The sequence below is a fragment of the Euwallacea fornicatus genome, chromosome 2 (assembly GCF_040115645.1).
Source record: "Euwallacea fornicatus isolate EFF26 chromosome 2, ASM4011564v1, whole genome shotgun sequence".
Classification (NCBI taxonomy): Eukaryota; Metazoa; Arthropoda; class Insecta; order Coleoptera; family Curculionidae; genus Euwallacea; species Euwallacea fornicatus.
In genome coordinates this window covers 6,302,809-6,446,987 of record NC_089542.1, presented here as the reverse complement: position 1 = coordinate 6,446,987, position 144,179 = coordinate 6,302,809, and the positions used below count along the sequence as shown (strand labels likewise).

Here is a 144,179-nt window from a genome sequence, read left to right as displayed (position 1 = left end):
CAAATAAATTATCCTGATTGGTAATATTTTTTCCTCGGATTTTGTTATCTATGATGTCCCAAAGGTTCTCAATGGGATTTAAGTCCGGAGATTGGACTGGCCATTTAATTGCCTCAACTTTCTTCTTCACGAACTAAGCTTTTACTATTTTCGCAGTATGTTTAGGATCGTTGTCGTGCTGGTAGACAAACTTAAGGGGCATTTCCCATTCGGCATATGGATACATAACATTCTCTAGTATATAATGATTCTTAAATCTGTCAATTTTGTCCTTAATCCTTTAAAGTGGACCAGTTCCGTAAGCAGAGAAACAACCCCAAACCATAATATTTCCTCCTCCGTGTTTAATGGTAGTTTTTACGTACTTTGGATTAAGTCTTTGGCCATTTGGGCGACGTACCCATTGAGCTCCATCACTTCCATAGATGCAAAACTTGGATTCATCGAAAAATAAATTTTCTTCCACTGTTGATGAATTCAATCTCGGTGGTAGGTGGCGAACAACATCTGGCCTCTCAATTTTTTCGTGAAAGATGTGGTTTTTTGGCTGGTTTCCTTCCTTTTAAACGACGTTCAGTCAATCGACGTTGAACTGTTCTGGAAGAAACACTAACTTCTCCTGCTTGTGCAATAATCTGGCGAGCTGACTTTTCAGGATTTTCTTTACTTGGCCTTATAAGACGCCTGTATAACTTCTCTGTCGTTTTTCTTTACCGACCACCTCGTTTTAAATTCGTTACGACACCACGGTCAGTGAATCTCCTGATAGTTTTTGATACAACATCTTTTTTTATGCCAAAAACTTCCGATATAAGTTTTTGCGATTTCCCATTCTTATATGCACCAATAATTTTTTGTATTAGATCAACTGAATAGTGAACACCACGAGGCATAATCGTAGATATTAGTTGTTTAAAAGACGACAGAAAAGTCAGAAATACAAAATATTTAAACATTGGTTGCTCTTATTTTGTCGCAAAGAATTTTCGATCAAAACTATTTTTTTATTTTTTTATTCCCAATAACAAAAAAACAAAGAGAAAGAAGAAATGGGCTATGGACCCTATTGGTCTTTCCGCCCGTGATTACAGCCTGTTTTACTGTTTGTTAGTGTCTATAACTATATGCATTTACATGTCTTCATATGTTTCGTAGAGGGTTTTGTTGGGGAACCGGAACTGCGCTTGTTTGGTCTGTCTAGTCAAGCAAAGTGGTGTCAGTATTGTCCAGTTGTCGGGGTTGTTTTTCCATTTCGTCTGTATGTGTAGCAGTCTGTCTGTTATTCTTTTCATATGAGTGCGTTGATACAGTAGGTCGTTGGATGGGTTGTATAGTGGATTCTTGAGATGGCGTATTTTGGTTATTAGTCTTAGTGCGATTTGTTCCGTCGCTTGTATATGTCGTTTAGTTTTTTCTGTGGAGTTAGCTCTTATTATGTGTCCATAGTCCAGTAACGGTCTACAGATGGATTTATATATTATTGTAGCTGTCTTTGTGGATATTCCCTTGTCTTTGTACGTCAGTAGTCGAAAATATTTAGTCCTTTTCTTAATTTCTGCCCTCATGTTTTGTACGTGTTTTGTAAATTTGAGTTGGTAATCAATTGTTAGTCCTAGGTATCTAATGTGTTTGGTAGGTTTAGTTGTGTGTCCGTCTGAAACTATTGTCGGTGAGTTATGAGTAATTCTGTGGTTTGTTAGTAGAAGTTGGTTCTTTGCTGGGTTCGGAGTCAATCTCCATCTGTAGAACCATTTCATCGTGGCGTCCGTCAGAGACTGTAGTTTTTCCGCTGTTTTCGTAGTGGTTTTGCCGTGTGTAATGAGTGCTGTATCGTCTGCGTATTGTAATATGTAGGCAGTTTTGTTTATTTGATTCATATTGGGAAGGTTGTGGTTGTAAATGTCATGGCAGTACACATTATATAGAAAGGGCGATAGAGGCGACCCCTGTGGCAGACCTTGAGCAGGGGAGAATGGAAAGGAGAGTGTAGTATTGATGCGTACTTCCAGTTGTCTGTTTTCCAGTAAGTTCTTTATTGTGTAGAGTAAGTATTTTGGGGTTTTTAGCCTATGGAGTTTGTATAACAGTCCTTTATGCCAGACGCTGTCGAAGGCCTTATTAATGTCCATGAAGAGACAGGCCGATGTTCCGCCCAATAACAATTTAAACTATTTATAGCAAATGTATTTTGCACTAACTACCTTAAGCTGAATATTTCATGATTTTCTAGAGAACTTAAATTTAGAAGAATATTTCAAAAGTTACTCTAATTTTGTCCGATATTGTATATCGAACCTAAAACGAGTGTGTAGAAATGCGTACCTGGCTGATGCGGCTAATGATCGTGTTTAAGATCCCTGTTGTAAAGAACTTTTTTATTCAAACTGATGGCTAATTATTCGTTAAATTAATGGAAGTTTTTTCCTTTACACCCAATATACCGGTAATAGCAGTTTCTGAAGCGAGGAGATACCTCTTAGGACAGATTTCCGTATTTTTTCCCGTTAATTGTCGCAATTTATAATCAAATTTACCGACTTTTTGCGAAACGAAATCAAATACCGTAAAGCACGGCAGCATGACATTTACTGAGTCGCTTACGGACTCGCGGAACTAATTAGATAGAGCCACCATCCACTAAATTAACAAATTAATTTTCGAAAGAGAATCGAGTATGCTGCCGTTCATGTTTATTTTCATGAAACGAACAAAGGGACAGATAATTTTAATTGATATTTTTGTCGATCATACAAGGGGATAATTTGCTGTTGTCTTGTTTCAATCGATGTAGCTTTTTGTCCTTGATTCAGGCCCCATTTTTTAAATTCGCGTTAACTTTACCAGTAAGGTAATTTCCATAAAAATTGAGAAATTGGCCATTGCTCTGGTGCTTCGTCATTTTTATGGAAATTATCTTGCCCGCAGAGTTACCAGAAGTTTGAAAAATCGGACCTCGCCATCATTCGAATGTGAACACAAAATATGATTTCCGCACGCATTTACATGGGTATTTAAATATTTTTGGATGCAATACCATATCCCGTTTCCGTGTGGAATTCATGGGATTCAGTTTCAATCAAAATACCTTAAAATTCAATCTGGATTCTAGCGATAATCAGTTAATGTGCGTACATATATTATTGGATTCGAACTTATTTCCGTTAAACAGCGATAAATCTACACTTCGTTTTATTCGAACATTATTACAGGGAATTTGATGAGCAGTTTCAACTTTCCTCATTCATGAATTTATCTTGAACAAGTGATGGTGCCTCCGGCGCTAGCGAATACATTTCCAAATTAAACCAAAATATTGACAAGGGTAAATGGCAACGCCAAACACACAAAAGTTGTATAACTAAACTTTGAGAAACTGCTATTGGATATAATACGCTTTACAACATATTCGATTTTCCTGGCCTTAAGTTGGATTCAATTTAACTTTTGCCATTGCCATGGAAAATAATTTAATTAAGGGACAAGAAAAACACATTTTTAACATTGCTTCAACCATCCTCGAACCGAGGGTGTACTCGAGAGCTTTCACCGGGGCACGGTGACTAAAATGCGGTGTATATTTATCGAGGGTGCTTGACTGCGCCACTTTTAACAATACCACTCCAGAGGGCTGGTTCTTTAAAGAGCGACACTTTACTTTTTATGAAAAGTGCGATGCTCGAGAGAGGCGTTTTAGTCCGAAGAAATACACCTCGAAAGCCGATAGTTACTTTATTGCATCGCAGAAATGATAAGGTATCGTACGAAATGGCAAGCGACTTTATTAGAGCCGTAAACGGTCCTCATCCAGAAAGCTGCCCTTTCTAGCTAATTAATAATTTTAACTCGAAATCCCGCACTTTCAGAGAATATAAAATCAGTTTTATGAATAATTTTGGGCGCCGCTTGTTACCTCGACCAATCCAATGACAATAGCCCCATCCAATGCATAAATTGGAGCACATTTGAGAATTCTCTAGGTAGACGAGCCCGGCCTGGACAAAGCCAAGGGTGCTTCCTTACCTAAGGGTCCGGCTTAACCCGTTCTAATTTGGGTCTTTAAAATTTTAGATCCAAATTAATTACTAAAAAGGACAGGTCGCAGACTCGTGAGAGCATTTAACGCAATGTGGCTATTCTTGCTCGAGACCTTCACTTACGTGCGCGATACATTCAAAAATTCTAGAATGTCTTGTGTGTAAGTGTCCCATTTTATGGAATTTAATATTCAGAAACTGGACACATATTGGAAACTTTTGCCAGTTCTTTGATGTCACAATATGTTGCCCCTTGATGAAAGTTCAATCTAGCAGGACGCAACGTAAACGGAACTTTCGATCTGACGTTGTGATTGGCCTGGATATAAAGCAAGAAATATCTCTCGACTCGGAAATGTTTGTCCAAACATTTTCAAAGGAACAAAATCCTCCAATATTGGTTTACTTGCGACATTTCCTTACTTGCACTTCTCAAGTTTCCTAAAGCTGATCCAGAGGAAATCCTTGCAGTTACTCGTTATTTAAAACCGGAAAAATGGAGCTTGCTAAGAAGTTTTGCTTTACCAGGGTTAAATTGTCAGTGGAGGTTACATACTACTTATCATAACAATTGCAACACATAGAAATAATGCGCGTATTTTAATGAAACTTTGTAAATGTGTTGACGACACTGCACCAAACAAATAACGTAACTTACGAGTGCACCTAAGTACAGAAAGTCTTTAAAATTCAAATAATGTGTATAACCATCTTGTGAATTTACATTCCCAGAAACTCGTTTGGGCATGTTTCTAAGCAACTAGTAAATTTTCTCTTGAAATAATAACTCGTCTGGGCATGTTTTTAAGCAACTAGTAAATTTCCTCTTGAAATAGTATATCCCAGCTAGCTTGAATTACATTTCGTAACTCTGCTAAAGTACGTCATAGATCCTCCAGTATAGTAACTATTCTTGTCATGTCCCATACGTGTTCTATGGAGGGAAAATCAGGACAACGCGGAGGCCACGGCAGCACATTAACATTGCGACGTCATAGATGAGGCAAAGCTATACGAGCTATATGTGATACGTTGAATGTATGGTATAGCTGTTTATGCTAATGCTTCCTGAATGTAACGCAGGGCGTAATAAGCGGTGTTTCTGAATAGATGGTAAAAAATTAATTGGATGAATCTTAAACCAAATTTCAGACGAAAATTTCATATAAAGACATATTCAAAAATACTTTGGAGTCGATTTACAGGGTGTTAAAAATACACCAGTATTTTGACAAAAATTGTCAAAAAACCATTGCTTTTTGGAAGTTTCACCCAACTAATAGCCAATAGTTGTCAAACCTGATAGCAAACAAATGCAGCACAAAATCATGACGAACTCCATTAAATGTTGTTTTATTATATATAAACCATCGATTTAAGCAAAATTTTCCAAGAAACTGAAAAGTGAGAAAATTCAATGCGGATTTCATAAATTTGTATAAAAGATTCAAAATATTAAGAGAAAAAAATTGCGATAAATGAAAGTCTAGGACCCTTCAATTCGCATCACCCCATATATTAAATCAAAGTCCGAAAATATCTTTTTGTAGGAAACAGTCAGCGTATGATATGTATAAATTTTCCGTAAGTTTTGATAAAAAATAAACAATAAAAAGAAATGTTTTTTTAAACATCCTGCAGATCGAAGATAAAGTATTTTCGGTTCTGTCTTTATATGAACTTTTCGTCTTAAATTTGGCTCAGAATTCAGTCGTTCAGTTTTTTACCATCGATTCAGAAACATCCTGTATGTAAAATTTGGTTAATTATACTACCACCACTAATGCTAAATACCTATACCAATTTTGGTTGAAATTGATGGATTAACTCTAGATGTTGCCATTATTCTGACAAGTAGTATAGTAACATGTTTTGGGGGTGTGGGGCCGTGAAGGGAACTAGAAGGTACCAGATTTAGCTATAAAAAATTCCTAATTTCTATTTTCGAGTTTAAATAGAACCTTTAATCCCGAAAATCGGCAAAAACAGTTAATGTGTACGTACACCTAACAAACATTAGTTAGAATCATAACCCAAAAAATATTGTTAAATATACTGAAACTATTGGTAATTAAAAATTTGGGTTTCTATTAGAAGAAAAAAAATTAATATCAAAATTTTCGATCTAATAAAATTAAACAAACAGCAGAAAAATTTTATCGTATTTAGAAAAAAACACAAATTAATATTTTGTCGGTCCACCTTCTGCATCTATAACTGCTTGCAACCTTCTGGGCATGAATGAAACTAAATTTCCTGTAATATCTGGGGCAATTTCACCCGAAGCCGAGGTTAATGGTCTTTTTAGCGATTCTTGCTTTGAAATTTCGTAATTTTGTGCTTTTCGTTCTAATTTGTCCCATATGTAGGAGTTCGATAGGGTTCCTGTCTGGCAAGTGTGGAGGAAAATGAAGTTTCTCGGGCACGTTGTGAAAGAGCCATTTTTTGGCATCCAAGACGGTGTGTTTAGGATCGTTGTTTTGTTGGAATCCATTGCTTTCTCAATCCCAAACATTCAACCGAAGGGAATAGATTATCACGCAAAATTTGAAGATTGTTCCGATAGTCCATTACACCTTCAGTGAAAACTAAATTTCCCACATTAGCCGCAGACATTGAGTCCCATACCACTTACGCTGCCTCCCCGTTGCTTAACTGTGGGTAACAAGTTTTCAGGTTTCAGCTCTTCATTAATTTTTCGGAATATTTTTCTTTACCATCGGAACCAAAAATATTGTACTTGCTTTCATCGGTAAACGAGGCCGAACTCTAAAACTTAAGGCCCTTTTCTAAACACTTTTTCACAAATTTTAGGCGTTTTCTTCTATTTTACTGAGAGATCAGGTACTTTTGCTAGGAACTTTCCATGAAATCCCTTTGATCTCCGAACTCTTCTTATAGTTTCAGCACTGACACAATTTTCAGTTTCCCTACAAACTTGATCAGCCAATTTCGAAGCACTAATTTTCGGGTTTAATGCAACTTTCCTAACAATAGTCCGAATATCGCACGATCTTAATTTTTAGGGCGTCCAGGTCGGAGTTTGTTATTAGATGAATTTGTTAAATTAAAGTTTTTCATCATGGTGTGCACTGTAGAACGAGCTAGTTGAATGGTTTTTGCTACATATTTCACCATAAGGTTTTCCTTCGTTTCGTAATGAAACTATGAATTCTCTAATTTCTTTTACAATTTCTCTTTGCGACGCGACGTTAGAGATTCAAAATTTGATTTAACGTGTTTTATTGAAAATTTTGCATTAGACTAAAATGTCATTTGTGCATATTTTTGCAATTAAAATCCATAACACCCAAAAAAAGTTGCATTCTTTGTGGCATTTTTGCTGCATGTTCACATTTATGAGATCAGAAATTTTGATATTAATTTCTTTCTTCCGATCTATTAATCGGAGCTGAAATTTTTAATTACCAATAATGATCATTAATAAGAGGGTTTTAATATATTTAAAAATATTTTTCGGATCATGATTGATCATGAACTAGGAGATAATATGAGTTTGCTAGGTGTACGTGACTATATATATTTTTTTATGCTGAGGAGGAAAGTATTTTTCCCCGTTCAAACCCAGCAGTAGAGCAACGATTACACGATGTATGAAATATATCATGAATCCTATCAATTTCACAAGTGCCTAGTGGTGCAACATTCTAAATTGCTTTTGAAAAACGTATAATTTTTGTTCAAACAATGCAACAATAACGTAAGTATCAGATATTGTTGAGGCGTGGCTCTCCATGCCGATAGACACGTTGTCGGTTAAGAAAACGATCTTCCCTATGATCAAATGCAAGCATATTTTTGTAATCTATGTTTAAGTTCTAGAACATTTGAAATTTATGGTACTAATGCTACAACAGAAGCTTGAAGTTAGGATTGTCTTTCTGACATTCTTGCCAGAGGTTATTTTCAATTTAAAGAAATTTAACAATCCTTGGAGTTGCCTGAATTCATTGAGAAAGTAATTTTTATGGTTGAAAGTTGTCGAAAAGAAAAACTAATACAAAAAATCTCGAAGTTTCATAAGGATAACATAGAATTGCGATAATTTAGGTGTGAGAAAAAAAATTAGATTCGTTATTCGTTGCTCAGACAGTTAGAGTCTGAGCAATTCATACGGGAAATGTGGGATTAATGAATCTAAGAGTGACCAAGAACGTAGTAAAGATAGTCCGCTTAAGCAGCTTTAAGTCGCTACATCGTGACTGATTGCAGATTAAAGCACGAAGCTTAACATTGATGAAATGATTATTTCAGGTTAGAAAGAAAATTTCTCTGATCTAAAGCTAAGATATCATTTACATGCAAGTGTAGTGGCGTATTTCCTTAATCCTTTCAAGAGAAGATTAGTTCAGATTCACACCCATTTTTGAGTTATGATCACATACATTTTTACCCTCTTTTTTAGCCTCCCGCTCCTTAATAGTCCCACATATAGAGCGTACGATAATTCGTAGTTCGGAGATAATAGCTTTGACTTGTTGCTATCTAGAAGGGACTTTATGTCAATTTCTGTTCATCGGAAAATCCAACCTACTCTATCCCTCCAATCCTTTTTTTCGCAGTTAGGGCCTTTCGTAATATCTTCATTCCGAGATCGTTAAGCAAATTACTCAAGCTAATCATCTCTGACACAGGTCATGATTTGCCTTTAGAAAAACAGTATTCCATAGAAGATTCTGACAAGAATGTGTAAAGATAAAAATTATAAAAATTTCCATTAGGCTTTGCATTTGAGCTTCCATAGTCTATTCCAACATATTTTTTATTAAAATTTTTAATAAGATGAAGTTTAGAGAAGATGAGTAGTGGGACTTTGGGGGATATTAATGAAAAGAAAGAATGTGTGGAAACTTTTTCGGAAAACGACGAGACTTTGAACATTAATTACAAGCGTTGTCATTGTTTTTATCTATTATCACACAAAATTTTATATGAGATGATAGTCTTCATTTCTACAAGGAGTCGAAAACTGAAGAAAGTTGCACAAGCCAAGAATCACCTTCACTACCACACTTTAACTCAGAGTATAGGTTCAAATACTCTCCATCATGCGGCAGAACCAAAAATCAAAAAGAATATATTTAAAACCATCAAATAAATTCGTTCTATACTGCATTATTTCAAACTAGACTCAATTGAATCTACTCATGGATTTTCATGTATATCATCAAAAAGTCGATGGGAACATTCCTCAGGCCCTCAGGTGACACACACGCACTTCTTAGGGGAGTTGGAAGAGTGCGAGCACAACCCATTGTATGACAGCCAAATATCTCTGAAATTAAAAAATATATATGTTATATTTATATCTCCTGTACTATGAGAGATATCCCAGATGATCTCTTTGATATCCGAGTCTGGCCTCCGTTTTTAAAAATGATTGGTTATTATGCTGAGTGCGTGGAAAAAGAAGTAAAGCACAGATTGAAGATGCAGACTCAATCAAAGATTAAAGTCAATTTTATGATTGTGAAGATTCAGAAAAAATCACTGAACTATAGATTTCTAGTAAATTTCGAGGACATCTGTCTGTGAGAACTGCTTCTACAAAGTTAAAAAGACTGTAAATAAGTCCCTAAATATCTTGTAATTTCTGGAGACCCCATAAACTCTATGGTATATATTGTTTTTCGGGACTCGAAACTTCCTTAAAAAATCTAAACTAACTGAATATTTCGCATATCTCCAGTAAGGCCTCGGTTGGGTCGGAAATTGCTTTTCAACGATATTGTAGTAAATCTTTATATTTTTGACAGTTTAAAGTGAATATTTAAGTTCTAAATACTTCATTTTAGGACCTAAACATACCTTGAATAATTTTCGGTAAATTTGCAATGAATTCTGGCAACCACCGATGTTAAAATAGAGAGTTTCCACTTTGTAAAAAAAAAATCCGAATACTTCGTAAATATTTGGTAACTTCTAGTAATAAAAAATTGCGTTTACTTACTTCAAAAATTTTTTGGTAAGCACTTAAATTTCTTTAATTTTTGGGGAATATCTAAGTTCCAAATGCTGAAAATGTTCTATAATTTTCTATTAAATTATCAGAAACATCGGAATTGCAAATGTTGAGTTTAGGGATCGCAAAAACTAAATTAAATCACCGTCAATGTGATTCTTCAAAAATTTCAACATTTTTCTACGAAAGTTTCCAACGGCGTCAATTGTTAAACTTTGAGTGCTGATATCTCGGGAATATACTGAGCACGAAGATGCGGTATTTTGTTTTTCTTTCTGTAATATTGTTTTCTTTCATTTGACAGTTAAAAATATCTTTGTTGCATATTGAATCCTACAGTAACATAATCCTTTTACTGCTTTCCTCTGAAGTCTCCTCAAGATTCTTTTCGAAACTCGAAATAACTGCAACTCACTTTTTGATAAAATGTGAACTAAATGCGGCGAAAAATTTAAACGCATCAATTCAGATAAACAATTGTTATTAATATCCCTCACGAAATACTGTATCAATACCAGTTCTGGTCAAATATTTACTGACCCATCGGAACAATGAATAATGCTCGTATCGAGTAGTAGCGATGTTGTCTAAATATTTTCGGATTGTAACGGCCTCGGCATTAGGAAAAATCAACAGGGACGTACTTTTAAACAAACAACTCTTTATAACTATTAACAGCGGTATTCGAAAACTTAAAGCCGCTCCAAAAACTGATTTTAAACGTTGGAACGATCAAAACTTTGAGGCGTTATAAAATAATAAACGGGTTTGAAATTCATAGCTGTTCTGCATTTAAATAGAAGTGTCCTGTAAAGCTTTAAGCTTATTAAAAAACTCTTATCCTGCATCTGATCCCTTATTAAAGCATCTTTGCAGTTTTAAAGCGGTTATAAAAAAATTCTTTTGGCAGTAATATAAAAGGCAATAATAATGAAGGAAAATAAAACCCAAGCAATTCCGAAGCATAATTTCATATAAAAGCCCTAAAGGGACTAGCAAGTATTTTATTACCTTGCAAGTGCAGCTGTAAAAGCTCGAAGCTTAATGACGGTTGAGTATTTTCGAAGTGCCGGCAGCTGATAGTCCTCCCTAATAGGGGCAGATGCAACTGAAGCTGGTTTATTTTCCCGTAATTTTTTCGACTTTAACGCAATTTATTATGACCTGAGTTAAAAGCCTTTAACTGTTGCATTGTTGCTGCCAGCAAAAAGTTGTAATAATTAAAATAAATTACCCGTATATTTGCTATTTTTGGGTCTGAAATTGGCTACTTGGGGAAACCGTGCACGCACCATCATCAATCTCAGTCGACGTCTATAACCAATGAAAAATGATTCTTCAGCGCTAAAAGTTCCCCGATGACTGGAAATAATGCAATATCAGACTTTCCACCTAACAGTTCATTGTTATTAAACTTTCAGCAGCCTGTCGTATAGGCGAAACTCAATATTTTCCATATTTTAAACTGACTGCTCGTATACTTTAACCTAATTGCGGCCTCAGATTATGACAATTTTAGTGCACCCCTTTACTGTGGGGAATAAATATGGCGTCATAAAATTATATCACCCATTTTGACCTCTATGGGAGCTTTAGAGAGGCAAATTTTATGATAGGACTTATGCAAATATGTAGCCCTACTGCATAATGTGTGAAGCAATAATGAAAAAACTTAGGCACTAGTGACTGACAGGGCCACTCATTGTTTTTGAGGTCCAGGCCTTCGACCCCACTTTTTGGTTATCCACTTTTTATGCATTTTGGATATGATTTTTCGTCAAGTTTACATACTCCATGTTTATTAACGATGTATGCCATTATCGTAATTGATAAACGTATTTTCATTCCTTCCAAAATGCGGAAATTCGATATGCAGCGGTTACATTTAGGACATCCCGGAATAAAACGAATGAAAAATTTAGCTCATCATCATTTTCATCTTTTGGATAAAAAAAATTTGAAACGAGAGTGGGGGAAATGGGACTCATGGCCACGTTTCCTCCCAATTTTTTTTGTGCACGCCAAATGTAATCGTGTTTTATTTTTTAAACTAAATGTTGCTTTATTTTAGTTTTTTTTCTTGTAAAATTTGGATTTATCGCTTAGTTTACAAGATATTGCAGCATATTACCTCTCAATATATTATACAAGGGCTCGAGTATGCATCCAAGAAGGCGGCATATACAGGGTGGTCATTTAGTGCGGTCTCGGAAGATTACGGCTTAACAATTTAATATTTTGAATTTGTTTTTTTTGCGTTATGTAGAACTCGATTATGGGTACATTCTAAAATTGTTTTCGTTTTATACATGGTGTTCTAAATATAAGTGAAAAATATCAAAGTTATGTTTTTTTTTTAAATAGGACACCCCATATATTAATATCGTTTTAGATTTCTTGAGAAAAATAAACGTAAGTTTCATTAAGGTTTACTTGTCCTAAATCTTAAGGATTTCGAAATAATTAAGTTTTTTTAAAAAAATCTTGCAATTTTAAAAACTTTGTTTTGAAGGAAGTTTAAACTGGAGTAAATCGAAATTCATACCAAACCTTAGATATGAGACGTATTTTATGCCAGAATTATTAAAATTGAAATAGTGGACATTAAATTTACATTAACCCATTTCGTTGTATTGTTATCATTTATCATTCGCATATCTTTGTTTGCTGAAATGACTCAATTTGTATAAAATTGAATAAAACCTGGAAGACGTATTAAGAAGAAGATTTGTTTTCCTCATAACATGATATCTAAGGTAGTCATGTGACAATACATTGTTTTTTTGAAAGAGATGTTCCTGATATAAAATAAACTGGGTACCATGTATTGAGAAGCAATACCCTGGAATACTTTTCCAAGTAAGCGGTAAATAAAAATTTTAAAACAATGAAAAAATTAAGATAAAATTATATTTATTATAAATAAAATACACACGTTCCCCATTGTCGTGCGCTAAAAAATGTGGATGTGTCCAAGACCCCCCATTTTCCCCACATTGGTTTCACATTTTTTTCCCAAATTATAGGAAAAATGCGCTTCATCAAACTGTATCGCTGCAAAATGCCATTAAATTAGTTCAACAAACATCGAAGTTATTAACAAAATTATTTTTAACAATTTTAACGTTGTGTGCAGATTGTAAAGCGTCAAAGAAAAAAGTTGCGCGTGAAAGGTTTTTTTTTCGCTCAAAGAATGTGTGTATTTAGCGAATTGGTGTACTAATTGGCAACACCCTGTATATTGGAGAGTGGATGTATAGTGTGTATACTAAGAAATTACAGATTCGGCAGTATTGAAAGGGCACGAAAGATGAAGTAGTTCAAGGGATTTTTCAAAGAAGGGGAATTTTAAGTATAATTCAGAAACATACAAAAACGTTTTCGTTTTATTGACCAATTATTGTGCTACGTGAATGAATGATCAAATCAGAGGCAGTAAAACTTTTTCATTCCCTGTGTGTGAGGCAGGGCACTTGAGTGTTTTCTTACAGGCAGTGAAGTCGATGTTTCAGTCTTCGAAGGGCAAAAAAATCTATAGTGAATATTCACGTTCGAAAAGCTCTGTCAAGGATGTTTGTGGACTAAAGAGACAACCTTAAACAGACCATCTTCGAGGAAAGCTTTTACATTCAAACATCCGAGAGTCTTCGCTGCTCTGGAAGATGGCCATTAAATATTGTTGCAGTGCGCATTTAACTTAAAAACATTTCAAACCCTCGGGAATATTTGCTTCGGATTTAGCGTTGCCATAACAATATCCGGATATCTTCTCCTCCTCCGGGAGGCGATCGCCTTCTCACTCAATCTCATGCATATTTTAAGCTCCTGGTGCATATTGCGAGTTGTTACCTAATGCGATATACCAATTTCGCTCTCGGCGAGGGAGGAAGATATTTTTTAGTGGGATCACGTTTCTCTTCATATCACATTTCGGTTTTTATTAAATCAAATTCCCGAGATTTACCCGAACTATTTGAGATTTGAGGCGAAACAAGGAAGCATAGTAATGAAGTTGTTGTCGAAAAGTATGGAATACTAATGACTTTAATAAGGGACTTTTTTCTATTGTAGTCTAAAAGCATAGAAGGCCTTTTTCGACGTATTAACTGCAGATTCGTAAGGATGACGCCAAGCACCAGATGCTGCGGACATTCCGTGAGATCGGGGATAGGAGGAAGGATCCCTCAATGTCCCTCACTCAGCAACATACATATTTATGCGACGGTTATAAACGCGAGAGACTCCGTCTAGATAAACGAAAACGTAAAATTGGATTTTTCTCAAATATTTTTTAGACCCGTCACGTCTTCTTTTATGGCACATTTCGGTTTTATTAAATCATATTTCCGGAGGCCCTTCAAGGGGAACATGTATCCATAAATTTAGGAATGCCTTCAGTTTGAGCACCAATAAATCTGTGATATTTGGTAATTATGCATTTTTGGGCTTAAACGTATCTCAAGTTGGCTCAGTTTCAGAATGTGGCCCATTATACCTCGGTAGGCTAAAGGAGTTGGATTTGGGTGTTCCGTTATTAGCTCGAATCCTCCACTTTGCTAGAGACGTTAATTACGTTCGTGAATCAAATTTCTTGCCAACGTGCGGTTCAGGTATTTAGCAGGAATATTTAGTGTACTGGGGGCTCGTCTCTAAACGGCTGAAATATGCTCTAGTTACGTTTCGAGCCCCGTCTTCAACGATGGATTTAGGACCGGTATAAAACGATCTCCGATACATTATTTATGATTAACGATTTTACGGTTTCACTTCGATGTTAATTGAGACAGAATGTCACCGTAACTTCAAAGGAATGTAAATGTGGCGTTTCATTTGAATATATGCTCAATACAGGGTGGCCCAACTAAAATTTGCACCCCATGAAATCTCCGGCTGCCTCCAAATGTGGGAAAAGCGCTAAAATACGCGCAAAAAACTTATATGGAATCACCCAGTATTTTACAGAAAAGTCATTTTATTGCTTTGTTTTTGTATTCAAATTTAAAAAAAAACTGGATTTTGTCGATAATCAACGTTTGATTCAACAACATATTGATGTTAGTACGTTGGTAGTAGAGATTTTATTAATTTAGAACTCACGTCTCAGATTTTCTCATTTCTATTATTTGCTTTAAACTGCCTTAAAATGCCTTTTATTTGATTATCAAATGTACAGAGAAGAAGAATAATTGCGTTAGTGGAGTAGAGTACGTCTCGGAGAGCTGTTGCTCCTACAGTTAATGTTTCGCAAGGGGTAGTTTTGAGAAGTGGAAAATCTGTTCAAAGTACTTAGAGCTGGGAACACTACAAAACGGACTAAGAAGTCACAAAAAGATTACTACAGATCAAGAAGACAGAATTTTAGCTCAAACAGCTAGACGCAATCGAAAGATACAAATTCAAAGCTTCGAAGGCAACTTCAAAAAGCGACAGAGATGCGCGGATTCGTCGAAACAATTAGAAAACGACTTCGAGCTAGAGAATTACTTAGTCGAAAGCCACTAAAGGTCCCTAAATTGACAAGGCAACATAAACGCGACAGATTAAATTGGTGTTTACAGCACCAAAACTGGACAACGGACGAGTGGCAAAACGTCCTGTTTTCGGACGAAACTTGGATTGGTCTTAGATCCGATGATTGGCGATTCCGGTTTTAAGAGGCGGCGAGGGGCAAGTCAGGCTGCAAGCGATATGTTTCGAAATATGAAGGGGGAACAGTAACGTTTTGGGGTGGCATAATTATAAGGGAAAATACTCCATTAATCTCTGTTCGATCCACCTTAACCAGATAAAGGTATATATACTTGGTGCTCCAACCAATAATAACAACTTGGAGAGGGACCGTTTGAGAGAATTTTTTTATTAATCCACGACAATGCCCCATCGAATATCAATAGAGTCACAAAAAATACTTTGGAAACGGAGGGTGGCCGACTTTTAACTTTGCCTGTTTCTTTTCTCAACCTACATACAATAGAACATTTATGGGACATGATTAAAAGAAAGGTTAGGGCTTGCCAAGACAACCCGGAAAATACAGAACAACTGATACAAGCAGTTGTTGAAAACTGGAAAATTTTTCCTCAAGACGGAATTGACAAACTTATGGGAAGCATGTCCCGTCGAATCTATTTTTGTATTGAAACTGTGGGTGGAAATATAGACAACTAAAACACCCAAGAAGTTTATGATTTTATTTATAATTTGAATTTCTTATAAATCTTGCTTTTAGAAAATGAATACCTTTAGTTAATTTTTATTATTATATGCAGAATTGTTTCTTTTTCTCTAAACTGTTGGAATGCAGATCTCTTTTAACCCACTGTTTTAATTTCCACCATCTAATTTCACCAAAAACAACTTCTTCGGAATATACTGAGCGATTCAATGTTAGTTTCGTTGTATGCATGCCAATTTTAACTTAAGGGGGTTCAAATTTTATCTTGCCTTCGAAGTAATTTTTGTATCCCTCTAGCGCCCATGAAAAACTTTAAATGGCAAGAGGGGTCGAGTGAGACATCATTTTGAAACTGCTTCTATTCTCTGTGCAATCATGTTTTGTTTCCAAGTTTGAGCGATTGGTTTTTAGAATAACGAAATTGTTATAGGCCCATTGAAATTTTGAACATTTTCAATATGGTACCCTCTCGTTCAAATTGGAAATATTTTCTTTTTGACAGGAATTGACTAAGACATGTTGCCTTCTCTGCACTAATATTTGAAATTTGTAAAATAAAAAAAAAATTTATTAATGGTGTGAGGCTAAAAATAAATCATGTTTTAGTTTGCACTTGAGTTCATAATTTGTCGTCGTTCAGTTAAGTTGAAAATTAAAATCGTAATTTCTGAAACAGTTTATAGCATCGAACAAAGAATTGAAATAGTAAAATGGTAGTGTGACTTATCAATTGTGTCAGTGATGCTCTCAGTCTTTTCAATCAAAACCATTTGGAACATTAAGTTACTCGTCAGTAGATTACTACTTTTTATATTTTATTTTCATTTTAATTGCAAAATTTGAGGACGCGAACTCTGTTACAAACAAGAAACATAACCATCAACATCCAATCCAAAATGAAGGGTCCGAAGCAGTGGTTTTTGGTCATCTTTCAATGGACACCAAGTAATCTGCAAGAAAAATTGCTCAAGAAAGTAGTGGGTCTAAAAATAGTCTTCATTGGATTGCCAAAAAAACATAAGCTTCATCCATTCAAAATAGAACATGTAAAAGAATTAAACAAATTTTTTTAAATCTTTATCACTAAGATTACCCAGATCGACGTGTTCAGTTTTGTGAAAATTTAACTAACCGTTTTATGAATGACCTATGTTCACTGTATAACATTTATTTTTTTTATGAAAGTACGTTTATGTTGAACAGTGAAGTGAATCGTTATAATTTCCGTTATTGGAGTGACACAAACGTGCACATTTTCAGTGAATATCACAGAAATACTTTAAATGTGTGGACAGGCATTCTGGACGACCACATAATCGGACCACTTTTTGTTGAAATCAGTTTAACTGAAGAAACTCGTTTACAGTAGCTAGAAGACCTTATTAAGGTTTGTATTCCCCCAAGCACTGGAAGAAGACGTAAAGCTCCAAGAAAACCAACTTATCCTTCAATACGATCGAGCGCATTCCCATTGTTATGTAGGAACATGCGGTTTCTAGATGCTCATTTTTTTAGACAATGAATGGGCCGGAAAGGTCTTATCGAATGGTCAGCTAGATAGCCCGATTTAACCCCCCTGGATTTATTTTTCTGCGGTCACTTAAAGTCTAAGGTTTATTCTATGCTACTTCCATCTCTACAACTGCTTCGAAACCCAATTGTCGTACAATGCCAGTAGATTACGCCAGAAATGTGGCAAAACTTAAAAAAATCTTTTTAAAATGGCTTATACTACTGTAGGGAAGTTGACGGAGGGCATTTTGAGCAATACATTTGTTAAATTTGTTTTTTCATAAACATTTTTGTTTTCTTTTCCAGTCATTTGGGCAGTGTTCTCGAAAACCAGTGTTCAAACTCGAAAAAAAAACATGGTTGCATAGAGAATGGAAACAGCTTCAAAATGACGTGTCATTCAGCCTCTGTTGTCATTAAAAATTTTTGAAGGAGTAACTCTGGGCGCTATAGGGGTGCAGAAATTATTTCAACATCATGATAAAATTTGGTCCCTCTCAAGTTAAAATTGACATAATTTAGCATTTTTTTCATATTTGTACGAAATTGGAGATTCTATAAGGTGCAAATTTTAATTGGGACGCCTTTAATACAAACTGCGAAGTATATTCTGAGCGTCGAATGTCTGCCACCTCTAAATGGCAGCATGTCCTAACTAATACCTAATACCCTTTGTTTACAAATTGGTTTTAGGTTGCTTTGTCACAAGTCGTAGTTTCTATTAATGGTAATTAGTGGTATTTAATTAATTCAAGATTAAAGCGGATTACGCCTTGAAAAATAGATTTTTTTCCAACCAGTTAATTACTGCTGGGTATCATATGGCGGCCGTTTGTCCATGGTATCAGGCGTCTTTGAGCTGAATAATACAATAGGATAAAATGGAATGAAATGCAGATGATCACAGGATAATGTAGATAACCATAGGATAACGCACATCTTCGGATGACGATGCAGATTTTTATATAACTCATATTTTTCAAATTTAGGATACTGGCGGCTACATAATTTTTAGGTTTCAAATTTTCAATTTTTTTCAGTTAAAAATTATTTGAACATTAACTTATCATACACGAATTTCAGAAATATATTTTCTTTCAAGAAATGTTATGAAAATACGGAGTTATATTTGAAATTTTCAAGCTGATACCAGAAGCAGAAGTTGAGTTAAAAAAAAAACTTTGACGTTACCTAGTAGTCTGAAAAATATAACTTTATTTAGTTTTTAATTCATTAAAATCCATTCATAAACAACTGAGTTATAGATTCGTTAGTTTTTTTTTGACAACCTGTATATCTATGAGGTCATCTAACCTTTCTTCATTATACTCCTCACTAATTTCATTATTCCCAAGATATACTGGTCATTTCAGGGCCCGCTTGTAATAAAAGTAATTTTCATTAAAACTTCACTTGTCCAGTACTCACCAAACTCGTCCCTTAACGGTTTTGAAGTGTGCGACATCCGGGAATTCTTAACTTAATGACATTTGGTTTAGTTCCATATCAGATATCAAATGGTATAGCATCTAATGATGAGTCTGGACACCAATTTAGAAAATAAGTGACCTTTCTAATAGCTTCATTCCAAAGTATTTTAGACATTCGTGCATTCTGCATCGTTGATCTAGCCCTGATTCATTAAACTTCTGTTAAATCTCTCAGTTGTCCCATTTTCTTTGGGAACACAAGGGACGTTATAATTAGTGAATAATCCATTATTTCCACATTGTAGGTTTTTCATATTGGAAACATATTCTCGCTCAGTATTATCCTCAAAAAAGCAATTTTTAAATTAAGCTTCGATTAATATATTCTTTAAAACAAGTAAACACCTCCTCGCTATGAATTAATGTTAAAAAGTGATGGCGATATTGGTCCTGCATCACCAGTATAGCCATTTCCTATAAACCTCTTTGATCTTTCTTACTATCAAATTTCAACCTTGTTTGCTGGCTTTCAGCATGAGTTAAGCAGAATTCAGTTTTATTGATTTTCATTGTACTAATACGACGAATTAATTTAGAATTTATTATTCTCTGCAAATTTACAGAATATACATATCTGATCAAACCTTTTATGTCACCATTGAAATTTTTTGTTTTCTTCGTTAATTCCTAAACTCTAGTATATCTATAGGGTTGGCCATTAGGGCGTCAAAGTGCGATATCCAAGTAAATATGAATTTTAGAAGGCAATATTTGATATCAAAGTTTTAGGTCATTAAAGGATTCGCATTTAAAAATTATTTCCAAATATACATACATGATCCATCGTAAAAGTATGCTGGGACCAATTTTCTTTAATAAAGCTTTCGATATTTTTTACCATTTTCACATTTATCGTCAAATTTTAAGTTCAGTTTATGTAAAGAAATTCATATAAAAAATTGTCCGAATTTTTTGGACAAATTCGAAAATTTTGAAAGCTACAAATTTTCACAGAAATCGGTTCTGTACCCAAACTTCTGCGAATTTCGAAATCGGTTTTAAGAGGTCCAAGAAGACCTAACAAGCTACGGTTTGACATGTTTTAACAAAAAAAAAGTTTTTCTTAACCTCCAAATAGACATTCGAAGTCGCATGATTTCAAACCTTAACTTGCTTATTTCAAATGGAACGCCTCAATTTTCTCGACGGGGTGTCTTGTTGGGTCCTCTCGGGGTTTCAGGGTTAGGGTATCACACCGATTTCTGTGATACTTTGAAACTTTAGAATTTCTCCAAATAACCCGGGTACAGTAAATTTTTAAAATAAGATCCTTTACATGAACTGACTTTAAAATTTGATGACAAATCTGAAAATTGCAAAAGAATTGGGAGGTTTCGTTAAAATAAAAACTTAATTTGGTCTTTACTCGCTTTTATGACGGACTCCGTACATTTCAAAATAATTTTATAATGCGTATCTCTTGTTCACCAAAAACTTTGATATGAAATATTCCCCTCTGGAAATTATATTTACTGAGATATCGCATTTGGACACCCTAATAAGCAACCCTGGATAGTGTTTAACATTATATTTTCCATCGATGGTGAACATATAAAACATTTTACACCTTCTTGCCAATGTATTACTTACATTTTGCAATTACTACTTTTATTGAATTTTCTAATTTTAAAATACTAAGAAAACTTTTTTAATTAATTATTAATTAAGTGGTACATCTCTAGTCAAAAAAGAAAACTAATTCTTGATTTTTATTACATGAAGTTTGCCGTTTTGCAGTTCTAAAACCTCGATTTTGATCTTGATCATCTTCGCTTAGTTTTTGCTAGTGATCTACAAAGTTGCTCTCTGTTCCTCTTGCCTTCTCTGAAATCTCTGTTCCTGTGCCTCACGTGCCAAAATACTTTCTGGAATTTTTGTCTGCATTTCCATTTCTTTCCTAAGAATTAATTGAGTAATATCTTGCAACATCTTCTTGCTGAATGTTGCTTATCTATTCATAAACTCCTTTTACCTCTTAATGGTGAATTGTTGAATCAGCAGGTTCTTGGACAATACCCTTTTTACTTTCTATATAAAAATGCATGCATTTTGTAGTCTAAATACATAATAAATAGCAGTTTTATTTGGCACCCTTTGCTGACTGCGGTGTAATATGAATATTTGTTTTTCAGCTTTCATCCTTAGCTATGTTTCTACTAAATTCAGATTCAAGAATATTGTCCATGATCGTGAGCACAGTTTCAAAGAAAGTGAATACTGTGCTTTCAATACTTACGTCAGAACCAAGTACTTTTAATTGCCTCTCAGTTTCTCGAGCTGTTTAAATCTCTTCTAAAGGATGTTTGGAAAAGTTGACACAAAACTTAAGGATGTGAATGTAGAACCAAAAATACTAAAAAAGTTCCTACGAACATTGATCCTACGGAGAACTGTTACTGAGATATGGCTCTCCAAATGAATGAAAATTATAGGTGATAATCATACCGTTAGAGTGATACATATACATGAAATAGACATGTATAACATAGCATAAAGGTGTCTATTATGTGAAAATGTTAAGAAAAATGTTAATGTTCTGGGCCATATGTTATTTAAAAAATAATTATTTCTGATTAAACTACTCAGAATTTGAAAAAAAAACAGATAATTTTTTTCTAAAATAGTTTAATTTATTATATAATAATATTATTGTGTTAATAATTCGGATGAATAATAAAAATTTCCATTAAGAGTAGTTGAGCATTAATTTTAGATAATATTAATTAATACCCACAATTTTCATTCCATTATTTTAATCAGAAAATTATTTTAAAAATAGTCTGAAGACAGGACACCCCCTGGAGGGCTGTAAGTCAAAAACTCTGCCCCATAGGACTAATATCTATAGGATTCTTATTTATTATTTTTGGTTTAACTTTTATCTGGTTAAATTTTGTACCAACTTTTCCAAACGCCCCGTCTTTCATCTCTGTTTCACATTTTAATGGTTGCGAACTTTACCCACAACATGGTTTATACCGGCAACGAAAGAATTAAGACTGACGAAAAAGGCCATATCTTTCCTATAGATTTTTTCACATACGGTATGGGGTGTTTTCTTGCTCCGTATCAAATCTATTTGAATATCTCCCAGACATTTCACGGTAATAAATTTGCATTAATTTTCTTTCTTCCTGGCTTCGGCTTCCTTCTTTTATCCACATAAATGATTCCATTGAATTCCTTTTGGCTGCTCTCGGTGACTTCCTTTTTTTAAACCCCCTTTGCACACTATATTTCCACGTATAAGAGTTACTAGTGTTTAATTCTACTGACTGTACTGATTCCTTCGTAAAGATCACGAGCCGTTTTGCGGAGGAGGAGGGGACTCACATAGGGAGAAAAGGGGCAGATTAGGGAGCGAAAAGGACTCCCAAGATCGTAATATCGATGTTTGCTTACTATTAAGGGTTGATTTACAAGATTTGACTTTTCCTTCAATTCCTAGAGGTGAAATCGAGCCGCCTGCATAATGTTCGCGATAAAGACAATAAGCTTCAATCGTAAACTTAATGCAAGGAATTTGCATGGAAGGAAAACTCCATTTTCATTGTCAGCAAGATCTATCGGGAGGAGAAATTCGCGCTTTACAGTGCACGTTTGGAGCCTCAGAGGAATTCGCAATAATATTGGCATTTCGGTATCTTCAATGGGGGCTAATAAATGGAATCCCTTTGATTTCTCCGCCAATTGACACGAGTTACATTAAGGTTTTAATTTGGGGGCGAAATTCGAGCCAAATTGAAATCCAAAGGGGGGCGATACAACAAATAAACAAAACCGAAAACACGCGTTTCGAAATAACGCGAGTTCTGTTAACATTCGATTAATTAAAACTGGTCCTTAGGGTGAAATTCGAGGGCAAAAACTTTTGGTAAATATTTGTCGAACCGGTCAGAGACGCCTGGAAAAGTTATAATTGTGAAATGAGTTCCATGAGTGGCTCAGCTACGTAGCTGGAATGATAAAAATAGCTCCGTATTATGTGGGGTAGTTTGTTTGCTTTGTAGCTTTCGCGAAATCTATATGATCTGCGCACAAGCGGGTGGTGTTCAGAGGATTTTTTTAAATCACTTCAATTTTGCCCATTATGGCAGCCGATACATCACAATCAGTTGACACTAACTCCAATATTTCAGGGACAGAGCTTATTTTCTGTTTGAAGGGTGAATTTTTGAGAAAAAATATCCGAAGTATTGCATTCGTTTTCCGTTGGGGAGCAGAGCTATAAGTCATTCAAGAACAAACTGGATAAAGTACATGGTGATATTTAGCTTTTCGAGAAAGTGAAGCAGATGAGAAGTTTTCGATTATTTTAGAATTTATAGGACTTCAATGTCTTCTGCATATTACCTATTTATTACGTACTAAAAATTACATAAATGAGACCGTCAAAAGTAAAAATATCATAGCAGTTGCTCAAAATGTCTTCCCTCTGCAAGAATGCGTGATGCGCAACAACGAAGCAATGAAGACGATTTTTTACATCACCTGCAACGATCTGTATTCCATTTTGTTGGGGAAACTCCAACATAAAGATCGCTCTCACGCATTGTCCTAACATCTGGGCAATAAATTTGGTAAAAAAAAGAACACAGAACCCAAAACTCGGCATACCATTAGGTGCCAAACCATGGGTATCGCGCTAATCACCTTTCATCTGGTTTACTTCCACCCTGATTTATGAAGTGCAAATTGTCCAATAGATTAAGGGCCGCAGTATATTAGGATGGAATGTCGCGACAAACTCGCAAGTGGACATGAACCAGAGGGTGTTAGCGATAAGACAATGGTGTGAAAGCAGCAAGGTGGTGATTTTCCCACGAAATCGTGGGAAACCAAACTCGGGAACCTGCGTTTTTCGGGAAGGAGCACCACCCCTCTTTTTGGAGCGACAGAACCGTTTCTCACCTCGTCACGTTAACAGCAACTTCTCTCCTCTCTCAAAATCTCATAAGTTAGACTACAGAAGTTTACAAACTTCTCACGCTCTCGTCGCAATAGAACTCTATACACGGGCATTAGTGTTAATAATTTAATCATCACGCACCTCTGTAATTTAACTAGTATGTGACTAAATTTAGTGTAATTCGTGTAACAGAGTTTCTACACCCTCTCGAACCTTTGGAACCCCATTATTTTATGACGGTAGCCCGTCTGGTCCTTCGACTCAATTACGAAACCCCACCAGCGCATTTGGATTCCTCTGTGAGTGCTTAGTGAGGCAGTCACTACTGTTAGGCAGGAACTCAGGAAGCCCCTGGCCTTTACACATTTAATAACACTTGTCTTGTGTTAATTAGCTTTTGGTACACAATTTGTTTCATATGAGCCAATAAATAAAAATCCAAAGGATTTGAGTTGGAAAGTCACAGTAGTCATAAAACTGGACCAGCATTATCAATCCAATTGTTGAAGTCTTCTAAATCCTTCTATAATTTAAATCGGACATATCTATATCTATATAAATTTTATTTCTTAAAACAACTGCATATTTTATCTACCTTACTTGGCTGGTAAGCTAAAAAATTATCTTGTAGAGCATAGAAGCGGGAGTACCATTGCCGTTCTTGCATATCTCCAAGCTAGATCTATCCAGGATAGGATATACGTAACTGGCACTTTATGCAAATGACACGGCGACGCTGATAAGACCCTGCAATGGTAGAATGGTAGTTAGATAACTTCAAAACGAAGTTTCATTGCTTGAAGGATGATTCTCTAAATAGAGAATGGACCTTAATGCAGAAAAAACCCAGTTAATCGCATTCAAATGGAGAACGAACAGTAGAATCGAGGACCAAAGGCAATGCAGCAACACGGTGAGATGCCTAAAAGTGGACACTAACCTAAAATGGCAGAATTATATACAGGGAGTCTCAAAAATTTACAGACAAGCTTATGGGGATCATCCATACGAATTTTTTTCTTTAATGAAAATATGCTCGTAATAGCGCCCTTAGTGCTACAAAGGAAGTAAAACATTTTAAGTCATATCAAATAGTTAACTTAAGTCTTGATTTAGTTGAACACCACTATCTTTCGTAGAACATTGTTTGTTTCAATTATGTTTCTTGTTGGGGAACATAAACATTAATTTATCATAATTAAACGTTTCAAAGATGTTAATTTTAAGCCAATAGTAGGCACAATTTGTGCATTATGATAGTCAGTTAACTTAATAAAATTTATTTTTTAAATATATATTAAAATAGAGCATTAATTATTCATTTTAAGAACTTACTAATTTGTACTGATAGATTAGAAGAGGAGGTCGTATATCCTGGCCCGCGCGTTCTCCTGAGCTCAACACCCTGGATTTTTTCCTTTCGGGTTATTTCAAAAACACATTGGTAATGTGAGAATAAAAATTCCTAACCGACGAAACATTTTCGATCGTTGACGTATAAAAATAAAGGGTCCAGCACAAAAACTTCAACAAAACTATGTAGGTCCATTTGCAGATCATTGGTTGTCTTATGGACACACAGTCCGAACAAGTGCAACGAAAGAAACACAAACGTACCCATAACAAGAATAATGAAAAGATTGCAATAAATTCAGACAAGATGGAAAGACAATCGGGACCACTAGACCATTCTGAACTTCCAGGCAGGACTTGGGAAACGCCACTGCCACACTTAAACACTCGAAAGAGTGAGCGAAGGGTGAAAAGGGGCGAATTTTCCCGAAAAAGGCCCCAGGCCGAGATTTAGAGCGATGGCAGGGCAAAAAGCGATAGGCTAATTTGACTCTCTTATCTGAGCCCAGAAAATTCTGCCAAGGATGATGGCGCGTGTACAAGTCCAATAATAAAAGCTATTGATATTCGTGCCAATATGAATTGCTGCATTTGAGAGCTGTTTTTTCCCCCATTTACAGTATATAACATGTCATTATGGACATATTTTAGGGATCATTAATATTCCCCAAAATAATAAAAATTGCTAATAGATCCATAGGCCGAAAACGCACCATTTTCGATATACAGGGTGGAAAAGTTTCAAATTTTTCTTAAAATTTGGCAGTATTCTACCGGATACCTCCAACGTGATTTAAAAAAATGCGAAATGTGAACAATCAAAATAAAACTATTAAAATGGCAGAAATTCAATCACGGCATCCCAAATTGCACACCAGAATATGTAGAATCGGCTTTCCCAGTTTACATCAATACATATTTTTTCAAATTCTACGAATAGAGTGATAGATACGAAAATACCGAAAATGACCAAAAAACTAAAGAATTTGAAGAAATAATTTTTATTTGGTATCAGAGTTCATACAGGGTGTTCCTCCAAAAAAGATGTAAAACATAAAATAGTATATGACCTGAAAAAGCATAATACCCTGTTGATAGCTGGCAACGATTTTTACATTTCACTGTAGAGATATAAAAAAAGAGGTGTGCGAATTTTTTTAAAATTTAGCTCAAAGTACACGCAAGTAAAAATGCAAAATACGACGAAAAAATGTGAAGTTTTGCCACCCTGTATATCGAAAATAGCGGGTTTTTGATTATGGGTTTATTAGCATTTTTTAAATATTTTGCAGAGTGCTATTGCCCCCTAACATATGTTCATGATGATATGTTACATTCCGGATTCCTAATCGTTTATTGCAACACTTGGTACTCGGATTTAACACTAAATAAAAGCAAACCTCAGTTGAAACTTTAAATTTCTTCTACCTCAAAATACCGTCCAAGTAAATTACCAAAAATGGATATGGAATATCATCCCCTTTTTAATTGGTCTAATGGCCGTACATGTAAAACTTGGAGCGAAAATCGAGAATTTATGCGAGCAAATATTGCCACTTGGCGCTAACTGGCGTCCAACTGTTATCCTAAGTAATTTACGTGTTAAATTGGAGAGAATACCGAGAGGGAGTTCATTAAAATCCGCTTATCTGGGGCTAGGTGAACCGATTTCGCTTTCGCTAATCATACCCTCATAATAACTTACTCCCTATTGGCCAACTAAGCCGTTAAGGACAACATTCCAACCCTGTTAAGCACCAGGAAATATTGTTACCACATTTCCAAGCTCTGGTTCATTAATTAACCATGACTCATTGAAAGTTGTTCCTTTGGTTTTTGGCTCGAGAGCAAAGTAATTCGCTGATTACTTCGTGAACAAACAATATACAAGTGAAAACGCCTAATTTATTCATCAAAAACAACCATGCTCGATAAACGCCCTTCGAGGATTTCAATTAGTATAAAAGCAAAGTTCTTTCGACGCCCCAAGTTTCACTAAATCCATATAGTTAGGGAAAACTGTTCTAAAGTTTCCAGAAGAGGGTTTGTTGTTCCTTTAAATTCTTATATTAGAACTTCACTCATCAACGCTGAAGATCATTAAATTACTTTGTTTAGATTTCTACAGTACATAAAGTTAAGACAATGAGAAGTCCTAAGAGATTTGTCAAATACGGACTTCAGTTTTTTCAATGTTCGAATCCGGGAATTTTTAATACAAAATGCAGTTTATCTTTAGAGCTTTCGGTAATATTCTGTTTAGCGATAAATTGAAAAGTGGCGTGGGGGCCATTTTCACATAAAATTTGAATGAACCGGCTGTATAAACACTAGTGCTCTGGCTGGGAAAGGCAAGCGGCTCGGTTTTAGCTGAATATTTCAGACTTGCTGTTTATACATTCTTTCAGTCATTTTCGTCGAACTTTTTTGCTTTGTTTCATCCTTAAAACACACCCAAACGCATTGTAAAACTGACAAATTTTAGATGCTTTTATGACTCTTTGGATGGGTGGCACATCAAAGCTTCGCTTTCGTACGTTGCGTCCAAAACTTTTTAAACATTCTTCTGAAAAACTCACTAACATTATAGAAATCTTGTGTAGTGCATCTTATTAAAGTTTAATTCTCTTTTATTTCCATACTTTTTGATTTTATTCAATTCTTGTGTTTATTGCTGTCAGAGTTGCCATCTAAGTTGGTTGCGTCCAATTCCATGAGAAAACTCTCTAATATAATAAATCTCTCAGCTACTTAAATAGGTTGAAAATGATTAAAATAAGGTAAAAATTCGCATCTGTAAGTTTCTGTCCTTCAAAAATTTAAATTAAAAAAAAATTGCTTTCAGCTTCTCGTTGCTGACTCAGATATCGTCTGTCGTTAGTTCAAGAGTCATTTTCCAATAATCTGGAATAAATGTTTAATCTTGCATTTTGGACTTGACAATCCAAACTGAACTCTAAAAGAGCTCATAAAAAATATCCCAAATTCGCTGTACCATAGATGGTAATGGAGGACTATGTATGGATACAGAAATACTTGAATCATTTTAATTACGAATCTTATTCAATTCGTTCCAATTTTTTGCACAACATTTTTAGTAAAGTATTATAAATATTAGGAAATACCAAGCGAAAAAAACCATGATTGTATCTACAGAGACCGACAGCAATTTTAGGAAGACAATGTCCAGATTATCAAGGATTTAATGTAGTAACAAGAGAGACGAAAATTCTAAATATCTCAGAAGGGATCAAAAATGTATGATAATTTTTTTCTTATTTGAATACATCATAATTTTAATTTTGCGTCTCTTTATAATTTGTAGTCAATCAGTTCAAGAGAAACGATGAGCTGAGGAAAGAGTTCACACAATCTTATGAAGGAAATGTTCAAGTTGTGATAAGACAATTTAAGTTTCCACACAAGTGCACTATATGAATTTACGAGAATGGAAAATTACCATATAGTTTCAGAGTATGTGTATTTGGAGGAATCATACAGGGTATTTCATTTAAACTAAGATAAGGGACTATCTCCGAAATTAAATTTAAAATAAAAAAAAGTTTCAAACAAACATTCATTGTTATGACAAGGCACATCCATCGCACATAAACATATTTTTGCTTAAGATCATTTAAAGGACATTTCAAAATCAAGTTTATTTTCTTTAATGAAACACCCATTTTTTTTTGGTAAATTTGCAGAGTTTAAAAAATTTAATATTATTTGCTGAAAATTTTTTTTTCTAAAACTTGACATTTTCCATATTGACAAAAATTGAAGAGATACATTAAAAATAATATATGATTTAAATTACAAGAAAGACTTAAAAAATAATGAAAAACAAAAATAAGTTTCTAAAAATTAACCCAAAATTATTTTTATAAATTGATTAGTGAAAGAAAAAAGCCACATTTTCACCAAAATGTATCGTAATTTTTTTTCTAAGTATCGAATTTATTTACAAATTTCAAAAGAATCTTAAGGGTGAAGCTAATTATTTCTTTTTTAACTAAAGTTGTTAATTAAAAAGTGGAAAATGGAGAACTTTTTTAAATAAAACCAAATTGAAATAGTTCTAGCTTATAGAAAAAAGTTGTCAAAAGGGTGTTGAAGCTTATCGGATTTATGTGCAAACATTTCCTGAAAAAAGAGCACCCAGTTGTCGAACTTTTTATGAAATAATCAAGAAATTTCTTGAATGTGGCAACGTGAATAAAAGTAAATACCCGCCCTACCAAATACGTCCAGTGAACTGGCCACCCACACTACTTGATTTGACCTCTTCCAACTCTTTCTTTTGGGATATCTTTAGGGAAAGGTGCACGATCAAGTCCTAACAACTCCGGATGATATGAAAAACCGCATCAGAGTAGTACGTGTAGCAATCACTGAAGAAATGCTTGGCAATATTTCAAGATTGTGTATCATGCGAATTGGAATATGTCTCAACGCGGAAGGTTTACGTTTTGAGCATTTATTTTTCGGTTGTAAAGCTATTTGGGATTTTTACCGAAAAATTAGTGTTTTAGTTAAAAAATCAAAGTTGGTCCACAAATGTCCTTTAATGGACCTTGAATAAAAATTTGCTTCTTGCGTTGGACGTCATTTTTCATAACCAGAAATGTTTTTTGATCTTTTTTTAAATTTTAAGTTTAGTTTAGGTTATAATCATTTGTGTCACTTTAAATGAAGCACCTTGTATAATCTATCTCTTTCTACATATACTTACGTGTTTTCGGCTCGAAAGGACCAAATTGATTTAGTAATTCGAGGTGAAGTCCCAAAGTGGTGTAATGTGTGCTTTCGATTTAACATGACCAGAAGCGTGTTTGATCCTTCTCGTAGGACCAAAATGGGGTGAATCCTGGTGGAATAAGCAAGGGTGCTGTATTTCGCAAAGCCTACCGGAACCTGGGAATTTACGAGCTGGTCGTCAAGATAATTATGAAGACTTTTTTTAATTGCTATGTATACATATTATTTTAGTATATATTACTATATATATGTATATATGTGTAGGTGTAGAGGATTAGATAATCTGCAAGTAGACACGTGAACGTGGTACTAAGGAGATGCTGTTTGCCCACACATTGTCGGGTTGGTATCCCTCGGGATATCTATCGACTAAACTCCTTTTCTCTCTTCACTCTGTATTCTCCCCGGAACCACCGTTAGGCATTACTTTGGAAAGGATGTGATGTAACTTCTCCTTCCGAAGGAACACTCCTGTGCTTGAACCATACATTATTTACAATTATTTTAGAACTCTTATCCTTCATCCCTCTGTTACCTCCAAAAGCTATTCGCCCTCAAGCATCCGCGTCCCCTGTGCTTTCCATCTCACATCTTCATATTCATTGTACGAATATTTCGTTTGGCTCTCATAATATTTCTTTTGTTTTAATTCCCCCTGTACAATTAACAGAAGTCCATAATTGACAATTATGGACTAGGTAATCACGTTCGGACTTGGATCATTCGGATTTGAGTCATACGCACCAGGGACCACGTTGACTTGGTTATCATAGGCCTATCTACAAAGATCTTAACAGTTTCTTCTCTATTACGGTGCAATTTAGGGTCTATGTAGACTAATTCAGACGTGGGTGCTGCGATTCAGTCCTTGCGCAGAAACATCAGACTTCTTTGTCAATTCAAGATTTGATCTTCTTCGCAGTTTCTTTGCTAAACGAACTTTCTTTAGAGAATTTTCAAACAAATTGACGTCGTTTAACACAAGAGTGAAGCACGTTCTCGAAACATAATAATTTTCCGAATGCAGAGACGTGAGTGTATGTGTGTAGCAGTAAACCTAATGTATTCCGTTTACAGTCTCGCACAATGCAGTACTTTGATTTATATGCAAAGTACGATATTCTCTCATACCAGATATATATTTCTGCAGGAGAGCTTTATGAATTTATTACGAGTATCGATTGCAGTTTCGTTTATACTTTGGACAGAGACCCTTGCGTCTATCTAATGGAAATTGACTTCTCTGTTGTATTAGACTCCACAGTAACGGCTCTATAGTGTAATATCTAATGGCCCTGACAAGCTCCAATATTCCTTTATCGACTAATAAAACTTGAGCATTTAATATGACGCAAAGTATATTACATTGCCCCACTAACTTCCTCGATGGAATAAGGGAGAAAAGATATACAAGCACCGCTTGAGGTAACATATTCTATTTCAAGTCCCATATAATGGTGAAGTTGGAAAAGTTTGATTTATATGTAAACTGCGATATTTTCGGAGAAACATCTCGGGAAATCACGTACAATAGCTATTCAACGGAATTCTTCATGAGGAATTTCGTTGTACGTACTCGGGGACGTGTAATTTGTGCTTTAAATATTTCTGACGTAGTCAATTTTGGATTACACAGGGCACTCTGATGGATTAAAAGATAAGGGATTAGCAACGAATCTCGACTATGGAGCAATAAAGGAGTAATAATTGGTTTTGTACGAGTGGAGCCACGATAGTTGACTAGTAAAATTTATGGCGTGTTCGTTGATGGAGAGGTAACGATGTGTATAGAAACCACTCGAAAGATTATATCTCAACATTTTGCCCTTTGACTGGAGGATTTAATTAAACAAATCTGGTTTGCAGTCACAACCACAAATGGATGCTCTCTTAATTAAATTAATTATTGGAATACGTTTCTAATGGCTAAGATGGCAAAGCAGGGCTCAAATATCGCTAATGGACATTACGACGGGTATCCCATGACATATGGCTCGGTAATCATCGTTAAACCAACATGTAGCAATTTTAATCATATGGAAAGTTCCAGAATTTCAAGAGGGAGCAATTTGTCGACCGGTCTGAGAGCTGGAGCGCAACAATACGATTAATCAAAATTCTAATCTACGATAACAATTGTTACAACTAGCCTGCACGGTGGTGTTCCTAATACCCCGGTAAAGCTAGGGATAATATTTGTCAATTGGTCTATTAACACAACGCACATTTGCGGTGGTTAAAGCTTTCCATTTTCCCAACACAGCGATATTTGACCCATGATGGGAAGTTGATTGAATTGAATCATATCGCAGGCCCTACGGGGATTGAATTGTCTTACAACCTCCGCTCCAACCTTCGCAACTTTGAAAATTGTTTCGTGCCAATCCGTTTTCGTAGATATATGAAAGCACTGGAGAAAACCCATTTAAATTAGTTTTGAGCTTACGATGATACCAATATTCATATTCAAACATTACCCACAACAATAAAATCTTCTTGTTACGGAAAAACAATTTTTTGTTAATATATTCTATAAGTTTATGGAAAATTGTTCAATTTTTTCCTATTTTGTTAAAGAACAATGTCTCCGTGAAGTTTCATCCGCTTTTCGAACAAAATCAACTGGGGATAACATTTACCTTGTATTGAGAGTTCAGACAAACACCCCTATTAGCGTTACGGTGTCATCTTATTCAGAACCTGCGAAAAATTTATTAGAAAGACAGAAAATAACAGAATTTAAGTGAATGAAATGTCAGTATACAAAATATGTGAAACACTCCGAAACTTTCTCTTCAGTTCCTTTTTAGGTGTCTGATATTGATCTTTGACTCAACCATAGGTTAGCAAATATTCTTCATGTTTACTGGACAGAGGGCACAAACAGGTTTTATTAAGCGAAATGTAGGGCCTTCCAAAAAAATCTGCATCCCCCTTAATTTTGAAAAATAAAAGCTTTACGGAAAATTTCATTTCGAAAAAAAACATCTTTAAAAATTTGTGCAAAACCTCAATTTAAAGGTCTTTCAAAACTGTATTCAATGGTGTAAGGTTATGCAAAATTTATCGATTGGTTCAGTTTAGTTCAAATTAGAAAAACAGTAATAAATTTTGCAAAAAATACAATACATACTCAGTTAAACAGTACGTAAACAATGAAAAAACTTGTTTGTTGATACGAAATCGATTTGTTTTCGATTTTTTGCTCAGTCTTTGGTTATTTTTATTTATTTCTTTTATTGTTGTCATTTTTCTTAACTCGAAGAATGTTTATGAGAACAAAATTGAAAACAAACCAATTTTCTATCAGCAAACAAGCATTTTCTTTGTTTTTGTACTATTTAACAGAGTTTGTGTTGCAGTTTTTAGGAAATTTATAGTTGTTACTACAAACTAATTGATAGATTTTTAATCGCATTACAATGAATACAGTGGTAAGAAACCTTAAGTTTGAGATATCAAATGAGTCCTCGTACAATTTAAATTTTTGAAAGGGTTATTGTGATGTGCACAAGGGTTAAGTTTGAGAAGTTGAGTTTTGTATAATAATTCGGCGCCTCAAAAACTGTTTTCGCATATTTTAGGAATTTTCAGAAAGATTCTTATTTTTAAAAATTAAGGGAGTTCAAGTTTTCATTGAATAATCCTGAATATATGCACTTTCTTTGATTTCATGTTTCTTCGACAATGATTCCTTGGTCGAGATGGAAGTATCGTTTCATTTAATTAAACTATGAAATTCTCTATTTGTAATAAACGTCCGGGGTACTCCAATTCCCTTTTTCGCCTCTATGTGTTAATGTTTTGCAGCCCTAAATTGCTCCCTTCCTCCGCGTAAAATCCCCGATTTAAAAAAATTAAAACATGGGTCAAGTCATACCACAAATTAAAGGTCTTTCACAATCTATCATTTAGCGGTTGAGAACAACAAGTATAAATTTGGTATAAAAAATGCAATACAAAAACGATGAAAAAACTTGTTTGCTAATAGGAAATCGTTTTTGTTTTGTTTTTGTGCTCACAAACAAGCCTTTGATTAAAAAAAAAAAGAATAAACTAATTAATAAAAATTACCAAATACTGTTTGTAAGCGTAAAATCGAAAACAAACAATTGCCTATCAACAAACTAATGGATAAATATTGAATCGCAACACATCATTGAGTGTACTTTTCAAAGACGTTTAATTTGAAGTGTCACTTGACTCATGTTTTAATTTAAAAAAATCGGACACTTTGTGCTACCGGTGCCATAGGCGACATTAAAAAAAATAAACGAACTTCAATCGATGGTATTTTTTCTCTGCTTTAATGGTTCTTTTAAATTTATAAAAAAATTTTAGGGAGGGGGGTCTGTTGATATTAACGACACTCGGTATAAAAATTTCTCACGTTCAGAATAACCTTTTGTGTTTGTTCATTTTCATTTCGCAATTATCTCTTTCTAAGTTTTGAACATAGCACGTTCTGTTCTAAAAATTGTTCCAACATTGAATTTAATTTCTAATTGTTCGATTTAATAACACTTGTAATACTTGCAATGAATGGTATGAAACGCTTGTAATGAGTTTATTTTAATATTTGCCTTTTTACAAGCTGTTCGAAATTACACCACCTGTCCATAAAGCTACAAAGATGATCGTCTTTACATACACAACATTTTTGAGTACATCCGTTAATTCTACATTAATTTATCTTTCACTACCTAGTAATTTTACTTCCTTATATAAAAATTTTACAATTCTATTTTTTACCATTATTAGGTACTTGGAGCTATAATTCAAATAATGGTCCGGTAAACAATTTGTTAAGGGTGTTCCTTCGATAAATGAAACACGACAAAAACAATTTGTTTTATGTAAAAATGGACTGTATTAACTATGCACTTATCTCAAAACAATGTAAGAATCTTGGTCTAAGTAACGAAGAATAGGGAGAATGCTTATTGGGCGGGTTACACGGTATGATTCGGATCACATCCCGACACCGACGTAGCTTTCACCCGACAAGACCACAGGAAGAGCAGAAAAAGAGAGAGCGAAAATTGCTCCGATTATCCCTTAAGTACTAACCCCGAAGAATTCCAACCAGGGGCGCACCACCACCAAGAACCATTGTAAGCTATGGCTACATCGAATCCCATAACTCGTGGCCATCTGGGGAATATCTATACTAATCGCTTTTCTGGGAATATTGCGGGTCCAACAAATTGACCATCAAAGCAATAGTTCCTATAGAGAAAGCTTCTTCGACTAGCAGCACATTCCCCAACCAAAGCGTATCCTTAGCTTTGGCCTGATGGGCCATGTAGTCTGGCACCCAGATGGTATTCTCCGAATAAGTATCGCAGTACATAGGCGTAACTTAAGGGAATAAATGACAGTATACAATAAACCTAACATTAACAACAATAAAAAATAAATAGAAACAAAAAAACCAATAACTTAGAGTCCCTAACACAATTGGTAAACGTTTTTTTATAGCAGAACATTTTTATGAGAATTAGAGAATCTGCCATATAGATCTGTGGACGTGGCTTAGAAGAAGTCTTGATTATCCACGTAGTACTGGATTGGTATGTTTATCTAAGATCACCGACCAATTAAACTTGTTCCCTCCTCCTTAATACTTCCACATGGCATGGATCCGAAACGTTAAAAGTACTTCTCATTCAAGCCGTTTGTAAAACGTCAATACTATTCTCAGTTCGTTTTAATGCTATTTTTTAACTAAAATTTTAATCCAGTAGCAATGTGCAACAACCCCTAATTGTAGACAGTGTCGTTCCCAAACAGAATAAAAGAATAAACCTAATTTGGAAACCTGTTACTAAAATTCTTTTCTTTAACTTTCATGGTGGTTTTAAATCATTGTGAATAATTTGGATATGATGGCTATCATCGGACCACTAACGGAATTGCCAAGTTTTGATATTTATTTGTCTAAAATTGTATTTAAGTCATCTACTGGCTAGAACTAATAAAGTTCCAATTGTAGCCTCAGATTTAGGGTTTAAATTGTTTAATTGTTCAGTTTTAATGGAAAACTTAGAAACAGGGGATTTACTATTAGGTTTCAGATATCGGCTTCAAATTGCTTCTCTATATTTTTAATTCAAAATTAAGAAGACACAATGTATGTAGAAATAAAAATTAAATTAAAAAATTATAAAAGGGATTATTTAAAATTTTAAAGAATTATATAAAATTATATAGGTATACATATGTATGTATGATTGCAAATATGTAACTTGATTCTTGTATATTATATGATATTTTTTTTATTTTTGAAAATATTTTCTAAGTAAGTCCCCCAGAGCCAAAGGTTGAGTAGTTTAAAATTTTAAAGGGTGACTTGGTCTACCTCTTCCAATTATTTTACCCACTGCTTGCAATATTTCCCAATTTTTCTGCATGTTCTTGTAGATTCAGACTTCAGCTTCAAATTACTTCATCAGATGTTTAATGGAAACTTCGAAACAAGCGAGTTATCGGCAACTCAAAAGCAAGATATCAAGTTTTACTTGATTTTGTTTATGAAACTAATTTGCTCACTATGTGCAAAGCTTCTCAGGTTTCCCCATGTAATCTTGTAGCTCGAAATTTCGGCTTCGAATTACCTCATCAGATATTGGATAATCTGTATAATAAAATGTTGTGTAAGAAAAATCGGAACGGCGAACAGTAGACATCTGAAGTAGGAATGTCTAAAATTTGAATGTTCGACTTAATCGCCGTTATTAAATTAGGCAATTTTCTTTATATGTATATTTTTGTGTCGTAAAATGGTTTATGGCAACAGAACAAGAGGCCTAAAATTTTCTGGAATGTTTAAATTAATTTTTGTTATATAATTATTTTCTTTATTGTGTGCCATGATTCCCATAGGTTTGTCTGCATGACGTTATAGCTCCAGATTTCATATTCGGATTGCCTCATCGAATGCTTAATACGAAAATTTAGAAAAAGACGAGCTACACGTATCTAAAAAGGAGTACACATTTTTTGGTCATTGGCCAAAATCAATTCGGACTTCTTGGGGATTTTGAACGATGCAAATAAAACATACCGACAAGTTATAACAATCCCTGGGAAACCATCCCGAACGGGCAATTCACTATTGTTGGCAATCTGGTTCACTGCTAAACAATTGAATTCCAGATTTTCCATCCATCCATTCAGAATTCCATCCAGAATCTCCCGAGGAGTCTTACATCTGTGTCACCCTGGTCGCATACGCAGTAACATCTGAGGTTCATATTCGGGGCAAGTTTGCGTACAGCTTGCTGTCTCACCCCAGACACAAGGGGGGCACAGTTGGTTGGCAGTACCGAGGCGAACTGTATTTCTTTTATGTCGATTTTATTTTGTTCGAAGGACCACACCTTATTTGGCACTGAATCGATGCAGAACAAAACACACTTGATAACAACACACTTATGTTTATTTAATTAAATGCCCAACACTATTGCACAAGTGACAAAGGTCATAACAAAGTATAAAATTAGGGTAAACTAGAAAACTACAAGCGACCACCGACTATCACAAACCTTTGACGATCGCTAGTTCTCTTTTGGCACAGGGCAAATGTTATGTGACAATTGAGATCAGCATTGGGATCCTACTAAGACTATAGGAGTATAAAGAGAGAATTGGAGAGGTGTTGAAGAGGCGTTGTGTGTTGTGCGAGAGATTATATGAGACTGCCCCAAATCTCAATTTTTCCTACCGAATCTGAACCTCATTTTATCCATTTATATTTTTACTACCTCATAGTCATACCAATTAGTGCGAATTATTAGTGCAGAGGAATAAGGATTGCTTATCAACACGGTGCCATGAAGGTGTGAGAAAAATGATGGGTGAAAAGAGTTATGAGCATGGGAATAGTGTGGAATGTGTATGAATTTGAATAATGTAAACACTGCCCTTAAGAGCGATTAAGAAAGGTTTATGTTGACAAAAAAAAATGAAATTTATTACTAGGTGAAGATGTTGGGTATTTTCCCAACAGTTCATAAAAAGGCAAACCATTTGGAAACCCTTTCACCAGAATAAGACAATGATAGAAGAAAACTAGGACAACAGATATTGGAATGTAGAGACTCCAATTTTTGGTACCAACTGATTTATGAGGCACAGCTCTACCATCTCCGGATGATATTCTACGAACCGTGGGAACCAAAAAATGGTAAGGGAAGTTCCCCCTTGACTTCTTCTTCCCGTGCCAATCCTAAAGATCAGTTCTAAATAGGAGTTCAGTAACATCAGTTCAACACTCAATCAAGAGGAACTCAACAGAGTTTATTTTCGGTGCAAACAGTGCAATCAGTTCATTTTCACCAGCAGTGAAGAAATACGCCAGACTCAACAGAGTTCAGTTCAAGTATAAAGTCAGTACTCATACAGTGCAACAGCACGGTTTCAAGTTTAGATTCCGGGAAAGTCACCCGAGTTCAGTGTAACTTACAGTGAATGCAAAAAGAGTGCCACATTCACGAGCAACTCACCGAGGAGTTTTGGTTTGGAACAAGGAGACTTAAGACAAGTTAAAGAGTAACCAATTTTATCTGTAGTAACCAGTAGTTAGTCATGTAATAATGAAAAAGAGGAATAGAGTTTAAGCGTTTCACTACAGTCTCTCTCGATCTGATACAAATCAAGAGTGGTTCTTCGGACATAAAGAACAGAACCAGTCGCGGATGCAGAACCCGCTAATTTTCAATCATTATGCCGAAGAGATTCCTGGCCTCACGGTACAGTAATGTAATTTGATTTTTGTCATACAATTGTTTTGCACGCTGGGTGGAAAGTCTCCTAGGCCTCTGTACATGGTCTTGTAGTGCCAATTTTGGCTTCAAATTATCTTATTTTTGCGATTGTATTTTAATGGAAATTTAAAGCAAGAGAAAAAGTCCACATTGCATGGAACGAATAACTTAGTTTTTGTTATAGAATATATTGCTCACACACTTTTCGGCTTCAAATTACTTCGTCAGATGTTTAATAGAAAACTAAGACAGACGACTTATAGGTACATAATCCTACCAATGATGCAGGAGACATGTATACAATGCTTAAGCGACTATTACGTCGAGCATCTTAAGACCAATAAGTTTATTTTAATAAGTATTTTTGCCACATATAAACAAAGTTCAACTAATCACAGAACATCGGGTAAATGACGATGAGTAATTAAGTTTGTGCTACTCGATCACTGAAAAAGTGTTTTTGATCATGAGTCGTTTTCCACGAGAAATTCTTCAAAATTTAGTAACCAAGACATCTCTCTCTTTCCATACCTTAGCTGATCAAAAAATTTAGTTTTTTATCAAATTTATTCCACTAATCGCAAAAAAAACGTTCCACATTATGGTGCATAGAGAATCTCAGGTTCTGTCGTTATCGGTTTCTTGCTTGTTGGAGCTCATCAGACGATCACAGACAAATGGTCTTGGGTCGTGGTAGTAAGTCGTAGCCCTGTTAACTATCAGAGTATTTTTATTTTATATTTTCCAAACCGCAACGATGCCTTCCACGAGACACTTTGCTATTAATCGTCCAGTTATCTAAGTCAAAAACGCCTAAACTAGAAAAATGGCATAAATATAAACATAGAGAAAAAGGACTGTGATTGACGGTTATAATGACCAAGGACAGTATAGAATTGAAAATTAGAGCTGCTTCATGAACATGACGAATGTTTCTCATCAAAATCAGCTAGGAATGTGATTCTGCGGACGTCGCATATAGGACGCATGGGACTTCGACTTTTGGCACAGAGCTTTCGGAGCCATACTTTTCCTCCGGGAGAAACCTCCAACCCTGGACTGAGATTTGATGAAGGAAATTTTTTTATGTTGAATTTACTCAATCTAAGTCTCTGCAAGCACCTTAACCATTTTTAATCAAGTCAGAATATTACTTAAATCAACTAGAGTTAGAGAGTTCTATCTCTCTCAAATGATTTACCTAATCCATCTCCATTCGCCCAAGGGAGATTTTAACTAGTTTTCCATTTTGCTTTTACCGCATTCAATTTATATCCGACAGAAAGAAACAACCATCAAGATCGAAATGCCCATTTTGATGCCAAACTTTGGGGCTGTTTGGGGATACCGGAAAAAATGAACTCGGCAGGTAAACTTCTGGGAAAATCGCGAGATATCAGCTAATAAAGCTAAAAGGTATTTATGTTTTATCAGTTCAGTGATTCCAGATTGGAAATTGCTCAAAGCGATATGATTCGCAATTAACCGCTGACTAGTCATTTAATTGCCACTCTGCACAGGAGTCGCGGCTTGTGAATGCACCCCTTGAAATGCAGCAAACCGAGATTTAGTGGTTGTTAATTTGCCGACATTAGCCACTAAAAATTTCAGGGATAAATTGGCAATTTGTCAATGTTCCAGGGAAAATATTTGTTTGCATTCAGGTAATAGATGAGTGAATGATTGCATGTTGTGAATAGAAACCCCGAATTTGGTAGTATAAAAGTCAGTTTAAACAAAATTGTATATTAAAATTGTTCTTGTAAATATTATGCTAAAACAAACGAACTAATTTCAAGAGAAACTTAATTACTCTGGAAAGGCAATTTATATAGTTTCGGAGACTTTGATCTTTAGTTAAAACGTCCCGAACTTTGATCTTGAGTAAAAGCTTTTATTAAACTTTATTAATTTAATGGAAACTATTCTGAATAAAACCGACTGTTAATGAGTGTTAGCAGAATCGAAAATGGAACGATTTGGAGTAGCAAATAAATTACTTATGTATGTATATACAGAGTGTTTCAGTTTTAACTCGCATAACATTAAAAACGTATTGAACGTTCAAAAATAAACTCACCTTGCCATATAAACCAACGTCCAATAAGGCTTCCTTTAACAGAAACAGAAGGTTCAAATTTAATTTAAAAAAAGAAAAATATCAAATTTCTTCAAAAAGGGCTAGAGATTCTGTAACGAAACTTTGGAAATATCGACGACTATAAGCAACGCAAATATTTTTTCGGAAAAAAAACTTTTTTGTTTTTTCGTTGGCGTGCCTACCTTCATGTTAGGGGAATTTTTTTTAGCAAATATGTTGTGCTATTGATTTTTCTGAAAATAAAAATTATTCTTGAATTCCTTGATCAATTTTTGAGAAATGACGCCCCTTGAGTTTTTTTGTCCGACCTACTGTTTTCAAGTAATAAAATTTAAATAATTTTAATGCGTGTTGAGTTTGCTTACATAATATACATAATTTTTATTTTCAGAAAAGCCAGCGTAGCGTACCGCTTTTTCTGAAAATATAACACCTAGCATGGAGGTAGGCAAGCCACCGGAAAATCAAAAAAAAATTTTTTCCACCAAAACCTATGCATCGTTTATAGCCACCAACATCTTCACAGTTTAGTCAAAAAATCTTTAGCTCTTTTTGAAGAAAATGTTTATTTTTTATTTTTTCAATTAAGTTTGAATCCCCCGGTATTCGTTAAAGGAAGCCTTATTGGGCATTGGTTTATATAGAAAACTGATATTATTTTTGGACGTTGAATCACTTATTATTAATCTTACGTGGGTTAAAACTGGAACACCCGGTATACAGAGTGTCTGTAACTGAGTATCCATTAGAGGTGTTTAAAGAACTGCGCAAGCTAGAAAACCACAATTTGGCATACAGCCATTGAACCCAAGATTTATTGATCGAAAATATTTTCCAAATGGCGGCGCGCCCGGAAATATTGGAAATTGATAACAACTTTGTTACTTTAAATTAAATGACTATATTTTTCATTTTTCTACCATTTCATATTGAATTTCTAGTCAACTTTATGTGACACCTTGTTAACCTAAAGTGCGAACTTTCGGAGATAAAATTTGTTTTATGTAAAATTGACAAAAATTTTGTGTGCAAAAAAAAATCCTTATTGTGGAAGCAACAGAGGTAGAACAAAATTTTGCGAGTAAAAAGTGAAAACACTGCACTTCATTCTCCTCAGATTCAATTTGGGAATCATCTACAGGGTGGTCTAGAAAGTAAGTCGAACTAAACCAATAAAAAAATACCGAAAAGTCATTTCCTTTAAGCAAAGAATTATTTGTTGTCAATGTCATTTTTTTTATATAATCCGTTTATTATAAATTAGGAGGTGTGTCGTGCAGGAAAACAATTAACGAAATTGCAGTAATGATCTAAATTGCCCATAATCATGGAGTAAGTAAACCTAAGGGATATTTATTCCTTTGCAGGTTATTTTTATCGAAGAAAAATAAATATTTATACTCCATATCAATTTCGATTATTTGTCGGGATATTGGTTAATAATATAGAATTAGAAAGGCACGGTTTCAAATTGATGGTTTATTCTGTTTCGTGTGTACTGGCTAATGAGTGCTAATAATGATAAAGCCCGATTTCCAAACCCAGAAAATTGGTTTTTCGATATAATATTGCCCTATAATGTAACCCGGGTGAATTTTTCCAAGAAATACGAGGGTAATGAAATTTCACCTTTTTTTAGGCTGGTCGATCTCATGCAGACTCATTAAATTAGATGTTTAACAAAATGTATTTTGCTTTGGCATTATGTTTTTAAAAATTCATAGATGTTTGTGAGCTACACAAGGTATTAGCCAAAAAGACATTTATGCATCACGTTTATTGGAAATGATGATTTAGATTTTCCAAAAGACAGAACGATTAACAACGATTTTTCACTTTTTTTAATGGTTTATTTGCTTCTCTCACGCTATCACCCTCAATTAATTAAAGCCACTCGCAAATCTCAAACTGAGGAAGAAGTTCTTTAAGCTTTTAAATTTAATGAAATGCAGTGGTAACTGGTATCTCAATCACAACAGACGTTTTCGAGATATAAAAGACTTCAAACGAGGAAGAGTTGCTGTTACTCTTTCATTGCTTTCTTTATTTCTTCGCAATCCCACTGTGAATTCTCCAAACCTACTTTAAAATATTGAATTCAAAGCAAATTAAACATCTCAGAGAGGATTTCATGTTCAGTGGACCATAGTGGTGTATTTGGATTCTCAGAACTGCCAGCAATTATATTATCAAAAAGATAAAGTGAAAAACAACGATTACTCCCTTAGTTTAGATCATTTTTCATTTTCTAGCAATAAATTAAATTAGCTTATGTTATGACGAATTTGAATTCCATTGAAGTCCGTTAAACAGAACTTAAATTGAATTCATCTTTAGAGTATTGAAACTAGTTGGATCTTTGATTATTCTCGTTATATTCCGTTAACGACCATTTATTTCCCTGTCTATCTAAAACTGGTTAAAGTCTAATAAATCAGACTTGACCTGAATTTAATTTGACTGAGTTGAGACACGGAGAATCAGGGCCTGTGCTAGGCAGTTTTTCGTCTTGTCGTAAACTGACTTTATGCTGTCTCTTGCAACTAAGCTAAACTGTTTTTTATTGTTTTCCCAGGAACTCTTGAGAGGTTAGAGTTTATGAAATCTCCTTTTTTACAATATTATTTAACCGTCTTTCGTAGTCTTAGCAAATGTGATCTCACATGCCTCTGTTGCTTGATCAATCAAGTTGGAAATTTGTTATTGCAGTTTTTGTTCATATGCAATTAACAGGTGATTTTTTCTACGGTAATGAATTGACGTAGAACTGTTTGCGGGGTCCCAACCTTCCAAAATTTACTCTTTCAAAATTTCATTTCTGAGTCACTTATATCGTTCGTAAATGAACGTTACGCCTCTATTTTTCGACAAGTCAAGTTGGAAATTTGTAAGTTTATTAACACATAAGGGATTCCTTTTCCGGTAATTTATTAACAGAAAATGACTATATTAGAGGTTACAATTTTTTTAATTTTCTTTTCGAGATCGTAACTAAAGTATGTTTTGCAGTATCCGCAAATGAGTCGGAATTGCGATGCTACTTCTAGTCAACCAAGTTTCATATTTGTGAGTTTATATATATAATAGTAAATAGGGTGAGCGTTTCTAGAATCTTATTAGCATAGAAAACTATGCGATAGGTTGGTTGCAATATTATAAAAAAAATTTCTTGAAAAATTGGTGAATGTAATTTTACTGCCTTAAAGAAAAATCTCGACAAAGATTTGTCGATGAATAGCAGACACGGTAGCGGGTTATCAACTTTAAAGTATACTCACTTATCTCGTCAATACCTGTTAAAGTTAATTATCTGTGTGTCAATCTAAAAAATATAAAATTTGACTTAACCTAAATTTATCTTGACTGTGTTGGAAACTTCTTGTTGCCAAATTCTCGTTAAAACCTGTTAAAATAAGCTTGCGATATCGTCTGTTTGAATTTGATTAAAATTCTTCATTAAAGCTTGATACATTTTGTTCACGGTATCATCAATCTAAACTTGGTTTAAGCATTTTACACTTGATTTCAACCGATTCGATTTTACGCATATCAAAATTCAGCTTTAAAGCCTATTGAGTTCAGGTTACTCTCACTTCAATCTAAAGAGGATTACAGCCTATTAAACCTGACTTACAATGAATTGATTTCAATTAATAAGATCTACCAAAGCCTAGACTAGTAACTGATTGATATTAATGTTGGTTAAACTCGACTAACTTACGTTAATTTTAACGATTGAAGATTCACTTTTCTCTCTTACTACGTGTTAAAGAGAATTTACGTTATTTTTAATCTGAAACGGATTAAAGTGTATCAAATTCCACTATAATACGTCAATCAAAATAGTATATGTCATGGTTAAAATTTTTGTGAAAATTTAGCATTCACATGCGTGCGGTAAAAAATTTTACCGCACGTTGGCGTGTATAGATTTTACTGCACAGATGTAATTAATTAAACGTAAAAAAGACAATAAAGTTAACACACATGCGGTCACATAAAAACATTTTCCCTAAAACCTATGTAGGTGCTTTTGCCACATTGAATTGATGACTGACCTCTACTTCATGTTGTTCGGTCAGTTGCATTAAATGCGCGAAAAAATATCACTTTTCATGCCGATTTGATAAATAACTATTATGTTGTTGCTGATTTTAGTTTGCCTCAGGTCTTTTAATTCAAACTTAGCTGATTTATTTGACTTTAAGACTCTAGAAATTATCCTTAAACTTTGTTCAGTTTCATTAATGTTATCGATTTGAACCACATTAATATTGATTTACTTATTAATTAACCTGCCAGGTTGAATAAATCAGAGTGCAGTATTTCAATCATGACGGGAATTAGTAAAATTTGAACTAAGAAACCGTTATTTTCACCCTTAGTTTGATGGGTTTTTTTATTACTTTACACAACCAATATTGAAATGTATAGATATTTTTAAAACATTTTTAGAAGGTGGTGAAACTGCCTTTTATTTTGAGGTCTATTTTTTAACCCAAAAATTACAAAAGTTTTGCAATTGAATTCGAGAAGAACTTAACGAGCTTCAAACATTGTATAATTATAATAGCAATACCGCTGCAAAGACAGTAATAAATCTGTCCAACAAAAACCTCTCTAAGTCTGAAACTATTGTTCTTTTTAATGGATTAAATTACTCTGTCACCCTCAAATACGTTTCTAAGTTTGGCTTTATTTCAAATATAAAAGAGACAGTTCAAAACTTACCAAAGGAACACCAACCAGATTTTAGAATTAAGTCAAAACTAAGTTTAGGTAAATCTTTACAAATTAAATCCAACTTAGTCCGAAATTAACAAAAGTCACCCTATTTTTTGTATAAAGATAATAATATTAAAATGTTTTCAATATACAAATGTCATGCTGCAATCATCCATATTAAGCTGTATTACCTAAAACCAATAAATAGATAATAATAAAAAATAATAAAGAATACAATTAAAATCATAGAAACATTAGGGAGGCAACACTAAAAACATAGAAATGATTTTACAGAAGTACAAAGACGCAAATTAATATATATATACCAAATTAATTAAATATCTCATATACTCATATGGTATATGGAATTGCTTAAGATTCGCAAAAACAATATATATATATATATATATATATCATATACTTTCATTAATTTTCATTAAATATCCCAAATCCATTAGTAGTAGACACAGATTCTGCTATTGAATATTGTAACTACTTTTTGAGAAAATTTGAAAAAAATTAAAATTTCACCAGGCCAAATGTTTTTTAATACATAAATTCAATTTAGCAACATTTTTTGAAAAACTTAAATATTTTTAAAAATTAACTTAGTTTTTTTGTACGTCCACATTGTGTACTTATATAAACCTACATTTAAACTTCAAATTAGCTCATCAAATTACTAATAGAAAATCAGAAATGGGCGAGGTATGAATAGTTCAGAAAAAAAATTGAGTTTTTACATTTTCTGTAAAGTTTCATCTCATCCATGGAATCCCGTCTCGAAATATTGTTGAAAGTTTAAAAGAGAGATAAGGTCCAAAAACACATCGTCAGAATCATACAGCCCTAGCTCCGGGATCCGGAGATTGTTACCTCATATGGAAAAAAGCACAGGATGATATATAGCGTACTCGAAGGTTCCTTACCTCGCGTGACTTGATGGAAGTCGACGAGGTGCTCAAGATGGAAATAAAGGGAGGCTTAAAACTGGTGGCCCATGCCCATTGCAAAGTTGCAATCCATGGTAGTAAGAAATTTCAAGGTATATTTGATGGATAAAGTGCAATAGGCACTGGCGAAATTTGTGGAAAAATTTGGGTGAGGTGGGCGTGATGATGGGGAGATTCATATGGTAGTGTGGTGATGATGGAGAAGACTCAGATATTGGTGTTAGCGGAAAGAAGAACTAACAGAGAACTCAAGATATAAATGAGCAGAGCAGACATATACAGCCATCAAAACACGAAATATTTGGGTAAACACATCGATAAGGATATGTACATGAAGGAGCACGTGATGCAAATTTGTAAAAAGTTTTTCGAAATTATAAACGCCATGTCATGCATAACTCATAATATACAAAGACCCGGGCAAAACAAGAAAGGGTACTGGCGAGTATTGTACTATTCATAGTATTATATGTCGAATCCACGTGAACAAGAGCGATCAAGTACTGATCGTACTTGCGACCCTTGGAAGCTGTGAACCGCCAACTTAGCACCATGATCTTCTCCGTACATAGAACGACTATTACAGTGACGGAAGAAAGTAGTATAATATTTTAAATCGATGAAGGGCAAGGACTTTTAGAAAAAATATTGCAAACTGATGGTAGAGAGAAGTTTTAGAATAAAATTTTTCCAAGTGATAGAAGAGAGGAGTTTGAAAATAAAAAGTTTCAATTGATGAAGAAGAGAAGCTTTCAACCCGTAATCGAAGTTGGAAAATGAATAGAAGATGTTTGTACCAACCTCCTTTTGAAGGAAGACCGTGGTACAAAGATTTCTTATTTCCGTAGCCGCAGATCCAAGAGGAACTCATGGTGAAGAGAGGACGTTCTTAATGGCATCTCTCTCGGAGACAAATTCCACATATCCTGCTCGCCTAATCACTAGACCGAATACCTATGAAGGTTTTTTTCTTTTATGAAAAAACTTACCTGCTCACAACTTTAATGGAAAATTAGAGACAGGTGAATTACAGATATATCCAGAAGGAGAACTTTACGTTTTTAATTTTTATCGAAAAATGTTCTTCAATTTTATTGCAATGTCTATTATGCTTAATGGTTCCACGTGAAATTCTAGTTCGATTTTGGTTTTCAGTTATCTTCCTAGGTTAATGGAAAATTAGTAACAAAGGGTGTATGGAGAATTAAAAAATTAACTTAATATATTATTTAAAATTAGATAACTTGAACTAATCTGAAGAAGAAACGATGTATCGCCCTAACAGGAACGCTATTTGTGAAATTAAAATATTATTATTCGATTAAACATGTGAATTTACACTTATTCTATGCTCCCCAATTTTCATAAAAATATTTAATGTCCCAACGAACATGTTAGGAAAAAGCTAAAAAAATGGTTTTTATCACTCTGTGTTTCGGACAAGAAGTGAAAACGAACACATGTTCATATGAACTTTTGTTCTTCAAATCATCCACAGATTCACCCTCTGAACTCTTTGGCATAACATTATCAAATGCCCTGTATAGAAAATATTTACTATATCCTGCCCATAATTTAAATGTAAGTACCTCTATCTAATCCGAACTAACTACCGCTCTTATAAAAATTATAAAAGAGCTTTAAAACATTTTATATGCTAGTTCTTCCTGTACCTGACTGACGGCGATCATATTCTTATGGATCCTAAATGACCCATTTGAGATCGTAAAGCCTTGGGATGCGTTCATATAATTTTAGAGCACTTTCTAAATTGGTATTAAAATGACCTTTTATGCCCAAGTTCTACTTGTGTGTGAGACGTTATTTTCAAATAAAAAGAAGTAGACGAAATTAAAATTTAAAATGCTACGAAGAAATTTAAATATAAAAACGTATTCTAGTTAATATAAATACGCATTAAAAACACATTATTCCTCGAAACTGTACTAACTAGACAAGGATCGGGGAAAAACAGGAATAATATTCAACACCAGGGGTCCCTAAATTTTTTACAGATAGGGCCATATGTGAATAACGGATAATAAAACTGTGGGCGGGACGAATACAAAGTCTTATACGAAGATAATATTAATAGAACGACTTGCTGCATTTATTATTATTTATGAAGATATATATAATCATCAAACAAAAAATACAAATACATACAAATTAACCCAAATATTTTCAACTATATTGGTTAAACGCTTATCTGTTACTTCTCATCCGTTAATAGCCTTTTTGCAGAAATTTATTAGTTGGACTGTTTTTTGTCACAACCGTAAGGGCACGTTTTTTTCCTACCATTAGATAATTCCAAGAAGATCTGCGATTGATTTATTCAGTCAGCCCTGCGATTATGCTAAAAACGCAGATGCGTACCCCATGTGTTTTTGAATGACGAACACCAGATTGCGGTACCACTAATTAGTCCCTCCCGCCTTGCTTCTGACCTGGAATTATTCAGAAGTCACACAGGAAGAACGTCACTTCTCACAAAACATTCACAACATACAATCGCGACAAATCAACATAACATCTCACCCTATTTTACTAATATTCTAAGATATACCTCCTCATAATGATTAAGGATTTTTGTATTTAGATCCACTAATTTAATATCTAATAATTAATAAACAACGTTTTAACCGACATTGCTATTAATTGAACAATTAATATCAGTTCGTTTTAGGGAATTTTACCAACGAACAAAACAATATTGTTTATAATTGGCGCCAATTTAGAAGCGCCAATAGTCAAGAATCTTTCAAGTGATCATCAGTCAGTTTTGAACAGTTTTTCGATTTTATATATTTCGATCTAACGAATTTTATTCACAGACGTGAGGTGCTCTAAAAATAGAAATCAGTTTTCTAGACAAGTTGAAAATTGGACTAAATGTTCATTTTTAAATAAAAAAATTAAGGTTATTGTTAAAGTAGAAATCGATCAATTTTAAGTAATTCACATTAATCTCATCAAGATTTACTTCAAATGAATTTTCACTGAAAATTTATTAGATATATCATAATCTTTAAACTGGATATGCAGCACATTTTCTAACTATACAATTTTTTCATTGCAATTTTCAACTGAAAATGTACATTTCATTTGCATTATTTTCTGCATTTTGCATCATTTTCCGAAGACTGAAATTGTGAAAAATTATTTTGCTGAAAGTGTTGCGTGGAAATAAGTAATTTTGTTTGAAATGGTTTAGTATGGAAAAAGAGGCGATGCACAAATTTTCCTTTTCCTTGTAAGTTTACATTAAGGGAGTTAAGATGTTCAGTTATGTCGGGCAAAAATGCTAGATCTCACAACCATTGGTGGTCTGAAAGTTTGGTAACTGTTCCTAATTTTTCTATAGTAAATACAGTTGTGGACAAACAAAAAGTATGAAATATTTTTAGAAACAACATTTTCTTAATAGTAATTTTTGTTTTCGTTTTCAAAGCTTCCTGATAAGGTAAAAGTATGTTCCTCAATTCACCGAGCAATATTCGGCTTAGGAATGTTGTTTTTAAAAAAAAAATTTTTGTTGGATAGAAGTATGAAATATCCTGTAGTATTGTTGTTTATAGGGGCATTATCAGTTATTGAGTCCGATTATGTGGTGCATTTTATACGAAATATGCCAAAGAAAAAGTATTTTTCGGAAAATTTTCGAAATTCAATAGTCCAAATGTCACGTGATGGCTACAACCAAAAAGCCGTTGCAAAGACATTAAAAATCAGCCAAGAGGCCATTTCTAACATTTAAAGAAAATTTGGCACCTATGGGGATGTAAAAAATGGTCTAAAACTTGGACCACGAAGAAAGACGAATGCCACAACCGATCGACGGATTAAAAAAATATCATCTGCAGATCCTGGTAAATCCTCCAGGCCCACAAAGCAAGAAATTACTAAGAATAGTGATAACAATATAAGCGATCGCATTGTACGTCGTCGGTTGGGCGAAATGGGATTAGTAGGAAGGATTGCAGAGAGGAAGCCCTTAATTTCTAAGAACACAAGAACCAGAACTAAATTTACCCAGGAATATTTGTTTTGGTCACTTTCAAAATGGAGCACTGATTTTTTCAGTGATTAAACTAAAGTTAACATTTTTGATTCTGATAGCAAAAGTTTTGTTCGTCGACCGATTGGGACTAGGTTTGATCACAACTATCAAAAACTAACAGTGAAACATGGCGGAAGCAGCATAATGGTATGAGAATGTTATTCTCCATCCGGCTTCGGACCGTTGGTCAAAATTGAAGGCGTTATGGATAGGTTTCAATACAAAGCCATCCTTGAGAACATATGCTGCCATTTGCTGATGAAGATATGCCTTTACTTGGACGTTTCCAACGGGATAACGACTCTAAATATTCACTCCGATTAGTAAAACATTGGCTGAATGATAATGACATTCCAGTATTAGAGTGGTTGTCTCAGTCGCCGGATCTCAATCGGATTGAGCATATCTGAGAGCACTTAAAACGAAAAGTTCGCGACAGGAATGTGTCCAATTGGGATGAGTTGTGGAAAGTCCCGCAGGAAGAATGGGTGAAGATTCCTATTTACATTTGTGAAAATTTAATCGATTCAACGCACCGTCGATGTGTGATTATCGACTGGAAAGGACATGCCACAAAACATAAGTTTATTTGAAGTTTTGCATTGATTAAAGTAGATTTTACGAAATACTCCATTCTTCTGTCTGGCCCAATTTATTGCTTTTATTTTTTTATATTTATAGAAATGAACTTGTTTATAATTGTTTAAAATATTGTGAAATACATACTTGTGTTTTTGTACACTGTGTCGGGGAGTGGACTGTATTTTGGCATGGATTGTGGTTATCAAAAAGTCCCGCGGGGTATTTTCAACTCGAACACATTTTGTGTTTTCTAAGACAAGCTTAAAAACTAATACAGAGTTGCAAGACGTGTATTGACGATATATACCATGGTATTCCCCCTTCCCAGAGAAGTTCTATTATTTCTGCCCTCACCTCCGGCGCTGCCAGCGCCGGAACCGACATAACTCGGGTTGACAACGGGGCGCGGGAGTTTTGAATCTAATAGAACCCATGAAATTCTAAACACACTGACTTTCAAAAAAACCGCAACATCAAGAACGCATTGTATGTATTTGAAATTTTGGTATGATTTTAGACTTGTAAAGAGAAAAATTTAAGTTCGTATTTTAATGCGATATGAAGTTTTTCTTTACTTTTTTATCTGTGACGATCTTTCTTTTTGCAAATTTTTTTACAAGCGGATAGCGATAAAGGTATTATTGTTAGTACCATATCAAATGTGTGGTAGTGTAAAATGTCTCGTGTACGCCAAAATGCAGTTTATCGGCAGTTAACTCCATTTGAAAGGGGAAGAATTGTTGGTATGCATGAAGCAGATTTACCTTTCCGTGAATTGCACGTAGATTGGATCGAAACGCATCAACAGTGTTAAGAGCTTGGAGAGATTGGTCTAACGAAGGGTCAGTAAATCGTCATCGTGGTAGTGGCCGTCCAAGAATGACGAACCGACGCGAAGACCGGTGACTTCGTCGTTCAGCGACAGGCGCCCCGTTTGAAACAATTCCGTCTCTTGGTGCTAACTGGGTGGCCACCCTAAATCGAAGGGTCTCCCTTGGTACGATGTATCGCAGAATTCGAAGTTTTGGACTAAATTCATATCGTCCTATGCATCGGCTTCCATTATCACGAAATCACAGGGTGGCCCGACTGGAGTGGTGTCGTCTGAGGGTGCAATGGGTGGATGAGTGGACAAGAATCGTATTCAGTGATGAGAGCCGATTTTGTTTATAGCGATCTGATGGACGGTTACGTGGTAGAAGGCGCAGAGGAGAGCGATTAAATTTGGACTTTTTGGAAAGGAGTCATTCTGGTTTAACACCAGGTGTCATGGTTTGGTGTGCCATTCAGTCTGGTAGTCGGTCTCCTCTTGTTTTCATTTGTGATAGATTAAATGCTCAGAGGTACATTAATAGTGTCATAGAACCGGTTCTTGTACCATACATGCACAACCATCCTGGAAGCACATTTCAACAGGACAATGCGCGACCACATGTAGCCAACGATACTTTGAGGTATTTGAAAGCTGAAAATTTGGATACTTTGCCTTGGCCAGCTCGGTCTCCAGATTTGTCCCCAATAGAGTATGTATGGGACATAATGGGTCGGAGCCTTCAACGTTTAGCTCACCCTCCAGAGACCATAGATGAACTCCGCGAGCAGGTGCAGATTATCTGTGATACAATACCACAGGAAGATATTGACAATTTAATTTTAAGCATGCCACGTCGCTTACAGGAATGTATTAATTTAAGAGGAGATACCATCCATTATTAAATTATTATTAAATTTTTTACTTATTCACAATAATTTTCTTTCGATATTTTGATTGTTTCTATCTATTACCCGACCCAACGTAATGCCAGAACTTCAAACGTGTACGATGTGTTCTTCTTGGTGTTGCGGTTTTTTTGAAAGTCAGTGTATAATATTTTTATTTTTTAATAATCTTCTATTTTGGTACAAATCTACGATGGATTTAAAATATTCCATTCTTTGGTTCACAACTGCATGTCAATTTTGTGTTGTGACTTAAAGAAGCGTTTTAACGCTTTTCCACGGCTCAGCCATCGCACTTCGGTATCTTACAATAAATCATCACACTCAGGTCCAATATGTTCGAAAAAACTGTCCGGCTTTTCTTATAAATTTTACTGCTGAAACACCGATAGACCTCACGTGCACACGAAGTCTGTCGATTGAAAATTTTCGATATGCTTTTTTCTGTCCACGGACAAGGACCGAGGGCCGTATTTGGCCCGCGGGCCGTAGTTTGGGGACCCCTGGCCTACGCCATGGGGCTGCGGGTCCCATACGAGAACTCAAAGCTGTCCATTCGAATCTGACAGTGGCTTAAAAGTCTTTCGAGGTAGGTTTCGATTTGCTTGCTAATCAATTAACTGGTGGAGGTCACATTGCGGGAAGGCGAATTTCAGCCGAATGTTCGTCGGTTCCGCTTGTCAGCCTGTAAGATATATTACAGCAAGGCAGTCATTCTGTCATGTAAATTTGACAAGCCACGTAACAGTACTCCGTAGAGTATAACGTACCTAATTCATTTTTTAGATGGATGAGTCTCGTCGGATTTTCAAACGGTTTCGGACAAATGGGTTCGGCTGGCGCAATCTCGAATCGATCCCCGAGTCCAGGCGATGAGATATGGAGGAATTAAAATTCCACGCCATGCATTTGTGCATAAGCGAAACAATGGCAAACACACAATAGAGACGAAAGGTAAGCAGTAGAAATTTCATAATAAAATAATTTAGAGCCGGCACGTATCAGCAACGGCTCTATTAAATTAAAGCGGGAGTTGAAGTAAACCTGAATTTTAATAAGTTCTCCGCTGCATTTGAGCGGGGCTTTACCGAAAAGGATAACTGAATAACAAGTTAGCCTTTCAAGGGAATTTAACTGATTTTAGGGGGCAAACCGGTTATTGTGTTTGATATTTAGTGTTTAAATACAAAGACGCAAAAAGAGGTATTTTTTAGAAACATGTCCAATAAGCCACGCATGATCGCACATTTGGCGGCAAAAGTGATCCACGCAAGACGTACATACGGGGTGTTAATTCTGACATTTTCTATCTCGAAAGTCTCCAAGCGGGATAAATTTTTTAAACTCCGTAACGCATCGATTTTATTATCGAGAGGGAACAATTTTTATGTAGAACTCACGGCGCCTTTTTCAACCCTCTACCTCCCACAGGCGCTCTCTCATATATCTTAAACGGTAAAGGGGGTTAAGTGATGCATCATTTTAAAGGGCTGTTCATTCTCTATATTTTGGTACCTCATATGTTACGTTTGACTGTTGCGTTATAAAGCTAGGCGTCTTTGATCGTTTTAAATTCATATTTCCTATTAGTGTTTTGATGGTGTTGAAACTAAAACATTTTTACTCAAACATTTTTTTCCGATTAGGAAATTATTGTAATAAATCTGCTTGCTAACCCATTAACTTGTTGTTTGTCAAGACGACCGTGGAATGAAAAAATGCATTAATCACTGAAGCAAATGTTTATTAAACCAATAAATTTCCTTGGCCTTTGAAAAGAAACATCTACATGGAATATGAATTTTTTATTGTTTATTTTTATTTGCAATGGAATACCGTTTGAATAAATTTTGATATTATCTAACATGGAAAATATTATTTACTAACCTGTGGTACTGGTCGGTATTAATAAATATTCAAATCAGTAGAAATTTATTGCGATAATTCGTGTGTTATTGTGAGTCATTTTAAAGATGACATACACAATTCAGCAAAGAACTGATTTTTTTTTTTTATTTATAGGGCGCAAGGTAGGTGTGCGGTAACAGCGGAAGTTTTTAATGCTAGAAGTTCTAATTAAATTGCCAGTCACCGATACGTTTTACGCTTAATAAAAAAAAATTACTGAGACGGGTTCTATTGTAAACAAACAGAGGGCTGTTTGGCATGTTTTAAATGAAACTGCTCAAATAGACATTCTGGGAACCCTTGTTGCAGAATTCAGCAATTTCCTGTGTTCGGTCGCAAGTCAAAATGGAATTTCACATGAAATTGTACGAAAAGCACTGAAATTAAATAAATTTCATCCCTAGGAAATGCAAGTTCTATAGGAACTTTATAACGGCGATTTTGATAGACGAACCGAGTTTTAGAAAACCCTGATCTATTTAACAATAAACCATTTTTTTTTTTTAACTAACATTTGCTTCAGCGATGGGAGTACCTTTTCCATTAATGGTCGATTAATAAACAGAACTGTCGATATAGAAGTGATAAAAATTCCCACGTTTTTAGAGAGAGTGGTACAGAGTGGTCAGAAAAAATGAATATTCGGCCTGATATTCTCGAAAAAGCAGTCATAGGACCTTTGTTTATTGAGGAGAACTTAAATTGAGAGGTGCACTCAAACGTACTTGAAAACGTAATTGATCATGCAGTAACACTCATGTGGAAGATTAAGTTGGTGGAAATATCTTGCAGGAACACCAAATCCGTTTTCAGCAATATGGAGCTGCGTCGCATTATTTTCGTCCTACGTGAGAATGGTCGGATGACCGATTTCCCGACAAATGAATTAGTAGAAGAGGACCGATAGAATAGCTTGCAAGATCGCCAGATTTAACATCGTCAGGTTGTTGTTCATGGGGGCATATAAAATAGGGTCTTTACAAAACCCAGTTTGATAATATTAGCGATTTGAAAAGTATCACAAAGGCAAGTAGGACTATTCTAGAAGCGGTATTTGAAAATTTCAGGGAAAAGTTTCAAAATAGGCTTTTTATTGTTTAAAAAATAGTGGAGAACATTTTAAAAATCTAATAAACTAAAAGTGTTTAAAATAGCAATTCCAATTTCGAATGTGTTTTTTTTTTAAGACCAGTAATAATAAAAAATTATGTGTTCAATAATTTAAAACGGCTATGTAGAAGTTTATTACAAGAACTTCCTAATCGCAAAATAAGTTATCAAAACGCTATCAAAATATTAATAAAAAAAAATAAATTTAGAATGATCAAAGGCGCCAAATTTGATAACGCAACAGTCAAATGTAACAAATGAGATACGAAAACGTAGAGAATAAAAAGCTCTTTAAAATTATTAATATAATTATGTATGACTTAACGCCCTTTATCTTTTAAAATACTTGAGTCAGTGATTTTGGGGGAAGGTAGTCGAAAGAGGAGCAGTGAATTCTACATAAAAATCGTTTCTCCTCGATAATAAAAAAGACGTATTCCAGCAATTGTAAAAAAAATCACGTTTAGAGATAATAGAAGTTGGAAATTTTTCAAATTGACACCTTGTATGTATGTGTTTTAAGTTCAATTGTTTGTTGCGAAACTTTTAATAAATGAGATTAATTTTTGAAAAAACTTCCAAGTGTAGTATGTCATTTCAACCCCCCTCCCCTCTCCAGTTTGTCTCGGAATGTAACCAGTGGTGTAATATGTTGCTTGAAATTTATTTGAATTCTAGTGGACTGTGCGAAACCCGCGTGGGGGATCAGATGGGGGCACTTCTGAATTAGGCAACAGAAAATAAATTTTGCAAAAAGATCATCGAATCACGCAATTCTATGGAAGGATGGAGTAAATTCCAAAAAAAGGTGTCTGAGATAAACTTATGGCATTTAAATGTGTTTGTTTGTTGGGTCACATCAATCCAAGGACGAACATAATTGCTTTATGTCGGTGATCTGTGTAGCGTTGTGATATTTTCAAAATTATTTACTTTCTCTATCTATTCAAATTAAAAATATATATATCTATTAATTGATATGCTCCATACGAAACGGAATAACTGAAATTTCAATCTATCAAAACTGTAAGCTGTGCTGGGAGTAACTTCCAGGTCACCAATCAGGAGAGAAAAAAAGGAAGAAAAGTCTTAGTATGATTGTTAACTATTATATTTGGAAAGTGTCTGTTCGGAAAGAGAGCGAGCTACGCCATTGAAATTGTGTACAATATACTTGTTTGATATCGTAATAAATACGCGATATAAACCTAATAAATGGAGTTTCGAGTTAGCGTAACACAAGGTCGTGAAGGGATTTCACAAGTTAAAAATTATATACATTTTAATTAGTTTTTAATCTGGCTTTTCGTTTTTTTTTTTTAATCAGAGGGAGAAATGCTTCTAAGATTTCGTAAAATTCCTTTTTTTTAATACTCTTTAAAATGTAATAATTGCAGCTTCAATTTATCGAAATCCAAAGACCTTCTTAGGATAATTACCAATTACAAAAGTTTTAATCAGATTTTTAATCATCAAATTTGGAAAATGCGTTTTCTTCGATTATCTTAAAAATGTAATAATTCGAGCTTTGGTTTGGCCGGAGCCAGATGCGTATTGCTACTAATTTTCAAGACAGGAATTAAAAATTTAATAAGTTTTTGTACAACCCATGAATTTTCCCCAACATTATGACATAATTCAGAGTACAATTTCACAAAAAATATTCGTGATCACAGAGGAGCTAGATTAAGGCAGCCCTGAATATATCAGTTCCAGATGTTCGAAGATTAGCCAAGAAGCAAAATTTTAAATAATTTTAATCAACTTTTCCTCCTACATTGTTAAGCAAGAGCGCCCATTTCCACATTGAATTTTAATGGACTTATAAACGTAAATCCTTTATCTCCATTAGGTTCTTGTGAAGCTTTAATTCGACCATCCACGAGCGTAATTCCCGATAAATCCTGGTCCCACAACCAGAACTAAATCAACACAATAATAAGTCCTCACTGAAGGGATATTGCGATATAAATTCTTGGAAAATAAATTGCGACTATAAAGCGAAAAGACCACTTACGTAGCTTCGGACATATTTCTAGATATAAAATATGGATCTGGCCTCAAATTAAATTCCAGACAGATATACATTGTTTTAATTTCTTATTAGTAACAATTTCAACTTGCTTAGTCGAGTTCTTTCCATTTTTCTGGCTCGAGAGGTCATTTGTTACCTGTCGAGTGGCAGACTCCGAGAAGTATTACTCCCGAGTGATTTTTACAGAGAAATGCTCCAAATTATGAAAGTTTTCCGGATTAATGAGCTTTAAAGACACTGAATGTTGCTGGATAGCCTTTCATGTTTTTCAGGACTAGCAATAGAATTTCTGCTATTTCACTTACCATTCAAAAAGCAAAATGCGAAGCTTTCAGTTTCAATCCCAAACCCTTTTTGCCGGCTTTAGAAACGACACTTTCCATGCCGTGTTTTTGGTGTCATTTTCTTTTATGTTGTTATTAATTAGTTTTCCAACCTAATGCCTACTCTTCAGTGCGTCGCCCGCCACTTAAACCCACTTTCGGGGGGGCGAATATTTATCAGCAAATTCCCCAGCGGAAATTAACGGTGGTTTGGACACACAAACATCAGCAGCCTGCAAATTGCTTTGCATATTCATAAGCTGTGCATGCGGAACACCGCATTATGATTCCGGCTCATACACACACGTGTAGCGTCTTATATATAATAGCTAAAACACCGATAGAAGTGTAAGGTTCATCATCACATAAATTCCCATGTTCGAATATTCATAAAAGCCGACATTCGAAACGATCTAGTGCAAACGCAAATGGCCCAATTTTCCCCGAATATACCGAGTAATGATCTAAAATAATAAGATCTAGAGCGGCAATAGATCAACCGGAGAGAACATACATGACGCAGTTGCTTTGAGTTCTACAGAAATAAATTGTTTTTGATTTAAATGAAAGCCGGGAGTTTCTCAGGCTGAAAAGCAATTTCTATGAGATTTCGCGCCCTTCCTATAAATATCCGGTTGGAAGAGGGGGGGGGGGGCGAGAGTTTTTGCAGCCGCCCTAAAAATAGGCTCCTGCAAGCGATGGCCCCTATGGAATCCTAAAAATACCACTGGGATATAGCTAAGTAATTCAACTAAATACGGCTGGAAAGCTTATTGTTGGGTAATTTTCGTTGCTTCCAATCATGCTCTTTTTTTAGATTAGTTTTTTGTCACTTTAAGAAACCACTAATTATGTGAGAATACACTATGTATGAAAGTTAGGTCAGGCTATGAACCCACTTTGTTTCTCAATAGTTTTGGTTCTCTGGCCCGGCTCCCCTTCCTGTTTACTTGGCAGATTTCCAATTTACATAAAATATTGCTCCATAACACCAGCTAATGATTGTGCTTGTCTCCCTCTCTTATTTTTCCAGTTTATTTCCCTTTATCTCTGTTTCGCAACTGTTATGTGGCCCAGGGTTCTCTGATGATGTCTTTGGAAACAATTCTGTCGCCTCTCCTAGAAAACAAAGACTCATCGCAAAACAGATCAGTATACAGGGTGTTCCTTAATGATGTGCGAATATTTTAAGGTAGGATTCTATGTGAAAAAAAAATAGTTTGTCATACAAACTGTGCTCCGAAAATGCCCCGTTACGAAAATACAGGGCTGCAAAGTTTTAGAAGAAAAAATGGAACTTGATGAATTTTTCCGAAACTGTTTGAGATATTTTAATAAAATTCGGCATGTAAAGATAATTTATAAAGGGTTAACAAAAATATGCGGTTCAACGCAAGCTTGTTTAAAACTATTTTAATAGGACGAATAAAAGAATAGACAATTTAACACATTTTGCATTAACAACGTAATGAAATATGAATTACCACTAGCAAGAAACTGCAATACTACCATTTCTGCATTTAAATAATTCAACATTATTAAAACAATTACAAAACTAAAAATATTGTAATAAAGCGCTAGACTGCACTAACAAAACATAAAACTGAAGAAACAGGTTTCAATAACAATAATAACAACAATAAATTTCCTTTTTTAACTATTTTTATTTAGGTAAAAATCAGCGATTTTTTTTCTTTAAAAATATTGAAATAAGTTGTCATTCATACTTCATTACGATTTCAATCCATAAGTGTTAAATTTTCTATTGTCCTATTTGTCGTATTAAAATAGTTTCGAATAAGTTTGCATTGAACTGCATATTTTTATTGCAATTGATGCCCCTTTATAAACCAATTTTCATCGAAATATCTCAAGTGGTTTCGGAAATATTCATTAATTTCCATTTTTTTTTTATTTGCAGCCCTGTATTTTCGTAACGGGGCATTTTCCGAGCACAATTTAAAAGACAAACTATCATTATTTTTTCACGTAGAATCGCACCTCGAAATATTCGCACGTCCTTAACGAAGAGCTTATATATATATACATATATATATAAGCGTATATATCAAGTTGACTTTATACCGAAACACTCGACTATTCACGCATCCTTCGTTTCGACGAACAACATGCAAAGAACACATTTCAATGGTATCATCAAGTCTATATATGGGTATTAATAAAGCATTCGACAGTGTCTGGTACAGTGGTCTACTTTAAAAATTTTAAGGACCAAAACATCGGCTTCATATAACTAAAATCCTATCGGAACACACTCGAGTAGAAATACTAAACTGTTTATTCCCCCTTTTCTCCAAATATTGCCTTGATATACAGCGTGTTATTTTAACGTGTGGTCAAACTTTATGGGGGATTCTTTGAGTGATTTTAAGACGAAAAGTTTATATAAACATAGGTCCGGTAATGCTTTGTTTCCTAGATATAAAATTTCAAACGTTTTTAAATCGTTTTTTTTTCGTAAAAACCTTAATAACCCTTTAACCTATTTTGTTCAAATTTTACATTTATTTATTATTAAATGTTATATGACTAAACAAAATTGCGTACCATTTGTTTAAGTGTAGTTTTAATGAATCGTTTTTCCTCCTTAATTTTTCTTACATTTCTGGCTTTATTCCTGTGCACGTCACTAGTAATAGTAGACAATCAATTTTTGGTTGAATTCAAAAGCTTCCTTTGTACTGCATTAAAAACGGCAACCAAGTTTCAACGTCATACTATTTTGCGTGTTCTTGTTATTTAGAAGTTTTTTTTTATATGTAATAATGTTTTAAAGCAACCTTAACTCTCTACATCTTGAAAATGAAGCTCTACTGTACTTATAGTCATATAAACTTGAGCTATTAGAATTGCTCAAAAATCCCCTTTAAAGTTTGGACATGGACTTAAAGAACACCTTGTATACCCCCATAGCTTAAAGGACAAACAACATCCAGGGTGTCCCAAAGAACAGCGTCCATTCTGAATATTTTTTCTGTCGTTTGTTAAAAAACGCTAAAATACATCGAGTTTGACAAGAAGTGGGACGTGATTTAATGACAAAGGTTTTTTCAAAATATCATCCTTTTACCCCTGAAAACCACCCCTTTGAAATGTTCAAGCTGCAACAGAGGTTATGTTATACTTTGTTTGAATGGCAATTTTATTCTGTACCTGGCCAGTCTTTTATTTTATATTTTTCTACACTTGCCTTTTAAAAATTAAACAAAAATAAAATAACTCGACTTTAACCATTTTGAGTTATATTTTATTTATTTTATTTTAAAAAGTATTAAAACTGACCTCCATTGATTTCCATGCACATGTACAGCCGATCCTAAATGGCGTCGCACGTTATCTAACACTTTTGGTATTATTGACCTGCACTATTCGAGGATTCGGGCACGTAACTCCTCGAAGGAATAAGATTCTGGGACGTAGCATTCAAATATCCCCATAAGAAAAAATCTAGGGAACTAAGCTCAGGGAATCCTGCGGGCTTCTTCACTGGCCTTCTTCCCTGTTTTGTTACCAACACTGAATTTTCACCTTATTCGTTTCTGAAAGTACTCGTCTGAAAACGACAACAAACCTGCAGTAACCTGAACACATTTAAATACAAAATAAAATTTATTTATCATCGACTGTAACATAAAGCGGTTGTTTTAAAATAAAAGTTCATTGTGTTAGCATATGCTTATGAAACATAAGTATTATATATACGGTGCACTTGATTATAAAATAAGCTTATAAAATAAGCACTTGAAAAAGATGGTTGTTTTATTGTGCATTTATCGCCATTAAGACAATACTAATATAAATTTAAGCGGAAAGTGTAAAATATTTTTTATACGCACAAATGCCTGAGGAAGCCAGTAAATAGAAACACTGCGGCTGGGTCGCTCCACATCCACTTTCTATTTATATTTGCCCGCTCTATTCCTTTTGCGGATTGGCCATTAACTTTTCCTACATTTACGTTCATCCGACCGAAACTTTTCAATTTTTTAACGTTTCTGGCTGGGCAGTTCACAACTGATAGCCGTAGCTAAGCTACTGTGGGTGTCCTGAACTCAACCCTGAAATTGGAAAAATTTTATGCTTCCATAATAGACTGGAGCCGATGCCTGCTGGTGATTAACTTGTCATTAACTTTTTCTGCATGTAAAATGTGTTAATTATGAGTGTTCAGTTATTTTAAAGGATTAATAATTTAAAAGAGAATCTCAATTTTATGACAAATACACTTTATTGCTACTGAGTTAAGTTTTTAGCAAATTACAGAAAAGTTGTAAACATATTTTATGAAATTTGTATAAGTGATCCCACACTGACACACACCATCAAAAACTTTATTAAAAATATTAATACAATAAATGTATGTGTAAATAACAATTAAGTTGAGTATTTGGGCTGCCGCAAAATATTTCGATTTTATAACGGTTGCATAAATGTTTCCAAATGTCTCGCAGCGAAACCACTACATAATTGTCTCGTAGTTGCTTCTAATAACACTACTTTATCACGGAAAAATTGTGTTGCGCTTTGTTTTATAAAACCTCTGAACAAGTTCTGAGTACCACTTATGCAATGATATCATTAAAGTTGTAAACTACTCAAAAGGAATTAAGGATCGCTTTTAAAAATGCTAATAAATTTAATTTTATATTTTTTTTACAGATGTGGCTTACTTAGGGAATCACCAAATTTAAACGTAACTTTTAATTTTTTTAAATTGTATAGAAAATTATGAAGATATTAAAGAATTACTGCAAGTAGTTAACTTTTTACCAAATTGCATTGTTGAAATAAACTTAACAAATGCAATAAACAAAGAAAATTAGTAACGGGCATGTCTGCCTTATCCTCATCAGATTGCTTGACTCTGTCTGAGATGGAATTGATTAGATTTTCTATCATTTTACTTGGAATGTTGTTCGATCCTCCTGATGCATTTGTGTCAGGTAATCTAAATTTTCGGCAGTTAGACGATCTCTTAACTTTCTCTCAAAAACATCCCACAGAGGTTCTATGAGTTTCAAGTTCGGGGAATTGGCTGACCACTTCAAAATTTTTATATTGTGTTTCTGAAGGTATAGCGTTACTAACCGGAGTCTCGCATTATCTTATTGAAAAACAAAGTTTGGACCTTTTGCTGCAAATGGGATGACGAAAGGTTCTACAATGTTCTTTAAGTACCAACGATCATGCATGATTTCACCTCGAAGTATGCAAATAGGCGCTTCGTTTTCCCCCCTGCCCATTATTGGAGCCATCTCCGGTATGGACAGTTTCTCTCACATTTGACGGTAAATATCCCTCATCTCTACAAGTCTCCAAGTCGATATCTTTACTCATCTGTAAAGATAACACGTCTCAATCGGTGCATGTCTAAAAAGGTACTAAATTGCAAGCACCATAACTAGTGGTTCTTAATTAATTTTGATTAGTTTATTATTACTACGGCAGTATAAAATTGTTACAAAGTAATTCTGTTGTAGGAAGTAACCGAGTCTCTGCAAAAGCAAACATATAAAAAAAAATTAATCCAATACCAACATCAAAACCCCAATAAAACACAAATGTCGGTTAAGCAAAATCTAGTAAAACAAACTCGCTATTAGAGAAGTCTAGCACGGCAGTATTTTTATCTCTGGATTTGAAAAAAATTTCAACGGGACTAAATGAAAAACTCTTAAATTTCAGCAACAATGTAAACATTGTCCACACAATTTAGAATTAGCATCACAGCCTGTCCTACATACAAATATACCGAAAGACGAGCAGGCTTGCCAGCAAATATGGAAACGAAGAGTCCTCGACCAGAAGCATTGTCCTAAATTGGCATAGATGTTCAAGGGCGCACATAAAAAATTTTGAAAATGTAACAGGGATGTAACCGAATCATCGAACAATGACGATTCACCTCTGTATCCATGCAGCCCCCGAAACCACCAATTTGGCTTATCAAATGCGGAGATGAATGTGTTTATCATAGACACCTTTGTTAGACTTCAATAGATATTCAAAGGGACAGAACAATCGTTTCTGAAATTTGAACAGCGATTCACATTCCTGCCCTTAATTCACGCAACTCGACGTAAATACACCGAAATACAGAGAGGTGCGAGATCATATATTCGTGTAAAAAGGTTTATTACAGACTTTTTTTTTTAATTTGAATATTTACACTAATTGAATCACCGATGCATCATGCAAAGCTCCTGATCATCACATCGAGTTTAGCGTCAAATATGGAGATGACTATGTTTAAACAGACATTTGAGATTTTAATGCACTTAGCGTGGCAGTTTGGTTTATTTACCCTTAGGTCCGCTACTGGTTTTATTTTATTACATTTTCTAAATTCGGTAACGCTGAATGCTTCACAACTTTCATCACACTCCAAAAGTTCACCTCCACAAACCTAATAACAGGATATTTCGGATAAACTGAATTGTCTCCAGTTCCGATGGATGTGACTAAATCAAATGCTTTTGGCAGGTGGTTCTCATCCAGACAGACAAAAAATGTTGCCTAACGGAATTTCGTCCATGTCGAACGTTTCTAATGGGAATGCTCCACCCTGGAAACGGATCCATTTTAATGTTTTATTCATCGTGAATTTCATAGAGGAAATACACGAAGAATTCTCCTTTAGTGGGTATACAGAAAATTCGTATGTCGTATTCGCTAAAGCCCTGGAGCGTGTATACAATGCTAATGGACAATCTGTTGTGTAAGTAATGAAGGGCCTTTTGTACCGTTGATAGAAAAGATTTATTTAAATTTCTCTGTTTTCATAGAAATCCACTTTTCGCTTTATCGCTGAACAAACATGTCTGAGTCGGCATAATATATTTAGGACTGGATTTTTTTTGTGCGAGAGGGCCATGGGCTCCAATAAAACAACAAAATACAACGAAAACCTACCTGAAACGGCCCCTGGCCGCTGCCTAAATGGTCAGCCATTTATTTAGAATATTCAGGACTATTCGAGGAACGAGCAATTTAAATTTTCTCTTTTTCTCTCGTTTGTAATATTCAAATTCCCCCGCTTTTACATTCACTTTTTACGCTTATTGCGGCATTATTTTAATCTCTGCTCTTTCTAAAATCCGCTAATGATAACTGCTGATGCGCGCGATAATCATCGTCATGGTTCACCAAATGCTCGCCATTTTAGGTTGAATTCAATACAGTATTTTTAACACCTTTGACATGTGAAAACAGAGTTATCCAGCTGGAAAAAGCTACGATTTGCAAATTGACAAAATGCAAACGTCCGCGCTATTTGTAATGCTCCCCAAATCCAGATAAATGACTGCGTAACAAGGCACATTAGAATAACGATGGCGCTTTTGCGGTCTGGATTTCCGGCTTGGAATGTGACATTTTGTCCATTTTACTCGCCTTTATCTCCAGATTTACATAGTCAGGTGCAGTGTGATTATTTCAATGCGACTGAACTCGAGAGTTACTGCAATAATAGTCAATATAAAGTTTATGTCCCACAAAAAGCGCCCTACAATTGACGGCCCGGGTCAGTGAGGCATCTGCTACAGTGCACAATCTACAAAATCTTCCCCGAAGAGAGAAGTCATAATTTCTGTTGAGTATGTGAAAATGGCGAAGATCTTTCAGTCCAAAATTCAGTGAATCAGAAACAACCAGGTATATGAAAGCTCTTTTTAAGGGGAAACTGATGAGGACTTTGCAAGAGGTTTAGTAATTTAGGCAGTTTTTTTTATAAAATTAGTGAGGATTTTCTGTTGTATTTTCATGGTCAAGACAGTTTTTCTATCCGACCTTTCTATCCTCAGAAGATCAGGTACATTTTAGCCACATGTTTTGCAAGCTCGAACGAGTTTTCCTACATCGAAATGGGGATTTACCTATGAATTTACGGTTTGAGACCACGTTTTCTTAAATTTATCTATTCTAAATTAGTCAGATTCATTAGGAGCTTTTTACATTTTTCGTCCATCAGATACGGGCCACTGTTTTTCATCAAAATTATCCTCCAAGAAACGAACTGTATAAAATGTGCAACATGGGAATCGAGTGTTTCTGAAATAATAATAGAATCATTAGTTTTAGATATATAATGTGTTATTTATTATACAGTTTAAAAAAGACCCGGCAAAATTTAGGGGGGTGATTTCTCAGGTAATTTTATGAAAAAAAGTAGGTTCAGAATGTATTGTTTCTAAGATTCTGAATGTAATTTTTTTTTAAATAACATTTTTTGAAAAATAATTCAAATAATTTTTGACCGATTTTTTTAAAAATTTGTAGCGTTGTTTGAAGTAATTAGGGGCTGATTTGACCCTAACTAGATTAAAATGATTAACTCCATTGGCGTCAGGGCGGGGACACCTTAATCAAATTTATTGGTAAAAAATTGTACCCCACTAATTTTAATTACTTTTTGAACATTTTTTTAAGATAAAGCAACTAAAAATGCAACTTTTTTTCTCTTGAATTTTCGTCGCATTTTGCTTCGTTTATAAAATAAAAAATAAAAACCACTTTATCACATTTCCATTTATCATACAAATCATTTTCAAAAAATTCAAGGGTTTATCCCCTTATTCCTTAAAAATGTTCTGTGCTTTGATGATTTTTAAAAAGCTACAAAGCTACCAAATTTAAAAAAAAATCGGAGAAAAGATATCTGGACCTGTGTTTATAAGAACTTTGGTTCATAAAATGATTTGAGAAATAACCCTCTTAAATATTGCCTCGTCTTTTTTTAAATGCCCTATATATATAACAGCATGATAAAAAACAGCATTTTATAATCATGAGCAGATAATTACATTTGACATGTGCTGTTCATTCTCGTTGACGTAATGTTCAAAACGTTAGAAAAAATGGCCTCGTAAATATGTTTTTTCAGATAACCCAATAAAAAGAAATCACTTAAGCAGAGGTCAGGCTACTGAGGAGGCCATCAAATGACACCAAATATTGAAATATGGATTTTGCATTGCGCACAGTACTTTTAAGGCAGAGAGGCTTTTTTCATTATTGAACCTCTTTTTGATAGATTGTTAACCCAATATAAGATTCTGTACCACGTTGTAAGAGAACAATTTGGATCGATATGAAATCTACGACGAAACTCACGCTGAACTGCAGTCACAGATTCACTACTGTTAATAAAACAATCATAAACGAATATTAGATTTTCTGACGTCCATGACGGCTTTATGATGACAACTAAAAGATAATAATAAAATTCTATGAGGTAAGGAGTGAAATGCCTATTGAAGAACAACACTTTCATTGTAACTGATCGACTACTACTCGTTTTAAAAACGCCTGAATCCTGCGCCGCAGCCTGTACATATTCGTAGATGCGTTAAGTTAGGCGAGTTCGAATATTCCGAGCCAGAACAGATGTACTTTTCGTCTTTTCATCTTCATAAACCTTTCCGGAAATTTAATAAAACTACTAAGGAGCATGAAAAAGTTTTCGTAGATCATAAAGACATTTTATGCTTAAGTTCATATAACTCATTTAATACAAGTTATCTCCAAGACATTATCGGTTAGGTCCACAGAGTAAGCCTGTTAAATTAGTGCGTTATCTTCTATAGTCAGTGACTGCATATGTGGAAAGCCATCAATTATCCTCGTAAACTGAGGCTAGTAAGGACTTTAGTACCAATTTTGCAGACCGTATCAAACAGGAGTTTTACATCTAATTCCTTTTCAAAGAGTGAAACTCCGTTATCTCCGTAAGATACATTAAGGTTGTGAGTCGTTTTTTATATCAGATCTTGCTCTGCAACTTCCCTTTACTTCCGTAAATAAACCGAATTTGGTGAAATGTTTACGATAGCAAGATATCGCTGTAGAAAACAGCGATATCTTGCAAAACAGTTTTCCTAATCCCGAAAATTTTTAAAAACTTTTCACTATATTGACATGTTTTTCGAGACAACGGAAATCTCCTTTGGAAATGAGCTCTCCGAAATACACCAATTTCGAAGAGTATGGAGTACTTACATTTTCATCGAAAGTAGCAAAACAATGTGCATCATACATTCTAAAGTTATGCAGGAAACCATGAATTACTCTTCAGCTTAAGTAAGCATTTTCCAATTAAATCTGGCAAACTCAGAGAAATATCCCCCAACTGGAAAATATGATTATTTCATCACAGATCATCACAAGCCGGCTCCGTAATGGAGACAAATTAACCCGACCCTGACGACATCTGCTGGGGCATCGAAATAAATAGGCAGCTTTAATTTCATAACCCCGCTTTCGAATTGGGGCCCAAGCGGCAGCTCCGTATCTCGGCCCCAATTAAGACACTCCGATGTTGTTTAACTTTGCTTTTATGTTAATTGGCGTGACTTCTCTATTTTAGATGTTCGTCTCACGAGCTTTTTGGTCAACAATAGCTAAAAGCCTGTACAGGGTGATGCCAAGGAATTGAGGTCATTCTTCTGGAGAAGGAACTGTGACTTTGTTTAAAAGCCGGGTACCTTCTAGGAAATTCTAAAGCTAAATATTACATAACCTTAGGAAAAGATTGAACCCACGAATATGGGTGAAAACACAAGATTTGTAAAAAAATTCTTCCTCTCACTCCTTTCGCGAAAATTGTGAAAGGTCTTTATAGAAGGAGAATTTGATACAGTAATCTTGATCTTGACCCACAAAACCTACAGCAAATCTGTCACTATCTTGACATAATTTAAAACATTAAACAAGATTTTCTATAGTGAAGGACTTGACGTAGAAAATATATCTGGACCCACAAAACTCGGGACAAGCTTTTTACTATCTTCGGCTGTTTTATTAATTTAACGTATACAGGGTGTTCGGAAAGGTCATGTTACAAATTCTAGGGATTGCAGAGAAAACTAAAATAATGCTAGTACTTTGTATTAAAAACATTCTAGCAGCTTTCGTCTCCAAGTTATTTGATCTTAAAGTAAAGGTTAAAAAAAGTATTTTGGCTGTAATGATCAATCAATGATCAAAGTAACAATAATAGTTGGGCGGCCTTAGTAACTCATAATCGTGATTATTTTCATGTCTTCCTTATATATGGAAAGGCAAAACTTCTCATTTGAACTCACTCATTATTTTAATGAGTTAATGGGATCAGAGTTTTTTTCGGAGCTTGATTTTTCCATAATTTTTCTTCAAAAAGATATACCTTGATTTAAACGATATCTTGTAACGTTTTTGAAAAAATAGCATTATATTATCAACATGTATCATACTTGCCAACGATTTAAAATCAAGTAAAATAACAGTTTATTATAAAAAAATATATTATGTATTACAGCTAAAGTTATCAAAAATATTCATGTCAACATTCAATGTCATCAGGATGATTTACTTTAATGTTTCAAAGTTCATCAACACAGTATGAGAGAGTACACAGATATGCATCTAATGTTTGGACTTGAAGAAGGTAATGCTGTCGAAGCTCTTGTGTTGCAGTCCAAGATGCTTAGATTAAACATTCTTGATAACTTTAGCCGTAACATATATCATTTTTTTGTAATAAACTGCTATTTGATTTCATATCAAATTGTTAACATGAATGGTATATGTTGGTATAAAATGATGTTGTTCGATATGCAGGGGTTCCTTCCTTAGAGGTTGGAGATACCACCCGCGGATTACTGTACGAAAGAGCTTACACGCGAGTACTACTTGTAACACTTGTCGGTTCCAAGGACCGATGCTGTACTTCTTATTTGCGAGAGTCCGGGATGGACTAGAAACTTACGTAGCTAGGAAAATACGTGGGATCTCCCGAAAGTCGTGAAATTATGACAACCCGTTAAATATCAATACTTTTTATTAACTGACTTGTAGCATTTAGTTGTGACTAAACTTAGTGGAAGAACACAAGACTGAATGATCGCGATTCCGATTACGAGTACGACTTATGAATGAGGATTGGCGAGGTATCGAAGCGCCATCAACTGATCGGACTGATAATAATGATAATAATAATCTTCTCATCTTCTCCCAGCCCTTAAGTACTGGGAGAGGATGGTCAGCAGACATAGGCATACTTTTACTCGGAGCGCATTTCAGCTGAAGAGTGCCCATTTCGCCAAACCTAACGGCCAATAGACAGATTATCCCATGACCGGAATATTGCCGTCATCCTGAACGGATGGCGAGGGCACCCCCAATTACGATTACCGCCAGAGGTAATGGTGGGGAATTCCGGTACCCAAGAACCACTTCCGATGCACATTTTATGACCTGATTGTCTCGTAATGTAGCCTTTAGCAAAAATACAAAAGATGAGGAATTTGAACCATAAATTATTTCTAGTAAATCTAAGGGATCGCGATATCTGGGAGGCAACAAATATAAGATGTGCAGGGGCGCAACTTAGGGTTTTAACTTAACTTTAAAATATATGAAGACTTGGTCAATCAAGTCGTAACAAATGAGATATTCTAAAAAAAATGACAGGAAATCTATTCAAGTAAAATATACTTTTTCTGTAAAAAAGAATATGAAAAATTCAAGATACGAAAAAAAAATTCTAATTTCGTAATCTTATCAACACAATTAATGACTTTAAATGAAAAACACTGACTTTGCCTGTATAAGGAAGATATATGACACACCTGTTTACATATGAAAATAAGCATCACTAGGAGTTATTGAATTCGCCCAACTTTTATTGTTACCATGGTAATTATTTAAAAGTTACAAAAAATATACCTTTTTTACTTTTTACTTTAAGAGCGAATAACTTGGTAACAATGGATTTTTTTTATATGAAATACTAGCATTAGTTTGGCCTTCTCTATAATTTCTACAATTTATCATGTGACCTTTCTGAGCACCCTGTATATCCTGTTTCTAAGTCACAAATATTGCGGAAAATTTCTTACTAATTTGATAGAGTGTTTATGAAAATAATAGACTCTCATCTTTAGTGGGGAACTTGATGTTGAAAACTTGTTTTTAGTCCCCCAACACCTATATCACACTCCTTAATATCTTCACCCGGGTTACGAACATAATAGAAGAACCTCTAAAGAGAATTTAAATAATATTTAAACCTTCCCTCTATCTCGCAAACATAGCAGTACCTTGTTCTTTACGAAATTAGCGGTTTTTATTTGGAAAATTGATTTAAACGGGTAAAAAGGTTATGCAGCACAACTTTGGAATATATGATACGCTTTTTTTTGCAACTTTCCTGACATCAATGCAAGAACTCCTTAATGTCCACAATTGCGGCATAATTACCGCCTTCTGAAAGCCAAAAGTTTGTGTCAGCTTAACCTAATTTCTCCAACAATAAGTGGGTCCTTTCTCCTTTTGCAACACAATTTCTTCTCATTACAAGATAGTAGCCTTATCAAAATAGCTCCTCGTGGCACCAGGGAGTCCTAAGACACTACTCCACTCGTTAAACTCCTAATGATTCGTGGCGCAAGCTCATTTTGTGCCATACTTCACCTGCCGTCCGAAATCGGTGTTTTGGAAGTTTAAAGTTCGCAGTGCGCTCCAGATTTCCAGAGAGGGGACACGCGGGTTGGGAATTCTGGAAACTCCCACGCAGTCGCGAAAGTTTCTGTGAAAGTGGTGAATGAATTCGAGTGGATTTATACGGTGAAGATGTAGTGATTGGGATTTGGTTTATGGTGCGGTGGTTTCGGTGACATGTTGACTGATGTTTTGAAAATGTATAGTGAGTATTTTGGTTCTTAATATTGAGAAGTTTGAGGCTTTGACGGTCTTCGAGAGATTCTGGAAATGCTGCAGAAGCATTGGCTCTCGTAGTTTTAGACTCCCGTTATATCAATAGAATTAGTCATGGAATTGGTCCTAAGTTTAAAGTTCGAGATTCTCCATGGAAACAAATTTTGGATTTTTGAAGTGACCGATCTAAAATTAATTGACTGTGTAACCACCGTTAAGAATAAAAAATAGTTTGATCATCAAAAGCTGCGAGCTTTACAGTATCAAAGACAGATGGCGTGAAGTGTATTAGAGCATGCGGAATATCGGGTTGCATATTCATACATCGTTTATTTAAAAAAAATTGTACAGTATGGTCCAGTAGGACAAGTTCAGTATTTCAATGCATGCGGACATTAATAAAAAAATATAAATTTTAGAGTAAAAAATGATATCCTTAAATTTGATTATTTAGGGATACACTCAAAAAAGACATCACAAACTCATCAATAACGGTCACCGGAAGAGGGTGAAGTAGAGATGACATGTTTATGAACATCTGTATTTTCAAATGCAATTAATCACAAAATTTACATGTTTGGGAATGTTTATAAACAAGGCGGGATTATATTATTTAATATGATTAAAAATTCGAATTAACTGAATAAAACGCCACCAAATCTACCCTTTTACATTACATTTACATTAGGTTTAGTAAAAGAACTTTTTGCCAGTGGCTTTTCACAGGAATACTCTATTGAAATGTGTTTTTCCCATCTCCTGGATTTCCAGAGTTAACTAGAAAATTGCATTGCTGCAATGTTTAGAATCCAGAACTTAAATTATTTAAAATGGGGATGTTTTGGGGTTTCCAGTTTTGAACTAACGAGCTTGCGCCTGCCAGTTTCGTCTAATGCTTTCGGCTATTTCTGGCAAATTGATAAAGCTCCGGATAGAAACTAACTAGAATTGTTTTCACTGGAAAATTGTATTATGTACTTTCTCCCGTTTAAATTAATTATCTTTACCAATGTGTTTTAATAGTATTTCTAGATATTTCTAACTCATGTTGAATCTTGTGAGTTTGCCATAACTTCAATATCATTCTTTCCATTTTTCTTGTCCCAATTCATTTAAGTAAACATTATTTATTTGTGTGTCCTGTCTATTTGTGACTGGTTACTATACCTACCTGCAAAATAATGACGACCATTTTCCGGTTACTAAAGCTAATAATCCGGAAAGTCATTCAACTACCGTTGAGCTAAACGGTAAGTAAAATGTAGAGATAACCACGAATTTTTAAGGTTTTTAGTGAATTGATGAATTATCAAGTAAAATTTTATCGGTAAATTGGATTTCATTTCGTCTAGAGACTTGACATACACCCTGCTACTGTCGAAAACATCCAACCACAGTGTCTGTTCAGCCCGAACAAATTTATACCTTTGTTTGATAGCAAATTGGTAGATGTTCGTTTAAACATATGGCCAGTATAGTAGGCCCAGCTTTGCAGATTTAAGTAGTCTGCAATAATTATGGCCCATTAGTCTAGACTGCCTTTGTCCACTAACGCATTATTACATTTCCCATTTCGATAATTCGCAATAAACGTATTGTACAAATTTGTATTGGGAGGTTTCATATAAATGAAACTTTATTGTTTCTGAGTAATATATTCGTTCTAATTTTCTATTAGTTACTGAAAATGTAATTTGAATGTTAGCTTTAGTTCATGGAATTTTCTTAATTATATAACGTCCTTCAGTTTCGATATCATTTGAATACTACTCCCTCAGTCGAGAAACGTGTGTCATACCCCAAATCGTTCCAAACTAAAAGAATTTTTCGAAAAATAATCTAAAAAAAATTAGCTTATGAATCATAAATATTTGATCTGAAGCTTTATTAAAAAAATTACTTACCCATATAAAACATACTGAAGAGATTCCGTTTTTTCGGTTCACCTCTCACATTCTTCTTTTCTAAGAAAAATACCAACGTTGAAAACTATAGCATATCGAGAGAATCACACAGAGAAACGTGGTTTTTAAGATGAAATGTAGTGCTCATAAACCTCCAGAAGCTTTTAGTGTCGCACTCCTTTCAACAAACTAAGCTCACATTTCCTTCTCATTGGCATACTGTGTATCTTTCTTAGCAAACCAACTTTTGAAGGCTTTACACGTATTTTCGTATCTTTTGTTTGATTTCTGTATTATTAATGAAGAACACCGTACTTGGGACACATTTTTGATACCTGAATCATACGTGGATTAAATTGAAATAAACAAAACTCACTGTGAAATAAATAAAAGTGGAATGAAATAAATAAAATAAAATTATTATGATTTAACACGAATTTTTTATTTATCCAATTCAAAATTATTTTTACGTTAACATCGATGAATAGAAACAAATCATTAAGATGCATGGAAATCGTTAACCTGGTAATATTAAACTGAATTAAATGATGTTCTGACATAGGTACTCGTTTAAAAACTAGCATAAATAAACATGAATCAGCTTGCAATCTCCACTGACCTGGACGAAAAAATCAGAAAATTTTACTCACCCAAACTGACTTGAATCAATAACAATCAGAAGAATTTAACAAAGTTGACCCCAAAGTTGTCGAAAATTCCAGACCAAGATTTTTTTTCTCAATCACGTATTATATCTAATTACGGTTCCTATATATAAATTTCCTGTAAAATCACGTCTATCTCCTTTTCTCATTATTTTTTTTTATAAAATTGACATTCGTACTACTTTTAATTCGTCTTGTTTTTTTTTTATATACAAATCACTTCAGTCATTTCCTCTATCTCGCATGATTTAAATCGTTTTTTTTTTATAATTCTAATTGGTCCCTATTTCCAAAACATACTTCTAGTGCACCATCATTCTACCTTTTTACGGAAATGTGGAGTTTTAAAAACGCAGTTCAAAACAAAGACAGCTCGCATGAGTTTCGTTTGCATTTGGTCCAAGTGCGTGTCGTGGATGCTTTTGAAAACGGTTTCAAAACAATCGGATGTGATGTTAGAAATGGGCTTCAGAGTAGGATATTTTTAAACTATCCCAAATTGCATTAGCAAGAACAAACGGTTTTCCTCCCTTGGTATTGCGTGCCTGTTTCTCCTACTCCTATTAATTTCAAGAAATTTCAATTGCTTATTTGTTCGTGCCTTTTTTCTCTGCTTAATTACATTCTAAGCATCATTTATTATGTTTACGTGCTATTTCCTCTATTTAACATTTCTTCTCAGTCCCGATTATTGTCATCGCTCTCTTTAATATATAGGGTTCGCCATTACTCCGGCCTTGGTTCCTGGTGTCTTTGTATAAATGTCAATATGAAATGTTTAGTACGGTACTAATTTATATCGGAAAGCTGCATGATTTAATAATATTTTTGTTTATACAGAGTGTTCCGTTTTCGCTGGGCAGCATAAAGTTATAATTTTTTAAATAACAACCCATAATTTTTTGTTATGCCATTTGATGAAACCTTAATTTAGAAGGAAAATGCATTAAACATTTTTTAAATTGGTTGCGGCGTTGCCATATTAGAAGGTAGTGACAAGTAATATGACAACTAAATGAAATAAGTAATTTATGCTTTTGTTAAATAGAAGCAAAGCCTACTAGAATAAATCTTTTAGATTATAATAATGCCTGTTGCAATTTGATTGAAATTTTGTAAATATCTCCATAACTGTATTTGTTAGATGAAAAGATGTTATTGCAAATTAATAGAGAATTAAAAACTACATTAGAAAGACTTGAAAAAAATCATGGGTACCATTAAAAAAAAAACGAGTTTCAGCAATTTGTAAAATTTGCAAATTAGCGATCTTATACAAAAAAAGTATGTTGCATTAAAAAAATGTTTTAAAGTTTTTAAGTACCTCTGACTTTCATTTACTACTTTACAACAACAAATTTCAAAAAACACAAGTTTTGTGATAATTTTTTTTTGATACTGCATTTAAAAAAAAATTTCTCTAATATGGCAACGCCGCAAGCAATTTAAAAAATATTTAATGTATTTTCCTTTTAAATTAAGGTTTCATCAAATGGCATAAAAAAATTATGGGTTGTGATTTAAAAAATTATAACTTTACGCTGCCCAGCGAAAACGGAACACTCTGTATAAACAAAAATATTATTAAATCATGCAGCTTTCCGATATAAATTAGTACTGTACTAAACATTTCATATTGAAATTTATACAAAGAGACCAGGAACCAAGGCCGGAGTAATGGCGAACCCTGTATATGCTTGCTACGATTTGCATGTATGGATACTTTCCTCATGAACTCTTCTTTGTTCCTCTCGCTTTATCTATTTGATAAGAAGTTCCTGGAAGTTGTATCATGAATTGATTAAAAAAAAAAAAAAATTGTCAAGGCGATGCCACTTCTCCCATTATCTTAGATAAGGACAATCACGTGCTCTAGGAATGATGTTGAAATTGAGCTTAGTTAGTTTTGAAATGCTGGCAAAAAAATTAAAAATTAAAAAGTCAGTGATGATGGTGAATGAAGTAGAAAAAATGGAAGGCATCAAAAATATTTACTATACCAAATATGTGATCGTAACACAAAGCGCTTAATATTTAATTTAATATTACAAAAATTAATGCAAGTTCGAAATAAACAACCTTAATACTAATTGATCATAACTATAATATTGAAAGAGATTGTGAATGACAAAAATATGAAGTACTATCAAACGATTCCTTGGGAATAAAAATTAAATATTGAGACTTTATAGAGATTTTTAATGATTTTCTATTTCTAAATAGCTTTTAAATAAGATGAAGCTCAGGGAGCTAAAAGAATCCTATTCTCTTGGAGATCTCACATAGCTTTTAACTCTACACTCCTTTAACTAATATCTGATTCCCAGAACATCCTAAGAAAATATTGATTAACCGGACGATTTGGACAAGTTTACAAGATATATGTTGGAATTGCCAGTTACTCTCAGTTAATAATTCTCAGTGATATCGAACTCGAAGGAATATTAAGAAAGCTTCAAAGAATACTGTAGAATTCTCAATAAATTTTTAAAAGCTCTCAGGGTTCTCGAGGGTTTCTCGAGTTTCCAAGGCTCATTTGGTCCTGACTGGCAGAGTAAAAAACAGTGTATAAATATTTCTCGCGGATCCTGTTAGTGAATTTGAATCGTGAAATTCATAATAAATTAAAACTCTATAAGGAAGCTTTAAATACAGCCCTTTGGGGAAACTTCTCTGGATTAGTTATAAACTTTATAAACATAAAAGCTTTTCTACTTCTTAAGTCTTAAAGTGAATATTTCCATGTTGTAACTTAACAAAATCCTGGATGCATGATTCTTGTAGCATCGTACGTTGAATTTAGGCAAATATCTAATGAAATGTTTATGTTATCAAAATAGATAAAATTTTCCCCTTCATATTGTTGAGAGAGGTGACTCTGAGAATCTAAAAAAGTTTGCAATTTTCTGGATAATTTTTTGAACTTTAATTACATATTTCAAAAATTCCTAGGGTAGTGCAAAAAGTTAGTCTTCAGGAGGAAGAAAACTTCGTCATGTTTCATTAACTTTTCCCAAGTTTTTATACATTCTTTTTTTAATAAATACAATAATAGATAAGACACTACATTGTCGTTAAAAATGTGAATGTATTATTTTATGATATGATGAATCATTAGGTATTGTTTGATAAATTACACTTGAAACTAAAAAAGGCAACTTATAAATACAAAAATTAGGATTTCTAATCCTGGAAAAAGCGCCAGAATCAACTTTTAATGGACTGCAAATATCACTACCGAACACATCATAATTTCCATTTTAAAAAGTACGATTTGATTTAAATTTCAGCTATTGACAAGTAACAAACTAAATGAAGAATGTATATTTTCACGCAGAAAAATTTTCAAAATTCACTTTATTATTAAATAAGATCGTTGGAAAAAACGTTGGAAAGATAAAATAAATTATGAAATTTCTGCTGGTTAAAAGAGTTGTTAGGGCAAGGTTGGTCAAAGAGAGTCGAACTTAATTTTAAATAACACAAATTTAGGATTTTCTCTATATAAAGAGAGTACTTCGAACTCTGAAGATTACCCCCAGCAAATATTATTTAAATAATCGGAAACTGTCGAAAACGACGATTTCGCTCTTACATCACAAGATAAATGCGAAATGTACATAAATCAACCAAATTAATCAAGCTTTACATATACTACTTTACCACAATAGAAATTCTTTTGGAATGATCAAAAGTGCGATATATGGAAGATTTCCCAAAAATCATGGAAAGAATACGAAGTGCAACCAACAACAGTCAAAATCTATTACACGGTGCTTCGTATACGCCTTCATTCAAACACTGCAAGTTTGGTTTTCATCATACAATAGTCAAAAACGATGATTTTGGTCTGCTAACTATATGGTTGTTGCGTAATGTCCATGACTTGATCAAATAAAGGGTACACGGTCGGATCTGAACGACCTGAACTCCGAAGCGAATCTTGTCGTTCTCGGCCGGAAGGGACAAATGGGATCCCTCAGTTCTACCAAGTGGACCCGGACGGGAGCAAACCGACTTTCTCATCCGCATGGTTGTGATCGTGTTTGTTAAAAAGTTTGTAAAAAGTCAAATTTTTGAAAATGCTTTAAAAGATCTATAAGAATGAACATCACGGCACAAATGAGAATGTGACGAATTACAAGCTATCACGGCGTATTGTGGTTTCCTGAATCCTATATTACCATAAGACAACCAGTAACACTCTAAAGCTCTGTTGCATGTTCATATGTTTTGTTTATTTTTCTATTTGTATTTAAATTTAGGATATTTCAAAAAAATTAAAAAGGCACGCAAATTATGTTTTCTGGCTTATATCACAATTCCACAATTTTGGCGATCCGCACATTTCTTAGTTTCAGTTTTCGGAGGTTTTGAGTTAGCTTTGCTATAAAAATCAGGTAAGAGCTTGGGTTAGAATTTTGTGCTTTTTTGAGTATCACTGTCTTCATAGGGATTTTTCGCATGAAATTGGATAAAAGAAGTACCGGAATGATACCTAAAAATCTTCGAATTTTTTCAAAAATTAGATTTAAAAACGGAATATTTGAGCAGTATTTTAATGGCCCAAATTCAACATTTACGTGCGAAGTAAAAAGTTGCTCCAATAGGCAATTCAACATGAGGTGGTAAACATGATGTGGGGGATAGGGATGTAAAACATGTTCCATATCTTATTATTTTTAATATTTCACTTAAAATATATTTTTTCTCGATATGCAGTTTCGAGAAAAATTTCCCGTACATGCGAAAGTCACCATTATCGATGACCATAATTAAAATATAGTCCCAAAAGCATTAGTGGTTTTAATAAAGTCAGGAATTTTGTTGTGGAAAAACCTCGTTTTGACAGCCTTCGCCATGAATGATAAATGAAATCCACTCTTACAAAACCTTGTTAAGATATTAATCAGCTTCTTTATGTGAGTTTCATACAAGAATTATGGATCCTTGTTTGAACACAATATATTAGTTTCATGATTAACTAGCCCCTGTAATATAGGACTGAAAATAGCGGTATCTAGTAGCTTCTTGAACTTATGATCGTTTCCCCAGGTTAACCCGACACCAAAGATTGCGAAACTGGGGGGATAAAAGCTGTTTCATTTTCGACGAGGGAACGTTCGTTAGCTTAATACGAAATTTAATTGCTTTCGCAGCTAATTATCAGCAATTTCCCATTTCTGATTAGAAATCGGGGCGACGCTTTTCGTTTTTTTTTTTAAGAATTAGTTAACTCGAATAGAAAAGCTATTACAATGCTATCAAAGCCGAGCCTCCGAATTAATTTCCACTGGGCCGCGAAACGGATTCTCCCTCCTGGAAAAGTATTTCATTCTAAATTAAAACAAAAGGAAACCTTGCTTTTATTAGCTCCAGGAAATTGAATTAGTTTAACTGAAATTGAGATTTTGAGTCCGGGCACATCAAAAGTGGCTACTTCGAAATGAGTAACATGAGGCGAAACTAGTTCTAAATATAAAACTATCCAGGGAAATGGGTTAAGGGAGCTCATTAACATTCATGCGAGTCTCTCCGTGTTCAGCCACATCTCGAATCGCATGACAAGCCCTGTTTATTCGCATGTACTTTCAAGATCTACACCTGAACCGAAAGCAAATGCGAACAAGAAATGCATAGAGATGGAGCGAATTTTAGTGCTAAGTCTTCAGAGTTATATAGCGGATAAGATGGCAATTCAGTTGGAGATGATGGAGTTGGATTTGCAACTGAGAATGATGAGCAATTGCCGGAAGAGGGATTTACAAACCTATTTAGTTCATTTACGATGTTTTACATATGATTCTATGAACGTTTAGTACGTTGATTAAAACTTGGAAAGAGTGAATCTGAGGACGGGTTCCGATGTCATAAATTGATGAATCATTAGCATCGTTGGACGAGTGATGCAAGTCAAGGATATATTCGCTGGTGTGCATACTACTGTGATCAAAAAATAAGGTGAAATTATTTATGAAAGGACAAATCTTTATTATTTTCTTTCAAATAAATTTTATCGCCTTGAAAGTACTCCCCGACGAAGACAATGCATTTATACCATCGTGTTTTCAATCTTCGAAACAGGCAGAGCAGTTTTTTTCCGGGAGGGCTTTCAATACTTTCTTCGATTCGAATTTTATCTCCTCAATCGACTTGAAATGGTGTCCCCGGAGCAGTATTTTGAGCTCGAGCCAGAAGTCCAACGGTGCTAAATAAGGCGAATACAGTGGTTATGGAACGATATGGGTGGAATTATTGGCAAAATGTTCTCGAAGAAACAATGCAGTGTGGGACGGTGCATTATCATAGTGCAAAAACGAAGAATTGTTTATGCATAATTCTAGCCTTATGGGGCGAATAGTTTCATGCAAACGACCCATAATGCTCAAGTTATGTTTCTTGTTAATAGTTTGGCATAGCAGAAGAAATTCATAATTCACATCACTGCAATGATTAAAGAAAACTGTCAACATTACTTTGATTTTTGAACGACTTTGGTGCGATTTTTTCGGTCTTGGTTCACCTTTTGTGCCTTTACGGTATGCGCTCGATTGACCGAATGTTTCCGAATTGTACGCATAGATCCAAGTCTCATCTTCCGTAATGATGCGCTTCATGACGTCTCAGTAGTGACAAATCATTATTTGACAGATTTTAATGTGTCGCTTTTTTTTTAATTAAGTATTTTTGGAACCAATCTAGATTTACCGGCATTAGGCACCAAACATCTTTTAAAATGGCTAGTTCAGATTAGTTCAGGTTAGGGTTGATTCAAATAAAATCACCGTAGCATTAGCAAGATCTCTAATTGTCAATTGATCATTTTAAAGCGCCAAATCTTTGATTTCTTTGACGTGGAATCAGTAAATGTTGATGGTCCTCCGGGGCGCTGTTCGTCTTGAACTGCTTCTCGGCCTTCTCTGAAGACTTTTTACTCCTTGTAAACACTTTTTGCTTCATGGCCACATCACCAAAGGGCTTCTGTAACATCCTCAATGTTCGCGCAGTACACTATTCATTCCCCAAACAAAATTCTTTGTAAATTCTTAGCTCAACACGGCAAAGTACACACAAAAAAACTCACTTTTATATGTTTACAAAAACACGTGTAATTTTGCAGTGATTGAATACATTGATATGAAAATTGGCACAGATGTCGCAGACAGTGCTACCAACCTGAAAAAAAATTATTTCATGATCTGATAATCTCCACGAGGTTTAAAAGAAAAAATCTCTTTATTTTTCGGTCACGGTTGTACACTCAAACTCAGTTATATCGAATCTGGGTTATAACTAATGGTCACTTTTAAAGAACTGAATGGCAGCAATATACAAACTGTCTATTTAATTATGTGTTATTCTTGTTCGGATATAACATGTAAATTTATAACAAACCATCGGTTTTAGAGAACGCTTTTTGAGGTAAAATTTGCATATCCGATCGGTTATAACGAACTAATGTTTATTGAAAAAAACCGTCGTGAAAAACTTAGTAGCTCAGTTTTAGGGTATTTTTTTTGTCGAGATGATCTTAACACCGGAGAATCCCCACATATTCAATCGTAATCGATTTTGCGCGATTTTGGATTTTGGACAGCAAGAGGAACTCGTAGATCAAGATTACGAAGACGTTTTACTGCCATTGTAGATTAATAAACATAATAAATCTAAAAAATGACAAATTAATTTGCCGGTAATTTGTCAGTTAATGACAAAAAATAACTATATTGGGAGACATTAAAAATTAAGTGGAAAATAAAATTTACTACTTTTCGATACAAAATAAATATGTAGTATGTTTGGATGTAGTTGTAATATGATGTATTACATTGGTATTAGGTATTAGATGCAAATAGAACCGAAGAGGGGCCTTTTTTTCCTTTAATTGGTGTATAAGTCTTAAATATATGCGTACACATTTTTTTATTTTTTTTATTTATTGAAACGCTTCTTCCAGAAGCATTTTAAGGGAATTACAATCTGATCAGAGAATGATCATTGAGTAATTTTGTTCTAATATTAATGTGCCTTAGCTACATTTAGGGGTTACTAATTAGTAATTAATTAGTAGTCCTTAGGTTCTAATAAGAAATTGACGCGTGAAGATTCACTTTGTTTTTACTATTCACACACTAAACTAGCTCGAAGGGTTTGATCCTCTTGAGTCGTCTGGTCAGGTTAGTGTTGTCTAGGAGTTGGATCGCTTCCACGTTGACGTGCTGCAGAAGTCGTTGTTCATGTCTTCTCGCAAGTTTATTGACGGTTTCGCTGACGGTGTCCACACCCAGGTCTCTGTGAAGGTCACTATTTCTAAAGTACCAAGGTGGTGCGTAGAAATAAAAAAAAATAAAATAAAATAAAAAAATCCATATAAAAATTTTTAAGACGAACATAATAGTTTGTATAGTTATGAATGTACATATTAACTAAAATCGGATATAACGAATTCCCGGCTCTAGCGACCAAAATCTCTTGTCCCCTTGCACTCTTTATAACCGAGTTCGTCTGTATTTTCCCATCTTTCACTCTTTTTGCAGCAATTGCAAAAATATCTATCGATGAAAATTAAGAATGTAAAAGAATTACTGAAGAAATAATCATCCGGCTTACTTATCAACTATCTGAAGCAATTCGTAACATTGAATCAAATTTCTTAAAATCATCATTCGCAATACTCCTAGAATAGTCGAAAGTTTGTCTACGAAGCAAAGAGTAGGGTTCTGAATCTTAATAAAAGCACATGTTTTCAACAAGGTTTATTTCTCACAGTTTTTATAATTTCTTTTTGTTTAGATTTATTTTTATTTTATGTTAAACAATTAACCAAATTAGGCTAAAAGCCAAATTAGGGTGAAAGGGTTTCTTAATATTCAAATATCCGCGTTCGTTCCACAATCTACCGCGAAGGACGGTTCAAGGTGAGTACAGATAAATGGAAAACACATGGCACCTTCAAATATTATGTCACGTCAACATTCCACACATTCCATTGCGAAGGGTTTAGTGCCCGTTAAAGGGGACAATCCATTTAATAAAGCGATAGCTCTGAAGAAAGTGGGTTAATGTTTCACCATAGATAAGACAGAGTATAAAAACATCCAGACGCATGCCAGATAAGGATAGAATATGTATAACACACAAAGAGAGACAGACTGATAATATTGCAGTCCTTCTCCTAGACGTCTCTTTCGTTCATCTCATTATAACCTCAAATTATTTGTTTAAGTTTAATTAGAAGGTCGTTAATATTACCTTATTTACAACTTAAATGTATGAAGCTTAAGTATATACTTTTTACTATGTACTACGTTGAAAATAATATTCGTTAATATCACAATAAACGATGTATGTTAACCTTAAGAAACAGACTAAATTACCTTAAAGGAACGGATGATCGTCCCATTGTGTGCTGTGGACGAAGTTCGAAAACCCAAGAAATAGTGGTGTAAAAATGCTATTATTGAAGCACAGAAAATCACTTTCAAGAACGTTACTTTCAACATGAATCTTGAGTTAAATGTCTGATACAAGTTGAACTGCTGATAAAACTGACTGGCGAACACTAATTAAGCAGGTAAGAAGTCTTTTGCAAAATGAGGTATCTTCAATTTTTGAGGGCTGTCCTCTCGCCTTAAGACAATGTTTTCATCTTATACAAGAAGGTTCTATTCAGCACCATGAAACTGTGTACATCCCATACATTCGAATTCCGTTATAACGAACCTAGGTTATAATGAACGGTGGCCTTTAACGAAGTAAATGTCAGGAATTAACACAAAGTGTCTATTTAATTATGTGTTATTCTTGTTCGGATAATATAGAGAGGTTTACAATGAATTTTCGGTTTTAGGGAACGCTTTTCGAGGAAGGATTTAGAGGTTCGATCGGTTATAACGAACTAATGTCCATTAAAAAGACCACCGTGAAAAATTTAGTAGGCTAAATTTAGGGTTTTTGTCGGGATGATCTCGAAACCGGGGAATCCCTACGTATTGATCGTACTCGATTTTGTGGGATTTTGGACTGAAATAGCTACATTTTTTTATTATTGGATGATAAGATTTGAGTTATCTATAAATCAGTCGATGCCCATTTGGCCTTATGTAAAATGAATGTGCATATATATAGGTTTAGTTCACACTTCTCATCAACCATCCTTGTAGTGGACACAGTTAACATCAGCCAAGGGAAACGAACTATACAGTGTGGTAACTTCAACTGAAATAAATTCGGTATCTACATGACATTTGATTTTTAGCAAAATTGCTTAAATACTTCAATTTTTATTTTATCCGATACACATTTTGGTAATACTCTGATGCTACAAATATCAGCCCTTTAGCTAGGATAACAGTTACTCTTAATATTTTAAACGGACAGTGGGTTCAAATGATAAATCATTTTAAAGACCTTTTCAACCTAACTTTATCTGACATATTACTTTTCATCATAGAGCAAAATAATGTTAAAAAAAACAACATTTTACACAATCAAATTATTATATATTTTAACAGCAGCTGTTCCAAATGCTCACCGTTGACTTCTTTGCATAGCCCTAAATGGTCATCAAACTCATCTCTCACATTTTCTAAAGTAATGTTTGGAATAATTTGCCTAATTTCTTGTCTTAGACGTTCTCTGAGTTCGTTGATACCATGTGGGTTCGCATTGTAGACATTAGGTTTTAGATATCCCTATAAAAGAACTCGAGAGGAGTGAGATCGGGAGATCTCGCCGGCCATTCTATTGAGCCTCTTCTTCCTATTCATCGATTTACAAAAATTTCGGCTAGATATAAACAAACATTCTGAGCAAAATGTAGTGGTGATCCATTTTGTTGTAAACAAGATAGTTCGTCCGCCATGTCTGAATTTACTTCACTAAGAAACAAATTAGTTAATGTAGGAACTAGTTCGTCTTTAAGCAGTTCTAAATATCGTTGATTATTTAAGTTTTTATCGGAAAATATTGGTCTTAATATTCGGTTCCGTATGGCACCCGCCCAAACATTTGTTTTTGCAAGATACTGCGTGTGACCTTTTCTCATCTAATGAAGATTCATTGCAGACCAATATAGACAATTTTGTTTATTGACATGTGTATTTAATGTAAAAGTTGTCTCATTAATAAACAAAATCCATTGATATATCTAAAATTGCTGAACAGCATTTATAATCCTTTTGCAAAATTCAGTTCGTCGACCTCCATCATTCTCGATCAATTCTTGATGTATTTACATTTTTCGATATTTTCAAAACCGATGTATAATTGATTAAATTTCCAAAAGTTTTCTGCCAGGATGATGTAATCCGGTTTTTTTTTCATGCCAAAAGCGCGTTAATTTTTGTATTGTATTCAATTTTTTGCATCTGTTCCTTGGGATATTTCTCACAATGACCATGGTCTTTAAATTTTTTAAAATTTTACTTATGGTCCCTTGATTAATGGGTGACAAATCAGGATACTTTTGTCGAAATAATTAAACAACCTCATTTTGTGTTGGGACTCTGTCGCCACATTCAATCATCATTGTAATTTAGATTTTATGGAATTTAGTTAACTATCGCATTATTCGCAATTTTGTAACTTACGTGAAGTGCGTTTTTTCTGTATTAAACGAAAAGAACTAAATTTTTTATTGAATTAATACTTAGATTATTGTGAAGTTTCAGAAATAATTCGCAGAAGAAACTACAAGTAAATAAACAACATTTAAGTATGAAAACAATTTACTTTTAGATTTTTTTTCTCTATGATGGAAAGTAATATATCAGATAAAGTGAGGTTGAAAAGATTTTTAAAATAACGTATCACTTGCAACCCCTGTACATTTAAACTTTTTAGGGTAAACGTCGCCCTAACTAAGGGCATGACATTTGTACGTCAGAACACTAGAAAGAAGTGTATTAGGTAAAATAAAAATTGATGTATTTAAACAACTTTGCAAAAAATCAAATGCTGTGTAGATACCAAATTTATTCCAACTAAAGTTACCATACTGTATGTATAGACACATTAACTAGAATCAGATATAACGAACCCACCGCTATAGCGAACAAAATCTTTGTTCCCCTCGTGTTTTTTATAACCGAGTTGGACTCTAACGTATTCCGAAAGCTGTTATGGATATTTGAATTTTTGCCTCATCAATATTTTTCTTGGAACAAATACCTGAAAATGAGGAGTCACCTCAAGAATGTATGCTTAAAAACAACTCAACTCGAGAAGTGCTTTAGTATAACTAGGACCACTATGGTTAAAGATTCTCGAATTTTTACTTCACTATTAAATTTTTGAACAAAATTAGCTAAAATGGCTGGTTGATTTAGTTATGAATTTCTTAAAGGACGTATCTCTAAATCTGCTAAAAATTAAATCAGTTTATTGGCTATCTATAATTTTTATTCCAGTACTTTCTTGGAAATTCGCTTAATTCCACTCAATATCCCTAGTTTTCTTAGAAAAAGTATTAAAAAATTAGTAAAGCTTACTTGAACAGTATGTATCTTGAAAACATAAAAATTGACGGCGTGCCTCTACCCTTGCTAAAATGAAGATCTAAAAATACTTGAAAATAGACTTCGCCGCTGTTTTCCATGGGAAACAGCAACTGAAAATAAAGGTCACTACATGATTTTATCTTTAAACTCCTCCAACTTCGCAATGTATCTTTAACACGTATAAATGAAGAGTCTTATAAAAGGAAAGTGAGTGTAGCGACGAAAACGGTTCATTTGAGGACGTTAGAAAACGTGAATTTTAAGGGCTCTGGGGTGTACTAAAAGGATTTTTAGTACTACTAAAAGAACTTTTAGTACTACAATTTGGTTCTAAATTTAAAAATCTTCTAAGGCATGTTTTTATCAGGGCAGGCGGTCATCTCATATGCAGAAACCAGTGGCAGTGCGCGAGATATTTTGAAAGAATTAATTATAAATAATAATAAAAATAATAAAGTTCCGAGTAGATACTGACACATTCTGACTTTTAATTTGAAATGTCACACTTACAGCTGGATTTGAGGAAGACAGATATGATTTTTGTAATTTCTTTATTAAAAAAGAAACGAACGTCGAAGACGAAAGTCGCAGATTTGAGAGTACGTTGGAAGTTTAGAATGACGGTTTATCCACTGCTAATTAAGTATTATCTACTTGTACTCAACTCATAATCGATTGAATACTATTCTCAAGACGTCTTTATTAGTGTTCATTATTTTTACTGTTTTCTTTCTTTCTGGTTGTATGTTGAACATGAAAATCCTCGCCTTGCCTGATTAATCAAACAATATCGAAAAACAATTACTATACACCGTGGTAACTTAATTGCAAAAGTCTACACTATAGCTCGGGTAACGACGTTAAATAACACGTTCCGGACAGAAAACTAATTGCGCCAATCAGGCAACACACGCAATTAACCTCCGGGACAAATTACTCAGTAGATATACACAAACAAAATTCGCGATTAAGAGGAGCGAGTGGCCCTTTATGGGCCCATGGACGAGCCATTTTTTATTTGCTGGGTTGGATTTATTCGCTACGCTTATATTCGTTTCCTGTTTTTGTGGCCGCTTTAGTAAACACAAGAGACACTTTATTGGTCCATAAAAGCCTCGTTGACGTCCCCAACTGGGGTGCCAAATGAATTTAATTTTCTTTTATTCCCCTTACGATATAAATGGACCCTCCTCGGCTCACTTAGGAGCATAAACAGTCGAATATATTATAAACTAGGAGGCAAAAAGTTTACGCCTCGGGGCCATCCATTTGCGCCTTAAAGTAAACTTGAGGGGCTTTCAGGAAAAAAGTCAATTTCTCTGTGGCAATGAAGGAACCTATTTAGGGTAGTGTTTTCGCATCTCACCTTCCTTTCTGCTTTTATTGCAGGGATAATTGACTCCTTTAAAGGGCGTGAAGCTGAAGACACGAAAAGCAATATAACTGTATATATGAACTAAAAAATCCAATTCGTGTCCGAGTTTGTATCATCACTGTATTTTATGAAAGGAAATGGCGTAAAATATTGCGCAAAAACTGCACTGGAAAATTCAAATCGAAAATAGACTAAACTAAACGTTATTTGCATTCGAAATAGGGCCTTTCAATAATTCAATAACGGGGGCCATATGTTCCTGGGCTGTTATACGCTGGAACCTATCTGGAACGATACGAATTGATTTATATGTTACGTTAGCTGACAGTCTAAATAGTTTCAGCTTACCATCCAGGAAATATATCATTATTTCCCAGTTCTCCAGAACGATTGTTTAAATTTTCATGTTACCAATTCGTTTGCCATGTTTACAATTCAACAAAATGAATTCTGACTACAGGCGTGTTCTCCCAAGTTATGAAAAGGCATTTAATATTAATCAACAAACCTCTTAATCGATCGAATATAGCATTTCCTTGAAAAAACACCATATTTAGAGCTCAGAAATAATATGAAGTGGGCCTAAAATAACGAACTGGTAATAGTAGGATTAATTAAGAGGGAGCTTAATTTCTTGGGAAAATCGTTAACCTCTTTGAGCACCTTTCCCAAAGAGACCATCCAAATATTTCGGTTTAAGGAGATGAGGTAAAGTTAGGGATCAAAAGTAAATAGACCGTTAAGTTAGAGTGCTCGTTACTTGCGCTACTTTTACTATTCATGGCTTAGAAGCAAGAGTTATTTTTTTGCCGAGTAATATAACGGGTGATCATTAAGAAAAAACTCAACTAGACGTTAAAATATCAGAGGCATGTCTTGGATAAACTCATCAACGTAGACAATAAATGGCTTAATCAACGCTCCTTTTTTAATGGTCGAGCGTTATATTTCATCCAGCTACATTACGCATTGTTCGCATTGGCCTTGTGGTTTAAGACAAATTTACATCAAATTTAAGATTCACAATTCACTGTCAGCATTTTCTCAAAAAGATATAATAATTTCTTGAGAATGTTGCGAATGTATATTTAAATTTGACATATATTTTTACTTATGGTTCATCTAAATATTGAAGAAATTAGTAATCGCCATAGGTCACAGAAAAAAGCAGCAAAAAAATGGCTAAACCGCTACCATCCAGTGGTCCAATATATTCAAAATGTTGAAATTCAATGGGCGTTTCATATACGGTTTTATTAATATATTTTCAGTATTATGTTACATATGGATTAGCCTGAGTAAGTAAATGAAATAATAATATACAGGGTGTCCCACAAGTGTTTCATTATATTTCAGTGGGTAATAGTACATTGAAAAATAATATGACTCCCTATATAAACCATATTCCAATAATGCTTCATTAAGAAGATACAGGGTGTTAAACTTAAAACACACCTGGAATATTTCAACGTATCAGAGTATCAATGAACAGGCGAGCTCAATTATGTATTGAACAAAATGGCCACCAATTTGAACAATTTCTATAATGTTATAGCAAATAAATAATATTTAAAACAAACTTAATATTATTAAAACCATTTAGAGAATATCATGCATATAGACGGTATTCAATTTTTTACTGGCAAACGATACGTCGGACGAAAAAGAGTCAAGTGAGCATTTTTCTTCTAAATGAAATTAAACTTCTAAAAATAATTTTTATTTTGATAAAAAGCAGTGGCGCACCATGTTTTTCTTTAAAAATGTGCTGAGAGGTGTCCGTACGCACGTCACTGGTGAAACGAAAAATAGCCCTTTTGCATAAATAAATGCGTCTACATTAACTCTCAAAACATGCCAAATTTCACTTACATATCTCAAACGATTTTGAATATATCAATAAAAGTTAAATTTTTTAAGTAAAGTTTAACACCCTGTATCTTCTTAATGAAGCATTATTGGAATATGGTTTATATAGGGAGTCATATTATTTTTCAATGTACTATTACCCACTGAAATATAATGAAACACTTGTGGGACACCCTGTATATACACTAAAGGAAAAAACTAAATAAATTTCGGAAATTTTTAGAAATAAATTTAAGTCCACCCTGTGTAACGTTCACGTATACCATGTCTTATTTATAAACGAGCATTCGTTCAACGTGCGCAGTTCGATTTTTTATTGTTCTTATCGATGATTTTCTTGCTGATTTATGATTTGTACTGTGACAAAAGTAAAGAAACTATACTTTGTATCGATTTTTATTAAGTTAATCCTACGTTTTGTGAAGAATTCGTGCACGATTTTAGTGCATAGCATGGCGAAAGGCCTGCTGGAAAATATTTATCTGAAGATTTCCCAATAAAAATTGTTAAAAGGTTTCAGAGTGGAACAAAACAATAAGACATTTCTAAAAATAATTATTTATACAACTCCGCAGTATTCAAAGTATTAAAGAGGTACAAGACACGAGGAAATGTTATTAGTAACAGACGTTGTGGTGGCCGGCAAAGAAAACCGAGTAAACACCTAGACAGGTGTATAAAAATCATTTCTCGGACACAACCCAATTCGGTAGGTAATGAGGTAGGACTTGTAGGCAGACGAGCAGCAAAAACACCATTGTTGTATCCGAAAAATTGAAAAGTACACCTTGCTTATGTCCAAAAATATTCATATTGTCACTTAGCATTTTGAAAAAAGGTTTTGCTTAGTAACCGGACCAAAATAAATATTTTTTGATCTGATTAGATAGCATCGGTAATGCGATCAGTTGGTAAACGGTAAAAGTCCAAGTATACTTTATGCACAATAAAGTATGGTAGAGGTTCTATCTTCTATAGAGACGCTTTTCGTCCTATAAAATAAGTTCAATTTATTTCATTGAAGGAAAAATGAACAAGTTCGAGTGTTTAAATTTTTTTGAAAAGGTAATGAAATCATTTTGTGACGACAACTTGGCAGTTAATTGGATATTGCAACATGACAACGAGCCAAGACATAAAGCAACAATCATTACAAATTGGCTCAATGAATCAACAGTCATTGTTTTGAATTGATCAGTGCAAAACCCAGACTTGAACCCAATTGAAAATTTATGGAATTAATTAAAAATGCAAATTAAGAAAAAAAATGACATAAGCACGGAAGATTAAAACTGATCCATTCAAAACATATGGAGCAATATGGATATGTCCAAAATAAATACTCTTCTTAAATCGATATCTAAAAAATACGTAAAGATTATTAAGAATAAGAGGTATGCTACACATTATTATTTGGTTGATATTGTTTCGTGGAAAGCGTTATTTATATGTTAGTTTTTTCAGAATTTGTTTAGTTTTATCAAACTATTTTTCCTATAGAATAATTAGCTGGGGTCTTTATAATACAAAATATATATAATATACGTGTATATGTAGGATCCAGTAGTCAAATCAACCACCCTGTACATAGTTTTTAATTGTATTGCATTGTGCATTTTGATCCTAATCAAGGATGGATGGAGTCTCGACCTATCGAGACTCCATCGGAAAGGTGGTAGATTGTAAATAGAGTTAAGGTTAAGTTATTGTTAAGGAGATGATGTACCCCTTTGGCACGCCCATGGTAGATTTTGATTGGTGCGTGAGAATTCCCACCGAGTAACTTTGTCGACATTGGTTTTACTTATGATAAGTTTTTGTCGGCCCTAATGATGCAGACGCAAGTACCGCCGACGGAAGACTTCTTTCTTATCAGCATCAGCACCACGATCCAATGCGGCGGGTGGTGCACGTGGTATCGATGGCATCCCCAACTAGGGTACACCCATGGTGCGCCGCCAGAGGGTTTAGTATTTAAGACTTTCCCGAAGATGGGGAATTACTATTCTATTCCAAGTCCGATTCGTGTTGATATTTGATTCTATTTCAAAGTGAAGACCAAAGCCGCTTCCACCTTCATAAATACAGTTTTGAATTATACCCTAGACTAATGAAATAAAAACCTACATATATTACTATGTTTCTTTTACTGGCTTTTGTATATTATTACACAGGGAGTTAATTTCAAAACGAAAGACTGGAAATATCTGTTGATTTGGAGGTCAATAATTTTTTTTTATCTATTCAGTTGTCCAGGAGAAGTTTAATTTGATATTAGAGAGAATTGTATCAGCCTCCCCTTTACGCCCAGCTACCTTCACTTTGATATTTCAAATGGCACCCCCCATCGAGTGGCTCATCATTATAAGCGAAATTCAGTTTGTTATATAACTATACCCAGAAAACCGATATCGGTTAATGGAGTCGGAAATCAAAAGGAAAAATGTCTATTAGTACAAATAGCTTATTGGGATTAAATAATTCATTTTGTTAAGTATTCAAAATGTGAGTCGTTATCAACGAGACAATAATAGAGTCTGTTTCGAGAATGGCTCAATAAACAATTTCCAGAAAAATGGATTGACAGAATTGGTGCATTACAATGGTCGGCACGATCTGCAGATTCCTGTCCACTAGACTCTTTTCAGTGGAGTTATTTAAAAAGTAAAATGTTTAAAACTCCATTTGAAAGTATTTGAAAATTGAAACATAGAATTTTCCTGGAATGTAGAAGTATTGCTGGATAAACTTTGGCCAATGTTTGCGAAAAATTTGAAAACTGATTTTATTATTGACTCAGTAATAACAGCTAAAATATTGAGCACTTAATGAAATGAATTATTATACACCAACATTTTTTGTGTGATCTACGGCGATGACTAATTTCTTCAATATTTATATTCTATCCCCTGAAAAAGGAAGACCAACGTAACGAAAGAATAGGTTCAGGTCTCTTATACTGCTCGATCATGAATGAATGGCACTGATCCATAGTCATTGAAAGCGAGGATATACAGAATCGCAGAAGCGGACAACTTTTTTAAAACTATAGCTTAGTTACAATATGAAAAAGAACAAATTCCTCATCATTAAAAACAGTCAGGACGAATCTAATACTTCGATCTTCCAGACCGTGGTTTTTGGTGGATGTAGGATTACTTAGAAACTTATCCAGTGATGCAGAGACGCGTTTGGTGAATTAGTATGATGAATTCATGAGCTCCTAATCACCAATTCCGTGTCAGGCGGTTCCCAATAACACACTTCAATGGAACTTGGAAACTTTTCTAATTCCAAAAATAGGTGGACATGAAGGTTTTAGGTAAAAGCTTTTTTAAAAGCAGGCCCTACATATTAATTGCATAAGGGTTGAATAACGAAAATTCAAGCTTTAAGGGAGGTGCCTTAATGCGCACCACTCACAAGACATTCACGATGGGCGTTTTTTTTCCTGCCTAATCCAGAGGAAAATATTGACTTTAAATGTAAAGTAAATCGAAGAAGAAAGGGGGAGAAACTCCGAGCCAAATTAAGTTTGGGTTTTAGGGGTTAAGAAAGTCCCTACCGTCGGGCTCCACTACAGAACAATTCTTCCTTCCAGCCGCAAGTAACAGGAAAGCCAAAAGGGCAATCGAGCTTGAAACTCGGTGACGGAGTGGCTTTTTTATGGCTTTTTCCTTGCCTTTGTCATCCTTATGTAACCACACCTTCGATGCCTCGAAGGCCTTCACTTGAATATTTGGTACCAAATGGTACTGAGTCCGCCTAGCGCTGAAATACCTGCCAAAGAAAGGGAGGAAAAAGTATGCTTTAAATCGACTTTTGAAAGCCCAATTTCGTTGGGAACAAAAGAAGGAAAAGAATAACTGAAATATATTATAAGAAAAGGTACTTTTATGTGATATTTGAATAACTCAACTTTCATGGTTTCCCAAATGCTGAACTCATGGACATGGAAGAAGAACAAAGTCAAATTGTATCTAGTTAGTGGAATGTAGATAAGCCAAAGATGTTTTATCTGCCCCGGATATATTCAAGACATCATCTCTATTCAGGAAATGTGGGCAATGCACTTGGGACTTCTAACAGATCATTATAGATTAAACAGGCGTATGCAATTCCTGCGGTGAAAGAGGAATCCTCATACCAGTTATGGGGTTTGTAATGAAGGTCACGTCTTAGGTATAGGTAGGAACTTGGAACACTCTGAATGGAATAAGATTTTGTCTTTCTTCGAGAGGACGAGCTATTTGGAGAAAGAGGACAGTGTCCACACAGAGGGAAAAGGGTGAATTGGGGAACGTAAAGGGGCCCAAAGAGTCTAATTGCAGGATTTCGTCTTCCTTGTTTGAATATTACTGCTACTACCGCTTCTACTTTTCTATTCCTATCAACGGCTAATATAAATAATAACTTTATAGGTAAAACTTAAACTCAAAGTATTTGAGATTTTGGGTTAAACTCAGGAACAGCCTTTTTGGATTAATTAATTCTAACAGACAAATTGAATTTATTCACATGCGAACGGGACTAATACGATCTAAATGAAACTAAAAGAAGGAACCACCTCAAGAAAAATTATTAAAAACTTGAGTATCACGCACCTCGACACTCTGTTTGAGGATAAGCCCTAATTTTTAAGGCACTTTCTGAAATCACTATTGTACCTGCCCATATGAGGGATTTTTGAAAAATTAGGCAAATTTTATAAAATTTATTAATCAAAATCGTCAGATGAACAGATTTCAAATACATACATTGAAGACCAGAAGTCTCGCATAAATTTTTGTATATAAATATTTTTGCAGAAAGTGCTAGAACACGTCCAATATTGTTTTTTGTTGTGTTTTTTTTTGACGTAACAGACATGTATACACGGTTGCCCATGTAGCAGATAAATGCATTTTTATATGGAATCCCGTGTATATATCATAACATTTTTAAGTTCTTTGAAAACTACTGAACATATCCAAGTCTAAATTCAACAGTTATAGAAATATTTGCGACTGTAGTGGTTTGCTTCGTTACCTGACGTCACCCCTATGAAGTTTTTTGATACATAAGGTGTATTTAAATAAGCCAAATAATGTAGAAAAGTTATAAAATAAAATTACGCAAGAAGCTCAACAAATATCATCATGGGTAATCTTGTGTACATTATATAAAAAAACGCTCAATAAAGAAAATTATTTAGCGCGTTCAAGCATTTTCATGAAAAACATTTTCTTTAATTTTTAATATATTTATGTTAAACTTTTCATATAACAAATTACAGCAGTACATTTGCTACTTTGAAAGAATTTGCGATTCCAACTTGTTTGCGGTTTTGAAAACTTTGAAAAATTATTTTTAAATTATGCATTTTGAATTATTTTCGAACTTGCAAATAATATTACATCTGAAAATTTTATTACCATTTGCACTAAGTAATTTTAGACTATAATTATGTAGTATCGGGATTCAATGAGATATTAAATTCCAATACTAGAGTAGATATAGGATGGTGGTTATATCTACGAAAGAAATCACAGTTCAAGAAACAAAAGCTATAAGTGTGTGTTTATTAAGTAAAGATAGAAGAACAAGCAAAAAGAAGAACGAGCGGACCGAGGCCTGTCTCATCTCAGTTCGTCGTTTTTGGGACTGCCCGGGTCAGCCTCTTCCTTTTTCCAACTCCCTTAACTGCTACCTGTGTTTCTGGGTTTCTCACCCCCGCTCGGTCACATCTGGACACCAAATGCCCAGATGATCATCACTCTAATTGTCTTCATAATGTCTTTCAGTATGGGGACGCAATATTGTGAAATGGAAAGAACGAATACATAAATTTAAGATATGTCTATGGTCAACTGAATTATGGCCTGGTTTTATGATCCTACAGTTATAAATAAGATGGTCATAATGACATCAGTCAAAATATTATTTTTTACTGAATAGAATAATAGAACGAAATAGAATAATAATATTTACTTTACCATTCTATGTCAGGAATAAGAAGCACACCTAATGGTATTATGATAAAAAGCAAAGAAGTCGCTCATTCACAAAGTCATAAAACCAATTAAAGCGCTTTGTGGAAACAAGATACATAAGCCACATTTTCACGGAAAAAGCGGAAAATGTTTCTTGGGAAGAGAAATACGGCATTTTATTATTACAAAATGTAGAATGATCTGCATTTCCATTCTACGTATCTGAATATAAAGATAGAAATAACTTTAAAATATGTATTTTTGATTTTAGGATTTGACTAAAATTACATTCAATATTAAGAGCCTTAGGTGGTTTATATGTAGTTTGTTCCAATCCAATAAAAGGTTTTTCTGGACAGAACGTTGTTTCTGAACTTTTTAAACATTTATAATCTAACGATCTATACCGATTAAACAATATCTTAAATAACTTTGTTTACGTATTTTTCTTACTTGCTAAATTTGTATGAGGCCATCAATCCGAGCCTAGCATTTCTGGTAAAACTATGAAATATGCTGTGATAATTTACACAAATACCTCATAATATTACATTATCAGAATCATGACTGTAGATCACTAAATAATAAATATTAACATTCATTTGTCTAGATAGAATATGCTTCAAGCATGTTATTCGGAAAAATCTACAGTTTCATTTCCTAGCGACGTGATCCAACCAGTTTCTCTATGATGAGTTTTCATCTAGATTCATACAATCCCAAAAATTTCACAGATTCTGAACTATTTATAGAGTATATCTGTGCAATAGGTTCACCCCTGGCTAGCCTAAAATTAAGATATCGGTCTTACTAAAATAGAAATTTAGAATATTTTTATTACACATTCGTTAAAGCACATGCACTTCTCTATGCTGGATGTCTGAAAATGACGTTGGAATATTTTAAGAGGTGATTCTAAAGCTAAAAAAAAAATTCATATAAGCATATTTCAAAAATGGCTTCTCAAAGGAGCTAGAACCCCTTAAAGGGGAGTTGGATGGTGAACCTATTGAACGTGGATTTTTCGTAATATTTTTGAAACGGTTTTCGCCAAAATTATGAAATTCAGTATACTTTAATAAGCGGTTAAAACTTTTTTTATATTAATAATAACAGATTTTAGCCAAGAGTTCACATACAGGCGGTCTTCTACATAAACGGTGCCTGAACTTTTTTGTTTATGATATTTTTTAATTTTTGAAATAAAGTCACTGAATGGCAAACGTTTTCAAATAAGAAGGATTCTTTCATTTCATCTCCTTAGGATAGGTCGTTTACATGGACATTGAAATGCATCTTAGTAGACATGGTAAGCATCCTGGTAATATAAAAAAAAATTTATCACCCAGTAATAACAATACTAATATTATTAAGGATTTATCACTTATTCGTAAAAAATATTGAAAATGGACTTCGTTCATATCAGCGCATTTTCTAATTCTATTCTTCATAATCTTCAATGTTTAGGTCATCGTGAATTGGTTTATAGCAACTAATTTTTTTGGAAAACGGTCTGTCCTGACGAGATAAAATAAGGGGACATTTTTTACTTAAATTATTTGGAATTCATTTATTTGATTTAAAAAATTAGTAAATATCACAAACAAAAAAGGCAAGGCAAAATTTACGCAGGAGATCTCGTGTATGTGATGCCTCTAACTAAAATCTCCAATTATTATTACAAAAATATCTCCCATTCCAACTTATTACAATATACCGAGTTTCATAATTTTAGCGTAAACTGTTTCGAAAATATTACGAAAAAACCATCTTCAAAGTTTCCCCTTAAAGGGGTTTTAGCTCCATTAAGAAATAATTGTTGGGGTATGTTTATAAGAACTGTTTTTATTATTTTAATCTCTAAAATCACCTACTAAAATAATTCAAAGTTATTTCCGAACACTCTATGTAGCTACATCATTAATTGATTTTGATATTTAATTCTTCCTCACTTTGTGCTGACTCAATGGTGGAATTATCACCAGCATTTATACCTAACTACATTATCCTCTGAAATATGAAATTGAAGTGAAATTATATGAAATTAAAATCCACAGGGGCCTAAGATTGATCTTTGTGGCGTCTGAAATTTTTACATGTATTATATCATAAATCATTCTAGCAATTTTTACATCTACATCTACATTAAACAATCTAAAGCATTAAAGAGATCGAATAAAAGAGCCCAGTCAGAAATTCTTCCCCTCTTCCAAATATCCGCCCGTTTGTGACGACTGTCATAAAAGCCTAGCAAATACCCTCTCTGCCGACCTCCCCCTTGTTAAACCAAGCTGCTTATCAGAAAGTATCTTTCCTTCATTCACAAAACTGACGATTCCAGTACTAAAAATTAAAGATAAAAAAATTAAGTGCCTTTTGGCGGAATCACTGCTTTATCAGAAAACATGAAATCAGGTGACAGATAGTGCTGCTTATGTATAGGTACAACCTTTCTGGATCTCATTTAACAGATTTTGAACAAATTACGATTCCAAAACCCCAAATTTCGATTGATTTTGCTAAGTTTCAAAACCTACAAGTTGCAGTTTTGTAGGGTATTTTTAGATAAAAATTATCACGTTAGAAAATTTCAAGGGGATTGTGCTATAATAAATCAAATTTGCTAATATTAAAGGATTTGAGGTCTCAAAGGTACGAAACATATTTAACGTCAAAGTTATCAGTTGTAAATGCTCTTTTAGATCGAAAATTTCAACAATTTTAGAGGTTTCATCGATTAAAATGTGAAAGTTGAGATAAATCTCGAAAGATCTCACCATGAAGCAATATGTAATTTTCGACGAATTCAAAAACCCTAAATTTCAAAATTTTGAAAGTTTTTTAATTAAACGGAAAAGTGTCGGTTTTTTATTATTTTTTAAATATAAAAATTGTCAATTATCATTATATATATATATACATATATATTATATATTTTTTTAATTGCTAATTTTCATTTGCGTAACTTTGTGATTTTGGAAATTAAACCTAACTTTTTTGGGGTTTTACGTTCCCTTAGTGATTTCAATATTTAAAAAGGGTCAAATTTTGGATACCTTTTCAGCTTAAATTAAGAGATCGAACGAGAATACTATTCAGAGACACTCTTAAGAAACACGTTAGCTCAATATTAACCTAGTTTCACTATTGAAAATTTAAACGAGGTGATGCAAATAATAAATTGGGAAGATACTTTTTCTTGGAACTGAACTATTACCTACGATGTGTAATTCCTCCCCTTTCGTTAAGCCCAAACCTTCCTGAATTATTAAAATCGCCAGAGGAGGGTGTAAAATTCGAGGCATTATACGACAAAAATCGATGAACTACTTTGGTCATATAAAGCAAATTTGCAACTATTATTAGATCATTTTCGTGATATAGGGGCAATGTACTTCTGGCGTTTTGATATTAAAAAAAATGGTTGTTGAGGTCAAAAGAACAAAAAAAATGTAAAAAGGTGGATTTGGACGATTTTATCAATCATTATTAATCTGAACGATTAAAATGTTGTTCTTGAGTTGAAAATACGGAACGAAAATAAGAATTTAAGGAGTTTCTATTTTAGACTAATTGGTGAATATCTGTTTCAATTTAGAAGCTCAAAAGCATTAGTATAAATGAGCATTTTCAGCGGAGAAATAGAGTTGCAAGATCCATGTGCATTATAAGCTAAATCCAGGATTTAAACATGTTGGTAGTTAGACCTTCAAAAGGGAATATATGTATTTATAAGATAAATGCGGGATTAAGATAATCCAAGTTTGTTGATTTTTCATTATTGCAGTGGTTATACTATTTTCATTTATATTTCTATAGATTTTAGGAGAACTTGAGCGGTATATTTACACGCTAATTCATATTTATGTGTTCTTACCTTTCTTCATACAGTCTTCCGCAGGGTTTACGTGGCTCGACTATAAAGCCCTCAAAGGCAAATCTGCTTGGAGATGCTGGTAATTATTCATCTCCCAACCTGAACATACAGGCTGTCTCATAAAAAAAAGGTGAAGCCAAAACTCAGTTATTTATGAACAAATTTTGATGAACTAAAAACAAACAGACTATTAAATAACGTTAAAGTAAATATTTTTTTAGATCGACTTTTTCTACTTGAAGTGTCAACTTTAAAATTTTAAATAGAACTAGGTACTTTTTTACATTTTTTCATAGAAAGCTTTTTTTGGATTTCATGATGTATGACAAGTTAAAACAATATTTATATTGAAAGAAACTAAAAAAGTCGATTTTTTTGAGAACTAATAAGTTGCCTTGCATATTACAAATAGGTTCATAACTTATCTCCTAAACGTTCTAATTTATTACGACTAGGTACTTAAAAGGGTAGAACTAAGATGTATTACTTGGAATTCTTATTGCTTTGGGAAGACGCTTCGAACATATCTATAAATTCGCTGTCCAATTTAAAACATTTTCAACTCAAATTGACACTTGATAATTGTCGTCATTAATAACACTAATAATAATTTTTATTTTACTAAAGAAGTAATTTTCATTCATCAAACTTAAAGCATAACTGCGCACAGATAATTAATATGAAACATGATGTGGTTGCAATGGTTAAGAGAAGTTTTACGTTGTCCCTTCTCGCTGGGCCCTAATAACCTGCACTTGTCCATGGCACCAAAAATCTTTCGACAGAACTGTACAGTGGGATAAGAGAGGATGAATTACAGATGACAATCGGACAACACAGATTGTCCATGACGATGTAGATAACTATGTTATATATATGAACTCATAATGTTCAAATTCTTCAATATTTTTCAATTGAAATTATTTTGATATTAACTTGTCATACATCATCAAACTCAGAAAAATACTTTCTATCAAACAATAGAAAAAAATACGGAGTTCTATTTAAATTTTTGAAATGGCCACCTTAAGCAGAAGTTGAGTTAAAAAAAATCATCTGAATAATATCATTTTATTTGGTTTTTAGGTTATAAAAATCCGCTCATAAATAACTGAGCAATGGCTTCCCCTTTTTATGAGACAGCCGGTATGTATGCAAAGGAAATGTAGCATGAATATATTTTAAGGTCCTTTATTTTCCATTAGTGCCAATAGCATAGAAAGAACTGGACAGGGCAGACATTATATTAAAATTAGTTTTATCTTTTGGGTTGAAAAACCTCCCTGAAATAACGTCTCCATGACGTCATTGTCTCGTTACTGTAACATGGCAAGTTTGCATAATTTCTTGTCATAATATAAAAGACGCAAGAAGTCATGGTAGCGTCACTTGAGTTTTCACATTTCTATTTGTATTTCCACTGATATTAAAGCGTAAACAGTATACAGGGTGTTCTTTAAGTCCGTGGACAAACTTCAAAGAGTGATTCTTTGAGCGATTCTAAGACGAAAACTTTATATGAACATAGGTCCAGTAATGCTTAGTTTTCAAGACACAGGACGTCAAGCTTTTTTTTTTATCGTTTTTTCGTCAAAATTTTATATATCCTTTAGCCGATTTTTGTTGAAACTTGGCATTTATTTAGTGTTAAAATTGTTTTTACTAAAAAAAATTGCGTGATATTTGTTTAAGTGTAGTTTTAATAAAGCGATTTTCTTAAATTTCCAGAGTTTCCCCTGTGTACGTTACTAGCAAAAGGAGACAAACTATTTTTTGCTAAAAAGTTTCTTTTTATTACATTAAAAACTGCCATCAAGTTTTACCGTCACATTTGTTTCCAACTTCTTGATATTTAGAAGTTTATTTTTAATATAAGGATAGTCCCAGAAGTACCCGATATGACATTAGATGCGGATTTTTTTGTAAAAAAATTGCGTATATTACAAAGATCCAACTTTAAAAAGCTCGTGTCTAAAGTTTGAAAATACTACATTGATTTGTATTTTTGTTTTTTAGGCGTTTTAGTGAACGATTTTAGACATTTTGTGAACATGGAAGGAATTGGTCATCGACACGTGATTGAATACTTTCATTTGAATGGTCTTAGTCCATACAACATTAATGCGAAATTAGATTCTACTGTGGGGATATCTGGTTCGTCATTAGTAACTGTAAAATATTAATTGCAAAGCTTAAACGCGGTAGTACCAGCGGCCAAGACGAATTTCGCAGTGGTCCACCCCATGATAGTCCAGATCTGACTCCCCCAGATATTAAAGTGATAATCCACAAAGCTGTATTGGAAGATAGACATTTCAGAAAGTACTGTATGTATATCGCATTTTGACCGAAAAATTGGATATGAGGAAGCTGTACGCAAAATGAGTGCCGCGAATATTTACAACTGATCAAAAACAGCACCGTGAGGATATTTTAAAGGAGTGTTTGACAAAATTTGGCAGCAATAAAACCTACTTTTTATGTCGATTCATAACCAAGGATGAAGCGTAGGTCCATCTTTTTGCACCCGAGACAAGAAATCAGTCAAACGATGGACTCAAGGGGGAACATCTACTCCAAAAAAGGCCAAAATCGTTTTATCTACAGGAAAGATGATGGTGCCAGTTTTTTTGGATATACGTGAGATCATTTTTATTGACAATCTCGTTCAAAAAAAAAAAAACAAAGACAACAAGAATAGTATACAAATTTATTCCGGCATTTGAGCGAAGATGTTAAGAAAAAAACGACCGTACTTGGCGAAAAAGAAAGTCTTATTTAATCAAAACAACACACCAGTCCACATTTACGTCTTAGCGATGGCCAAAATCAATAAATTTGGTTTCGAACTTGTTCCTCACCCACCCTAATCAACAGATTTAGCCCCGTCAAATTATTTATTATTTTCAAACTGGAAAAAAATGACTCAGTAGAAAGAGATTTGCCAATAATGAAGAGGTGAGGTCGGAGGTGGATGCCTGTTTTGAAACATTCGAACCTTCTTACAATGAACAGGGTATAGAGCAACGTTGGAAAAAGTGTGCCAATCTCAAAGAAGACTATGTTGAGAAATAATGTATTCAAGTTTAAAAATAATGTAATCCTAAAAATCCATTTTTATTTCTATAAGTGTTAGATCGGGTACTTTTAGGACTGGCCTCTTATGTAACAATTTAAAAAAATTGACCCTTTATAGCTTGAAAACGAAACATTACCACACCTATGTTTATATAAACTTTTCGTCTTAGAATTACTGCAAAAATCACCAGTTCGAGTTTGCTCACGTACTTATATAACGTCCATTATAACACATCTCTTCTGATCCTCTTTCATTCATAGTCTTTTGCAGGAATTAATTAGCTCACAACAAGCCCTCAAAGGCAAATCTGCTTGTCTCCTTATACTATACTTAAACGCCCTTAATAAGCCTGTTTTCATAGCTTGCTCCCTCAATATGCCTCCCTCTATTTCGCCAATTTTACTGCCAATGGCAGGTACAGCGGCTTATCTGAGAGTCCTCTCATTCGGTATCTCTAATCCTCAATTTTTTGTCTGTCAGTTCAAATAACATATTGAGTCAACCAAACTAGTCGATTATTCTCACGGCTCTGTTGGATGCAGGACATCAATCACGAGATTTATCTTTCTGGCATCATGAGGGTATTGGAACATTGGCTATTTTGTTATCAGGTCGACCAGAAGAATCCAGTTTCGATGCTATAGCTTTGTCAACAAGATAAAAGATCCGTTTTATCGTTTCACTTTTTCAAAGGACTAATTATTTAATTGGGCTAACGCAGTGCTTTCGTTTCAGGGACAATATGGTTGACTTGGTGCTTGGCCCTTTTGAGGGTAGTGACGTGCGATGGAACCGAAACCAACAACTGTATTTTCAATTCTATGTGCGCGTGTTCCCCTGACCAGATCAATCCCAACCCTTCTATAGATAGTATTGCGTGCTATTCTGTGCCATTTTATAAATTCCCAGGTACGTATCGGAGTTGCATAATAATAGAGTTGAGGTATAATTTATTTACCCGGTTAATTGGGTAACTACACCTTTTCCAATAATTATAATTGCTTGTGGTTTTTACGTTAATTTAAAATACAGGGTGAAATTACGGCGAGAGTTTAGGTTAAATTTAAAATCAAATGTCTCGAGAGCCACGTTTTGAGTTCAGAGTCTTTTGAAGGTTTTGATGACGTTGTTGTGTGGGTATTCGAGTGCAGGGGCGAAATTTTAGTAAAGGGCTATATTGCGTGGTGAGCCGCTGACGGTTTAAACCTAGAAATATTAATGCCTTGTTCAGTTCAAAACGGAGAGTTTTCTGTAGAAAAAATAAAACACTACCAAAGCCTTTTTGCACATGCAGTGGTGTAGAACTTTTCATTTCAATAATATGACGTGTTTCACATTTCTTTTCTTTTACATTTTTTTTATCCGTCTACTCCGTGTGAGACACGCCACCGGTTAGAAATAGATTCTACAGATTACTAGAACAAAATGTGCTCTCTTCAGCAATTTGAAGCACGTGATATAAGATCTGAGTAGCTCTTAAAATGCAAATTCTCAGGATAAGTCATGTATGAATTCAAATTATTTAAAAGATCTTAGAAATGATTTTTGTGACATCATCCTTATGAGCAGCAACGCCTCTGAGTTTTATGAGATTTCAGTAGAAAAATCCTCATTTTTCTTTACCGTAAAATATACTCATTCTAGTAATTTCACACGTAATAGGGTCGAGGGTTCTATTTCAATCATTTTCAATTTCTCGTATGTCTATCTATTTGAGGAAATATTATTGTCTTCCATTCACCTTAATCATGTTTTTAGCACATTTCCATCGTCTGCGAACTTTTTGTGTGACATGTCACTGGTTAATATGAGATTTTAAAGAAAAACAAGGTGAAATCGTTTCAGGAAATCAAAGTGCAGAGCCGTAGGATTATTGGTTTTGAAGATACAATTTGTCAAAACGAGTCATGTGTGGGCCCAAGTTAATGAAAATGTTGGAAAAGAAGTTGTCATTTAGCGGTCTATCACAGGAAACACTCATATTTCTTTATGAGTTTGATGAAAAAAAAAACATTAAACAAAAACTGTTCTTTCGAGTAGTTCAAAATACAAATATATAGGATGACTCGTTTCGGAGATATCATTTTTCGAAATAAGTTTTATGTGAGTCAAAAAGAAGCCTTTCCACAAGAAATTAGTTTTTACAGATTTTTTATTTTCTAAATAATTAAGATACGCTTGTTATGATTGCTAAAACGTTTTTTTTTATTAATTTAATTTTTGTTTAGACTCGAAATCGAAAAAAATACGTGTAGGCAATTAGCGTTAACCTTTTTTAAAATCGATTTCTATGTATGTTTAGAATTAGTCTAGAGGGTAGTCAGGCATCCTTTTTACTAACGTTAATTAGCACCCATGTTAACTATTCACGAAAGATATTTTCTCATTTCTTTCTCGATTGTTACGTTTCCCGTAATTGTTCTATCAGGTAGTTTTCGATATCAATAAACCTTGATTGAAGCACTGCAGGTTGTTGGGCAATTTGCTCCAAATAGTGTCTCTCAGACTGTGAACTCCGAATGCCACATGGCGATATATCCATAAAACTGATAGTCATATGGCCATATATCCATAAAAGTGATAGCCATATGGCTTTGCAGCTCATGCCTATCAATTTTATAAAGAATATTAAACCGTTTCTTTAAAAGCAAAATCCCGCTTAAAGGGTGGTAGACACAAAAGCAGCAACAACTTACTTAACAGCTGCAAGATTGGAAGTCAACATTGGTAATGTTAGTTTATTGGAATCCTCAAACAGGTATCTTAAGTTTCCTGTGTGATTTGACAAATTATCATTCGAAGTAAAAGCGCTTTTACCCACTGTGCCGCGAATTATTTCCTTTTGCTTACTAAGGAAATTGTAGACATCGACTATTGTATTGCAGCTTTTGGGAGTTTCTTAGAAAAATCTAACAATGATAGATGAGTTAATACTCGATTACAATATTAAATAAATAAGTTGAAAATTTTTATAACTTCCAAAACAGAAGGTATTTTGCGAAAGGCATGCAAGCCCATCACTCACAGGGTTGTGTCATATTTTTCCAATATCATTGAGTAAATTTTAAACTTTTATCATTCATGTCGGCAGTATCGTTCAGAGGTAAGAAATTACGGGAATCCAGAAAATCATTTTTAGTGCTGGTGGTATTAGATACAGCAAACGCTCGATAACGTAAACATGCGATAGTGGAAATGTTGCGTTAATGTCAACACAAAATTCGTACTATACGATCAAGCGAAACGCGCGATAATGTAAACAATGTGCACGCTTGATGACGCAAACAATATGTATACTAGGTGACGTAAACAATTCTCGGCGACACGTAAAATAAAGCCAATGATAATAATAGGAAAAGCAAAAAATCGGCGCTTATTCAAAATATTTAATATCTCTCTTGATTTTGAGTGTTTAAATATCGCTTGCAATATATTCCTGAAATGGTTCCACAAGCGCTTTTTCTCTGATGTATGACAGTGAATGTGTAATTACAAATATTCTACATATTGATCAATTCATAATTTGAGGATTATTATTTTCTATATAAAAAAATCCTAAAAAACAGAAGCTTCCAATGAAAGCGTTGCTACTAATAAATAATGCACCAAGTCCACTAACTGAGGAGAAGGACTAGTAAATTTTTGTTATGTACATTCAGCCCAACGTAGCTCCATTAATTCAATTCATGAGCCAGAACGTAATAATATTCACCAAACTATACTAAGGAAAATTTCTACTTTTGTCTGTCTCGTCAAAAAATCCAGAAAACATATCTGAGTCTTTGAAGCAGGTTACATTACGAGAATCTGTTTTAAATTTCCATATGGCCTAGAATGCAGTTAGTCCGCAAACTATTCAAAAATGTTGAAACAGTCTCTATGACACTAATCATCAAGATAAAGATAATGTTCCCTTAAGCATAATTAGGGAACAATTGCGACCCAATGCCCATGTTCTTCTCAGTGCGCCGTTAAATGTTCTTGATTTATTGAAAATGGTGTATATCAACAGTGTTTGCACTCCACTTGATATTAATTTATGGAATGAAGGTAAACAGATGAATGATAAGGAGGAAGATATGGACAGTGAGGACGATAAGGACGGTCCCATTGAATTCAGAAGAGCAGTGACTGTCGCACAAGTTTTCATTAAGGTTTAAATAGAGATGATACATGGATATTTTAGTTCTTCTTAAATTGTGGATGCAGGAATTGAAATACAGTATCAAGCGTCTATTTACGCAGACTAAAATTGCAAATCATTTTTCTTCCAATTAAAAAATACTTGTAACTATTAGAATATTTGTTTATTTTATTTCATACAATACGAGTTTCTAACTTGTAATAAATTCAGTAAATCAAAGACAGTTTTTTTTGGAAATATGTTCGGATACGTCGATTAATATTTTAAATTGCGTTATTTTTAATATAAGAAAATTTTATACAACTTCTCCCAAATTTGAGATATAACGTCATCGACTATAATTTTAAACGACAATCATAATTTTTATGACTCCCTTTAAAGACTATGTCAAGTTACACATGCGTACAAAATGCCATATTTTTCTACAGTTTACAAATGGTATATCAAAAGGCATTTGTTTATAATTTTTTATAAAACTAGGTTGACGTCTTCCAACAATGATAAACAAGTAAGAAGAGCAGCATCGTATTCCAGTTTTATTGACCGAGGATATTTATTAGTTTATCGTTTTGTGAAGATCATCGTTTGTTAAAAAACCGACCAAAATGCCATACTTAACTGAAGCTCACAGGATTGAAATTTTAATAATTATTGGATACAGAGATAGGACAGGAATACAAAATAAAATTATTCATTTATTCAGAGGGAAGTATCCTGATTTACAACTCATATCGCCAAGAACCGTAAGTAAGATTGAAAAACTGTTTCGGGGAAATGGGCATTTAAGAAAAACAATCATCGTTAGAGTGCGCTCAATGAAGAGGTCAAAAAGTAATGTACTTTTTTCTGTTCAAGAAAACTCCACTAAGTAGATAGCTAGGGAACTCGAAATTATCGAGTCTTCGGTGGCAAGAATTCTTTAAGCCCAAAAATTTCATCCTGATAAAATAATAATCCTCCGAGAACTCATCGAAGATGATCCGGATAGAAGACTCCAGTTTTGCGAACAAATGATGGATCTACTCGATAGAAATGTTCTATACATAGAAAACGTCCTAGTTCCTGATGAATCGACGTTTATATTAAATGATCAAGTAAATCGTAAAAATTTGTCGTTATTGGACAGGAAACAACCAACACTAGATGAGGGAAGGCCACATTCGAGATCTAGAAAAAGTCAATGTTTGCGCAAGGATTGTTGGTGATTGAATAATAGGACAAATTTGCTTCGAAGGAATTCTCAATAGAACGGAATATTTGGAATTCCTGCAGGAAGAACTAGTTTTGAATTTGGTTACTTTGTTTCCTGATTAGGATGAAGTCGATGTCCCGAATAGAAACATTTGGTTTCGACAAGGCATCCTCGTTGTACAAGGTTTGTCCGTGAGTATCAGGATTATGTATTTCTAATTAGATGAATTAGAAAAAGAGGACCCTTTGAATGGCCACCTAGATCTCCGGATTTAACACCTATAGACTATTTTTTATAGGGGTACTTGAAAAGCAAAGTGTTAAAGATCAAACCGGAAAACATTGAGGAGTTGCAAGAACGAACAAAACAGGATTGTAGGCTTCTGTTTTGTTCGTTCTTGCAACTCCCTTGCAATTTCCGCCAAAGTAATTAGAAATGTTCAAATCGAGCTTCAGTTCCGTTTAGGGTATTGTCAGTTAGTAAATGGAGAACATTTTGAGCATTTATTGAAGAATGATTATTGAGTTGAATTAGATTTCTTCACTTTTGGAATTAGTTGGTGTTTGTTAAATATCTTTTAAACGACAAATAATAAAAATTTGGCATTCCGTACCCATACGTAACTTGGCATACCCTTTAAAAATAATCATAAAAAAATAAGGATTGTTATCAAAAAAAAATAGTTGATGATGTCATATCTCCAATGTGCGACACGCTGTATAAAATTTTTGTACATCAATAAGAGCGCAATTTAAAATACTAAAAAACGTGTACGAGCATATTTCAGAAGAAAAAAATTCCTTTGCTTTAATTAATATATTCCAAGTTAGAGACCCAATCTGTATATGTATTAAACGTTTATTTAATTAATCGTTTATTGCTCTTTATAAACTAATTATTAATTTATTATCAAATAAATTTTTAGTTTATTACTGTTTATTATTTTTTAATATGACCAATCAAATTTACATCATACAAGTTGCTGCTTCCATTATCTGTCCCATACGTAACGAACTGGGTGAAAATTTTGTGTTTGTGGATGATAACGCCCGACCATAATACGCAAGAAGTATTTAGGATACATTTAAAGCAAGATACATCAGTAGAATGAATTGGCACCCAACTTGCCTGATATGAATCCTATTGAAAGCATATGAAATTTTATTGCTACAGCCATTCACAATCGTATCAGCCCATCTTAGGCTGCAGATGAGTTATTTGTAGTGGCGGTGGAGGAATGGAATAATATTTCACAAAAGACTATTAACCACTTGATAATTGGAATCCACAGACGTGTCAATATATTATTGGAACGTGCAAAAGGCCATACCGACTATTAGTCAGTGTATGACATGTTGCCGTCCTTTTTTTTATTCAAAACATTTCCTCGGCAAAATCATACTTTTGTTAGTTATTAATTTTCTAAGTATTCCAGTTTGTGGAAAATTCTCCTATCACAATAACAGAAGCAGAAAACATTACACTTTTATAAATATTATGTTTTTCTAACAAAAAATTTGTTTAACAAGACTGATGGAGATCCAAGACTTTTCATGTTGTGTGTATTTAATTCACATTCTCTAATGGAAGCATTTTGATAATGTGAACGATAATTTCTTCAATTAGTTCACATTATCGACCCTCTGTTCTATTACTGAAATTGCAAGGGAACCTAGAAATATTAGGTCTATGAATATATCCGTCGACAAAAATTGAAGATCTTTATTATGATATTTTATATAATTGTAACGATATGAAAATACCCATTTGAAAAAAGTTTTTCTCCAAAGTGAATTATCATGTGTACGTAGGGCGTTCCAAATTTCAATGACGGAAGTTCCACCATATATTCTCGTTTACAAATCAATAGCATGACAATTTATCTGAAATCTATTTTTCTAACAATCAAAAGCAACTGAAAGGATTTTCAGATTTAATGACCTATCCAAGGGGAAATACCAATACGTGATGATTTTTCTTTTGTTACAGGCATCGCAATTTATGTGAACGAACATTAAATATCCATAAGTATAAGTTTTCCAAAATTTCATTTTACTAATGAACAAAAAATGTTTCTGAGGTAAACATGACGAAAAGGTGAATTAATGCGATACAATGTTTTTTTGTTTTTTTTTTTTGTAGGGGTTAATGTGCTCTTTCCTAGGGCTTTGTAGTTGTCTGTTCCTTGCAAAAAAATCGCATCGTCAGGTAATTTATTCTGGTCCTCAACCGATCCAAATAGAAAGCTTTGCATTGCTGGAAACTTCGGGAGTTATCGTGGCAGAAATCTGTGTCTGCCCTAAATTATGTATCGTATCACGTCTCCGCATTTACAGGATACAAATCGATACCCGGACCGAGTCGTTCTCTATTTGCATGTTGACGTGGGCCAATTTACATTGAAGGTTCTTAGCTGTAAGCGTGCTTTTCCCGACTTTTTCCGAATTAAAGTGAAAGCTCTAAAGAAACGTCCAATCCATTTCCATTCCGATCCGTAAATCATGGTTTTACGAGCCCTCCGAACCGTTTGACTTGTCCGTTTATAAGAGGTTTGATTGGCGATGTGGTTATTTAGTTTGCCTGCGGAATTCTGAAAAGGGGATTTTAAATGCCATTCCGAGAAAATTAATTTCTTCGATAATTTGGCAAAAACGTTGACCAGTTTTTATGTTTTTAATTTAATTTGAAAGTGCATTTCGCAGCTCGTAATACAGGCAGAAGAGCTTTTATAACTTATATTACTTCGAAATTAGCACGAAAAGCTTCTAGAAAGTTACGTACTTGACACTTAGCTGAAGATCAGTTTCGGGTTTTAGTTCGTCAGAAATCGAAAAACATAGGCCTTTTGAGGTCTGTTTAAAATAGTATAAATTACGATTTTAAGATCACTTGAAGCAAGAAAAAACTCGAGAGTTTAGGTATTAATTTTCTATTTTTCTAAGTCTAGAAAATACAGATATTCCCGGGCCAACTCCACTCAGCCAGTGGCACTAAATTTTTTCTTAAGATTAATTATCAATATTTGAAAATATTACTTTAAGGTCACCTGACAATGTGTGAGCAAGAGAACCTTCACTCAGTACAAGAGCGAAAACCTGTGGATGTATGCAGCTCACACTGATTTACATTGCTCGTAGTTTTAAGGATTGTAAATCGGCATTGGCAACACCGATCTATCGCGTGCTTTAAAATGTGCATTTAAAAATAATAATCGGGCATAAAGCGCTGTTGCCAGTTCAATAGAGAAATATTTACTGCTATTTAATCAGGCGTATTCAATAGGCAATGAATTAATTTCTGGCGGACTTTGCTTAATGGTTTTCCCTGTCTTAGAGAAATATATAATAATGCTGATTTTGATGTTAACCAGCGTTAATGTTCAAAAAGTAAGTTAAAGCTGGTTTTTAACTCTAAAAACCAACGGAATCTGATTAAAGACTTTTTTATCGTTACGTGGAAGCGAATTGATTCAATTTACTGAGTGTTTCCAACAAGTACAATGCGGTTTTGTATCCTGAAATCACCTAAGTGTAAATTACAGTAGTTGCGCGATGCTGGAAAATTTACAATCTTACAGAAAGTACCATTCACCGTATTGCTAAGAATATTGCGTAATTTCTTTACAATATGGCGAATGACATTTATCTCGAACATTAGTTTTACAAATATTTTTACACGCATTTCTACATTTTATTTCAGTAAAAATTTTCCCCCAGGCAAAAGTGAAAAATTACTTACCCAATTTCGATATGCCTATATCGCACCCTCAAAGCATTATTCACGTTCTGAATTGAATTTTTTTTTGCTTCAATTTAACATTATTAAACGAACAGATTTGTTTGCTATATCGAGTGCATTATCTGAAAAAGTGTTATTAGTATTCGTCTAAAAGCGAAACAAGCAAATACCCGTCCGTTAATAAATAATAATGCTTGCATGGCCTTTCCACGCAATTAAAATATTTCATTATGCCATTATTTGTCCCGAGGCAATTTGTGCTTCTCTATCAGAGCAACAACTGCAAATAGATAAAAAATACAAACCAATCATCATTTGGCCTAATTATTATTAGCCGAGCACTGTGATAATTATTATTACCGGGATTACACATATTAAGAGTATTTACATTTGTAGTCTTGAAAACAAATCACAACTCTGGCAAAAAATTTATTTCATAATTTCATGAGTAAATCAATTTTCTATGCATGGCGAGTTATGTATTTCTAAGGGTCAATATTGCACCGGGAATTAGCAGCCTTTGCTAAGATTTTCTTTCTTTGGCCATATTCAGTTTTGATCTTTGTTCCATTGAGAAACTGAGCACTAAAGCCGGCCAAACACGTCCGGGCTATTTCCCAGTTATTTCGACCATATAAACAGGCATTAGATAAGTCGGGTCCCGGCCAAATATTATACCCGGAGTATAATAACCACTTCGAGGTTGAAAAGCATAAGCGGATTATGTGTTTTGTATTCGGGAGCCATTGAATTAAATCGGAGAAAAGTCAAAAATATAAACAACGTCTGGGAAAGGCTTTCCACAATAAATGGCCGAACAATACGGACAAGGTAGATCCAGGGCCCCGCCGCAAAACAAGGTTATGGATAGTCCGGGCTAGAGATAGGATCAGATACATTACCGTGGCTTGTTTGTGGTTTGAGAGGGGCTAAAGCATCTTTTGGCCCCGCGATAAAGGGGCCGCGATCGATGCGAATTAATTTCTATGGGGATTCTTTGATGCCGAGATTGCCTGATTAGTCGGGAGAATTGAGGCTTCGCTATAGATGGCCTTTTTGGTATTCCTTTCAGTTTGTTAGTTGATCTTGGAGATTTAATCAAATGACAAACAATTTGCGGGTGCTCAATTTGGAGGGAGTTTTGTCAATGGCGGTTAAGAATTTGATCGAAAAACGGGTGTGAGATCACTGCAATCGCTAACAAGGAGTAATAAAGGGGGATTTAGTATTTTTATATAGTTTAAGAAACGACTTTCTTTATTGCGCCGAGTCTCTCCATTAGCTTGGTAATTTAAAAATTGCGTTGTACAATTAAATGCCCATTAAGAGGGGGAAACATAAAACTTGGTAATGATTTACTTGAAAAGGATTCATAAATTGCCACTGGAACGTCTGAAAATGCGTTTCCATTAAGTTTCTTGTGAACAGTTTGTCGAATTGATAAACTGTTCGTTGGCACCTACATGTAGGATGACAAATTTATTCAAACGACTATCACTCGTTTGCCGACAAAATTTCAATAATACGAATCACAAAATGTTGATAGTTACAAATCCTTTAGAACACCATAAACCAATAAAACGGACATCCGAAACTCTGCATTGGAGATGGAAAACTCCCCAAGGACCTCCCTTCACATCCTTTTCAAATACAACTTTTCAGTGTATTTCTGTGTCATTTTAGAAACTCTCTTCTCGTGAGGTTCGTTTCTAACAGTAATAAAACTGAATTATGCATTACCCGTAAAAGAAAGTTGTTGTTGCTTCGCATGAAGCTCTCTTTGTTGCCTCACTTCCAATCTTGCAATACCTTCCTGGTAGGGAAAAACTGCTTCCTTAATATGGTTTACCGCGAAAATCTAAACTATTTATACCTTGGCAAATATTCCTATACACACGGTTATGGAAACTTAAAACAATACCCCCATCTCGGAGCTTTGTGTAGACCGCCAGTTTAGACAAACTTCTTAAAACTTCTGTTTACGTATGGAATTGTCTTGCTCGCTCAGTTATCTGCTGGTTTCGAATTATTTCGTACAACTTCTTCTAAAGGAGTATGCAAATTAGTTCCTTTACCGGTTAAAAGTTTGGAATATAATATTGTTCCATTACATTAAATAAAGAGATTTGAGGCAAGTTTCGCCCGGAATAATAAATCCCCGGTTTAGAACGAATGTAAAGTATCTGCATAAGCGGGCTTTGAGTTAAGTTTTATTCGAGTTTCAGCGTTTTATTAGTACAAGTTTCGAATAGTATGAAGCACAAAATAACGCGAGATAAAAATTGAAACTTTGGTGACTCTCTGATATCTTTAATCACTGTCGTCCTCAGTAGCGACAAACTCCAGTGTAACTTAGTTTCATTAAACTAAAGTTTCGCTAAACTTCCTTAACTTAATAATACACATTTCCCGATATTTTGTATATTACATAGAAGTTTTGTTAAATTAGATTTAAGAATTCGCGTCCCGGATCACTTTAAAATTCCCCGAGCAAATAAAAGCAAACTTTGGGATTCTGAACGAGATGTCCTAATCAATCTTATTTTACAATCTGGACAAATCTGTTCCAATTTGTCTCCTCGTAACGTAGTTTACTAGGTTTTGTTCGCTGCAGCTTGACAGCAAGCGATGCTATCGATCCAGATGTATGTATCTGGAAAGTAATAAAATTTTTATTAGAAAAATCTATGTTCGAGATTTTATATCCTCTGCAGCCATTGCTCAAAGATATTCAAATATACTGCCTCTGAACTGGTACTTAGAGTGGCGTTCGTGACCGTTTTTGTTTATACGCTTTTACACTAATAAAGGGAAACTCATTACAAAATAAGCATGCAGCTCAACAACGTATAATGGAGAGCCTGAAACCTCCTATTTCTTGTTGGAAGTGGATGACTGGCTATTTTCTGCTAATTGTAGACGTCAACCCTCTGGTAAAACTAAATCAATCTGCATAATCACGAAATGGATAAGATCATTGTTGGGTTTGCTGACGTGCTATTTACATCAATTGCGTTTACATGAGGCCCTTAGATCGATATCGTTTCGAGGGCAACATCTCCTCAGCGATGCTAATTGTTAATTTTCGCCGGAAACAGAATATTTAATTTTCCCTCTCCTTGAGCCAAGCTAAATATTTAATTCCTAATTCCCAGCCATTTAATTTATACGCAAGGAAATGTGGATTTTGTTTAAATTTTAAATGGGTCTTTGAAGTTTGCCTGCCATCTGTTTACTTTCATCTCGCTCAGCGAGATATTTCCAGCCTTCAAAACATCCACTTCCAATTTCTTTTATTCCTTATTCTTGGGAATTACATATCTCGCGAATAAGCATTCTTCCAGCCGGAAGGAATTTCATTTCTTTATACAAGTTTACAATACGTGTTTCGGATATGTATTGCGCCCTTGGAATTGGAGGTTTAAAGAGAGGAGTTGTTGGAATTGGTCTATTTGATCATGTTGAGTCGATTGTTAGAAATAAAAGATATAAATATCGAGCTCTTAAATGTTTAAAGGGGTTCCTAGATTGCGAATAGGAATATTTTATGTTATATGTTACCAAAAGGAGTTAGAGTTAAAAGAATACGGAATGGGTTTTTTTCGAAAGTACCTTATCATCGGAAAAGTCTAAGGATATTTTTATGAACAGATTGAAGTTCTTACGAAATTAATTATAAAATGGAGTTACGCGTTCATAGTGCTAGAAAGTATATATTTGATATGTAACTAAACGAAACTCTTGTTGGTAGATATCTAAATTGTACTGATTTATTAACATGTTGTAAATGTTACTGAAAACGCTCTTCTTTTAACTTAACTTTTAACCAAAAAATACTAAGGTCCAATTCAAAGTGTGGCCTCCGCGGTTATTAATTAGAGCCTTAATTCTAATGTCGTCCATACTCAAGATGATGTTGTTGGTTTCCACTTGTGGTATCCTTCTCCATTCTTCCTACAGTAGCTCTCGCAATCGGAAGGCACCGTGAATGTCGGCCATATGTGGCGTAACTATTCTTTAAAGCATGTCTCAGACATACTCGATTGCATTCAGATCTGGCCATTGTGCAGGTCACCGCAATGCGACGATTCCTTTGTTAGTCAACCAGTCTATTGCAATGTCGCCGACACGTGGACGACTATTATCATGTAAGAAACGAAAGTTTTGGCTTACAGTGCCAGCACGTGGTGAGACTGTAAAGTCAAAAATGACAACGATGTACTGTTGAACTATTAGAAGTCGATTTGGAAAAACGAGGTCGGTTATGCCGTCAATCATCATTCCTGCCCGTACCATCATTTTACCACCTCTATACCAGGTCTACCGGTATGAAATGAGCGCTATTTTCTGAAAATAAAACACCAATTTTAACAAGGAAAGAAAAAAAAATTATTCAAAATATTGCGTAATGTAAGAAATTGCTTTCCACACGTTTTGACCACCTTTCTGGCAATTCATGGATACCACGTCAACAGAAATGTGCCTCTTTGACATCAAACCAATTAGACACCCAATTTTCTACTTCTTCGTAGAAATCGAAGTGCTGCTCAGCCAATACGTGTCCGATCGATGAAAACAAATGGTAGTCCGAAGGAGCGAAGTCTGGTGAATACGACGGATGGGGTAGCAACTCCCAGCCAAGTGTTTTGATGGTATCCTGAACCGGTGTTGCTTTGTGTGCAGGTGCGTTGTCATGGAGCAAAATTACCTTCCCATGTCTTCTGGCCCATTCTGATCGTTTTTCGATCAATGCATTGTTTAAATTAATCAATTGTTGTCGATAGCGAACAGTATTAACGGTTTCACCAGGTTTTAAAAGCTCGAGGTGCACCACACCTTTCTGATCCCACCAAACACACAGCATTGCCTTCTTGCCGAATCGATCAGGTTTTGCAGTCGATGTTGATGGTTTTCCCGAATCAACCCATGATTTTTTCCGTTTAGGATTTTGAAAATAAATCCATTTTTCATCTCCAGTAACAATTCGATGCAAAACTGATTTTCTTTCGTGTCTTTGAAGCAAAATTTCACAGGTGTTTTTTCGGTTCTCCATCTGTCTTTTATTCAATTCATGCGGCACCTGTTTTCCACACTTTTGGATCATTCCCATAGCTTTTAAACGATCAGAAATTGTTTGTTGTGCAACATTTAACATTTCTGCCATTTGCTTTGGACTTGAAGTGTCATCTTCATCCAATATTGATTGCAACTCGGCAACTCTTCAAACTTTTTTGGTGGTCTGCCACGTTCTTCATTTTGCACATCAAAATTGTTATTTCTGAATCGTTGAAATCATCTTTTGCATGTTGCTTCTGGCAAAGCACAATCACCATGTGCCCCGACAAGCATTCGATGCGACTCTGCAGCACTTTTCTTCAAATGAAAGCAAAAAATTAATGCTTTTCGCAAATCATCATTTTGTGGTACAAAAGTCGACATTTTTGGCACAATGAAATAATATATTTTTATTTATTCAAGGACTTGATTTGTACTAAATATGTTTGTCAGTTTGCATACCAACCAAGCAAACAAAAAGAAAGGTTTGTTTACAACAAATGACCTATATCGAGACATTTGTATCCTGACGCTCACTTCATACCGGTATACCTGGTATGAATAAACTTTCTGGGCATGTCGTTAACTTTCAACATTTCCAGATCGTTTTTACACTGTGATTCTATGAGATTCTGCTCATAATCCGAATCTGGAGTCGTTAAGGGGTAATGAACCTGTAGCCCAACCACTTCTATTCCATTTCGATATCGAAAAGTTCATACAAACGTAGGCCCTGTAATGTTTTATTTTGATGATACAGGGTGTCAAACTTCATTACATATTGAACATATATGAAAATCATTACATATTAGAAAAAAATCCTAAATATCAAGAAGACGTAAAATAATGTGACTAAAAATTGGTGACAGTTTGTAATTTAATACAAATAAATGTTTTAAGTTAGAAATTGGTCTTTTTCTTTTGGTAATGGAGTGTACAGGATTGGCGAAAGAAATTTAAGAAAAGTCAAACAAGAAAAACACTTTATTAAAATTACACTTAAACAAATGGCATGCGCATTTTTTTAGGAAAAAAACATTTAACAAGAAGTAACACGAAATTTAAAATAGTTACTTAAATGAATTCCGTATCTGTTAGATTCCTTCTTCTCCAGTGTTAACTAGAGTTCTATAAACGAAAAATTCCATATGCCCTCCAAAGAAAGAAAATGAACGGATTTAAATTCGGTGAACGGGATGGTTATGACTGTGCATAATGCGGGAGAAATATAAAAGTTTTTAAAAAGTAAATGACTCATAAATAACAATAATAACCCTAAATAACACTGCCAAGTTTCAACAAAATCGACTAAAGGAATATTAAGGAATATTAAAATTTTTGCGAAAAAACTATTTAAAAAAATGTTTGACAGCCTGTATCTTGAATACGAAGCATTACCGGACCTATGTTTGTATAAACTTTTCGTTTTAGGATCGCTCGAAGCATTACTCTTATAAGTTTATTCACGTACATACAAAACATCCTGTATAAAATATTCCTTGAATTAATTTATCGAATATCGAGGGCGAACCACAATCATCTATTAACCCATCTGTACTCACTTATCTCCTCATCAGCAGTCAGCTTAACTCAATAATGTTTAATGGTGACCCTGTACTTGTGATATATTATCTTAAAACTCTCAAAATATACTTGTCGATGACACCCGTGAAGCAACATTTAGTCAAGTATTTTTCATTTGACTAAGGAAAATTTAATTGAAATGCAATTCCATTTAATTTATTCTTTATTAATTTATTAGATACATAATTTTGGTTCCACTTTAAAACTATAGAAATTATTTTGAGGAATTTTTTACATCTTTTTTGTTTCCCAGATATGGCCATAGTAAGCTTTCACATTGTCACCTTGCCTAAAGTCTTGGTCCTAAGTAAAGAATGGCCCTGAACTTGCGATAGGTTGTAGATAATCTTTTTTTTTTTTTTACTTAAATTGACTTGAACTAAACTAAAACCTGAGAAACCCGTTGAAATAATTACACAACTACTATTAATATTAATTCATCTCGGATGAAAGTTAATTTATTGAATATATCATCATAGAGACTAATTTAATACAGCTTTATTCTTTTAGCAATAATGTGTTTATTCAAAAGTCAGATACATTAAATTTTCATAAAATATCTAGTTACATTTTGATTTGTTTGTTAGGCTTTATTATATTTCATCATTTACTGAAAGCAAAAATTGGTTCCATTTTGAGTTTTAGCATTAATTAGATTTGGCTATACTATTAATTACTAGTAATTAAATGAGAGCATTTTAGGCTTCAATAGATTCTGGAAACATTTAGAACTCTCTTGGCATTTTATATAATTTATTTATATAAAATGTCGTTTAATATTAAATAATCAATAGAAAATATTGTTTCTGAACTATAATAATAAACTTCTACTAATAAGTAAAATTTTAATGTTCGCATTTTGACAGAAAATAAAGCATTTTGTTACATTTTTGCTGAAAAAACGAAAATAAAACGAGAATTCTCGTCCGAGCCCTTAGTAAAGAGTTATTATTATTTCCGCTTATGTTTAAAAGAATATGATGTGCAATTTCACCACTCCTACAATCACTACTTACATACATCACTTTACACGACGTGAAGAACACATTTAAAAGAACAAACATCTGATTATAGATCATTTTTTTATTTAGTAAACTGTTTTTAAATTATAATAATTAATTTTTAATTATTAGAATTGATGTATTTCCATTTTAATGGAAGGACATTTGGCAAAATCAAAAAATGTCTTGTTTCCTTATATTCTACATAAGCGCTACCCTTATTATTCGATTTTAAATTAATATTCCAAAACGAAGATTATCGAAAATTCAGTGAGCTTAAAAAATACACAAAAAAATGTATTTTTGTTTTTGTAGCATTAGTAATCTTTAATTCTGTCTTTTTTCGTAAATCCTTTTTTAAACATTAGCTAATACTTTAAAACGAAAATTATGCATAAATCTCAGAGCTACAAAAAATGACTGACATCAGTTGTTTCCAAAGAGACATAAAAGTTTTTTTTAAATTAATTAATTCGAAAGCTTAATTTTTATTTATTTTTTACTTCTTTCAGTATCCCTCTGGAACTTGTATTTTGTAACTCTAATTATGATTTGAACATGAAAAATACAAAAAAATACACAAACAAATATATATGATTTTAGAAAAATTTTTAAACTTAAATATTATTAAAACCTCTGTGTGATTGAACACTGAGAGGGTTCGTATTTTTTGTTTCTTGGATCTCCCGCTCGCACGTATCTTTCTCCCTCGTCATTGTGTAATCCTTGTTCAAACCTAAAAAATAACATTTTGAAGAAATCTTAAAGTTTCACAATTGTGTTAGAATTATCTACATCGATTATCTGAAAAACTAGTAAGACTTTTTTGCAAAACGGAGAGTTTTTTCTTTTTTTATACTTTTTCTACTTCGTTACGTTTCTCATTCTCATACCACAGTTCAGTTAGAAACTTTATTTGATAATGAAAATTATAACGCAATATTTGATTTTTCCAACTGCACTAGAACTACTAAGATAGGATGTCTCTTAATGCAGCATTTTTGAAAGAATTAAAGCTAGAGTTTTTATATATTTTTTTCTTTAAATTTGTCAAAAACGATAATTATAGAGAAATTGGATTTCGACTCTGCACTTATATAAATTAAAACCTTTGATTTATCTTTAAAGACACAAAATTACTTTGACTTGAACGCAGTTGACCAGTCAAAATGTTTAATATTTTTTTCTTTTCCTTACCTTTGTTCGCTACTGTTTAAACCTGGCTTCATTCTTAAAAACGGACATTATTAGGGGATTTTCAGGCTTCCGAAAAATTAAAATAATTGCCGTATGTCGGGAATTCGGTGATTAGATTGGGATGCAACTTCAGGTATAACAAGCTGAAACGAAGATGCGCGACAAAACCATAGAAAAGATTCATTTATAATTCAGACAGCGGTTTTTGGAAATAAATTGGCAGACAAATGTACCTTTAGGCTTTAAAACTCATTTTCTAAAGAATTGAAACACACTGGGGATACATGAAATTAGATAGAACGTTCGAGTGTATTTTTTAAATGGATTTTTATGTCACATTTAGAACCTTCGCGAAATTCCAGACACATATCACTGTTCTTCCAAAGTGCATTGAGAAGTCACGTATTAAGGACGTTTTTGTTTCGAAATAACCTGACACCCACCAAACGTGGGAGCAAAATGGATAGCATTTTCCACATCTGATATATTTACTGTTTTGATGTTCATGTTACTTTATTACAATTATTACTTTAGTATTTCTGAGAATTTTTTTTACAAGTCTTTTGAGTGAAAAATGATCAGACAAGACATATTTTATTTTTAATACACCCCGTATATTAAATTTCTTCTTTAAAAGGTGGTGTCCACTGAAAAATAAAGGGGTGCCCGTCTGAATATGTTTCCAAAAATCACCGCCTGCATTATAAATGAGTTTATTGCTCCCTACGCCGCGCCCTGTATAATATAATGCTATATAATGTGAATACTTATAAATTTCGCTAACTTGACATATAATATTTACGATGTTATAGTTGAAAAAGTTCCCTTAACAGGGCTCTGACAGGCCATGTTCTTGCAAACTTTCGAAGGGCAAATCAAATTGGGCCTCACTTATACGACTCTAGTCACGCGAAGAAAATAATGTCTCCTTCCATTGAAAGGAAAAAACTCCTTAACGATTTCTTAGTTTGCCTAAAACTCTTTCCTTGTTTTAGCAATGCCTGTAAACCAAATTGACCGAATCGAAGTCTTGGACTCCATGATCCCCAGCCTGGAAACAGACACCTTGAACAGTTGCGAGCTGCAAGCACTGGTGTTCAACAATAACAAGCTGCAGCACATATCAGATAAAATATTCAGGTAAACATTGAACCTCCATAGGGGCTGTAAATTAGCTTTTTTACCGCTGAACATACAAATAGGTGCCAGGACGTTTTATAAAACAAATTAGGGCCATTTCCGCTTGCACCCTTCGGCCAATTGATTAGGGCGAGGTCACGTCAGGGGCTCGTAAATATGCCATTGAAGAATAAACATTTGTAATTTACACTTGGGGCCCCCGAAGAAATTACCTAGAGGCTATTATTAGGTTTCACCCGGCAAAAATATTAATGGATAGGATGTCTGTGTCTTGTCGCTAATATAATACTTTGGTATGGGCAAAAACGTGGCACAACTTCAACTATATGGAATTGGTGTTTGGCTTCTAATCACTTCTAAATGAAAACCCAACTCACGCGATTTAAACATTACCCCCCTAAAAACCTTGTTAAGCTCGGCTATAAGTCGGATATTTCGGAAATTCGGTCCACTGGGTGAATAAACGTCGTGTCGGCTTTGCAAACACGAAGCTATTCAAATAGGGGAACAATACAAGAGTTCGTTTATTATATTTTGGAAGACTGCATATAGACCCACGTGTAGTTGAAGTTAAAATTGGAGTTAGTGGGGAAGTTGAAGGCGCAGTGAAGCAGTTTGAAATTGAGGCTAAGCTTTGAAGTCTCAAAGGAGGAGTTGTTGAACAAAGTTTGAAATTTAGGCCAAAACCTGTCAGTCAAGAGTTTGTACACAATTCGGCGTTTGTTTATCTTGAAAAGCGATCCATTTAAAATGTTGAGGAAGAATCTGGCCGGTAGGCGCATCTAGGAAGGACCCGACTAAGAAAATGGAACTTCAAATTCCCTCACAATTTTATAATTGCCCGATTATGCAAGAAAAGCAGTTTTCGTTTAAGAAGGAAAAGGGTCCCTTCAACATTCCTCGATAAGAAAATACTTGAAGAACCATATTAGTTTCAGTTAATTGAGATTTACTGCATGTTCTCGGATAGGTGAACCGACTCTTGTATAAGCTATAAAATTTTTCATTCAAATTTTAACTTTTTGGGGTTCAGCCCTGCTTGGTTAAAGACTGCCTTCTAACAAAATTTGAAAATCCTCGACCTACTTTATTACCTCACATTTTGTTGTATTTTCCAAATTAAAAAAATATATTTTCATCACTTTTCTTTCATTAAAATAATAAACTATTATCTCTACGTAAATTAAGAAATATATAATCTCATTCTAAACTTAAACTTCCACTAAATCACCTCTTTAATTTGCACATTTTTCATTACAGTTCCGGAATTTTTTAAAAGCTGCCTGTACGTGTTCTCTAGGTATTAATCAAACTGCCTGGGTCAACCTGTTTTTTAATATTTCTGTATCATTTTAAACGTCTTCTTCATAAACTATTTCTTTCATTCTTACCCAAACAAAAAAATCCGTTACAGTGAGGTCCGGGGATTTGGGCGACCAAAATTTCCAGCTCATTCTCCCAAACCATCTTTCAACAAGTTAATATGAGATTCTACATTTTTAAATTTTTATCTAATGATAATAATTTGTAACTTTGATGAAACAAAAATTGATAAAAATAAAATTCTTTAATTGGGGAAATACAACAAAATGCGAGAAATCAAACTTGCCCGAGGACATTCAAATTAGGTGTATGGGCTTAAGTTCCGATTCTAAACAAGTTTCCTTAACAACATTATATCGTATTTGCGATACAGAACAGACACTTCACCTTACAGGCATATAGGTTTATTGAAAATTTCTAAGACATACGTTGTATTTTAAAAGTAAAATTATGTTAAAAATTAACTTTTAACCTTAAACAAAACTGAACCCAAAAAAATTAATATTTAAATCGATTTTTTTTTACCTTTTACGAGAGCCGGATCTCCTATTGGGGGACACACGGTACAATAAGTTTCCTAAACATTTTAGGAACGTGCCTACCGATCTAGTCTTTTAGTATTTTACACCAAAATAGCGACACTAGTCCAATTTTTACAATTGTCTCGACTAGACCATTTAAAAATACAACTTTTCTGCTCAATAGTATTTTTTCGCATATCGATTCATTTCAAAAATTAAAATCGAAATTTAGCGCATCTCTAAGCCATCTTAATTCAACATCACAAATTTAAATGAAATGGCAGAACCCCTATGAAGTCTACAAAAATGGTTGAAAATGAGTTCCACCATCTATACTACAATACATCAATTCAATATTTTTCGAAATGACACCCGATTTCTTTTGGAAACATTAAAATTGCTTTTTAACACGCTGCATTTACCAATTTCTCGCGCCGTATGTTCAACAAACGCCCTGTGTTAAGTGGTCCGATTCAATTCAAATCACAACAAAGATTTTCAGCCATATCTTAGCAACAGAACTAGTATACTCAAAAGCTCAAAGAAATTAAAAAAAATATATTTAAAACGAAACCGTAGAATTTGTACTTTTTCAAGTAGTTCAAATTTCATCGAATTTCAAATAAAAAAAAGTATTTATGGTTTAGGTAAACTGAAATACACTGATACACACAATACTTTGCATATCTTCCATATGTTTTTCCCATAAGAAGGCAGATTACTTTGATTCAAAATACTGATTTTGGAACATGAATGACCCAGAAAATTATGAAGCTTTTAAGCACTCTGGATCAAAAGACTTTAGGCTTCAGGAAAAGCTTTCTTAATTGAGGTTAATTCATGCTTATAAAGTGTTTTGAATATGTCTTACTTAAATCCTAAACACTGGTACATTATTCCCTAAAGGGAAGGTCCGCTATAAGCCTATTGCAAAACGATTTCCCTTCATTTTCCCTAACAAGGGTCTCGGTATTAGCTTGAGCTAAAATATAAATGTTTTAGTATCACTTTCTGTCGAAGAGACCATATATATGCCATAAATAGGCTAAAGATGGATGGTGTACTAAATTCTAGATAAATATTGCTTCATTAAAGCATTGAAAATTTCCGAATCTTGATTGTGGACCAATTCAATGAAAAGATGCTTCAGCCTTACAATTAGTCGTTTTGATCAGCCTTGTAAGCGAAGTTTTAAGATCTGCGTTAGTTTGCGAGATACGAAGTCACTCTCACATACAAAGCGGCAAAAATTTGATTCACGTGTATGAAGGCCTAAAGAACTTTTAGAGGTAGACAAGCTAGAAAAATGGTTAAAAAGAAATAGTTGAAAAGATTTCATAGCCACTTCAATACCACTTCAAAACAACTTTAAATTTGTTAGTTTTTAAATTGTTTTAAAAAATCAAAAGAAACACCGTTTATAAACTGTTTTCTGAATAAAAATTTTTTTATCTGCAAAAAGTTTTGTTAAAATAATTTTTGGTGAATTATCCACCTGCGGATTAAATTTTCAATTATGGTGTTTGGTTTTAAGATATCCGTATTAACGTATATTCCCATCGTTTATTGAATTCATAATTAGACTGTGGTTTTTCATACCTTTAAAAAAATTTTTGGGTTCGTTAAAACTACCACAATAATCTTGAGCTTGATTGTGGCCTTTCAGGACGGAATTTCATTAAATAGTCGTGGTAACAAGGTTTTTATTTGTAAGAAAATAATGCTATAAGAAACGATAATGCCATTAGAAAAAATGATTTATTTTCATTTAATTATATACTAGCAGTCTTTTTACAGATCTAAAAAATGTTTGCTTATTGGAAAATAACTTGAAAACGGAAAAAAATGCCATTTTTCAAAACAGAATCCAATTGGCCATTCAATTCACCTTAACTCTTCCGATTTAACTATTTTTCTATATCTTATAATTCTTAAAATATCCAGACGTGTTGAACCTTTCTTAGAGTTGCAGAGTCGATCCATAGCGGTCAACTAGAGTAAAAATAAAGCCAACTAATTAGTCTTCTTAGGGTGACACATATAGAAATATTCTGAAAATGACTTGAAATATGCATAATGAAACTTAAAAACCCCTGAAAGAAAACTGAAGGAAAACAATATGAGAATTCGTCAGTAAAACCGAATGAAACTAAATGCAATACAAGGAATTCTTAGGGGATCATCAGAATATTATCTAAGAATACTTTAGGGATTTTTAATAAATATTCTAATCAATCAAATTTAATCTTCTATGGATTCTTAGGAAAATATTAAAATATTATCCGAAAATATTTAGAAAAATTCTTATTTGTTTACCTTGACATATACCCGAATAGTCTGAAAATTATTGGATAGAGGAAAAGAAAACCATATAAAAATAACTACATCAAATTTTTTTTCTAATATGTGGTTTTCATCACCTCTACACGTACAGGAATATTCTGCGGCTAAACCTCAAAATTGAATCTGAAAATAGGTGAACTATGCACCTGCAGAAGGAAAATATTATAAAATTTTTAACGAGATTTGCTTAGAGAATTTTGGGGGGCCATTTTTGGCTTAGGCGAAATTCATACGTAGATATATCCCATTGTTAGGAACTCCTCATATTTGCCTGCATCTTTACGGGGCCGTTGATAATTATGGAATCAAGCTTCTATGGATTATTCCGCGCAACAATTCAATACATTTGAGTATAAGAATCCATGACCGGAAATGGCTCTCTAACAGCCGTATGATGTCTTAAGACAGTTATGTGCAAAACTTTGTTTTATTAAATTATGTTATTTATTGTCAACCGGAACTCCTTGAAAACGTGCCATTAGTCGTTCGAGAGCAAATGTGGCTGCAACATGATGGTGCGCCTACACACTTTTCTGATCAAAACCGTCAGAATTTGGATCGTGAGTTGAGACAACATCGGATCGGCAGAGGTGGTCCCGTTGCGTGGCCCCCTGGGCCACCCGATTTGACGCCTTTAGATTTTTTTCTTTGGAGGTATATGAAGTCTATGGTTTTTAAAATTCCAGTGGAAACCGAGGAAGACCCGATTGCGCGAACGCACTGCGAAATTTGAAGTCGTTCAAAACGATTATCAAAAATTATTAGCCAAGTTCCCAGAAACCGTGTACGTCGTTTGAACAGACGCATTCAAGTTTAAGAACGACATTTTGAACAATTACTGTAGTGTTACCCTGTTCAAATATATTAAAATGACATGCTCTAAAACTCGGTAAAACACATTTATGCACATAACTGTTTTAAGGCATCATAAGGCCGTAACGGCTTAGGGAGACATTTCCGAATATGGGTTCTAATACTTAAATGTGTTCTATCCTTGCACTGATTAATCCCGTTAAGTTTGAGGCCATAGTTCTGAAACACCATGTATAGGGTGATTCACGATGTATTGAACATTTAACAGGTGCGTGTAAAAGATCTCAAAATAAGTCGAGTTTCCCTGCGAATTTTTTTGTTCATGTCTAGAGTTACCGAGTAATTTTCCTATAATGAGCACTTGTTACAAACTCTTGTTGTACGTCTAAAACAAAACATAAACAACTTTTCACTAAACAATAGAGAACATAGTTATGTGGACTTTGAAACAAAAGTTCTTATCTAATAGGTCATCTGCGACCAAAGTTTCCCTCCAAGCATCTACCTGGTTATTTAAAAGCGATCGACAAACTCTGGAAAACCGGGAAATGCAAAATGGGAAAACACGTCACTGATTGAACATTACTTCAACTGCATTGCGCCTGATTAAGCATTAGTCAGCCGACAGCAATTTAAGGGGCCGAATTTGCTTTGGCGTGAGATAAAACTAACAGATAAAGTTTGTTCGAACGAACGCGAGTTTTCTTTGGTAATAGACTGGTTATTTGCTACGCCACTTCAATTTAAAAGTTTTATTTGCTATTTAAAACACACGAAAGGCCTCGTCCGATTCCTGTTTCGATTCAAAGTCTAATTTCTTTTCCGGAAACTTTTAACTACCAGTTACGCTTCGACAATAATTATTGCAGCTCGTCCTTGGAGACTTTGGTGTCCCTGGATTTAAGCTACAATCGTCTGGACGGGGTCCCCTTTCATGCAATTAAGGACTTGAAGAATTTGCATTGGCTGAATCTACATGGGTAAGCCTCTATCACTGACTTTTGTTCTGCAACTAACATTGTCTTGATTTAGCAACCAAATATCCTCGATAAATGGAGAATGGTCCTACATGAAATCCACTCTAAATACTCTCTTCATTGGGCAAAATGATCTAACAGAAATTGCAGACACCTCTTCTCATAACTCTCACAGCGGGTTGAGGCAGCTCAAATCTCTGACATGGCTTAATGCAGATGCCAATAAAATCCACAAAATCCACAAACACTCTCTGCCTTCATCTCTCAAAACAGTCAGCTTTTCCTATAATCTGATAGAGAATTTTCCTCTGGATATCATCTCGGCGATGCCTCGTCTAGAGTGGCTGTACTTGAGGGGGAACCACATCAAAACCATTCCTGAGCACACATTCGCAAAGAAATTTTATATTCAGAAAATCGACCTGGACCAAAATTTCCTAAAAACTCTTCCAGTGAGGCCCTTTAACAGCTCTATATTCGTTAGAGATGTTTTCCTGGGAATGAACGATTTCCAAACTATCACGGCTGGGAGCTTTTCTGGATTAGATTGTCGAAGGATTGTGCTCAGTTATAACCAAATTGAATATATGGAGTTAGAGGCTTTTCTAAGAATAGAAAAAACTTTGGAATACTTGGATTTGGACCACAACAAACTTAAGATCTTCCCCACGGCAATAACCCTCTTGGAAGCCTTAAGATTCCTCTATTTGTCGTTCAATCACCTTCTAGAGCTGCCAATAGACTCTCTGATTAACTTTCAGGACAGTCTTAAGGCCCTCACAATGACCGGAAATCGCCTGTCCAAAATCCCAGCTGAGGCCCTCAAAAACTGCACTAAGATGTCCTATTTTAACATAGCCTCAAACGTTATCAGTGCGATTAATACAGAGGATTTTGAAAGTTGGGGTTCTAGTGTACAAATCCTCAACATCAACAACAACCGCATAATCAGCTTGAATTCTAAAGTTTTCGAGGAAATGCCCAAATTAAGAGAATTGAGCTTGAGTTACAATCCTCTAAGACATGTGGATGTGGAGGCTTTTGGTGGCTTGAACAACTTGGAAACTCTAGAGCTTTCAGCTAGCTTTGAAAGAGATGACTTGCCCTATGAAGCTTTTAAAGAGTTACAAGTGCTCAAATACCTTTACCTGGACCACAATAATTTCCATGAAATTAAGCCCAGTTCTTTCGACAACCTTAGAGAAATCGAGTACCTTAGCCTGGATTCCAATAAAATCCAGTTCATTCCTCCATCATTATTTAAACCATTAATCCATTCAAAACTCACAACTATTGTGTTATCCAACAACGAGCTTAGTTACCTGGAAACTGGAACTTTCAGAAATTTGGAAAGCTTGGAGATCGTCTGGCTAAATGAAAATAAGTTGCAAGAGATTAAAGCTGAGGCATTTGATGGTTTGCCCCACTTAAGTACAGTTTTCTTGAAAAATAACGAGATATTCAACATTTTTCAAGGGGCTTTCAAAAACTTGCCCGCATTGAAACATCTGGATTTGCAGTTCAATCATTTGAGCCATCTAGATTTGGGACAGTTGCAAAACCTCAGCTCTCCCTTAGCTTTAAATTGCAGCTACAATCAAATATTTTCGTGCACTGCTACTAAGCTAGTTGCCCTGGAAACCCTGGATATTCGCCATAACAAGCTTCTGAATATTCCTGCATGTCTCCAGTACGCTCCTCTACTAAAAAAATTAATTTTAGACAGTAATGGGCTTATTGATCTGGATTTTAACAGCTTCAGTAGGTTACTAGCTTTGGAGCAGCTGAGTCTACATAGGAACAATATCAATACTGTCGATCGCAGGGCTTTCGCAGGACTTCAGAATCTACAAGTTCTAGATATGTCCAAGAATTCCATTAGTTTCCTGCATAATAATCAGTTCAATGAAACTCCAAAACTGCGTGTCTTAAACCTCAGAGAAAACTCCTTAAGTTACCTACCCAGGGATGTATTTGCGAAAACTCAGCTGGAATTTCTGGATATAAGTGTTAACTCATTTTCCGTGGTTCCTCGCGAGAGCTTGCAGGATATTGGAATGACTCTAAGGCACCTGTCTTTGCAGTCTAATGTGTTGGAACATGTAGATGTGACCAGCTTCAGGGATATACCTTATATTAACCATTTGGATCTGAGCAAAAATAAATTAACCATACTACCAGACAATGTATTCACTCAGCTGAGTTTGCTGCAATTTTTGGATTTAAGTTCAAACCCTCTGAGAGCCAACTTCAAGGAATTGTTCCATTATGCCCAAAATTTAAAGTATCTGAGCCTGGCTAACACTGGATTAATCACCACGCCCAATTTTCCATTGCCAGATTTAATACACTTGAATCTATCCTACAATAATCTTCAGATCATAAACAAGAACTCTTTCCAGAGCTTGGTAAAGCTCAAATATCTGGATTTAAGCCATTGCGGTTTGAATTACATTCCCTCCCACTTATGGCCATTTCTCACCAATTTAAAAGAGCTGGATATTTCCAACAACCTCATCAAAGAAATTACAATGGATAGTCTTCATGGACTAAAGTCTCTGCAAACTTTGAATATTCAGAACATGAAGAGAATTACCCGTTTTGAGGGTAAGGCCTTCCTACAGCTGAGAATCCTTTCTGAGCTTTTAATGCAAACTTGGCCTATAGTAGAAAAATTCTACGAAGAATTTTGCTATTTGCTGACTCATTTGACGCAGCTCAGGAGGTTAAAACTCAGCGTTGTAGAACATGAGCTTCTGGACCAGCTGAGTTGCCTGAGCAACAAGAAAATCGTCTATTTGGAAATAACTGGAAGGAACTTGCAGATGGTGCATAGGGAGGCTTTTGCCAGGATTACCAGAAACCCTAGTTTGACGATTAAGATTAGTGGGACTCAAATTACAGATTTGCCTCCAGGATTATTTGCGCATATGCATGAGGGGATTCAACATTTATCCATTGATTTGAGCCATAATATGCTGACCATGTTACTTCCGGAGACTTTCTACGGGAATGATTCCACTTGGGACGATATTGGAACTGGGTTAGTTTCAGGTGAGTTGATATTTAAATTCTGGATTATATAAGTTTTATTAAAATTATTTATCCAGGTTAGTTTTAGTTGAATGTCCCATGTCGATAGACCAAATCGAAAAATTGCTCTAGGAAAATTTTGAAATTTTTTAGGTATATTCTGGCCACGAATTAAATGTATCTGATGAGTTTTGAATTCTTAATTTTTTTTCAATCCATCTCTCAATGAGATCTATTTAAGAAGTTCAAATACTTACTGGATAATCATATCTCTTTTAGCTTTTGGATAAAAGGGCATTTTGATTAAAAAAAAAAATAAACTGGTAACTATTCTTAGAATACTTGTAAGGACTTTTATAGCAAAGGAAATCTTTATATTCGCATCGGAGAGTTAGTGCCTCGAAGCAGCCGTTTTTGTTTTTTATTTAACTGAAAAAAAAGTTAAGTTGAAAAAACCACACCTGAGTAAAGTCTTTTAAAAATGGTTATTTTCTCTCGTTGTAAAAAGTGCAAATTACGCTAAAATAATGAAAAATTCGCATTTTGTTTATATCACGTGCCTATTACTAAGTTCCAAAAATTTGATTTTGAAATTTTTAATTTTTATTAAGAAATTGGCACAATGAATATAAAGTAAGTAATAAAATTTCCAAATGTAAATGTGCAAACCAATCTATTTTTTGGTCATTTAATTAATGGCAATTGATTATTACAGATGGATTGCGAATGAAATTGAATATAAATAGCCACAAAATGCCGCAGATAATGGTAGAAATTCGGCAAAAAACAGTTACCACTCACAAAACAAAATTGGTATAGGTCCGAAATTTTTGTGGCCAATTTCAAGCCATCGTCATCGATCTATAAGCGGAAAACTTTCCGTATGTGCATGTGTAGAACATATTTCACAACAAGTGAAGAAACCGTCTCTTAACACACTAGCGTGAAATATTGCACACGAGCCGTAGGTCAGCGCAGCAATCACGTAAGTTGTTGAACGGTTAAATACCTCCCTGGAAGACCAAGCTGAAAGATTTTGCAGCTACTGAAAGTCTAACAAATTCCAGCTTTTCCTTTTTCCGTCAGAAAATTTTTGGGGTAAACTCCCTGTCTCAGCAACTTTCTTAAAAGTCTAGATAGAGACTATGAAGACCTACAGGGTGTCCCATGTGAAAATCGCAAGATAGTGGTCGTCTCAAACAGGAAGTGCCCAAATAGTAAAAGTTTTGGGGCGCATTCAATATGTGTGGCCACCTGGTGAAGATAAAGCCGTCTATATTAGATATGAAAAAAAATGATACTTTAAATTAAATTTTTATGCCGTTAGGAACAATATGTCCTGGTAGCTTTACTCTGGCAAGAAAATTTCCATAGAAGCGATGGCTAATTTCTCCATTTTCATGGAAATTATCCGCTTAGTAATCTTGCCAGAATATTAACATTTTGGCTTTAAATGATGCTGTTAGTGTATAAACAACGTTTTACTGCTGTTTTACGCTATTAAAGACCAAAACACCATGTCATGCCTAACGTAACGATGGCAAGAAAATAGTCGACCCCTTCCATTTACATAATCACTTAACATTAAATTTTCTTGACAACTTCGTATAATGAACCCGTTGCCAGAAACGTCATTAATTAAATAAAATCAATTTCTTCCACATTCACGTTCGCACAAGTTCTTAAGCCTTTCCCGGCCGAAGTCGTTTATCTCGCAGCTTGAATAGCTATGCAAGACAGCAATTTGCATAGCTGATTAAGCTCATTACTTCGCTTTACTATGGGGGGCAATTTCCAGGCGCTATATTAACATTGCGACTCTAAGTTTTAACCCCCGAATCTGTTTTCCAGGTGGCTTGTTGCTCTCTGGAAATCGGTTCCGATGCGGGTGTCATTTGGCATGGTTGGGGCACTGGTTACGGCGTTGGTCCAGGGAGAATTTCAATCCTCGAACTTCTACTTTGGACTACATCAACAACGTCCAGGAGACCCTTAAGGAGGGCACTTGCTGGGACTCGGCTACGGAACGACACGTGCCAATTATGAAGCTGCCTCCTGTAGATATGAGTTGCCAAGCAAGTGCGCTGAGTAGTAGTGCTAACTCTACCGGGGTGAACCTCTTTGTAGCTGTGGTGCTGTTTTTGGTAGGTTTCGGTTCGTGAGAGGTTTCTCAGATCTCCGTCAGAAGTATAGTGCTGTGATTTGCCGTTTTCCGTGTACATAAAAAGACAATAGATTTTATTAAAGTGGGACAAATAATGCGGGAACGTGTCAATTAAAGCCGAAATCGCAGACCTCGTGCATTTTTCCCATTGGGAGTGGACAAATTGGCCGGACTGTGTATTACGGACAGGTGGAATAATCATTTTCTAGTTTTCCGAAACAATATGGTTTTGTATTTTTCCGTCGCATGTTGTGCATATTGAAAAGAGACACTTCAGCGGTCTGGTGAAATTTGAATAGACGACCATCACAGTGGCCAGTCAAATTTAACATTTATTCCCAGTCCAAACGTGGTACTCAGTGCAATCTGTTGCCGGGATTTGTTTATTAAAACCGAAACATTTTCCATTCAATTGATGATTTTGAAACATTTCCCATAATATAGGCATGTTGGAAAGGAAAAGCTCAATGTTTAGTTCAAAAATTTACCCTGATTGATTAAATTTGTTTTAGGAGGTAATTCCGACCAAATAAGTTCTAATAAAGTCTTATTAAGCAAATGTAAATACAATCTCTAGTGAAATTACTACTAAGATACAAGTAATAAGGGAACCTTGGTACATATCAGATTAGATCATAATGTATGTTAATTAATTAATTGTTATGGAGATTTTATACGGGGTGTAACAAAGGTAAAAAAGGCTCTATAGATATCTTGTCGAACATCTTTTATGAGAAAAACAACATACCCTTTATTTGAATTATTTTTATTTTGTGTTCGATCCTTTTAGAGATCAGTTACGAATTTATCTTAAATGGGATATTGTCGAACGAGTTTTATATCCTCTCACATTTTCCCCAGCAGGATGATTTATATTTTATTCAGTTTGGAGACCCTCACTGATACTATATCAAACAATGAGTGGTGTAATTAGTTTCCAAGAAGTTTGTTGCGTATATTAAATTGAAAAAATAAATATAATGATTTAAAAATTGCAAAGCGATAACCACTGATTGGACTGCTTGAGGATCAACTTCTACATCTACTTATCATCCAGGAACGTATCATGGACCATTTGTTAATTTTTTTTTTTCAATTTGGCTGACTACAAATCGATACTAATAACTCTCCCTGCATTGGCTTCAGTCTCTACGCGCTCTTTTCCGAGGTAAGTTTTGGAGTTTTAGCTTTAACCAGGGACCTTAAGCCAGAGGAGTATCTCGGTTCACATTTTTAGGTATAAACGTTTATTAAATAAATTCCCGGATTTCCGGCCTGAATGTTCTACTCTCTACGCCTCTGATTTTCTCAAATAATGTTCGAAATTTTTGAATTCAGTGCGACGACTTGATGTCGTTAAATTATCTATAACTCAAAAAGGCGTTTTGGTTCAATTTTGTTAAGATTTCTTTCTCAATTGCGAGGTATAAAGGATAACAGCAAAACCTCTTAAAATTGCTCCTAGTCCCCGTTCTGTGTGCCCCTGACTTTTTCACTTTAATTCCCATACTTTGCATTGTCTAGCTAAATGTTCAAGCTGCTAAATTACCTACAATCCAGAGGCTCATCTAAGGTAATTTATTTCTTACTTTCTTTTAATTTTAAACTTCAGGTACAAAAAACATGGATGAAATGCGGTGCTGCAATTGTATCAATACCCCACTCTTAAATTATCTATAACGCAAGGGCATATTTTAGTTTATTTGTATACAATTTTCTCAAACTCGAGAGCTATGTGTTAATACACATAGCTTATTTAGCTATTTATTAATAGTTAAACCTGTTGGAATTATCCCTTGATGCCACCCTCGACTCCTCGCATTTTTCACATTAATATTTAAATATCGGAATCAGTAGCGAAAATTATCTACCAACTTGAGGCGCATCTCGATTTAATTATTTCTTACGATTTCATTAAACTTTGCAATTGCATTTATGTTCACAAATTTACAAAAGCGAAATCTACTAAACACGAGAACCTAGATCAACAAAGTACAGGCGCAGATCAACCCAGATCTAAAAGCATTATCTTCTGGAAAAATCTCAACAATTATAATTTCCACTGAGCACATTTTTCACCAGTGAATTATACGACAATAATACATTGCTTGTACCTATTTGTTGCTTTTTCTCTTCGCTTTTCTCAATCTCCAACTGCGTCCGAAAACTATTCCTCCTCTTCTTTCTCGCTTTCTTCTCCAACCTCGATTAGTTTTTCATTTTTATTTTGTGTCCTTAATCACGAATTTTTTACCACGCATTACAAAAAATCAAATTCTCTATTCGAGGCACTCTCAACAATTTGTCTCTGAGGTGAAAAATATTAATTTTTCTGCAAACCTCCAAAAAAAATCCGATGGTGATAGTGGCGACAGTGCGTAGAGGAACATGAGAAGTTACATAAGGTGTATCTACACCAGCAGCCATGGAACGCCAAAAACGGCGTATGCCGAGGTTAACTATTTATTCAGGTACCCACTTCTTTTAAGGCAATTAGACGAGCTTAACTATGATAGAGGACATCTGGATAAAGATTTCTGAAAATTAATGTGAATTAACTTGAAGAGAAGTTATTTCCTTATTGCTGTCTTCCTATTTTCCATTTATTTTATATGGCATAACATGCAATGCAAACAAGCTACAGTAGACCTTTGTAGCTCCCTGTATAACTAGTGTACATAAGCGTGTATATAATTGCAGTTTTTGGTTAATACATAAAACCCAATGAAACCTTCACATACGAGTATACATATCTAGTTTACAAAAGTTCTGCGCAATCAAAACTCAATTTAAGTAAAATTGTTCCATCACGAATTAACCTGTAAAAACACTACATATATTGTAAATACTTTATTGGTTTTGTAAATATTGTAATTTTTTACCATATCATATTGCAATAAGATTGAACATATGTTCCGAAAAGAAAGAAAGTTTTAGTGAGACGTATATGTTACCGAAAAAAGAGCATTATTAATCATATATTAGAGAGAATTTTTTATTCTTAAATCTGCTCAATTCGTAGCGAATTCAACATGGGACATATCATAGACCATCTCCAAGAATTTCCATGTCTCTTTAATGAAGTTATTTGTTTGTAAATTAAATGGAAATTAAAAGATTGTTATTTTACCAAATATTGTTTCATTGGAAAGTCAACACCTCTGGTGGGCAAATAGATCATCTCTATGGTAATTAAACGACCTCCATTTCTATAGCTGATGATAAATACCTTTTGGACAATTTGTCCCCAACAAGCTCGCCATCAATAATTAGGGATTACGTGCCATGTTAATAGCAAAGTGAAGGTATTAATGCGGGACATAATTAGGGTTTTCAATGCCTTGTCAACTCTATATTTCAGGGCAAAATGTCTTATTGAAAAAAGTGGAGTAATTTAAAAACTAATGATGTGATTGCGACCGAATAAGAACCGTTCGAGTTCGAGTCAGCAGTACATGACATTTCGCTAACGAGAATGTTTTCTATGTCGATGTCGCAAAGATATTTCGTGGCTTTCAGATCAAATTGCATTTGGGGCCTGGCAATAGTGTAATTTTTCCGTTGGAAATTGATTTCCGGCCTTTTGATGTCTTTTCCTTCTGTACTTAAACGACTGTTCAAGCGCAAACGAAAACAGGGAAAAAACCAATCTCACACAAATTTCAATATTAATGAACGGAATAGCATTTGATCTTCATTGAAAATTCCAAAGACGATGACCTGCAAATTTACGACATTTTATTTATAACGCAAATACAGAATTATCTCTCTTTTATTGCTATCGAATTGTTCTACTTTTATTCATTCTACCGGAGATTAAAGCCTCTTCTATCGTGGTTAAAGACTATCCATCGGAAAATAAAAAGAGCATCTCATTTCTTTTGTGATAGGGAAATTTTCATATATTAAAAGCTTCGGTTGTTGTTTTAAGCTTTCCTAGGTAGCTTTCAGATAAATGTATCCAACTCGAAGTCAAGCCAGACAAAGTTAGAACAATAAAAAGCAAAGCTTTGATATCTCGAACGCTCGCAAAAGATACATAGAAATTACTCAGCTTACGGCTAACTTTCCCGAAAAGAAAATTCAGTTTGGGAAACTGTTTTTCTTTTGTTCGACCGAAAACTTTTTTCTTCTGGCAATTGTTAAGACGTAATAATTGATAAAGAGCCCTTTGGCACAAAATGTGGACGAGGCCCTTGAGAGAGATCAAAAAAGAACATTTTTGTGGTTCATTAGTGTTGAAGCAATAAATTTGCTTAAAAGCGCCGAACAAATGTCTACAGGTAAGATGTAAAATATGCAAATCAGGTGTGTGATGTACATACATTGAGCAAATTAGGTCTGCCACCCTCTATTACGAGCTTCAAGAACGTATAAAGGTAGGTATAATGTATTTGCATACATTAAAATAATGTTTTTATTAAACTCCACATCAGAATAATAATTTTTTCTGTAAGAAAGAATATTTTCTCTATGAAGCGTGCGTGTCTCCAGCACCTGTTTTGAAGTAGGTTAAAATCCAGTACACCGCTGATTCTGCACAAATCAAGTTCATAATTTTAGTTTTAGTAGAAACTGAATATAACTGATATTTTACACAACTATACTGACATATATACCATTTTTCTCTATAATTATATACATTTATTTAACTTTCTCCTGTAAAATAATCTTTTCCGGGATCTGCTTTAATTTAGCTCAGTGTCCGATACACTACTATTACTTTTCCGAATCAACTCCATAATTTTTCATTTGATAAAGAATAAGTACAACTGGAAGTGCACACCATCGATGTGACGTGGAAAATTATTTCTTCAAGTAAAAAATGTTAGAAAATTTTCGCCTATAAATTATAGGTTTTCCAAAAACTGTTTAAAGTTAAAGCAAAGTCTTGTACGTCAAGGCTTCTTATCAAATAAAGTTAATAAATTTTTCTTTTACTAAAGAGTAACTAGAACTGCGATTATACAGCGTTGCAGCAAAGTAGAATATTTTTCTCTCGCGGCAAATTTTTGAAAACTTTCACTCAATAAAGGAGTATTTTTCCAGTAGCTGTCTCGAGTCAAGTCCAGTTCGCCACTATTTCCAGCCAAATCAAGTTCAAAATTTTTTCTTATAAAGAACGAAGAGAGGTAATGTGTAAAACAGCAGTAGCGTACATTTTTTTTAAATCTTTCACATGAAATCTACCATTCAGAATTTAAATTTTTTTACATTAAAACATTTTTTATAACTTGGAAATTAAGCATTTTAAGGCAGTAATTTAGACTGCATTTTAGTGTGAGGTTGAAGTTAAGATCAAAATTACGGTTTTTTGAGGTCGTGAAATTTTATTCGTAGTTTTACTGAAATTTTCTTGTCAGTTAATCATTGCTAGAAATAGAATTTAAGACATGTTAAAACACATCTCTTTATAGTTTATCCTCGTGATTTAAAACAAACAAAAACATTGATAAATATTGTTTAACATAGAACTTTCATTATGGCATATTTTAAATGTGCCAGAGAACAGCATCTTCTCCTTATAAAAACCACTTTTTCACGGTTCTAAATTGATCTCGATACGATAATTTAGGACTTGATTTAGAACACGGTTAAAATAAGGATAACATAACTTCTTAAGGTCGCGAAATTGTTTTCTGCGCCAAATTATTCAATTAAGCATCGTTAAAAATACTATTAAAATAAAATGAGAGACAGTTCTAATTAGTTCAATTTCTTAGATTTAAAACAGGAAACATCAATCTACTTGATTTAGAGCCAAGTTTTAATTAGAGCATATTTTGGCAATGCTAAATAATTATTAAAATCATTTTTCTTCCCTACTCAACTGGGCATTTGGAGATACTTGAAGTACGTTTTTTTCCCTTGTGCACTTTTCTAATTTCAATTTAGCATGAAATTTCGATTGACAACATACGCAGTAGTTTTGTCTTCTTGATTTAGGACAAAAATAGTGTGATCACGTTTTTTTCGGTGACAAAATTATAAGTGTCGTGTATTTTTTTAGGCGTTGCAGCCTGAACTGAAGTTATTCAGTACTACGATTTTAAAAACATGTTGAGATACACTTTTACTTCTTTGATATGGATCCTACAACGTGCATCCATCTGATTTATAGCAGGGAAAGCTTCCCGCAGTGTCAAGCAAATTTTACTCATCATGCACTTCGTTAAAGAAGCAGAGCTTTTTATAGATCTATTTCTATCACTAAATATTTCACACATTGTTGACCGCCAGACAAACCTTAGAAACTCTTTTGTAAACCTCAGCAATATTCAATCCAATTTTGAAGTCAATTTGGACCACTATAGAACAGCAAAAATCGATATCTAATTTCCGTAAAAGATGAACAGAAGGAGTTTATAATATCACACCAACATCGTAACTGTAATTTGTACGTTGGACACGTCAAGAAATTATGGAAAAATGTCGTAAAGTTCATTAATGAACATAGATATTCGACGAAGTTCACTTGGAAATTGTCTGTTTCAATGTGGAGTTTGGAACATCAATCATTTTCGGGTATACATCTAAAAAATTTTACCAGCGAAACAGAACTTCAGAGACTTTGCTGGAAACCTCAGAATAATATATGTATAATATTCGTTTTGGTGCATTTTATAGAGTGATGAAGGGTGGGAGTTTTCTAGTTTCCATCAATGATTACAGTAAAGGAAAGTAGTTTTGACTTCCTTCCCTAAGCACAGGTTGTCAATGTGGCACGTGTATATATGTAGTTCCAGTTAAGTTTCAGTAGTTTTCATTGAAAATCAATAGAATTCTCAAATTTACTTATTTCCCGGAAAAACCGATCGTGATAAAAGAGTAATTCTAGCCACGGTTGATCTTAGTCTGTAGTACCACGGTAAACTTCTTGAAACTGACTGACTATTTCCGGTTGAGCACTAAACAATATAAATTGTAAGTAGAGCCAAGACTAACTGAAACAATCAAGAAACAATCAATCGAACAACTAATTGCACCAAGTAAACTGCAAGACCCTGCAAAGACTTCACATCAAACAGACACGGTTTTCCTTTCTAGTTAAATCGATCCAGCTGCACTTTGGCCTGTACCTGACACTCTTCGTAATCTGGGCAGACAGATCACTTATTTTCGCCCAAAATTAGATGCTGGCTTGTCCACCAGACAAACTTTACAATCCATCAAACGGGCATTGAAGAAAGAATCGCTAACAAAGTTATTGTTGAATCGATTCAGGAGATTCTGACAGGAAATTCTCTCCAGAGAGGCGCTGAATTACAAGCCAGAGGATTTTGTGAGTTGGCAAAGAAAAGCGAAACCATGTAATTCGCAACTTAAATTGAAATCCAGGCATAAGTATTCAGGCCTGCAGCTGACACGAGCTAAGTGTGTGCGCCAAATCCCTTAGGAAGATGAACAGTTTATTTTCCCCGGAAAACCTTAGCTGGAACTGAAGTTTTTGCCATTGAGGTACATACACATACAAAATTAATTATTCAGTACAAAGTCTCTAAAATTAATTCATTCAACCCGGCATTGTTCGCTATAACGACTTTACCTCACAATATTATAGGTTGCACACTTTCATAGCGGGCCAAAGCCGCCACATTGCATATTTCATCAAGACCCACCTTTGTTGTCAAAAATTTCCGACCTGGCTTAAATATACTTTAATAAATTCCTGCTTTGTGCTATTATATTGCGTTCAGAATCTTGACGTATATGAAATACGCTTCGGGGGAACCTGGAAGACCCTCTATAAGGCGACTGTACAGGGTTGGGACAATCTTGATATTTCAATTCGTCATCTGCGATTCGAAAAGTAATTTCCTTTATCGGGAGGTCGGTATCCGGACTGAGTATTCATCAATCAAATGCTTGGTAATCATGTAGCGATAAGATCACAAATTCATTTGGGGGATGTTAAATAACCCTCGTGTTTTTTCTTTCCGGCATTTCATGATGAAATAAGTGTTGTTATTTTAGGTCATTTTATATTGATTCTCGTGTATAATGTCAATTTGTAATTAATTTCAATTCAAGATAATCTCGTCTATGGAAAAATCCCTGTATATAGGTCGCTTTTAAGTTAGGTACTTTTGCAATTTCAGTGTGTGTCTTGTTCCTAGGTTTTGCACTAGAACCTGCATAAATTATTTAAAAATTGAAGGAAATATATATGTATATATAAAAAATCTTTATTTCCACAAGGAAAAGGGCTATCGACCGTTGATGGTCTTTCTGCACATGATACAAATTACTAAACTTAGTGTTTCATACTGTCCGAGAGAGAAAATTGCAGGAAATATTTTTCATGAAAATACCGAAACTTGTCAAATATTGTTCATGGTTGCGCATTTTTTGATGCAATAGACATGTATAGAGGGTTACCCATGTAGCAAATCAATGTACTTTTTAATTTTTTTTTCTTATGGAACACCAGTTAAATTATGATGTATTTAAGTATTCTGAGAAATTCTGAACATATTTCATATAACATACTGTTAAGGTTCCTTCGATAAATGAAACTACAAAAACAACAATGTGGTTTACAAAAGTGAACAGTATTAAAATTCACTTATTTTAATGACAAAAATTATTGGTCTAAGCATGAAACGGGAGTCTGCTTAGTTGGGCAGATTACGAACTATGTTTTCTGCCACATGTTCAGACCCGGCACCGCTCAAAACAAAAAAGAAAAAAAAGGCCAACATCACTTTACTCATCCCTTAAGTACTGAACCCGAGGAGCTCCAACCAGGGACGCACCACCTCCAAGAACCTTTACGGGCTATGGCCGGGCCGGCTGTCATGGATCGCAGCCATCAGGTGTATATCTATACAGGTCGCTTTTCTGGGAATATTGCAGACCCACCAAATTGCAGATTGTGGCAATAGTCCAATTTAGAAAGCTTCTTTTGACAAGTAACGTATTTCTCAACCATAAAGAACCCTTCGATATGGCTTGATATGGCTTGGCACTCAGATGGCATTCTTAAAATATGTGTCGATGTAGATGATCGTAATTTAATGGGTAAAAGTACCAGTAAATTAACTAAACAAACTGCAATAAAACCAATAATCTAAAGTCCTTAATACATATCCACGTCTAAATTAAAAAATTATTGAATTATTTATGCAATATTGAAATTAGAGTGCCGTGCTAGATCGCTTGACCTTACCTCTACGGACTTTTTTATGGGATTATGTGAAACGTAGAGAGTATTTAATTAAGCCCAATAATATAGAAATGTTAAGAAATCAAACTGTTCAAGAAACTCAACAAAGGCTTCCACAAATGACAAGAAACATTCTTGAGAAATTTGATTTACGCCTTATCCAGTGTTAGGAAGTCAACGGGGCACACTTCGAACATTTAATACATTAGATTATAATAATTCATATTGTTATTTTTTTAATGTTAATAGTTCTATCGTTAGTTCTATTTTTTGTATTTTTTTTTCGAAAAATATTGATATTAGTCACGGGAGCGTTACATCAAATAGGTTCAGAATTTTTCAAAGAACTCAAAAACGTTATAATATATGTGGGATCCATTTGTCAGATCGCTGCAATATTTTGTAAATATTAATTAATAAGTATAATTGTTGCCGTTTGACGAAATCGAGATGCAAATAGGAGGATGTACATTGTAAAGTAGCTATAATTTAGGCTAGGTTAGGGGAATAAAGAGTGAGGTACCCTGAAGATACGCCCATGTGTATGGTCACTGAGGTCATGTGGTTCGCAGCATTACTGGAATTTTCCTAGTAATTATTTTTAGTTGAGAGCCGCATAAAGTAAAAGAAAGTCGAGCCTCTCTTTGTTAGAACCAGGAAAGAGGGTCGAAGGACAGTCGACAACGGCCTACATATATATTCTGTTCCATAAAAAAAATTAAACAGTACATTTACCTGCTACATAAATAACCTTGTATATTACATCACAAAATGAACTACTAAAAACAATATTGGACATGTTCCAGTATTTTCATGAAAAATACTTCCTTCAATTTTTAACTCATAAGTAGAGAATTAGTTAACTCCATCGGCAGATTAAAGACAATTTTCAAGTCAGTTTCTAGTCAAAATTCGCTTAATTTTACGTCTGGATACGTCGGTTGAAGATATTTTTTTTAATGAAAAATCTAGATTAATATTCAAACTATACACCCGGCTGCATGAACTGATCACTTTACTTCTGTTTTTTAGAACATTTTTTATAACTTAGCCATTGTGATTCGGATCGCATTCTCTGATGTCAGCCAGAGATTATCGAAATATACAGAAAATCTGCTTACCCCCCCTCGGAAATACAAAAGAAGTAACATTGTTTTGAATATCTACCACTTGCTCATGGTGCTTTAAATTGTGATATCCTCTTCCAAAACAGAATGAAAGGACTCTTGAAATTCAAAGCAAAACATCGTATTATAGTGTTTTTTGTAATTAATAAAAAAACGGGATTTGAAGCAATATACGCCACTGAACTTAAAATTTTACATTCTTAGAG

At 34.3% G+C, this 144,179-nt stretch overlaps 1 protein-coding gene and 1 long non-coding RNA gene across 2 annotated transcripts; one reads left to right on the top strand and one right to left on the bottom strand.

Annotated features, from left to right (window-relative positions):
* Nucleotides 1–72,025: 72,025 nt before the first annotated feature.
* LOC136345731 (chaoptin) lies at nucleotides 72,026–136,805 on the top strand. Its single transcript, XM_066294280.1, has 6 exons — nucleotides 72,026–72,203; nucleotides 104,191–104,364; nucleotides 122,362–122,506; nucleotides 128,376–128,486; nucleotides 128,539–131,537; nucleotides 133,368–136,805. The coding sequence occupies exons 1-6, from the start codon at nucleotides 72,176–72,178 to the stop codon at nucleotides 133,676–133,678; spliced, it is 3,768 nt and encodes a 1,255-aa protein (XP_066150377.1). The 5' UTR covers nucleotides 72,026–72,175; the 3' UTR covers nucleotides 133,679–136,805.
* LOC136345739 (uncharacterized) lies at nucleotides 81,620–112,780 on the bottom strand. Its single transcript, XR_010733202.1, has 3 exons — nucleotides 112,700–112,780; nucleotides 112,530–112,651; nucleotides 81,620–81,959 (listed from the first exon to the last, which is right to left on the bottom strand). It is a non-coding gene; the product is annotated as an uncharacterized lncRNA (long non-coding RNA).
* Nucleotides 136,806–144,179: the final 7,374 nt, after the last annotated feature.

Coding starts and splice junctions, on each gene's coding strand:
- LOC136345731 (XM_066294280.1), top strand. CDS start 72,176: ATGTTGACTGATGTTTTGAAAATGTATA. Junction 122,507..128,375: donor ATATCAGATAAAATATTCAG/GTAAACATTGAA, acceptor TAATTATTGCAG/CTCGTCCTTGGAGACTTTGG. Junction 131,538..133,367: donor TGGAACTGGGTTAGTTTCAG/GTGAGTTGATAT, acceptor TCTGTTTTCCAG/GTGGCTTGTTGCTCTCTGGA.